Raw genomic sequence first — 144,179 nt, 5'->3', positions numbered from 1 at the left:
TTTGTTTTAGACTGCTAACTTGAACCAGAGAATGTGAGGAAATCATTATGTGTCCCATTTGTGATACCTATGAGATCTCCGCAGGGCCAGCCCTACCTAATAAGCAACATAAGTGGGTTCATAGGGCCATCAGGGGGCCCCATGCCAGGGGTTCAGACAGTAATGCTGGGTAATAATACATTTGATAAAGTTTGCTTGTGTTTGAAAATGAAGAGGAACCACTATCATAGTGCAGAGAAAAAGAAGATGAAGAAAGAAAAGAGCGAGATAAGGGTAAGTACTGAATTTTGACAAGATTTGACAAACATTTGTTGTAACAGCAGCTTCTGCATTGTAGGCTAGCTTATATGTTTAATTTTACCATTTTGTGAACGCTGCAATTTGAAAATACTGTGCCAATCTAACTACAGTATCACTGTCAGCTTACAGTATATTGCAGTAATGAGCACAATAATAATATTATAACGGAAACTTAAAAATACAGAAAATAATTCTAGATACCTAGAAGCCCTTGTAAGAAACCAAATTAGGCTTTCTGTTATTAACCTTAATGTGCAGTACTAAAATGGTTGGCTTTTGCAAACAAACTTTACAGATGATGTGCAGCATTTCTACCAACTTGTGGCTCTCTGAAAGTCAGCTATAAGGTATATCAGAGTGATTGTACCGACATGGGAATAACTGATCCTGAACAATTATTACAATGACTGCTCACATTTTTCTTTAGTCACACGTTTACCTCTCTCCCTTGTGTCACTTATACTAACAACCCTAAACTTACTGAAGTGGTAAAAAATTCTGGTCAAGATGGCTCGCAAATGAAGTCCTCATCCTCAGTTGCATCTCCTGCGACCAGAGTGCTATTTGTTTTCATTATCATGACAGGTCCCTTAAAGAGTGCCGTGTCTTTTCCCTGCTTCTTTTCTCTGCTGCACAGTTCCCTTATTCAATTTGATGTACGAGTGTCGCTTTGAGATAGAGGAATGAGATCTTCAGAATTTTTGAAGGTGAATGTTTTTTTTTTCACTGTGCAAATAATGATAGACAAGTATTACAAATAGTACAAGTATTCACATTATGTTGGTATTTCCTCCTATTAAAAGGTTTTGGAAAATGAAGCTAGAAAAAGATAGTAGCCTCATGCATATAATAAAATGTTGCTATGTAGGGTTTAAATGTACACCTTCTAGCTTCATAATGTAGGATTTATGTCAAATTCTAGGTCATGTAAGCCAAATTCACTGAACATACTTGTCATGATGTAAATATCAGCCAATTAGAGCAGTATCTGTGCAGATCTGGCTTACATGAACATCAGAGTAGCTACAGGGAACATTATTTCCTTATTTTAGTAAACTAGCTTTTAGAAGGGTGGAGAAAATGCTTCCTAATTGCTGTCAGATTGTGTGTTCAATAAAACTGTGATATTTATGTTAGAAACTAGCCAAATTAGGCAGATGCCAACATGGACACGCTACTGATATGCCCTCATCCTTGAAAGTATCTCAGTATGTAACCCTGTGTCAGTAGCTGACGCTATGGGAACACTGTCAGATTTGGCAATTGTATGAATCGCTTATTAAATCATGCCAATTCTTTGGCTGACGGTGCTTAGCACTAGCCTGGCTCCGCCCTCCTACGTGCTTCCACTCAATTTTCATTTTCCTTCAGTACTAGGTCTGGGATTGTGGTGTATTCTTGGGTTTTCTCCGATCAATTTTTTGCAGGTCCAATCAGCGAACAGAGGGAGTGGTTGAGAACGATGACGTTGAGGTTGTACGCTAGTTTGCGTCGTCATACGTCACGACAAAACGTTAGCGATTGGTTATGGCAGATCCAGAGTGACTCTGGGCAGATCCAATAGTTTTAAACTTCAACAGAGTACCCGCCTTCAAGGAAGCTAACGTTTGTCAATGGAGAGAGGCCAGACTATCTGTACAAATGAAATGTACGAGAGTCTGGTAGAACCAGGCTAGCTTAGCACCGCCCTTCAAGGGGACACGTAGCCAGTGCCTAATAAGGGCATGCTCACACCATCTTCTTAAGATCCAATGGCAGACCACTAACCGAGGCATACTTGAGTAGATCTTTGTATTAAGAGTCGCTAAGTATCACTTTAGTAAAAACAAATAGATTTTAAATTTATTTTGTTCCGTGTGCTATTTCCCTGCTCATTTTAAATATACAAAAGGGTAAATTTTTTAGGTTTTTGTTGTTTTAATATGTTTAACATTTATTCATGTTAAATATATTATGGTGTTTTGTATTTTTTTGTTTTGTATGTGACTGTACTCCAATGTTATAAAACAGATTGCCCCCAAAGGGGGACAATAAAAGTAAAAAATAATGATTTCTACGAAAATGGAAAACTTGCTCAGTTTCAGGTTAACACACATAACCAAGATATTCTTATTCATTGGTTCACCTGGCGCTGCATCATTATCTGACATTATGAGAACTGTATAAATCAAGCCACACTATTTAAAACCGATTTATTTGATAAATTCTGATGTTTTACTTTCTCGCCACTCAAGCAAACAAACCACTGATCAGATTTTAAATAAATGAAGTTAAAAACATAAATACAGTTTTGTTGTGTACATCACAAATAATATGATTGAGTAAATCTGACAATCTGTGATTTCCAGATTTACAGTCTTTATACAACAGCTGCTTTTTGTCCATTCCATACAGATAAGCAATTCCTACATCAGTCTTCTGTTGTATTGACGATGTCAGTTCTGAGATTGGATGAAAATGCTGTGTCCGTGTGTATATGTACACGTGTCTTTCAATGTGTGTGTGTGTGTGTGTGTGTGTGTGTGTGTGTGTGTGTGTGTGTGTGTGTGTAGGTAAAGGTTTAAAAAATAAAAAGGAAACATGGTGCAATGTATTTGCATCTAACCCAAAAGGCATTTAACTCAGATGTGGCCCCCAATCTAGACAGGGGCCAAACAGAGATGAAACAGAGAAATGAAAGTGAGAAGATTGGGGTGAATACAATAAGATGCCAGTCTGTGTCACTGGTGGTAATCAGACATTCTTGCCAGCAATGTATTAGACAGGAATTGTTTTAGCTTCAGAAAGCCAATTCTGTTAACATATTATTGCTCGCATGCTTCTTCTGTTTCTTCTTCTTCTTCTTCTTCTTCTTTTTCATTTTCATTTTCATTTTCATTTTCATTTTCATTTTCATTTTCTTTTTCTTTTTCTTATTATTATTATTATCATTACTGTTATTATTATTATGGTAACACTTTATAATATGTATAGTGTAATAAAGTACTAAAAAATAATTTGCAAACAATAAGTTTATAGTTAACTAATAGTTTATAAATTGTAGTTATACATTAATAGACTATATACAAAAAGTAAGTTCTACATTCATTGTCACTGAAATTAAAAAAAATATTATTGATTAATTAGCTCATATGTAATGAGTTAGTTAGATAATGCTTTGTTAATAACTTATTAACTTATTAGTAAATAGTTCTTACTTTAGATTAGGTAATGGAAAATGGGGAAATTACATTAATTAGGTGCTTTAAACCAACCTTTATTAGTAGCATACTAGCAACTGGTCAGTCTTTATCCACTGAGAAGTTATTCTCACATAAACCTCTAGGGCAGAGCAACTATAGCCTCTCTTGTTGCGCCGACACATGGGCAGGATGGAAGGCCTGAAGGACTACTGATCAGACCACATTAGTGGGTGCTTTAGGTACATAATCCGACCTCAGGCGAAGGAAGGGGGCAACTGACAGGGCTTTTAAGTCTCCAGCTCTCTTGAGGGACATCACCAACAGAAATGCCATCTTCAGGGCCATGTATTTGTCAGATGCAGTGTCAAAAGGCTTAAAGGGTGTCAAGGAAAAACCTTCTAAAACTATGGTTAGATACCATGCCTGAACTCTAGCCTGAGCTGTAGGCCTCATCCTCAAAGTACCACAAAAGAAACGAGTTACAAGATGGTGCTTCCCCAGGTGATCCCCCTCAGGGACCACATCTCCGGCCAGGTGTGACATATTGTGCCCCCGGCCTGCGTTAGGAAATCCCTCCTGACCGAAATCCCCACTGGAGACTATCTGGGTGGGCTACCAGGTCCGAAAACTAAACTCGGGCCGGCAAGAACGGAGCTACTAGAAGAAGACGAACCCCTTCCTGGTGTACTCTTTCTAGAACTCCCGGGAGCAGAGCAATCTGCATGGCTGCACCATGGCGTCCAGCTCCAGAGGATGAGATGAGAATCCAGACAAGGAGAATACTCTTGAGACACAAACAGCTGTACCAAACTAGCTGCACCATCTCAGGGTTCAGTCTCCATTCCCCGGGCCTTAACCCCTGCCTCGACAAGACGTATGCTCCCAAATTCAGGTGCCCTGGGATGTAGACTGCTCTGAGGGAGTGCAGTTTCCCCTGGGACCACAGGAGGATCTGGTCCGCCATTCTGAAAAGAGGGTGGGTGGGACCCTGTGTGGGATGCTTCTGTCCAGAGTGTCTTTCAATGATAACATGATCAAGGAACGAAGGCACCTGTGCGTAACCTTGATCGTAAAAAAAACGGGTTGCCCCTCGGGGAAAACACCCTGGTCCTGGGCCACCACTGCAGGGGTCTCATGTACAGTAGGCTAAAATATATTATGTTGTACGCAGCTGTTATGAGGCCTAACAGTCTCTGAAACTGCAGAGCTGCAGGCTAGCTTGATTCTGGTCACCATAGCCAGAATCGACTCAATATGAGCCAGAGACATATGATCCCATATGAAAGGAAATCCTTTTCTTTGCATTGAGTTTTAGCTCCAATCATGTGGTTGAGCACGACATCTCGATGCCATGCCGCTATCTCCTGAGACTGAGCTAATATTAGCCAATATAATTGAGAACTCCATACAATTGATAACTCGGATGCCCTGGAGTCTGAGTGGGGCCAGGGCTGTATCCATACATTTAGTGAAAGTTAGGGCACAGTGCTAGACCGAACAGAAGGACTCTATATTGGTATGCTTTGCCCCCAAAAGCTAACCTCACAAACTTCCTGTGTTGTGGAAGGATGGAGATATGGGAGTAAGCGTTTTTAGATCGATCGTGACGAACCAGTCCTTGAACTTGATTTGACTCACTATAAGAGAGATTGTTAGCATCTTGAACTTGAATCTCTTCAGAGATCGGTTTCCAACCACACAAGGAGCGGCTTAAACAATGCTGGAAGACTCGGAAGCGGGGTGTGAGGGGTGGTGCTCTTGTCCGTCTTAGGCGTCGCATCTACCGCCCAGCTCTACCAAGCCTGATTCTTTCCAATGTCCACTCCCTGGCGAACTGGACGAACTTTCTATGCTCATTCGTACACAGAGATACTTCAGGGACGCCGCCGCTATCTGCCTGTCTGAGACCTGGTTGGCTGAGAGTTTCGCGGACTCCATGTTACATCTAGCCGGCTTTTCTCTACACCGTGCAGACCGCACTGTGTGCTCACAAAAACTACGTGGAGGCGGGGTTGGCTGCTACATCAATAGCAACTGGTGTTCGGACTGTAAAAACTTGTCACAAACCTGCTCTCCAGAGTTGGAGTCTCTCACTGTGATGTGTAAGCCCTTCTACTTGCCTCGAGAGTTTTCTTCTGTTGTCCTGGTGGTTATTTATATAACCGCCTCTGCTTCGGCTGCTCTGCAGCAACTTGTGTATAATATCACGGAGGTAGAAAACAACAATCCCGACACTGCCATGTTTGTGCTGGGAGATTTCAACCATGTCTCCTTGAGGAAGGTACTTCCCAGATACAAACCCCAAATCCAGATCGCAAACACTGGATCAATGCTACTCTCCTATTCCTGAGGCTTATCATGTTGTGGCCAGGGCCCCTTTGGGTGAGTCCGACCACAACACCATTTTTCTTATACCAAAATATCGCCAGAAACTTAAAAAGGCTCTAAAATCAGCATTAGTCTATTATGTATAGTACTTTTTTTTAAACTATTTATCATATGATCCAGCTGCATTCTAAATGATGTAACTCACTCTTATAGTCTTCTCTTTGATGCCATCTGGCAGGCTACCAGACTTAAAAACAGATTTTACCCCAGAGCAGTCTCTGAACACTATAAAATATTGCCCCCATTACTTGTCACAAGATGAAGATGAAGACGAAGGTACATAGGATCCAATACGAAGTGATTTTAATACAATACACTCAGGAACTGACAGAAAGTGTTACAAAGCGTGCGTGCAACAAAGGTTAACCCACGGCACGCAAACATCGACCAACAAGAGGGTGCACAGGGAGGAACTTAAATACATGATGGTGATGAATTGAATGAGCAGCCGTGATGATGTGTGGGGGGAAATTAAACAAAGGAACACAAATGATGAAAACTAACTGAAAGTCCACAAAAGTTAAACTAAAGATGAATTTGTCCTGATAACTGTGACAGAAAGCCCCCTCCCTGTAGGCACGACCACGAGCATTGTAGCAGAGGTGAGAAAGGGATGGAGGGGGCTTTGGAGGCAGCCAAGGCGAGAAAACGGAGAGGACAGGAGTTGAGGGCACTGTATAATACAGACCACGAGACCAATGCGGCGATGATGAGCGGTGTCTGGTGGAGCTGAAGGTGGAGCCAACAGGTCGACGGGCCAAGACGGAGCGAGATGATCTGAGGCCAAAGACGGAATATCTGCTCAGGCGCTGATGGTGGTTGTAGAACCTGAGGCTTGACGTGAGTGCTTGGCATCGCAGGAGATTGCAAAGGGCTAACAACCTCCAGCAGAGGCAGGGCTGGAGGACTGGCTAAGCAGGGCAGTGACAGAGGCAGATGAAGGCTAGATAAAGTCAAAGGTATCAACATTGTCCATGCAGATGACTGTGCTAAAAACAGCAAGGAAGGTTCAGACGGAACAGTTAAAAAGTTCAAACAGTCCATGGTGCTGTCTAGGAACAGCGATTAACAATTTGAAATGGGGTGGGAGACGATACATCTGTGCTAAAGTCAATCAGCCAGTACACAGTCTCAAAATACACTTAAATACCCTCGGCCATTGATGCCGTGGGCTCACACCCTTGGTCAGACTCTCTGGGGGGCTCCTCTTCCGGTGAGAGGGTCCGGCTGACCTCTTATCTTCAGGCACTGGCTGACGCGTTGCGGCAGGGTGGTAGCTCTCCGTCTGCCGGGACTCAATGGTGGTGAAACAGGCTCTTGGTCCGGCAGCGTTCTGGACCGGGGGTAGACACTCTGCAGACACTGGATGATAGCGTCCCTCGAGTTCAATTCAGAGGTGTGTTGGAGGTCATATGGGTGATTGGAGGTCCAGAACAGTGACTTCAGGGTCTCGTCATCAAAGGGGCTGGTGACGGCAAGAATTTTTCTGTGAAGGTAAAAAAGTCCAGGCTCTCACGAGCAATAACATAAAATGGCACTGCATAATCCATTTGGGTCGGTCGATCTGTCACAAGATGAGGATGAAGACTAAGGTAAACTGGATCCAATATAAAGTAATTTTAATAATACAATAAATTTAGGAACTGACAGAAAGTGTCACAGAGCATACATGAAACAAAAGTTAACACACAAACATCAACCGACAACTGGTGTGCACAGGGAGGAACATAAATACATGATGGTGATGAACTAAATGATGAGCAGTTGTGATGATGATTAGTGTCGATGGTTACGTATGGCGGATGAGTTATGGATGAGTGGCGGAAAAATTAAACAAAGGAACACGTGACGAATGAAAACCAACTGAAAGTCTGTGAAAGTGAAACTAAAGATGAATGAGTCCAGATAACTGTGACATTACCACACCCCCAATACTGTCATAATCATCTTACTCCATGGGAAATGTTGTATTATTAAAATTATTTTATGTAGGCCCTATACGTGTTTAGATATGGGTAAATTATTAAATGTACATTTCGTTGCACATCAAATGAGCAGTGACAAAAAAGGCACTCTGTTATATTCTTCTAAATGATAATACATTTTTTTCCATTGTTTTTGAGATCAGTATCATGTATCAAACCAAAGTATCAGTCTACTGTTACACCACTACTAGACACCTTCCTCTTTTTTCTTTTCTCCTTTCTTAACTACCTTTTTTTTTTTTTACTGTTTATTATTGTACTTCATCTAATGGCAGTTAAATTCCATTTCCCTTTCTCCCTATTTACTGCTGAACTACAGGCTTGCAGCACCATGCTAAATTAAGCTATAGATTTCCATTGCAGGCAGGAAAGCAATTGATTTTGGAGCCCTTAATCAATTTATTTCATTACTTATGCATTCATCCCTCTTTCTTTGCCCCTTCCTCTTATTTCTCTCTCTCTCTCTCTCTTTCCTCCTTCCTGGTGCATGTCTTTAAGTCTGGTGCGAGGGAATGACCTATCTGAAAATGTGACGTGAATAGTGAATAATTTGAATGATAACCTAATAGCTATAGCCTGCTTAAAGATCATATGTAAATCAAATGTCGAGGTGGGGCAGAAGGGAGTCAAAATGACTGGAAGGGGATTGTGACTGTTAAAAAGGGATGCCTAGAAGGTCACTAAACAAATCCACATTTTATATTTGGCGACTCTTGTAATGTTCAGGGCTGTACGGCATTCCGAATTTAATTAAGAATGCCTTTCAAATTATAGTTTGGTTTTGGAATTTGAATGGAATGTAAAATGGAGTAGAAACAGAACACAGAATTGTAATGCAAATTTGAGTGCCTTTGTATTTTTAAATTATTAATTTAATTTTTCAGCATGAATTTCCCCCAAGCATATACTACACACAATATTTTTAAGAAATGAATATGAAATGCAATGTTTCACCTGTTTCACTTGAAACGGGCCTCATAAATTCCAAACTGAACATTTTTGCACCATTGAAAGTGCACTTCAGGAAGAAGACGCAATTTGTTGGGGCGTTCCAAACTAAAGAGAACACATAAATCCCTTCATGATGGGACCTTCCACGTGTCCGTTAGCAAAAGGTACATGCGATTGTTACTTCAAGGAAGTTATTTATCATTTAGCACTGCATGGACATGGTAACATTACAGGTGTAGATTATAAGGAAATTAAGTTGTCTTTCATTGTTTCATTGGGGCGCTGGTCCGTCTGTGAGAACAGGACGGGTGAAGGTGTTTGGGCAGGAGAATGAGGCACGTGGGGACGTGGCCGGCGTGGGCTCGATAACCTCCATGCTCTCGGGCTGTCGCTGGCTGCGTTGCTTCTTCCTCGGCAGAAGCAGCGCGGGAAACGGAAGAGTGGGGGGTGCGGCGTCGCCATCCTTAGCGAGAGCTAGCCGCGTCCGCAGCACCGAAACAGGCATGCCCTCGCAGAGAGAGCAGCCACCAGCAGAGAGCGCGGCTTTAGCATGGGTAGGCCCCAGGCACGAAACGCACTCCAAGTGCCCGTCGCCCTCGTGCAGATGGGACCCGCACATGGTGCATGTAGAACGAGGCATTTGGAACAACGCTCGTTCAGCTCTTTCAAACTGTATAACGTAACAGTTTTAGAGAAAGTGATATATGTCGATCGACCAGATGGCCACAGGAAACGGCGACAGAAGAAAGCGACAACGAAGAGAAGGGCGCAGTCTGCTGTGAAGTGCTCGTTCTAGCAGAGAAGGCTTGCTTCGGCGGCAATAGCTTAAAATTTTTCAAGAAGACACAGAGACCAGTGGCGCCACCAGGGGGTGGCCACCCTTGGCCGACTCCTGGCCACCCCAATGGCCAGTATAAATTTTAGTAGCATCAGTTATGCATTTCATCCCTAATGCACAGCCAGGCAGGTAAGCCGCTCTAGACTTTCGATCGCACACAGTAGCCCGCCCCTCCCCCGCACGTGCCCGTCGGTCAACAATTTTAAAAGAAGTTAAGAAAGAAGACGAAGACTACTGGTAAGTAAATAAGTAAAAAATATGCTTTAGTAAAAGAAGACGGGGAATTATGTGTCGTGATGTGCTTTTTAAATGCCAAATGGTTACAGTATTCTGTTACAACAGCTTTTTGATGCATCTTTGACACGTTTTGACAAGAGTTACCTAGCTAACGTCGTTAGCTGGTGCATGTATATGTGTAACGGAGTTTAAATAATGCTGTTAAATTCATGCATTAATTGGGAAAACTCGACATTGGCTGTTGCGTCACTCGCATTTGTGTGTGTGATATTGCGGGCGGAGCTACGTCACCACCAGCAGAGTCACATCTCTCGCTGCTGGTAAGTCGCATCAATAAGAGCTGTGTCATAAAAACAGAGTTTAGATTGTTTTCAAGTGCAAGGTTGGACTTTATAAACTACACACAAGTTTACTTCATGTGTCTGTTAGTTTCTAGTTCTGTCAGTCGAGTCATATGTGTTATTTGCAATGATGAAATGGAGTGTGTGTATGCTTGTGAACTCTGTTTATTTCATTTAAGAAATTCATGCAACGTGATGCACTGTCCGTTAAATTTAACACAATAAACTAAAGTATATCAGTAGGAGTTTCCTTAAGTCTTTCTGTATAGTTTTCTTCAGGCCGGTTTACTACAACAGTAGAATAAAATTCTGAAATTATGGTTTATTGTTTTTGTGTGCCACCCCAAGAATTTAAGTGGCCCCATCTGGCCACCCCTATGAAAAATTTCTGGAAGCGCCACTGACAGAGACGGAGTTTGTCGCTGAAGTTGAGAAAATCTGCTATAATGGCAAAGTTGGGCTCATTTTATAGACTCTGTCATGCCCTGTTGGCGGGCTCTGATGTATGTCGGCGCACTGATAGCTGATTGCCGCATACGTTGGAGGCGCCTTCGCCATTGGATGTGCAGTTGCTGCAGCACAGCCAATGAGTGAGCCAGTCTCACTGTGCTAGCTGAGCAGCTGCAATGTGCTTTACATTTTTAAGCTTCAATAAATCTAAGGAATTAAGTTTCCCCACTGCGTATAGCTATACGCAATACGAAGTGACCGTTCGAAAGGGAACTAAATATGACTGGAGCAATAACAAAGGAAAAAAAAGTTATATAAATAAATAACTGGAACTAGTAAACAAAGAAATAAAACAAGACTGCAACCTTGAAGACAAGCTAAAGAGAAAATAAATAAAAAATTAGTTAACAAAAGCAAAAACAAGAGGTGAACCAACAAATAAAGCTTGGAAGAACTAGAGCAAAATAAAGACTGGGCTTTCACTAGACTAAGGCCACATCCACACGGGGGTGTCACTCTTGCTTGTCTTCAAAACTTGAGAGCCCTGTGATATTGTCAGCTATATTTGCTTCTTATTTATTAAATCCAGGCAATTGGTTGATGAAACATAAACTTATACAAAACGAAAGTCACTTTGAAATAAAAAAATAATATATTATTTAAACATATAAAACTAAATAAACAAAATACATTTTCTTTAATGGGTACAACAGGCTTACTGAGAAATTTAATGTCGGAGTGGAATTTAAGCGAGCGCCGTTGTGCCGGTGAGCATGTGGGGCAGGGGTGCGTTTTTTGAATAGCCTATAATCAAATAATTCCCAGCGATCATCGAATATTATTTTTTGCCTGAAATACCCATCCCTACAAAATACCAAATGTCTTAATCAGACAACAGACAGCACCATACCATAGCATAAGAAAAATATAAAGAAGTCAAATAAAAATACATTCAAGTAAATAATAAATAAAGTAATAAAAGAGGCTCAGTATCTTCTGCAGCATTATATTATATTATTATACAAGCATAGTCGGCAGTTGTTGTTGCTGTTACGTGACTAAGCAGTGTCTGACTGGTCGACACGTGGGGTAATGACATCATCGTTTCATAAAATATACGGATTGGCTGTTTTCAGATTTATCCACTCTGGGACCCGGTTTCAAAAAATAGCGGTTTCAGTCTCTCAAACCGACGGATCCGTCTGGACGAAACACCAATACGACACAAAATTTGTACGTATACAGCTAAATGCGTCTCTGTATGGACAGGGGCTAAAAGAGACACAATATAAAGGGAACAGCACATGAGGATCAGGTGTAAACATTCAAGTAAACGAGGACTAGACAAGGACTAAACAAGGGGGCGTGGTAACAGGAAACAAGGAGGCGGAACAAGAGCAGGACATGGCAAACACAAACAAAGACAAAGCCATGTGTTGACACACAAAACAAACATAGAGACATGAAAAAAAAGACAACACAGACAATGTCAGGGCAGAACCCTGACAGTGAGTGACATGTGAAATGCTTGGGTTTTATTTAAAAACCTTCAGAAAATGAAGGGCTAATAGTTTGATTTTCTGGTAAAGCCCTTGGAAAGAGGAGGGGGCGTAATGATATGGGTGGGGTTTTGTGAAACCTGTGAAACAATATACAATGTCTAAATTGCGTTCAAGATCAACAATAATGATAATAATAATTACTTTTAATTTGTTGCTCCCCAAAACCATGTTCACAATATTTGAGTCTGACTGTTCTGTTCTGTTCTACACTTCATTAAGGGTGCTTTCACACTGGGCTCCAGGTAGTCTCGGGTTCGGTACCCCAGCCAGTACGCACCCGCGTCCGCATGACAGCGCTCACATTAGCGATTTTTCATGCGAACCGTGCCCCGTTCCGAACTAAACTACCAGTGTGAAAACAGTAAGAAAAATATGAAAACAAAAATACGAACTTATTATTACTGCACAATGGAAAGAAAATAACCCGGATATTCAAAACGCACACAGCAGATTCAGTCCTAAAGAAGAACTGCTTAAAATTATTCCTTTATAACATGAGTGTGAATAAGTGCTAAGAAAGTTAATCTACCTTACATGGTGTGATATTATATATTGTGCATCAATGTCTTTTGTTTCACAGTGAGATCTTTCCACGGCACCTCAGAACACAGATGAGGTGGCAGAATTAAATTAAACTCTCGTCTCACTGTCTCCTCATCATCCATCCATTTCACTATCCCAGGGCGTAATTAATTTTATCATCAGCATCATTATTATTGTTAAATAGTTTTTCATATTTCCTCCTCTTCATTTTTTTTCTCTCCTGCCGTGCCTGTCATGAATATCAAGTATATGCAAATAAGCTGGAGGTACACATCCTGAGGATCCAAGAGACAGCGAGGGAGAGAGAAGGAGAGAGAGCCTCAAAGAAAAAAAGAAAGCTATTTAGAAAAGACTGTGTGTGTTGGTGGTGGGGGTCTTGCATTATGCATTCCACCGGCATTTTAGTAACCCAATTAATCAAGTGGGAGAGAGGAGAGATGCAAAAAGGATGAGATCGCCCTTCACATTGATGAGCCGGGGCCAGGGCCAAACGCTGTACCACCTGAGCACCTGGCAGCCATATTGATGAGTGAAACTGATGCACGCACTGTTCTCATTTTGTTACTTTCTCTATACAAGTCTTTCATGCACATATAGACATATTCAGTCTTCAGAATATGCCCACAAATCCTCTAACTCTGCCTACACATGATTTCCAACTTAATCATAATGCACTATTTGGTAACAATTTACAATACGGTAGCCTATCATTACCATTAGGTAATGCATTATCTAACAGGAACCAACAATGAGCCATATATTTTTTTACAGCATTTACTAATCTTTATTATAGGTAAAGGTACACTATGTAACTTATTTTGTTCAAAATGAACAACATTTAAATAATGAGTCAATACATCATCCATCCTTCTTCCAAAACTTGTTTTTGTCATACCTTGATTTACTGGTCAGCTATATAAGTGTTTATATTTTAGACCAAGCCGGATGGTTTTCACAGGAAACTACTTACATGCGTCACTATTTGCAATCATCAAGTTCACATTTGTATTTACATTGAATATAACTATCTTAATTTTTTATGTCAGACACAGTTAATGATGTTTTGCACTAAGGCTATGCATTTTTATCTGGCAAACCAACTCACACACTCTCGCTCTGGATTTTTAATTTATATATCTGTGTGAGATTTTTTGATAGATCATACAACTCTGGAAATTCCATTAAATTAAAAATTGGTCATATTCATACTTTTTTTCAACCAAAATGTTATTGGTTGTTAATACTCTGTTCAATAATTGTTTAAAGCCGACGTGGCTGCCGCTTACAAAGGATAGGCGTTTCTAAATATCAAGTACACACAATTTCGAACTTGAGTCCATTGTTTTGTTTATATGGCATATCAAAATGATATGCCAGGGAACAAATAATATATTCATAAGACCAAAGACTGCCAGATATAAACAAGACAAAATATATCTCAAATTTAACCATTATAGAGGCATCAGAGTCAGTGGCAAATGTCAGAAGAACTAGTCGAGGTAAGACTAGCCTGGATCTCAAAAACATCAGACATGGTGATGAAAAAAATGAGATGGGAGTGAAAAATATATGGTAATGTTTCTCTCGTAAATATTTTGCATTCCTCTGAGAAACTTTGTCTTTGTTTGAAAAACCTTTGCACATATGTATTTGTTACTGTAAGTATATGCAGTTAATAGGGGTTCCCTCTCAGATCTTCTTTTTGATAAGCAATTGTTTCTTGTTATGGCGGTATTTGAAAAATGCATATTGTATCCAAACCAAAACCGGTATACCCGTTAAATTGGTGTACCATTGACACTCTTGACTCTATAGGCCTACATCATTGAGATCTTTGGAACCCCAAACATTAAAACAATAAAGTCAATCTCAGCAAACATGAGGGTTAAAACATATATAATTATGTGTATTGACACTCAAATGTATCCACACGTCTTCATTAAAAACATGCTCAAAGATAAAAAAAATATAACTACAAAGTGATAACAGCTGAGAAAAACTCAACTGCCCTCACTGACTTCATTTGATTTGCTTCATCGAGAATAGCGTCCTATAGATCCCTTGGCAGGAGTTCTCTGAGTGGGTCTATAAATATTGACCAACCATTTCCTTGACACAACCATAAAGACGCATGTAAGCTAACAACAACATTGTAGAAGAGCTTTGCAAAAACACCTCAAATGCACTAATCTTAAAGCCTGGATCAGTTAAGAGAGAGTTGTGGTCTGAAGTGTACAAACATTCCAGCCTTCCAGTTATATCATGTGCCTAAACGTTTAGAGGTTCAAATATTACCTTTTTTAATTGTCAAAATTGTATTTAGAAATTGCAATTTTGGGGGTCATGCCTAATGGTGCGTTCCCACCGGACGCGAATAGCGCGTCAGGCGCGAGTGATTTCAATGTTAAGTCAATGCAAAGACCCGTTACACGCGTAAAAAATCCTGCGGCGCGAATGAGCCGTAGAGTGCGGCGCGGTAGATGCGAATACGCCTCATTATGGCGCAATTTGACGCACTATTCGCGTCCGGTGTGAACGCACAGTAACAAACACAAAAAGAGCTGGTAACACTATATTTTGATGGTCCCTTTTGAACATTCTGCTGACTATAAGTAACTTTGCAACTAAATGTCAACTTATTCTAACCCTAACTCTAGCAGTCTACGAATACTCTACTAACACTCTAATGAGAGTTAGTAGACATGCAGGTGCAACTTGACTTATCGTCAACAGAATGTGTTAAAGGACCATCAAATTAAAATTGAGCGTCTGGCACGTTATGCGCAGATGATTGTATAGTGCTTTTTGTGCATTCGCGCGTTTGACGCGAATACGCATCTGCCGCCCGAGTTGAAAAATCTGAAGTTCTGCATCAATTGGCGCCGCGTTAACCAATCAGGAGCCTGCTTGCTTCACGTGACATAGCATAACAAACTCATAACATAAAGAGCGAAAATGACGCGCGAATGGACACAAAGTGACGCGAATACGCGTCTGCCGCCCGAGTTGAAAAATCTGAAGTTCTGCATCAATTGGCGCCGCGTTAACCAATCAGGAGCCTGCTTGCTTTACGTGACATAGCATAACAAACTCATAACATAAAGAGCGAAAATGACGCGCGAATGGACACAAAGTGATCAAGCGTATAACTAGACGCGGCAGGCGCGAATTTGACGCACTATTCGCGTCCGGTGTGAACGCACAGTAACAAACACAAAAAGAGCTGGTAACACTATATTTTGATGGTCCCTTTTGAACATTCTGCTGACTATAAGTAACTTTGCAACTAAATGTCAACTTATTCTAACCCTAACTCTAGCAGTCTACGAATACTCTACTAACACTCTAATGAGAGTTAGTAGACATGCAGGTGCAACTTGACTTATCGTCAACAGAATGTGTTAAAGGACCATCAAATTAAAGTGAAACCAAAGAGCTAAACAAGCATGGCAAGGAGCGTCAGGGCTTGTGCAAATATGACATGAGATTCAGTGCAAGGCAGAACCACTGCCAAGATATTACATAAAACATTATGTGATGTGATGATGTATATGAAAATCATTTGAGAAATCAAAAAAGCTTTTTTGATTCGATTTTTTGGCGCAAGTTCATTCCCTAGTTTACCGATGTACGTCTGTGGAGGGAAAAGGCCGCTGTGTGCGGGTGCAAAGTAGGAATGATACGAGTGTCGGTGTACAAAGTCAATTGCGCTGGGTTTCCGTTCATACTGAGATCTTTTGATTCCAGATTTTGGGTATCTTGTCAAATTTGAGCACACTTCATGGCACTGGCATTAATAAATTAAAAGGGAAATTACTATCTTTTTCACTGAAGAACAATTAATTGAGAAACAGGACATTTTTTTTGCAAAAATCTCAATTTGCTCTCCATTTAATCTTATTGCTGTCTTGAAGAAACAACAGAGAAAATATAGAGATCTTATTTGAGATTTTTCTTTCTAATGAGTATCACTGACCCCCTGTGTTCACCCTCCTCTTCCTCCCACGATCATGTATGGTATATGGTTATTTCACATTTGCAAACCAAATCAGTATGTTCTGCATTAAGTGAGGTCTCACTATGTACACTGACAAAAAAAGGACCAAAAATCTTCCCCAGCTTTTCCAGAAATCCTTCACAAGCAAATACTATAGTCAATTTTCTGCTTCATTTCTATTACCCTATAATCAAATATTGCAAAGAAATTCCTACTTTTATCATAATTCGGAACCAACTCAAAAAGTCCATAATGGGATCAAATGAGATCCAGTTGGATACGCAAATATTCTTAATGGATTTAAATGAGAAAAAAGAAAGAAAGAAAATAATTTTACAACTGCGTTACCAAACTGGGGTTGGCTGTTTTTCCTCCATTATAATCCACCATTCATATCCATATTAACATTTTATAGTTCATAGACCAGGGATACAGCTGCACATGTTAAAGACATCAAACATTTTGACAAGTAAATTTACATTTGCACAAATATGGTAGTATCAAAAACAGAAGAGCTCTTGCCCTTTATCCTGTCCTCGAGCACCACAGCTAAACCTGCATTCTGTAGATCTTCTATTACAATCCCTCTATCTTTTTTGGAGCTGTAGGTAGGAAGGGAAGAAATATGATTTTTTTTTTAGGTGTCCCCGGGCGGTTTTGTAATTTCATGCCTGTGTATGATAATTTTATGCTGTTCTGCCTCACGTAACTCCAAACTGCCAGACTCTGACAGCTGATAAATATGATCTTTTCCACTCTGTGCACAAAAACCTGAAATGAAGAGGAGAGAAGAGGAAAGGTGAAGACAAAAAGAAGGCAATAGATAAGGTTTGACATAGTCCAAGGAGGGATGTTGGAATGTGCTGTTCTGATGCAGAAGAGGTCTTGGCAAGAGTGAAATGAATGGAGGTCTTTGTTGTCAAGGTAATTTCACGGTTTGCCCATGCACTCAGCTGAGTCCACCTCATCCCCCAACCTACGAAAGACAACGTCATGGACATTACAGGAGACAGGTCACATCAAATGGCTGTCCAAAAACTAAACAAGCATGGTTTTACTTTGGGTGGGTCATGTCCTCTAATTTTCAATAAGAAGGACCTGGAACAAGAAAAAAGATTATTTGATATCAACAGTCCAAGCCAATTTATGACCTCATATTGGCCTGGAAACTACAGTAATTCCATTGAAATATCTAAACTAAATAGTCTAAACTAAAACCTAGTCTACACAAGCAGACCCTATGGCAGAATTGAATGTGTCCTTCATGAAGTACACTGCAAAAAATGGCTTTTTGATTTTACTCAATTTTGAGGTAAGTGGTTAAATAAATTGAATTTATCTTAATTTTATACATTTTTGTTTTTTTGTTTAACTTGTTAATGTTTTTAGTTATATCAGTTTAATTACTTTAAGTAGCTATTTCACGTTGTTTTTTAGAAGCTATTGCTCATTGAGTGGATGACGCTAAATAACGTGTAAACAGGGCCATAGACTTAATTCACATAGTCACCCACAACTTAAGCTCTGCTCTTCAGCACAATGGTAATCACAAAAACTACAACATAACAGACACTCTTTTAAATGTCAAGCATAACTGAACATTAAATATACTAACCGGTCACTCATCTGATCCGGCCCTTTTGAAAGTGGAATTATTGCAAGTATACTTTAGGGACACTTTAAATTTCTGGCATTTAAAGACATATTATACAGTGATCAAACTATCCTTACTAATAGTGATATTAAAACAAATTTTTAGGCACATTTAAGAAACGTGCAGTGTGCGATAAAGAAGTACTTCTTATAACATATATATCAGTAAGTCTCAAGCGATATGTCAGTAAATGTTAATGGATTTGTAGTATACTTAGTATGAAATAAATGTATTTTAAATACATTTTGATACAGGTTTTTTTTTCACTAAGGTATGTATCTATTCACAACTAATTATAAAGTTGTTAAATCATTTTTACAGCAAGAGGGTGGGTAACCTTTAGAGTTAAAATAAATAAATAAATAATCTAAGCTATCATAAAATAATCTAAACTATTGTTTATTTTTAGAGTGAGTGAGTTTCTCTAAAAATATATTTTGGGGTGATACGTACCTAAACATGCTTACATGCTTTTTAGTGCAAACAACCACACATTTACACAGAGTTGTTCTCTCTACCATTCCCCCAGAGACAGAAACTGCACTCCCACAGTGACAGTTCCCTTCTTACCACTTCTGAATCGAGGCGAAAGAAAACAACATGTAAATACAAACAAGTCGTGCATGTCATAAACTGGTAGCTCTCATGGGACCAGTAAAATACTGCAGCGCTTGGTTAAATCAAACACCTTTGCAAGCATTTAAGTTTTCAGCAAAGGACAGAAAAAAAAGAGTGTTTTACACTTCATAATGAAGTGTTTGAGAAAAGTGGAGCAGATTTTCAAAATGTTATCTTCCTCTTCTTGCATTCATTCCCAAGGGAAACCACATCTCAGAGTTCTCTCACCGCGTCACTAAAGAGACATTAAAATACTGTTGTCAGAAGCACTGGCATAGGATGTGATGCACAAATAGTCCCACCGCGACGCTGTTAAAAGCCCATTAAGTGCTAGCGCCCTTGCTAACGCTGTCAGAGTAGTGTGCTAGTGATTCTGACACCAAAGGGAAATAGTGTTTTTTATTATTATTATTATTCTGTCATGTGGTGGAGGAAATCACAGGCAGTTTATATAAAGCAGAAAGTTTGTTTGCTGTTGTGGGTTTACTTTTACACTTCCATCTACATTATTCACTGTGAGCAATGTTGTTTTTGGAAATAAGTGTTTTCCCACTTGAATGGACATGTTCACTTCCCCACTATTGAATGAGAAAAAAAACTTGAACGATGAACACACCACTGTTTTCTGCAGAGCCGCTTTATAGCTGATTCATAATTGATACATTTTTGCAACATCGACAACAACATTTTTCCAACGCCTGTCCAGCTGAATTAAACTCATTTCGTAATTGAAATGGTTACTAACCCTAAGCCTAACTTTACACAGTTATTGAACTGAACAAAATCAAAATCTAATCTGAAGCCTGAATAATGAACTGCTCTTCAGCAGAATTTGAATCATGTCTTATATGATGAAGTTTACATAATGTATCGTTATTTTCCTGTTTGTTACTGTGAAGGTGCTTCGAAATAATATTGTATAAAGGTGACTTGACTTCCACATTATGTCTCCGGCTCTCACAGTTACATCCAATGCAGCACCAGATGCTATTTTTGCCTAGAAGTGATGTAGATGCACTCGCTGTTAACAAAAACTTTCCCAAATCACTGTGAACAATGTTAACACTGTTAAACGCTATATATGCAGAAGGCAGGAACCAGCGAACGTTCAACGTAACTAAAACCAAATAAACATTAACAAAACGAAAGTGAAGTGGCAGCTTCTCACAGACGAAAGCCGCATATAAACATAATAAGACAACAACATAAAATAAAGACCTGGCCCTCTCTCTTCCTTCACTGTCCTCCACCTTTTATCCTTACAGAGCTCCTCCGTGGGACTCAAGACCGGTGTGGGGAGCAGGAGGCGCTCATTAATAATCACGCCACCGGCCTCACTCCGTTCCCACGGCTCTCTGCCTCACCCTGCCTGCCACATACCCCATCGCCAAAGGTGGACTCCAATCAAACTACATCTCAAAGATGATCCAGAGAATCGGCATAAGTAACAGTTCTAGCATTAAAACTTGTATTCCGTTTGTCATTCATTCATAAAATTATACCCAGTCAATGTATGGCTTCAACTTTAAACGTCCATGACAGCCTATCATTCCGATGCGTTCATTAAGCTCCCTCTGTCACCAGTCTCACCGCTGTTCTGCTGCAGGGGGTAGGCTTTTGTCATTGCTGATCTGGTGTTTCGATGGGAAAAGCCCTTCAAATGTTCTTGCACGCATTCTGTTTCTCCCTGATAGACATGGGATGCACCTGAACTAAAAATGTCACAGCAAAGGATCAGGATTTTTTTCTTTTTAATACATTTTATAAAGTTCTCAGAAATATTTTGTTGTATTGTCATTCTAGGGAACGGAGTTTACTTTAGACTGATGTGAAAAAAAAGTAATTCAAAGCATTTTAGCATAAGGATAAATGCAGCTCTGGGACATTGGCTATAATTAATCCAAATGGTTGCTAAGGGAATTGTAGCTCATGGAAAAGTGGAAACACTCACAGATTAAAGAAAGACATGAGCCCCATGGGGAGTAAAAAAAAAGTATTTACAGCAGAAAGATGGACGTCCGCCAGACCTTCTAATTGCAGTTCATTTATCTCATATTGATTTAATTAGCTTATCACTGCTCGAAATTGCTGATTTATTCCCTTATGTGAGAGGGCTTGAGGTGTTGGATATGTGTCTACTATGTTTGCGAAAAGTAAAAATCATAATATCCGCCAAATATTTTCATTTAAAGGAAAAATCTGATTTTTTTTTCATTTCCATTTCATGCAAATCAATTTCTTTCTCAAATAGAACATAAAATGAATCATATTACATAATTTCACATTGAATGCAGTTGTGCTGCCCATCATTGTTTCAGCCTGTCTTCTTCACTCTGACATTTCCCATTTGGAATAGGCCTATACTCCAAAAACTGACTGCTAGTCTCTAGCACATACTGTATAAATGTCACCACGTCACACAATTGACCGTTCGCAAAGACCCGCCCCCTTTAGTTACTGTCGCTATGTCCGACAAGCTATGCCGCTCTCACACACACCATGTTCTCACGCAGTGAAAAACACATCGTGGAGCAGAGAGGACACTGACAACACACTGACAGACAGGACAGACCAGGTTACTTTTCGGTTACTTTTGATATTAAACATATTAAACAAAGTCTCACCTTTAAAATTTGGTCATTTTTTAAAAGAAGTTTAAACAATAAATACCGTTTTGTGGCTCTTTAATGTGTCTGACAGATCGCTGTAGAGCCTCAGTTAAAGCTGCTCGTGAACCGATCATCTCTTCCTTCTAGTTCATTTATAGCATCAAATAAACATGAATGAACATAAGAAGGAATGTTGTTTTAACCGCAGAAAGGCGTCAGTACACTCCGTTTTTCAAGTTCAAATTCTCCCATGTTAATCTATGATTGGTCAATCAAGCTCCCTGTGAAGGGTCAATTGCAACCCGAATCACTGAATTTATTATCATGACACTGTAGTATGATATGTGCCAATATATGAATTTGCTCGGATGTGTATTTCAAGTCTTACATTGCTAGTGTTCTTTTTTTAATGTTTGTGACTCTTTCATTTTGTTGGAAGAGAAGAACACAGAGGATGCGTCTCAATCAGCTCCCTATAGTTCAGTAATCAGGGCACTGATCAGGGAGTCGGCCATTTAAAGGACTGTTTGAATCACAAAAGCATACGTGCACTGAAACGTTCGCTCCCTAAAAACTATCACAATAACCAGGTTGCATCGATTCTCAATATGTCCCCTTAAAGGAAGTTCTGAAGTGCGAAACATTCCCTCGAGCAAACACACCACACACTATGGCCCTGTTTACATCTGATATTACAACCCGATCTCACGGCAATTCGTACGAATTTTACGAGGTGGCTAATTCGTACCAATTCATACGACCTCACTCGACCAAGTTTTTTGCTAAATCGTACATATTTTACGATTTGCCAAAATCGTATGAATTCATACGAATGACCTACCCCTGACCCTGCCCCTAAACCCAACCGTCACGTGGGTTTAGACAAATCGTACAAATTCGTACGAGTGAGATCGTACAAATTCGTAAAAATTAGCCACCTTTTAATCACTCGTACAAATTCGTACGAATTGGTCGTGAGATAGCGTTGGATATTAAGATGCATTTTGGTCAATCGGATCACAAGTGGACAACGCTAAATACAGGTGTAAACGGGGTGTAAAACACTTTGAGCTCGTTCACTTTTTACACCTGGTATTAAGATGCGTTTTGGACTGGTAAAAGACCTGTTGGATTAAAGGTTTTTGTGGGAGATGGAGGAGTAGCCTATGTGATCTGAAGTAGGTCAGTATCTGTCTTGATCTAACTGCAAGACAGAAAAAATATTGAATTACAATAACATTTGCTGTTTACACAAAAACACATGGTGGTTTAATCCGCCTCTCTTGTCCACTTTAAACCACTTCTGTCCTGATTTCTTCAAGCTATTTTAGATATTTTGATCTAATGGACAAAATAAGCAGGCGCAATTTACATATGAATGACCACACCGAACGCTGTGAGTGTGTGTTAGAAATCAAGATTGGTGAGAGAACATTGAGCTTGATTCGTTTTTCGTCTTTACACCAAACTTGGGTCTTCAGCCGACAAAGCTTAAATCTCGTCTGTCTAGCGCGCTTCCCATAATGATACGCATTCACAGTGTTCAGCATGATCTTGGCTGTCAGAGCAGAAAAGAAAGCTGATGCTCTCCGTATGTTTTTCTGTCATCTCTTTATTATCTGAATAAACACTTACATGTATCTGCCCATAGACCCTCCCTTGAAGAAATCAGGACAGAAGTCGTTGAAGTGGACAAAAGGCGGATTAAAACACCAGGTGTAAACAGCTAATGAATAGCTATGTTTCCATCCACATGTTTTTTTCCGAATTAAGTGATATCGAATGAAAAATGCCTTATGGAAACAGTAAAATTCGATTGAATTTCATGACTATCGACTCAAATTAAATAAGTTCGGTCTCATCGGATTTTATGCGATACGGCTTATGCGATAAGCGCTGATGGAAACGTTATTTGCCGAATAAATAATGAATTGCATTTTGTCTAGCAAAACTTTGTTCGCAAATGTTGACTTGAATGTTGTGCGATTTAGTGCGAAAATTAATGGAAACACCTTAAAATGTCTCAAATCAATTCGATATACCAATTTGATCGCAAAACAGCATGTGACGTCATTACGCACAGGTTTGTATTCGCTTTAAAGCTGTTGGATGGAAACACACTTTCACCAGCTTTATTCGCATGAGTTTTTTTTTTTACAAAACTTCAGATTATTCGATTGACAAGTGGATGGAAACTTAGCTTGTGTCCCTCATCTACTTGTGATCCGATCGACCAAAACATATCTTAATACCAGCTATAAACAAGGCCAATGACATGCGATATATGTGTTTTTTTTTTATATACAAACAATTATTTAATTATATTTAAGCATAAACATACATTGTTAGACAGGTAATGAACATAATCTAGGTAATTTATCATTTATTCACAGATGAAATGTTTCACGCATATGTAACAAGCAAAGTATTTATCATAATGTACTACTTTAAATAATATATAATGTCAGAAAGATATCAGTTCTGCTGTTGTTCATAAATACCAGGATTGATATTGTACAATGAAGACATTGTCATGTCGCCAGAAATAGATTAATCAGTGTCCCAATGAGTAGTGAGCCAGGGTCTTAACTGTCCTTTCCAGTGCCCGAATTCATGTACACGATACTGATTAACGACCCAGGAAGCAAGGGAGCTTTCTGAGACGCACACGCAGCGTTCTTATTCCAGCGACTTCCTTTACTGCCATTCCGTATGTTCAAGATGATGTCTCATGACATAACCTGACAGCAACTGTCAGAAAAACAACAACAAGACAACAACATTTTCAAAAGTCACAGTCAACCCATTATCTGAAGGTAATTGATATAATGCCAATTTAGCTGGTCAGATTCTAGAACTCTCAAAAAAATATTTATTGCTCAATTATTCCTCTATGTCTGATTACAGTACACTGAATACATCTAAAATGGTTGTAATATTCTTACCAGTACTAAAGCCAAATTCATTTTGTGTCAAATATTTTTGCCTTAATTGGGAGTTTATGTTCTGTTTTTAACCATTTCCTAATGAGCTGTTTATTGTCTAACAGTGCAGACCATCATTGTTGAATTAACAAATATCAATTGTACTGGTGTGAGTACAGCCTAATTATCATAAATTACAGCCTTATTGAATGTGGTTGCAGATTAAATACTTATAAATCATTAATTTTTAATACACTGATTGCCGGCTATAAAGCACCAGTTCATCAAAGGAGCCACCAGGCGCATATGAGCTTAATAGTTTTTATTAGGCCACCCACTAAATGTAGTCCCTGATGTAGTCATTATGAGCAATTAGTTTTGCACTGGATTTATCCACACAAAATTAGAGACAATTATTTGATAACGGGAGAGCATTGTGAATAGTGTAAAAGAATAATGTGAATATAGGGGTGCATTGCCACTGTTCATAGTTTTCTTTTTTAATACATGTCTCTTTATGCTGTATTTCTGTTTTTAAAAGTGTTTAAAAGCACAGGATTTCATTGGCTGAAATGTACATGCAGTACATGTAAGCATTATAGACTGTTGCCTTGTGATGGCTACGGCCACACAGGGTAATATAACCTCAGTTCTAAACATTTGATTACCGTTTTAGTATCTCACCTCTTTTGTTTGTTGCACTGATTATTATTTACAGTCATCTAAACTATGAGATCTAAATAACGAACCCAATGCAGTTTTTTGATTTGGTTTATTTGCTTTAGTTTTATATTGATTTACGGGGAATGCACTAATCACATGTTTCTTTGTGTTGAGTTACCTGGACTGTTGGGGGTGGTCCCTTCCTGGTTGGGCGAAAGGAGTGGCTAAGGGCTGAGGAGACTTATATCTGGAAGCCAGCTCGTTAGGCCATACCATGTCTCACCATGTGCCAGGGGGATTTTGTCCTTAGTTAGCTCTTTAGTTCTCAAGTGTTAGTTTGTTTACCCCTTCTATGTTATTTGGTTTTGTCAAACTGTTATATAAGCTCCCTGCTGTCTCTTTGTGGCAGGTCAGTTGTTTGTTCAGTTAACCTTGTGTTATGAGTTTATGTATTTGAGTTTATATTCAGTTACTTTTTTGTTGACCTCTTTTAAGGCCTAGTCATTAATTTTGGCCTTTATGTAAACTTCTCAATATTTTGGGTAATAAAACCCCCTTTTTGAGAAACAGTCTCCTGTGTCCTCTTGCCTCACTGCTTTGGTCCCTGACAATTGGTGGCAGCGGTGGGATCATCCAGTGACGGACACAGGATATTATTATTATTATTATTATTTTTTTTATTTTTTTTTTTTATTTTTTATTTTTTTTTTATTTTTTTCCAACAAGAAGAAATGAATCGTGGTGGAAGAGGTGGAAAAGGCAGACAACAAGGAGGAGCTGCAAGTCAAACTACATCGGACAAGCAACCTGTTAGTGAAGAAGGAGAAAATGGAGCTTTTGGAGTGGAAAACACTGAAGATGAAGGAAAGGAGCCAACCCTGTCTGACCTGGCAGCCATTCTCCAAGCACACATGGGACAGCAGGAGGCCCGAGATGAGAAGCAGAAGGAAGCAAGTTCAAGACAAGAACAGCGGTTTAAAACCCTTCAACATCAATTTCAGATGCTGCAGTTGGAAGTACAAGCCCGAACATCTCCACTGTCAGAGCCTCCACCAGCAGATTCTGATCAAGATCTGGGGACCTTTTCACCCAACAGACCTCGTTCTCAAACCCGAATGGATCCCACTGATGTGACTGATTCAAATACGACAGCAGCAGGTCAAGTCCATCCACACCATGTGCCCAGACTAGAGAAATTTACTGATGATGATGATATTGAACACTTTCTCATTGCATTTGAGCGTATTGCCTTAGCCTGCAGATGGCAGAAGCCAGACTGGGTTTTTCATTTAATGCCATTGCTAACTGGTAAAGCTAGAAGTGCCTATGTGCATATGGACATTGATGACTCTCTTGATTATGATAGGGTTAAAAGTGCAATTCTTTCCAAGTATGACATTAACCCTGAGACCTACAGGCAAAGATTCCGTTCCCTAGAGGTGAGCCCTGACGAGAGCCCAAAGGAATTGTATGCAAGAATCAAGGAACTGTATGGAAAGTGGATCCAGCCAAAAGGTAAAACAACACAAGAAATTGGTGAAATGATCATGCTGGAGCAATACTTGAGAATGGTGTCCCCTGAGCTGCAGATTTGGATCAGAGAGCATGACCCAGGTTCTGCCATGGAGGCTGCTAAACTGGCGGATGTGTTTGTGGCGGCGCGGAGAAAAGGACAGCCATGGAGCTACAACTCATGGATGACCCCAAGAGACAGCCGTAAACCCCCTCAGCAGTATCAATCCACCCAGCAGTACCAACCAAAGCCAGAGGCCAGCGGGGGTAAGGTTCCCCCTAGGGAGAACCAGTTGTTTAACAGACCATCGCACCCCTCAGGTCGAAAACCAATTTGCTATCTCTGTGGAATAGAAGGTCATACAAAGCCCATGTGCCCTAAAAATACAGCAAAGTTGACTCAGATGTGTGTTGTACCACGCCCTCATGTGGATGCTATTTCCAAGAATGATCAGGCTGTAAAGATGGCGGATGTTGAAGTTAATGGAACTGCTCTCAAAGCTTTAATTGATACCGGGAGTGATCAGACACTTGTGCACAGGAAGTTTGTACCAACCAATATTATCAGCACCAGAGATACCATCCCTATATGTTGTGTGCATGGTGATGAGAAGAGTTACTCAACGGCTGACATGTATATCAAAGTTGACAATCAAACATATCTCTTGAACATTGTGGTAGCTGATAAATTACCTTATCCTGTTGTGCTAGGCCGAGACCTCCCAGTACTTTTTGATTTGTTCGAATCAGACAAAACCAGAAAATGCCATGCTGCTGTCACCAGGGGGCAGGCTAAGTCGTCTAATGAGCACCTGGAGATCCTCAGTACCTTGCCTTTTTATAGTGACGAGGCAGCACCCAGGAAGTCACGTAAAACTCGTAAGCAGAGAAGACAGGAGAAATTCCTTCACACAGTTGTGCAGTCCCAAACTAATACCCAGCCAGAGTTGCCTTTAGGATTTCAAATGCCAGCCAGTATCATAAACATGCAGAAATCTGATCCATCTTTAGCATCTCTTTTTCAGAAAATCAAGGAGAAAGAGCCAGGAGATGAGCTGGACGTGAGCAAAGAGGAGTACATCTTGCAAAATGGCATTCTCTATCGTCAACAGGAATTCATATTGCAGCTGGTGGTGCCCCAAGCAGCCAGAGAGGCTATACTGGTGTTGGGGCATTCTGTTCCCTGGGCTGGCCACCTAGGTAAGCACAAAACCACAGCCCGCATTAAACATCATTTTCACTGGCCTGGACTGCATAGAGATGTTGCTGAATTCTGCAAAAGTTGTCCTCAGTGTCAAATGACATCTGCTAGCCTTCCCTCCAGAGCTCCACTCCTTCCACTCCCCATCATTGCTACTCCATTTGAACGCCTTGGGATGGACATCGTTGGTCCTGTTGAGAAGAGTAAAGCTGGGAACCGTTACATGCTGGTTATAACAGACTATGCAACCAAGTACCCAGAGGTGTTCCCATTGAAGTCCATAAAAGCTAAATCTGTTGCTTTTTGTCTAGTACAGGTTTTTTCAAGAGTGGGTTTCCCTCGTGAAATACTGACTGATCAAGGAACTAACTTTATGTCAACTCTGTTGAAGCAGGTCTATCAATTACTTGGCATCAGGAGCTTGAGAACCACACCTTACCACCCCCAAACAGATGGGCTGACAGAACGTTTCAACAAGACGCTGAAGCAGATGCTGCGGAAGTTTGTGAACAGCAGTGGTACAGACTGGGATCTCTGGCTGCCATATCTTTTATTTGCATACAGGGAAGTACCCCAAGCCTCCACTGGTTTTTCTCCCTTTGAACTTCTTTATGGGCATGATGTCAGAGGCCCTCTTTCTCTGCTGAGAGAGAGTTGGGAGGGAGACCAGGGGAGAGGGGATTCTGTTAATGTGGTATCCTATGTTGTGCAGATGAGAGACCGATTGGAGAAAATGAGCGAGCTTGCCCAGTCACACATGGCAGAAGCCCAGAAACGGCAGAAGTCCTGGTACGATCAGTCAGCCCGCCAGAGATCCTTCAACCCTGGACAGAAGGTGCTAGTGCTTCTCCCTAGTGATGACAACAAGCTTTTGGCAAAGTGGCAAGGACCCTTTGAGGTCCAGAAGAAACTTGGGCCTACCACCTATCGGATATTGACCACAGGTCAGTCACGTTCCAGTAAAGTACTGCATGTGAACCTCCTGAAGGAATGGGTGCAACGACCTGAAAAGAAAACAGAAGTGATGCTCGTCAGAAACATTCTGGAAGAGGAGGAAGTGGATGAGCAATACTTACCTTCTGAAGGTGTTCCAGTGGACTTCGATCTCAGTCATCTCTCTGAAGACAGACAGCAGCAGGTGAGAGCCATCTGCAATCTTGAAGTGTTCCAGGAGAATCCTGGGAGGACTGACCTTGTTGAACATGATATTGTCCTTAAAGAAGGTGCTTCTGTGAGACGACTCAGTTACAGGATCCCTGAGCGCCTGTTGACCGCACTGAAGGAGGAGGTGGATCTCATGCTGTCCCAGGGTATCATAGAGGCTTCAAAGAGTGAATGGTGCAACCCGGTAGTCCTTGTACCAAAAAAGGATGGTAGCATAAGATTCTGTATTGATTTCAGGTACTTGAACTCAGTTTCTCAGTTTGACTCCTATCCAACACCAAGGATTGACGATCTGCTTGAACGGCTGGGAAAGGCAAAATTCCTGACCACATTAGATCTTAGCAAAGGGTACTGGCAAGTACCACTGACCGAGCGATCCAGAGAGCTGACTGCTTTCCGGACTCCATGGGGCTTATTCCACTTTACGGTGCTCCCATTTGGCCTTCATGGAGCACCAGCAAATTTCCAGAGGCTGATGGACCAGGTACTTCGTGATTCCTCTGCATTTGCGGCAGCCTATCTTGATGATATAGTTCTGTATAGTGACAGCTGGGAGCAACATCTGGAACATCTGCGCACCATCTTGGGCTGTCTTCACGCTGCTGGGCTGACCGTAAATCCCGCAAAGTGTGCCTTTGCTGCATCTGAGACTGAGTACCTGGGCCATATCATTGGGAATGGGATGATACGGCCACAGGTTAGTAAGATCCAAGCCATTGAGTCATGTCCTTTACCCCAAACAAGGAAGCAACTCCGATCCTTTTTGGGCATGGCAGGCTTCTACCGTCGCTTCATTCCGCAGTTTTCCACCAGGGCGGCTCTGCTCTCAGACTTGACCGGGTCCCGGAGTCCCAATCAGATCCAGTGGACAGAGGAGGCTGTGGCAGCTTTCCATGATATCCGGCAATCAATGAGTATGCAACCAGTTTTGTATGGTCCAAACTTTAACGACCATTTCTTTGTGCAGACTGATGCTTCCGACAGGGGTCTGGGCGCTGTGCTTCTTCAGGGGCCCCCTGAGAACCGCCATCCGGTTGCTTACATCAGTAGAAAGCTGTTCCCCAGGGAGGTCCGTTATTCGACCGTGGAAAAAGAGGGACTGGCTATCAAGTGGGCCCTGGACTCCTTCCGCTACTATCTCCTGGGTAGAGAATTCACACTGGAGACCGACCATAAAGCACTGCAGTGGATGGAGAGGATGAAGGACACCAATGGAAGAATCACCCGGTGGTACCTGGCCCTGCAACCATTCCGCTTCAGCATCCAACACATCCCAGGAAAAGAGAACCAGACAGCTGACTACCTGTCTCGCTGTACCAGCGAGAGTCCTGAAGGGGGGGAGTGTGTGATGGCTACGGCCACACAGGGTAATATAACCTCAGTTCTAAACATTTGATTACCGTTTTAGTATCTCACCTCTTTTGTTTGTTGCACTGATTATTATTTACAGTCATCTAAACTATGAGATCTAAATAACGAACCCAATGCAGTTTTTTGATTTGGTTTATTTGCTTTAGTTTTATATTGATTTACGGGGAATGCACTAATCACATGTTTCTTTGTGTTGAGTTACCTGGACTGTTGGGGGTGGTCCCTTCCTGGTTGGGCGAAAGGAGTGGCTAAGGGCTGAGGAGACTTATATCTGGAAGCCAGCTCGTTAGGCCATACCATGTCTCACCATGTGCCAGGGGGATTTTGTCCTTAGTTAGCTCTTTAGTTCTCAAGTGTTAGTTTGTTTACCCCTTCTATGTTATTTGGTTTTGTCAAACTGTTATATAAGCTCCCTGCTGTCTCTTTGTGGCAGGTCAGTTGTTTGTTCAGTTAACCTTGTGTTATGAGTTTATGTATTTGAGTTTATATTCAGTTACTTTTTTGTTGACCTCTTTTAAGGCCTAGTCATTAATTTTGGCCTTTATGTAAACTTCTCAATATTTTGGGTAATAAAACCCCCTTTTTGAGAAACAGTCTCCTGTGTCCTCTTGCCTCACTGCTTTGGTCCCTGACATGCCTGTAAGCTTTATAATAATGTTCTATACATTTTAATATTAAAATATATTAGTATGTAGAAATTACTAATAGTTAATGTTAATATTGTTAACCTATCTGTAGAAAATGCTAAAATATCTCAATAATTCCTTAGCATGATATTAATTCGATGCTCAGATTTTTCTCCAGAGAAAAGTATTTATTTATTTGCCTAAAAAATAGATTTTTTTTGCAGATCATTTCAGTCTTTGCTGTGATTTTCATACAGTGTTGATTCTCATAAGTGAAGCTCTGATGTAGCATTTTACTTTACATAAACCTACCTTACTAAAACCTAAACTTACTTAAATATTTAACACTGTTATTTTGCTGCCTTGCAGGGGTGTGTGTCACAGGATATGCTAATCTGGTTTCTAAACTGCAATTGTGGACTTTTGCAAAATGTGTATCAGAATCAGCATCTGTCCTTTTTCTCGCTCTAACAGGCTGGCTCCAGTGAGGAGGGGAGGTGAGGAGTGCATACACACTGTTTTATGTTTGTGAGTGTGGATTATTTAGGCTACCTGTACATCTGTCAAACGGCCTGGGTAAATGGCTGAACAGTCTCATCCATATTTCAGAGCTTGTGGCAGAAGTAACAATCAGAGCTCTTGTATGGCTGGGAGGGCAAACTCATGAAATATTGAAGGCATAAAGATCAGGTTAGATCATTCAGAGACTGTGGCCTGTTAAGCAGCAACTTTAGTATGGGTGGGATGTTTACCCGCTTGTTTCCCCACAAGAATATACCCACCACTTTTAAACACAGAACAGAGGAAAGAGATAGTACACACTGTAAAGACAGTTGAACAGCTTGTAAGCAATACAGTTATTTATCATAGGCACTATCTATCTATCTATCTATCTATCTATCTATCTATCTATCTATCTATCTATCTATCTATCTATCTATCTATCTATCTATCTATCTATCTATCTATCTATCCTAAGTATTCATGTGCAAAAGTGGTTCTTGCCCACATAGAATTTGTAAGCTTGCTAGACACTGAAACTTACATTATCAACATATTTACAGCATCTAAATTGTTAACATGAACAACTTAAGAGACTTGCCAATATTTACAAATCCTTTTAGGGTCATAAAATATTGAATTACAGTTTTTCTCAATTGCTTTGACACCTTTTTTAAACAGTCTTAACATTCTCTGTAAGTGCAATTGTCACAACTGTTTCCTGGAATATATGTCTGCATAATGCAATAACTCAACCAAAACATTGAATTTGTTCTTCAAAACCTAGTTATTGTGTCAGTAAAATGCCACAAAAAATTGTGTGAACCGTACTGGTCAAAAATGTTTTTTTTCTTGGCAGTCAACCATGGAAATGTTTGTTATATAGGCCTACAAATTTCATGTTTGTTCTATACATTTTTTCCTGACACTGCACTGCTTACTGTCTTATACAAAAATGTTAGTTTTGTCTAGCTGAATTACACTGCCCTTCTGAAAAATCCAGCATAAACCAGCATGAATTCCATGCTGGTTTATGCAGGTTAGTGCTGGTCTAGCTGGTGGACCAGCATAGTCATAAAGCTCTAGCTCTAGCGTAAGTTCTGCCGGGAAGAATAAATTGTTACATAACTTATTACCTTCTCATCTATCCAATCATATCCTAATACTTTTGGTATTTCGCAGATGCTGTTGCTCCATTCACCTCCACCCACCTCCAAGATGGGACCTCCAAACTTTGGAATGATCTCCCTCTTCCTAAGTAAAGTCACTACCGAAATCTAAGGCCATGTTAAAAGTACATCTGCTAAAAACGTCCTGGGCATCTTCATGATGAGTGTTTGACTATACCTTGTCTGTTTTGTGCATTAAATTTTTATTTTTTTATTTTATTTTATTATTATTTTTAATTTCTTTCTCTGTACTCTGCTTATTTTTGTGTTTTATTAGAGATTGTGAAGCACTTTGGGCAACAGCTGTTGCATTAAATGTGCTATATAAATAAACGAATGAAATTAAATTGATAATGAATGTTGAAAATTAAAAGTTGCTGTTTAAAGACTTTATATGTTCATTTGGGATCTGATATCTGTCAAAATCCAACAGTCAGTCACAAAAGTGTGCATAGTAAAAGGTCATTGTCATTGCAGTCAAGACCATAAAATATTGTAGACAATAGTGATAGCATGCACAACAGTCAAGGGCCATGTGCCCAAGTAAAGGCAAACAGACCTCAACAACTTTTGTAAATGTACCATATGAAAGAAATAAAGCTAAATGGGTTTATACGTGAACATGGTAATGATGTTTTTGAGTTGTTTGCCTCCCCTTTTGATATAGTTTATTATTGATTTGATTTGCAGTTGGATTAATAAGGCTATGTGGCTGTAAGTCAGTTGTAGTTGTTGTGCTGCCTGCATGTCTCTTTTTTTCTGTTCTTTTTGTTCTTCATCTTCAGTGATTCTGCTTATTTAATACATTTTATTATGTGTGATTTCTGATACCATATTCAAATAGTTAAAAGATTTATCACTTTACCCGTCTAAAATCCAACATTTTAATTAGGATGAAAATCAGTTAATTTTTATTTTGTTTGCTGTGGGATAACTGCAGCAAAAAAAGAAAAAAAAAGATCATGAATGGTAAACATTCTACTCATGTATTATATTGTAAAAAAAAATGTCCATATAATAGTGTGCTGTAACTTAAATTAATGTCACTGTACATATATTTCTATTACGCTTTATATATATATATATATATATATATATATATATATATATATATATATATATATATATATATATATATATATATATATACTGTATATTGTTGATAAGTATACTTTCTTTTTTTCTAATCAAAACTATCTAATCTAATGTACCTGTATAGTGGACAATATTGACATAGCTTTTGTTAACACCTCTAATCAGAAACTTTCTGGAAGTTTTGCACTTGATCACTACAGCATGTCATGTGAATCGCAAGATTTGTTTATCAACCTTTTCTGATTGTCTTTGATTGAGCTCAGTAAGTTTTCACCCCATACCATCTGTCTGTTAGTCAACATAGTGCCTTTTAACGGCAGTCAGTTTAGGCAGAACAGTGATTTTGCATATGTCTGTGAGGGGTCTTGATGATTGAACCATCAACTGATTGTGGAAGTCCAGCTGCCTTAAATCATCAGGCATGTTTATTAAAGAACACACACACTCACACACTTTTGTTCCCCCCTTCGGCTTTATTTGTCCCTTTGACTTCTTTTCTAGCTAATGAAAATTTGCCTTACACTTAAACCTAACCCTCATAAAAGCATTTTAGATTGTTCTTAAGTGCATATTTACTATGTTAGGCTGTTTTAATTGTTGGTCATTGACTTGTCCCACATGTTGCTTTCATGATCTATTATCCTTGTGTGGACATTTAGTCAAAGCGTGCATGTACAAGTGAATCTTTGTTACTCAATTTCCTTATTATCTATAATAATTATAATGTATTTTAGGAACACACTACCCTGGTGAAATACACAACACAACATACAGTATGTTTGTGTTGGTTTATTCTTAGAGACCTATAAAGATTTAAACATTTGAGTTTGTAAATAAATAAAAAATTCTCTCTGCACCGTGTCAATCACAAATCAGCAAATCAGAGTGACGACACTTTCTCAGCACATCCTCAGTAGAATATCCTGTCTGCGAAAAAGAAATGTAATTGTTTTACTTTCTGAAAAAATGTACAACAAAAACAGAAATGTGCCACGTTTGATATTCTTTGTGGTTTCTACATTTGACCAGTCATTGTACTTTGGGAATTTGTGCATTTTTAGTTGTCACCTGTTTTTGGCAGTTTGACAAAAACAATTTACATTGCATTTTCAACTTTCTCAAATAAGAACTTTAATCTGTCTACTCACAACTGTTGGTGATGAACTTGTTATCAGAAAGTCCCTAGAGCTCCAGTCAACGGATCCAGCTGCACAGGGCCCACGGAGGCTTGTTAAACCCCTGAGGAGGGTCCCTAGTTGGCCCATTTTCCACTGCCCTGAGGGCCAGCTAAGGTTCTGCTCTCTCAGGTCAGGTAGTTTAAGTTTGGCCCACTGGGGTGCTCCAGGCCAGATGACAAAAAAAAAAAAAGTACAATGCAACCTGCAGCAGTGAACAGGGAATCAAGGATGCTTTGCTCTGAGGATCTTTGGGATGGTGTTTGGATAATAATAAGGGTTGAAACTTTTTGGCTTGTTTCCATGGAGACCTGGGTTGCTGGGAGAAAAATTGAGAATATAGCCCTGGGCATTGCAGAGGAATGTTGGACATGCTGATGCAATACATATTTCTACCATAAAGACTTTTTGTTTTCTTTCAGTTTTTTTGTTTGTTTTTTTTATTTTATATATTTCTTTAGTCTTATGCGAAGTCTTATATAAAAAAAGGAAAAAAATGAATGACTTTGAAAAATGAATGAAATCCCAAGTTTCTAGCAACATATTCAGTTAGACCCTGACCTGAACGAACCATCAATCATTAATTCAAGCCTCTTATCGTTTCTTAACAGGGTTACTAAACTTTATATGATAATTCAGTTATGATTCTGAGGCTTACTTGTGTTTGCTTTTAGTTTGTGGAGATTCCCTTCTCTGATTCAGATTGTTTTATTTAGTGCCATGTCATCATTCAAAGCTATTTTCATGGCAAAAATTTAATTACAAAAATACAAATATCATACAATAAAAACCAAACAAACAAAAACAGCAAGTCATATTATACAAGATTTTTTAAATTAACATATGATAAAAAAAAATCGTATTAAATAAGTCCTTGGGCCCTATCTTGCACCCAGCGCAATTGACTTTGTACACCGCCGTTATGATAGCGATCCGCCATGGAACAAGCGCGCCGGCTCTTAAAGGGAATGTGAGAGGACACTCTGATTGGTTTATTTCACGTTACGCCCAAACCACACCAATGAATAATGAAACTACTTCAGACCAACCCCTTTTAGATTTGTGCCAGGCGCAATAGTCATTTATCCCGCCGGGAAAATAGCAACAGCGCCGGGATCCGCCCACAAAGTTACTTGCGCTTTGCGCTTTGACACTTGCGTTTCAGATCGTTAAAATAGGGCCCCTTAAGTGCATGGTAACTTCATAAAAGAGCATTCTACTTATTAAGTCCAGAACAATCTAATAAAATATGTTTAACAGATAAGGGAATCTTTCAAAACATGCATAAAGTTGGGTCTTCACCTTTAAGCAAAAAAGTATGGGGTCAAACTTGTATGCGACATCTGGTGTAGACCACTTGATCAAGTCTAGTTTTAAGAGTGATAAAGAGTCTGTTTGTAATTTCCGGATGAGTTTCATATAGCTTATTATTCTTGCACGTATTCCACTCTTCTTGCCACTTATTTAATAAGTATCGATTAATAATCGGTCTGATATCTGAGGGAGGAATTTGACATCCTCTTCTCAGAAAGGAGTTTCCCAAATTCATGCATTTGCTGGTCCAACAGGTTATCACTCCCATCTCGTCACATATTGACGCTTGGTCATGACCCGTCGGCATCACATTTGAACACACAGGGTGGGTACCCATTTAGCATAATTTTAGGACACGCAGGGACCCCCTTTGCTTACGATGAGAAACCTTTGGCATCATACACAGACGCGTTGGGCATGGGAAATGTTATCGTCATGATGAAATTATATATTGGGTTAAAATTTTGGACAACATGTTGGAGTGTGATTCTCAATTTAATCAGGCAGCATCATTTTATTTACATTTATTTTTATTTACACTTGAACACGTTACCCAATCCCCCCTAAACCTACCCATTTGCCTACTATTAGTGCATATGATATAAAACAAAGGAAAAAAAGATATGACTATCTGTAGCAGATATGACTACAGGCACAATTTCTTTAAAAAGTACAAATATCCCAAGTGATCCGAGGCCAAGCGATTGATTTGTGTGAAGAAAAGCTCTAAAAGTGATCACTGTCTCCATCCGCCGTACATCATATGCACACATTCAAAAAACTGTCACCCGAAGAAACGTTACGTCAGCTTTAATAGTAAAATTGCATTGGCTCTCATATGTCTCATGATCGATTGCTTCATTATGTCAGCTTTGTGAAATGGGCTCTCGTACAGTATGTCTCGTGAACGATCGCGTCATGCTAAAGAATAGGGTAGCCTATATATTTTGAATGAGACATGACTGCGTGTGTTTATGAAGCGGGATCGTTCAGCAATTAAAACATTAAGATCCACTCTGTTCATCACATAAAGATATCATATGGCTTCAGAAGACTTGGAATGCAACAAGTTAATATATGATACTGTTTTTTGGTCAGTTTTTGCAATAAATACCTGTGACTGTACTTTTATTTGCCTGTTGTGTTTTATATTGTTCAGAAGTGGGTAGGTTTAGGGTAGGAGTGGGGTTAGTTGCTCCAAAATATCAAAGTAGACTATAAATATTAATAAAATCATGTCTACTGTTACAAATGCAAAGAATTATGCATCTTGATCTGACGCAGGGTAAACAACTGAAAACAGTGAGGTACCCTGCACGTCGAAAAATGACACTAAAGGATTAAAGGACCCTGTGCATTAAAAAGTGATGCCAAGGGGTCACGACAAAGCGTCAAGATGTGATGAGTTGGGTGAGAACGTGTTGGCTTGGTTGCAGTGATGTCTTGGGAAGCCCATCATGGATGGTGAATTAATTGATGCGTAGAAGTCACATGGACGTGTTGAAGTTTGCTTTGGCACAAAGATTATAGTCAGAAACTGAGGCTTTGTAGCAAAATTGATCTTTGAAAATGAGACCCGAAAACGGTTAGATGTCTTGTTTATGCTGGCAGCCTAGACTAACCAGGATGAGAGTCCTGCACGCGGGCACGGGTGAACCACTAATATTTGATGTAAGTAAGTAGTAAGTAAGTAGTACTTTATTGATCCCAGTTGGGAAATTAAAGTGCATTAGCAGCAATACATGAAAACAGTGAAGTACTCACAGTACACACAAAAACATACTATACACATATAATAAATAAACAACTTGCCATCATCCGAAGGCTGAAATAACATTTGCAGTGCGGATGAGGTTCGGGAATCAATAGGCATGGGCGGACTGCAGGTCCAATAATGACCTACGGTAGGAGCTGCTTTCAAACGGTCCCAAGCTTATTTGTCACATTCTGTAGTCTGAAGACTGTCAAAAAATGTCTAATTACAAGGCGATTTGCAGCGTTTAGCATTGTTTGCTCTTTGCTCTCAAGTGCTCTTTGAAGCAAAGAAAAACAGCATTGGTTACACTTTATTTTGATGGTCCCTTTTAGACATTCTGCTGACTTTAAGTAACGTTGCACCATGTCAACTAACTTTCATTAGAGTATTATTTGAGTATTAGGAGACTGTTAGGGGTGGGGGTAAGTAGGATAAGGTGTTACGGTTAGTTAAATAAGATGTAACGTACTTGCAAAATTAATCATAGTCTATTGGGAGACCATCACAATAAAGTGTTAGCAGACAGTCTGTTAATACTCTTATGAGAGTTAGTTGACATGTAGGTGCAACTTTTGTTAGTCAACAGAATGTCTAAAGGGGATCATCACAATAAGCTTAGACAAATTAACAAGTTTAAACAAGATGGACATTTAAGGGATGATGTACAGTCTTATTTATTACACAAATCTCTTTGCCTTCAAATAAAGTTATTTGGAGTCTAAAATTGTAATCTAAATTAAATGTAATCTTTTGAGTCAGTTTGAGCTACAGTAAAGTATGGTAGACAGTGTTTTGAACCAAAGAATCAATCATATTGGCTCGAGAATGGGGCACTGCCTCAAAAATGATGGCCAGGGGTTCATGATAAACACACTTGACAGGGAGGTAATTGAATCCACACAAGCTTTATTGAACACACAAGCTGAAGCAGAGGTAAACAGGTGAGTGAGTAGTTATTGAGTTTGTGGATGGAATGCAGATAATAATGAAATGTCTCTTACAGGTGATAGACGGAAGAAGTGGCTGGCAGAGGGGATTGTTGAAGCACACACCTAAGAGGGTAGATGTGGGAGACAAGCACAGGTAAGTATCATTTAGAAATCTACAAGCGAAAAATCACAGGAACCAAAGTTCAGGTGACAAATCACAGGTAAGGGTCCATGTCCTAGTACAAGGCCAGACATCAAGTAAACTGAGGTGTGTGCTTATATGTGGTGTCTGATGAGGTGAGTAATTGATTGACAGGTGTCATTGGTTAGAACTTGGGAGACTTGGATCATTAAATGTTGGTGGTGAGAGAGCCTGGTGAACCCATGACAAGCGGTTCTCAATTCTGGCCCTCGGGGTCCACTTTCCTGCAGAGATTAGCTCTAAAATCAAACACACCTGAACAAGCAAATTAAGATCTTAAGGATTACTAAAAAGATACTGAGTTAAGTTTGATCAAGGTTGGAAATTTGACCTCAGAGACCAGAGTTGAGAACCCCTGGACTAGTTAGTTTGTACTGGCTCTGGGACAGACAAGGTTCAGGTCTGTGTTACAAATTATGGGGCTGACTTTTGAAGACAATTCAAAACAATGAACAATGAAATCACATAATCCTATTGGGAATTACATGTTCCAAAATATTATATTGATCTAGTTTGAACCATTATGTTTGATGTTGGAATCCTAAATGATAATTCCCTTTAGGTTTCTAAAGATTCCACTAATTCCCAGATGGGAATAATTAAAATATTAATGTACAAATAATTAATGTGGAAGTGGAAATTCCAATTTCCTTTATACATTCCTTTCACCATTCACAGATAAAAAAAAAACATCACTTAAAACGAGACAGTTGTGGAATAAGGTTTCGAGTGACTTTGGGAGACATGCTAAGAGTGGGACAACCAATACGTATTCTACTAAGAAGCAGTTAAGGACACCCTTGGAGGGTGTTTAAAATGTAATTTCTCAGACAGAGTTGAGAGAGAGAAAGAGGTGAACTGGTTGAGCAGAATAAAAAAGATGACAGTATAGGGACGAGATACGGATGTAAGGGGCATAGAAACAAAATGGGGGGGATGGGGGGGATTGGGGGGGGGGGGGGGTATAATGAGAGAAAATGCAGTCCACTCCATAGCTAATGTTTTATTCATGCTGAGGCCGTATATGCAAGACATGACAGAACAGAGGATTGCAAAAAAGAGGGATGAATACCATTACAGTCTAGCAAACACCACTGAAATATAAATAACTTGTTTACTGAATTATCAGCTTTGTTATTAGTTATAACAAAAATCTGTTTATCTAGTCAAGTTAAGTTAATCTATTTTATTTGATTCTTAAAATGTTTATAAGTAGCTTAGTATAAAGGACTTTAACATCGCATTTATTTAGGATTTTCTGGCCATTCTCTTCTAATGAATATGTTCAATTTGTTTAATTTAATTGTAGATTTTGAATGCTGTGAGATGTTTCTCTGTAGGTTTGCTATGCTTATCACCTTTGAGGAGTTCACCTTTATAGTTACCAGCTATGCCGTTCCATCACTCTTTGACATGCACCTTCTTTCTCTCTTATTGAAAATGCTGTGAGCATCGCCACTCTCTCAACTCACGGACAAGGATGCTGGAAACACCCGAGCAGACAAGAAAAATGATCCTCATTTTCCAAAGGGCTGCAAGTCAGCCAGGAATGTCTATTATTCCATCGACACTGTCTGTATTAAGTTATTTCCCTCTCTAAATACAAAAAAAAGTTCATGAATATCTATTGAGTTCCAGGTGCGGACTCAGGAGGCTTTTCTTCACCACAATACTGTTCTCTTGCGAGAGATTGAGACTCTATATTCTACTGCGCTAACTTTTTTTCTCCTGAAATTGAAGTGTAAGACAATAGTATTGGAAATTGGCTAATAAATCCTTTGAGAAATGCACCACTACATTTTTTTTTTTTTCAATGAGAGGGTTAAAGATGTTCTTTTCGTTTTCACCATCTTGTCTCTTGAATTTGATTGCTGGGCAATCCTACACCTGTTTAAGTCTGTACCCTTGTGCCAGCCGAGGCTCATGAGAGAGATTTTAATGTGCTCCAAAGCCTGTGAGAATGGCAGCATGCCAGGACTTGACTGGAGGGTGATGCTGAGTGGAGCTACAAGCTGTTCATCCGCTCCCTCAATCATTTAGGTAAATAATATCATAAATAAAAGGGCCTGGGAGAGCTAGCACAATGAGGAATTGAAGAGGGATGAAGGGAAAGAGCAATGTTTGAGTACAAGAAGGGAGGAAATCAGCACTGTATAGGGTGATCGTATTTGCTCCCTGTGATTTTACCTTTACCTTCACTCTAAAAAATGCTGGGTTGTTGGGTCAAAATGGACAAACCCAAACGTTGGGTTAAAAATGTAATTTAAAAATGTAACCCAACGGCTGGGTTTGTCCATATTTGGCCCAAAATTGGGTTGAAACAACCCAGCATTTTTTAGAGTGAGGGCAATTTTTTAAATTATCTTTTGAAATGTGTCTGTTGTTTATATGTGTCAACTATTTAAATGTCAACTCTTCAAATTTACAAAACAGAAGCACTTTTATTTTTTTGCATATAATTATTAAACATTATTTTGGGGATTCTTGTTTTTATATATATTAGTAGTTGTCTACACTGAAAAATATTGTGTAGGATTTATTTGGAAACAATTTGCCCACAGTAAATTTCACAAATAATGACAAGAATATGGCACTAGCACAGTGAATTTAAATGTGACATTTTGAAGTAAAGACAGGAAAAAATAGTGTTCCTTTTCATTTTAATTTGTGATGCTGATATTTAATTACCTGCTATTCAGTCCTTGACTGTGTGATGTGATAATTTAACTCACACATCCTTGCTTCCTCTCTCTTTCCTTTTCCCAACAAATCCCCCACCCCCACTTTTACACTCTTCACACACATCTTTCACATCCTCCAACACACATAGCCACACATGTTGCCTCTTGTCAGTTGCCTCTTCGCTAGCGTGATCACACTAGTGCTACAGAGGCGATTGTGTGGAAGAAACCGTACTCTTGTTACTCAGCATGTACGTGGATATGCAAAAACAAAGAGCCAGAAACAAAGAGGAAGATGCAACCTAAAAATAAACCTTAAAAAGCCAAGACAAAACTGAAATAACATTATCCTCATTGTATAAAAAAGAAAGAAAGCAGATGAATGCTTTAGGGAAATAGTTCCCCCAAAATCAACATTCTTCCATTATTTACTTTATTTCATTTCAATCCTGCACACTAAAATGTTTTTTTGTGTGTGTGTGCAACAGAAACGTAAGTATATTAATCCAACTCTTTTCCATACAACAGTATAGTGACCAAAAAACACCATAAAACAAGTTTGATTCTAAGTCTTCAAAGACTGTAGGTTATACATTGAGCTTGACAAATTTAGTATGGAAAAATATATATATTCTTCAAAATTAATTCTTACACAGAATATATAACAGCAGCATGTTTGGAACAACATGAGGGCGAGTAAATAATGATCTTTACAATTAACTGAAATTATTCATTTTATTAATAAAACACTTTCAAGAATTTTTTTTTTATCTCTTAGTAAATCTTACTGCTGGCACAAAGTAAACCATACCATACCAATCTTACCATGCCAATGAGTAGAAATGTAAACGCTCTATACTTTCTATACACACTTTCCTTTCTCTGCCTCCCTCTCTTTCTTGCTGTCACTCTCTCTCTCCCTGGTTTTTGCCTTGCTGCTATGTCTCATTTGAATAATTCAGCACAGTACTAGTATTCTCCAGGGCTCCATTGTCTCAGTGTGGCAGTCAAGCAAAAGAGAGAGAGAGTGGAAAGGAGCAAAGAAGGAAGGGCAAAAGCCATAGCAGTGAGGCTTTCTTGCCTGCTCGCCTGACTGTGTAAATCAGTCCTAATGAGCCGGTGAAATGGCAGATAGTCCAACACGCACACACACACACCAGCCATCATATCTTCCAGAAGCTTAAGGTATTGACTGCTCACCTGACCTTCTCCTTATTCCTCTACTTCCATCTATGTCCCTTTTCTCTGCCTTTTCGACTCAATTCAAGCCAATTGTGGTGGCAAACAAGATACAAAATTGTATTTAAATGAATTTTAAAGTCCCCCTATTATGGATTTTTGAAAATGACCTTTCATGTAGTGTGTAACATTGCTATTGTTGTTAATATAGTTGTATAATATAATATACAATATAGTTAGTGTCTTTCAAAAATAAGAGTCGTCTCTGAGTCAAAGAAATGAATCGTTTTCCAAACGAGTCATAAACGGTTTCGTTGTGACGTCAAGACGAAACATTAGCATATTGCCCGCCCACAGACACCAAGGAAAACTTGAAATCCCTCAAACTTGAAAACTGCAGTTGATTCCTGTGGATACTGGACAGCATCATGTCCAGAAGACGCTGTGCTCTACAATGTGAAGGTAACACCAGTTTTTTTTTCACTGCCAATGACGAGCATGTGAAGAATCTGTGGTTAAAATGAATCTTTACCACCATACCACAGCAGTATAATTCAATACAATATAAGTTCAATGCAGGATTCGCTTGCTCTTGAAAGATGGTGTTCAAAATACTTAGTTTTGAGTTTTATATTGTGTACTGTAGGGCTCCTGCTAACTGGTTAACTCACATTATTACTGTCTTACTGAAATACTTACAGTATACTAATCAGTTGTGGGCCACTATTACCTAAAACTGTGTCTATTTATGCAGATTGTCTGTCATTCTCACTACTTTGAGGAAAGGTTAAGCATGGAGCAAGATTTGTTTAACCAACGTTTATGTTACATCAGTCATTCACGCTAGAGCTCGGCTAATGTATGCACTGTTATTGACACAGTTTCCACATGTTCACGGCAATATATTAGAAACTCTGTAAATAAATACAAGTAAATCAATCGGTTTAATGATGGACATGTACTTGTTTATGCTAATGGTGAGGAATTACAGTTGCAACATCTATAATGTACCTCAAACTGAGTAGCGCATCACTGAGAAACGTCCTGCTCGAGTCGTCCTTGCAATGAAGGTTCAGGTTGAATAATTAGTTCTTACAATGTTTCATAATTGGACTCGCACTCGGATTAATATGGTAAAATTGACATCATTAGCCGCGTTTCCATTACCCTTCAAATTGCGCAAATTGAAATTGCGAATTGAAAATATGCCCAATGGAAACTCATACATTTAGCAAAAACTCCAATTTATCGCTAAAAAGGTTTTACGCTTGCATGAGGTGGTTTTTCAGGCAATTCGTCAGGTCACCTTACGTAGATAACGCGGTGGTTCGACAGAATATGAGAATACAAGTTCTTTATTAAAGTCATAAACGACAAAAGAATTACAGGAATACTGGAATCTAAACCTCAAAGAAATGCCACAATCAAGACCTCAGAGCAGATATGAGGGAGAAACACCCAGAAACACCTGCCGCTCCAAGTTTAAGGGTCTTTCCTTGCCATTAATGCTGGGATAACACACATACACTCTAAAAGATGCTGGGTTGTTTCAACCCAATTTTGGGTAAAATATGGACAAACCCAAATGTTGGGTTAAAAATGTAATGTAAAAATTTAACCCAACGGCTGGGTTTGACCATATTTTACCCAAAATTGGGTTGAAACAACCCAGCATCTTTTAGAGTGTACGTCTCCTTCAATTTTTTGGAATGACTTATCGCGAGAGGAAAAAAAAAATGTTTTAGTCGCATATGGAAACGCTGTCATTTCGCAATAGTTTTTTTGTCGACATTTAAAAGAAGAAAAAAATCACAAAAGTTTTGCGCAAATCTGTAATGGAAACGCCTCAAGAGTTCGTTACTGTGTTTAGTTTACGGTGTAGGAAGCCTCAGGACTCGTAGGGCTGGCGTTGTTTTGGCAATGTGGTGTTTTTGATTTCGACACACGTGCTGTACGCGGTAGACCAATCACAACAGACTGAGCCGCCTGGCCAATCAGAGCAGAGTAGCTTGCGGAAAGGAGGGATTTAGATAGATTTATTCATCTGACGAGTCATTTGAGAATCATTGAAAATGTGGTGATGGGCAAATGTATATTATGAGAAAATTAAACAACATTATGAAACTTTAAAATAGCATAATAGGGGCACTTTAAAGAAGCAGAATTATATTGTAATGAATTCAAATATATTAATTTAGCTGCTGTAAGTTCAGATTTTAATAATGCACTTAATTGTTTAGTATGAATTACTCTTAAATGTCATCATAACACAACAAATAAGTTTTTTTTTTTAACATTAGCTAGATCCATCCATCCATTTTCCTGCATTCCACATGTCTTTTCCCCCTGGCAACTTCCTCATAGTTCCTCTTGATGGATACCAGGGCACTCCCAGGACTGCTGGACCTCCAGTGCGTCCTGGGTCTCTTGCTTGAGGTTTCTACCCAGTTTGACTTGTCCTGAATCATGCCTAGATGCATAAACCATCTCAACATGTCAGATATCTGACCTTTGCATCTGGTATCTAAGGGTTAGCCCAGAAAGAAAGCCAGAAAGCTCATTCCAGATACTTTTACTCCTTTCAGTCCCTACCCAAAACTAATGACCATAGCTGAAGGTGGGGAAACAGATGCCCTGAAATCACCTTTACTGGAAGACATCCTGGATGTATCCTCACCAGATGCATAAACCATCTCAACCTCTCGGATATCTGAGCTTTGCATCTAGAATCTCAGGATTAGCCCAGATACCCTAAAGAGAAAGCATTTCAGACACTTGTACTCCTTCTTTCCGTCCCTACCCAAAACTCATGAGTTTCATGACCAGTTGAGGGTGGGAACACAGACTCATAAATTGAGAGCTCTGCCTTCATGCTCAGATTCCTCTTTGCAGCTTCCTGCATTATAACAGTCACTGCACCCATCTGCCTCAATCTCATTCTCCAACCTGCCATCACTTGTTAACAAGACCCCGAGATACTTGAAGTCCTCCACTTAGATAAGCAACCCACCCCCTGAAGAGGACAATCCACCATTTGGAGGTGCTTTTCCTCATCCTCACCGCTTTAAAGTCGATCGTCTAATTGGTTTGAAAGAACCTCTTTGATTTCTTCACTTCACCAGATGAAGTTTATAATACCGGTATTTATTTTCCCAAAAACAAAAAATCACAAACTAAAAAGATGATTTATTTGTATTAAATAGACCATAAACAAAACAAAAAAAGTCCTTGCTTTAATTATTTATTAATGTACATCACTTCCACATTAAGTAACACAAACATAATTTGTTCACACATAACTTCAAAATATATATATTTTTAAGTGTCCAAATAAAGTAATCTCAAAGTGATTTTAAATGGTTCCCATGGGTTCTCAGTCTCTCTTCCATTAGGTCCATGCCTTTCTGTGTCAATAAACACCAACGTATCCATGTTAAACTGGCATTTTTCTGCACTCTTTAAAAGTGCAGATTTCCAGTCTCTTTAGTAGGCTAAACTGCATTAGTTTATCGAGAGACTCTTTGTCAGGTGCATGGATAATGATGTCATTTGAAATATGTTCACTTCTCCTTTAGTGTCAGCCAGAACAGTGGCTATTTTGTGCTGGTATGGTTTATCCGAATCTGTTCTCCTTTTACTATGTTGCATTCACATTATCTGATCTCTACCTCCTTTTTTGGACACAAGATTCACTGTCTCTTTTACCTTCATTTCTGAAGTGATGTGCATTGCCGCCATCTGCTGTTCAACACGTTCGCACTGGGCTTGATTGTCTTTATCAGCAACAAAATCACAATATCTCTCTCTCTCTCTCTCTCTCTCTCTCTCTCTCTCTCTCTCTCTCTCTCTCTCTCTCTCTCTCTCTCTCTCTCTCTCTCTCTCTCTCTCTCTCTCTCTGTGTGTGTGTGTGTGTGTGTGTAAATGCTTTTTTATAGATTTGCACCTCTGGCTTCTCTGAATTCCAACTTCCACCATCCAAGAGAACCTGCTGATTTGTATAGATGCTTGAAATTCGTTTAAAATACTACTACTACTAATAATAATAATAATAATAATAACTACAACAACAAAAAACCCACAACATCCAAGGTCTAGTTCCAGGAGGCAGTTTAATGTTTAATGTATTTGTAAAGACATTATTATAGGTTTTGGAAATAGCTAATTGCTTCCTTGCTTTAAAAAAAGAACTTTCCCTTTCGAGAGAACTCGCGCTGCGTCAATGGCGCTTTGGGAACGCCTCTGCGTGATTGCGTCTAAAGCACGAGTGTCAACTAGTCCAATGGCGAGACAGAATGACTAAATGACTAATACTAAGGATAAAAGCGCTCTGTGTCAAGTTTAGTTATTGTTATCTATTCCGATTTAGTGCAGTACACAAAATCACACTTATTATGGCGAATCAAACATGCAAACAGTGTGCTTCTCACTGCCTGCGCTTCCTAACGGGTGGGATGCACACGACTTGTGTTATGTGTGTTTGGGAGCAGATCATGCTCTGTCAGCCTTTGAGAGGACAGCAAGCATTGTGAGGCTGCAACCTCACACACTCCACTCCCGCCTGTCACTTTTCGAGGAAAGTGTTCAGGTTTGCGCTCCTCATCCTGGCCCCGCTGCTGCAGAGGCAAATGGATCTCTCGGAGGGCTTAGAGACGGGCGCATACTTCCATGGACACATTCTTCCTTACTTCTACGTACTTCCATGTCTCAATCCTTCCGCAAAACTGGAAGTTCCTGAGGTTTGCTTTCGGGGACGAAGCAGTATCTGGTTCTTCCATTTTGTCTCTATCACCCCAAACATTCACGAAATGCGGATACCCCTCTGCAAGGGATTCACATTCTGAACTACTGTATAGACGACTGACTGATTTTACAGTTTTTTTCAATCGCTAACAAGCGCTTACCCATACTTTAGATCATTTTTCTAAACTCTTAACACAGACTCACACCTATAAAACACAATTGGCCAAATGGATAATTTTCTTCTCAAAAACACATTTTGTTAATTATATACTAACTCTTCATTTCAAAATAGAACACATCTTTCTCTGCACACACTAACTTTACCAAAACACTGGAAATCTGACTCAAAATGAAATTATTATGTCAAAGAATAACACTTGTTTTCACTTCACAAGATACATGCCGTCAATCAAAGTACACCAGGTTTCAGAATACTGGCTATTCTTGACATTACAAAAACTGCATAGACTTTTATGTTTCTTGTTTGGGAACTGTATGTCCACATGTAGTAATGTTCACATTCAAAAACATTCCAGTAAAAAGCAAATCCTTTACTGTTTACTACAGGAGGTACAGTAGAAACACGGTGTGATAGAACAGAAAAAGTGTTACAGTATTGCTTACAGTGAACAAAATATCCATGAAACACACATGAGCATTCTGAAAAAAAACAAAAAAAACTTTTTTTAGTACTTTTGTTTTAGTACTAAAAAAGCACAAAATTACTGTATCTAGTCTCTGCGATCTTCAGGGTTATGCCACATGTTTTCATCAACATCACATCTGATATTATCCAAGACGATGCAATCAAGAACTGTGATGTCCCTGCACCAGCATCCATGGCTTCAAGGAGGGACATCTGGTCATGTGGCTGATGGTCATAAACCGTCCACCTCCATGCAGAAACGAACTCCTCTATGGGGATGAGGAAAGGTGAATAGGGTGGAAGGAAGAGACTTACCAGTCTTGGGTGGACTTCAAACCATGTTGTTATTGCTTGAGAATGATGGAAAGCCACATTGTCCCAGGTAATTACAAAGGTTCTCATGTTTTCATGAGAACCAGGCGCTGCTCTAGAACCAGGCGCTGGTGGAGATCATTGAGAAAGGCAAGGATGCGCTCGACATTATAGGGTCCACTGGCTCACTGCATCTCTCACTGGGCCTGCTCTTCTCCCTTCTCCTCCTTTTACTGAATAAGTGTCAATGTAATAGAAAAAAATATCCCCTGCCACTCTAAGCCAGACTGGAATCAGCTGTGGTTGGCCCAGTTTACCCAACATAAATCAGCTCTGTGTCAATTATTCAATTGTTTGTTTATTATCAGCTGAGATATATTGTCTTTGAACTGATCATTGCAGAAGCAGAGGTTTTTAAACTTTATCTAAGGTTTGGAATATTGTTTTTGCTATTGTGGGATGTTGTGTGTTAACATTCGTAAATACTACAAAAACAATCCATAGTTTTGTTGGGAGGTATAGCTTGTCTGTTAAGAAAATGTAAGCATTCTGGAAATGTGTTCACTGACTGCATATTGTGTGAAAACGACATGAAATGTGTGAATGGTATGGCCACAAAATACCGATGCTGTGCTAATTGTGTTTAGAGTTTTGAAAATGTGACAACTGGCTGGACAAACGCTTGTTAGCGACTGAAAAAAACTGTAGTGCAGTCGGAGAAGATTGCGTTTCGGCATCAAGATGTCGTTCTCGCTCACATGCAGAAGTTGGGGTTGAGACTGAATACCAAGAAGAGTGTGTTTTCTCCATTACAGGGAACCACCTTTCTTGGTGTGGTGTATTCAGTGACGATGCGGGCCGTTGCATATCACCCGCTCGTGTTGCTGCTCACACTCATACAGATAAAGCTAGGCCACTCACATACTGTGAAACAGTTTCAGAGACTATGGGTCTGATGAACAGTGTGAATATGTGCTTAGAGGACCACTTTTCTTGGTGTGGGATATGTAAGGAAGTAAATAATTAAATAATCAATGGGGATTTTAGGGAATAAGAAAAAAGCAATAAAAAGTGTAAAATAAGTTATATGTCTAATTGCAGTTGTGAAGTAATCATTTTACATGTGTTTTACATTTACATTTAATCAGTTAGCAGATGCTTTTATCCAAAGCGACTTACAGTGCAAATGAGCAATATAAAATTAAACTAACAAGTGCTGTGATCCTTCCCAGTTTAGTCTAATATATAATATATATATATATAGGCCTATATATATATATATATATATATATATATATATATATATATATATATATATATATATATATATATATATATATATATATATATATATATATATATATTTTATAAGATAAAGAAAGTGTTAAGTAATGGATCAAGTGTTGCCGAAAAACATGCGTCTTCAGCCGTTTCTTGAAAATGGCTACGTACTCGGCTCTGGTTGAGTTTGGCTGGTCATTCCACCAGCAGGGAACAGTCGAGGTGAAGGTCCGTGAAATAAATTTTGTGCCTCTTTGAGATGGCACCACGAGGCGACGTTCACTTGCAAACTTCTGGATGGCACGTAAGTCTGAGCCAGTGGTTGTTCTGGAAAAAGTCAGTGACTTGAATCTGATGTGAGCGGCAACTGGCAACCAGTGCAATTTTGTGAGGAGAAGGAGTGGCGTGTGCTCTCGTCGGCTCTTTAAAGATCACTCTCGCACTGCATTCTGGATCAGCAGAGGTTTGACAGCGGCCTGGCAAGAGAGCAAATAGTCCAGTCTGGATGTATTACTGTCTCTGCAAGGCTTTTTAACACATTTTAAACACATTCTTTTTTAAATCTTTAAATTATTATTTGTTTAAAGCAATTATTTTATTTATTTAATTAAAATAAGTGTCCACCAGGAATCCCAGTCTTTGTATGTTTATACAAGATTATTCTATTGAAAGCTATGTGATAAACAAGTTAGGTCAAAGGTAATCAAAAAGTAAAAGAGTAAAAAATCGATTAGCCTACAAATTGTGTCATGCATGTCATTTGGAATCAGTAACTGACTTCAATTTGTAAATATCTACCCAGCACTGTTTATGGCAGTGTAGAATAAATTACATAATAATATCTCAGCAAATAATTGGATACTCTCTCATTTACATTTTATATAATAGGAAAGCATAATTCTGGCAATTCATAATAGGCTAAATGCGGACTTTCAGAATGAGAATTTGAAATAGAAAGAATCCAGCACAGAGAATAATTAAAACATTTTTATATCAATTAATATTCTTGTATTGCATATCAACTATTTAAAATAAATACATTTGTATAACAGAATAAACATTCCCAGTACTTTCACATATCAACGGGTCACACTCCATCCCAGTAGATGGCGAAAATGCACCAATAGCTTGACAACCGCCGTAAAAGCTCGTAGAAGAAGAGGAAAAAGAAGACGAAGAAGACATCGGCGCCAAATTTTAACATTGATGGCGGAGTTTGGTTTCACTTGCTGATGTGTAGATTTTATGCAATCATATCTAAGTCTTTTTAAGAAATTATACTAAATGACAAATCGTCTGGAAACGCCTGTGACATTTTGCGCCTTTTAATTCGAAGTGTCATGCCGGTTGATAGTTAATATCACGCGTCGCGTTTCACTAATAAGCGTCAACAATGTGGAATAACGTCGAACTTCTGCTGAACGAGGACACTAACACAGTCCGACTGTACAGCGATGCCGAACAAGAGTCCGGGAACGCTTTATATCAAGTGGATACCTTGGTTAAAATCTCATCCTCCGAAAGGGTTAGAAAAAACTGTCTTTGTTGCGAACTGCAATAACAAAAAGTACATGTCATTTTGACATGTTTTGGGAACAGTGGTAATGACAGCTGGGTTTTAACGTAACGGTAACGTACAGTAATACGATTTGACGTGTTACGATCTCATCAGTATACAGGACCGGTCAAAAGTTTGGAAACACCTCTATTTTAAATGTCATAAATCATTCTAATATGCTGATTTGATACTCAGTTATTATCAATGTTGTAAACAGTTGTGCTGCTTAATATTTTTTTGGAACCTGTGATACTTTTTTTCAGGATTCATTGATAAATAAAAAGTTAAAAAGAACAGCGTTATTTTCAAAATAGAAATCTTTTCTAACAATAGAAATCTTTACTATCACTTTTTATCAATTTAATACATCATTGCTGCTGAATAAAATTATTAATTTCTTTCAAAAAGAAAGAAAAAAATCACTGACTCCAAACTTTTGAGTATTTTGTTACAAAATATTTTAAATGCTGTTCTTTTTTTTAATTACTTTTATTCATCAAAGTATCCTGAAAAAATGTATCGCAGGGTATAAAAAAAATATTAAGCTGCACAACTGTTTCCAACATTGATAATGACTGAGTATCAAATCAGCATATTAGAATGATTTCTAAAGTAGCCTAACATGTGACACTGAAGACTGGAGTAATGATGCTAATAATTAAGATTTGCATCACAGAAATAAAGTATATTAAAATAGAAAACCATTATTTTATATTGTAATATTTTTGCCTTCATAAACATAAAAAAATCGTAATGTTTCCAAACTTTTGACCGGTACTGCATATGTAATAGTTTGTAAATTTTTGCATTGCATAAATTATACCTTGTTTAGTGTTTTACACTGAAATTAATGTTTTTTTTTCTATATATCTGTATTTGAGTTGTACTATAGTTTGTATAATTTTATGCTCCAGGTACTGTCCAATCCGAAGGTCTACGCCTCCAGTACTGCAAACTGCTGCATCGTTGTTGCTGACACTGCGGTGGTTGTCTTTGATCCTGGTTTTCAGACTGTTCTGATTCACCTGTATTTTGGTAACACAGGCTCTGTCATGCACACTTAACATTCACTGTCCACAGTACAAGGAAAATCTAAATCTTTAATTGCTTTCATGTGTGATTCAGACTCCGTAGTAGATGCTGTGACTGCTTGCCCCCAAGGCCAGTTTCTTCTGGTTGGAGAGAGAAATGGAAGTCTGCACATCATCTATGTCCCTCTGAAGAAGACGGTGCTGACCAAAGTAAGCTGCAATAAATGGAAAATGGATTTTTTTTATCCTTATGTTGACTTCTACATCCGAGTGGAACGGCTTCTTGAACAAGAAAAAAAGTGTAGGACGGGACTTGATTTTGTCCATCGGGAATCGATTGAATCATTGTGGTTTGTTATTGCTGTGATCTCATGTGAGTGACAGGTTGTCCTCCTGCCCTTGCACCTGTAAACACATAATCAGAGAAGAGATGAAGCTGGAAGGGAAAGTTAGTTTGATTAAAGATTACAAGGGCACATGAATAATAAAAAAATGGGCACGGATAAAAAAACAAAACAAACAAGAATTAGCTATTTGATTTCATGGTAACTAATCTTTTTTTCCAGACTTTGCACCAACAAAACCCCTCTGATGGTGATGAGACGACCTTTAAGAGCCTAATTCTACACGAGACACCTGGTTCTAAAGGTGAGTTTCTATAAATGGTATAGCAAGCATTCAAATAAAGATGTATTATAGACCTTATGTAGCCCCGCCCCTTTTCAGCGCTGAGCTTTTTATCTTTTGTCTTCCGGTTTGTATTTTCACAGCGATCTTGTGTATTTAAGAATGAACGGCTTGTTTTAAAATCTTCCCTGTCTACTGACATTTGTTAAGACATCTGCTTTAAACATTACAATCCTCATGATAACTTTCGTTAACTTTACATTAAGTAAATCCACTTCAAAAGCTAATTACTCCTGGACAGCGATGCCATAGAGATATACAGAGGGACCGCAAAAACGGAAGTTCAAAGACAATATCCTAAAGATGGTGGCGCACTCGTTTCTCTGGCGCATAAGGTCTATAGAAGAACATAACTACATATATAGATGTAGACACTGACAGCAGTTCCATAGTCTGTATTTGTTAAATTATTAAAACATTTTCTTTCTTTTGTGTTTTAGGAGTGTATGATCTATTTTTCATTGTTAACAATGGTTTCCTTCACACATCGAATGTGGCTTTGGGAAAAATACAGAGCGCGATTGAAAACATGGATCTAGTGGCTTTAAATAAGGTAGATGTTTCAATTAATCAAATGTCTCTGATGTTTTTCACACATTTCTTTAATTAAAGGGATAGTTCACCCACAAATTAAAATTATGTCATTAATTACTCACCCTCATGTTGTTTCAAACCTGTAAGACTTCCGTTCGTCTTAGGAACACAAATTAAGATAGTTTTTGATGAAATTCAAGAGCTTTCTAGGTAGTAAATTAAACATCTTCGTCATTTAAAAGTGATTGTGTCTCTTCAGAAGACTTGGATTAAACCACTCCATTCTTTCAAATTACTTTTTTGAAGCGTGACAGTTTTGGGAGAACGGGCTTTCATTGGAGGGACACAAATCTCTCAGGTTTGATTAAAAATGCCTTTGTGCTATTGAAGATTAACAAGTTTTATGGATTCAAAAACTTGAGGGTGGGTAAATGATGATAGAATTAAATTTTTGGGTAAACTATCCTGTTAAAATTATCATAGCTTGTCTCATCAGATATGAGACCAGTCTAAATCAAAGGTAACAAGAAATAAGAAACAGGAGAAAAAAAATATTTTTTCCTTACAGATCCAAGGTGATATTCTAATGAACTTCTGCTCAACTGAAGAGATTCATGAAGATGGTTGCATCTCAGCAGGTCTGGTCTGCTTTGGAAGCACAATCCACCTTCTGATTGGGGTAACTTTGATTCTAAATCTTAAACTCAACTGCATTTTCTCTTCCTTCCCCAAAATAATCTTGTGCTTCTTTACCTCCCGCTTTCCAACAAAATTATTTGCTGTGGAATTATGACATAAGTTGATTTCTGAAATAAAATTCTGGTGTTAAGGGGCGGTCACAGTACAATTTTCATTCTATTGACTTCCATTTATACGCATTGAATGCAGGAGATTGGAAACTAAAGCTCAAGTAGAGACGTTTCACATTTTTCTGCATCCAGAAGTTCTAGTTTGTTGAACTCTGACCTGTGAATTTGGATCACTTGAAGACTTGTTGTGATTAGGGCTGGGTGATAAAACGATAACAATAATTATCGTGAATTCATTTTCTTCAAAATAATTTCCACACTTACTTGATCATCGTTTACTTGCTGATCGATCTCAGTCACGCGACCACTAAACAGCACTGTTAGAAACACTGTGCGCAACAGCACAGTCAGAAGGCTTTTCAATCTACAGATACTACAGTTACTGTAGTAACACTAACTGCGCAGAAATGTGGGATATTCATATAGAATTTTATGATATATTTAATGTAGATGTATTACAGGAGTAATGCGATTAAGCTCTAGCATTTGTGCATTTAAAATAAATGTTTGTAGTCTACTGTTTTTTTTTCTTTTTCATAAAAATACCATAGAAACCATATAGTTACATTTTACCATGGTAGGTGTTATGCTTGGTTTTAATCTGTGGTTAACATGATCTAAATGTGTGCTACTATTGAAGATCAATGGTTAATTTGATTAAAACATTCAAACATTCAGAATATTTAAATTTTACCATATAAAAATGAGGTTGTTATAATTTTTACATATGTTACTGATTTTTAGGGATTAACCGTTATGAAAATGTTGGTCGATACGGATAGATAGATATATTTGATAGCCGATAACCGATATATTGTCCGTTAAGTCTAAATCCAAATTTTGATATACTTTGAGAGCCTGATTACAGCCATGTCCCAAAAACTTCAACATAAATAAAAAATATTCAATACAGTAGACTAGTTTGAACCAGTGAAGATTCCTTAACTTTTAAAATAAATTTTACACTATTATGGCCAACTTTCTTTATAATAAAACAAATTATTTTGTTAGTATTAGTTAACATGAACCAACAATGAATGAACAATACTTCTACAGGATTTATTAATCTTAGTTTATGTTAATCTCAACATTTTCTAAGACATTTTTAAGATGCAAGGTTTTATGACATATGAACACAAATATTTTAACAACAAAGGTTATTGCTCTCTGTTAGTTTATGTTAGTTAATGCATTAAAAAATGAGACCTTATTGTAGAGTGTTATCAAAATATCTATTGCCTAACTAAAAACATAAATAATGTGCCATGGATAAATAAAATTAAATACCGGAAGGTAGCCGCCACATGGACTATAAGGAAATTATTTCAATCAAACTATAATGTTGATGAGAATAATTGGAGAACATATACAAGTGCTAGTTATTAATAATAACGCATCAGTTTTTTGAAAGAAATATTAAACATTAATATTACAGTAATAGTAAACATTGAGAATGAACACCCATTTTATTGTGGCTTCATCTGTAGATGTCGTGACGCACGCTAACACTTACTTTGTTCCCACTCTGACTGATAAATTATATATAATTAATTACATTTAAAATGTATCCCTCATCAAAAAAAAACAATAGGATTTTTCCATAAGCTTTTGAATTATCTCATAAAATAAGCTTTTTGATCAACAAACATTTATTAATCTTAAGTTTTATCCTAGATAAGTTATATATAACTTATAATGCAGTTAAAGCAGGAATCAAGCCTTCATTGGGTCAGCATTCTTGCAATGCACGGGGAGAAGAGCAATTGCATAGATGAAGAGCGACTCTTTGGTTTTCAACCACTCACAGAATCCGATGCTGCAGCTTTTTATATTACACATTTCCCATTAGGAATTATGATACCGCTTGGTTTGTTGGTCCGTTGGGTTGGCTTGCTTTCTCACCTCAACCGAACCGTTCCAGAGTTAGTTTCAATCTTGCCGAGACCACCTCGTTCAAGCGATTGTTCTGGTGTGGATCAGAGCCCGATTGCTGGGTTCATATATGCCTAAATTAACCAAGCTAAGGGAGAAAACACACCAGGTTTCGAAACAAAAGTTCCAAACAAGCCAGGTGTGAAAACGCTCTTAAAGGAACGCAAACTTTAAATCTGCAGTTTTGCAGTAAAGTGAAGTAGATTGCATATGTTTACATTTTGTAAGTATTATATGTTGAATTATGTTTTTTAAGACTCTGCAGAGTGTGACGTCTTATTTGCAACTTTTGCAGCAGTGTCCGTAAAATTTTGCGTGCTCAAAGTTTAGTGTGACAGCGGCTTTACAGCAGACAAGAATTGGTGGGGAAGGGATTAGGTACATCAAGTATAAAAAGAAAACTAAGAATAGATTGCTTAAGTTAATTATCTATTGCTTAAACTATATACGTTTTAAAAGACATTTAAATGACCTTCCCAAACATATTAATGTTTCACAAAAAAAAAAAAAAAAAACTGATTCCTGTTGAAATTTTATTTTTAAAGAATCATGGACAAACCATGCCTTTTATTCTCTCTGCTTCAAATGTTAAACATATCTCCTTTGTTGAGGATATTGTCAAAGATAGGGAGAAGTACTCTTCTTTAGATTTATTGATTAGAGAATTAAAATGCATTTTCAAAGTCAATGTCATTATCATTCCCTTTCCATGACTGAAATACAGTCATAATTTGTAAAATGAAATGTAGGAGCTTTAAGCAATTTTTCACATGTATTTATATGACAGGCTGATGGTGCTAATGTTCTTTCACTTTGGACCATGGGTCATGGGCAGACATCACTGTCTCTCACAAAACTCCTGGACTCTGCTTTAATGTCAGGTACTAAATGTGTTCTTGCTATGTTTGCATTGATTATTATTACTAAATATGAAGTGTGTTAAGTTAGCTGTAAATAAATGAAAATGTTCTATTTGTCTATTCAAGAGGTGAAGAAGATTCAAGTTGTGGATAACTGGATGTATGTCCTAAACAAAGAGGTAAGGCCTTGTGGAAACGTATGTTGATGCTAGAGATGCACCCAAATTAAAATTATTGCCTGAAACCCAAAATATTTTGGACACTAGGGGTGTGCGATACTGACAAAAAAAACAAAAAAAACGGTTCTGATGCACTCAGTGACTGAATTTGTTTCACGCATTTCATTCACTCCTTCAAGGGGACTATATTAGTGGACTAATGTAGGGCATAGTGAATGAGTGTATAGGGAGCGATTCCGAACACAGCGAAGGTCTTCAGGATTACCATAAACTTCCAGGCGGGTGAGTTGGAGTTGGCTGGGGGGGGGATCTGCTCTAGGGGGATCTGGAAGAAGAAATGTAAATAAAAAATGTTTATGCATTGACTTCTACCTGGACCTTACAGTCGACTCAAGCCTCTATTTAGATATGTAGTGTCACTGTCCACATTACATTCATAGTGGTGTTTTTAGGAAGCCAAACAATTTGCTAACCAATCAGATCTCAAAGTATTCGTCCAAAATGCCACCATAATCAATCAGACCATTTTCATAATCGATCATTGCTATCACTTTCGATTACTTGAGTACTCTGGGTGCCCATCCCTAGTAGTAAACAACATAATGCAGAATTGAGTACCGACCCACTTCAAGCACTGCCGTCACTGTGATATATCAGACTGTCCTCAGGGCTGCCCGATTGCCCAGGTCAAGCACGAAAGATGCTCTGGACAGATGACAGAATTGGCTACATATTGTAACGAAAGTTTATAATTTTCAAGTGTTTTGGCAGTCTTGCCAATTTAAGCATTTAAGTGATTTTAAATCATTCAAGCATGTTGAGACTCTACATACAGTGAAGACTGAAGTGTTCAGTTTTTACATTTGATTATTCAGTTCATTACTTGAATGCTGTTGTTAAATAGACTGCTGCAGGGATGGCGTATCTTTGTAGGCCAACCCAGAAGTTAGCATCACACTGGTTCCCTCGTCAAAAAACCCAATAGGATTTTTCCATATAATAAGCTTTTGAATTACAGTATCTCATAAAATAAGCTTTTTGATCAACAAACATTTATTAATCTTGTTTTATCCTAGATGTTTTTTCACAAAATAACAACTTTCAAAGCCTGAATACAATCGCCAGAAATACAAAGCTTACCATGGTTGTTTAACTTCAGCATCACCACCAAGCTTCCAACAACTCTTTCAGTCTTTATTTAGATTTTCCTTGACAGTTCGAGTTTATAGTTTGCAAGAGCGCGATTATAAACACAATGCTGTGAAAGCAGACTATTGCGCATATGAGTTTCCCTGTCCAGCTGATGATTATTGTCCCCGACAACGTCTGTAGTCCCATTTAGCAACATGTTAGCAACCACCTTTTTCAAGACATGTAAAAGCATGAGTGGGGTATCACTGGTGTGTTTTATGTCATAGAGTAAAACATGAAAATATCTTGAGCATGTTTTCACCTCAGACCTTTTTTCAGGCTTTTAACCAAAAACTCATTAAAAAAAAAAACATTGAATTTGGGATGTACCTTAAGATTTGTCTTTGTTTTGTGTTTGCCCTATTGTTTGTAATTGTTTCTTTGTTCTTACTTAGAGAAAATAAATAATGAAATAAAATAAGTAAAATTATAATTGCTCGCATGTACTTTGGTCTAAATGGTATGTCATTCGCACCCCTACAGTCTATGATCGCAGTGTAAATTATGACTAGTTATAATTGCATAATGCATATCTGCATAAATGTATTTTTGATTTGTCAAAACTGAATTAATGTGAACCATTAGTGAAGCTTGGGGCATTAATTAGTAAAATGGCTTGCTATAATGTGTCAGCTGATGAGATCAGTGACATCATTAAATATGTATCAAATGGAAATTTGACTACTCTGTGTTTTTTCTGAAATCATGAATCATCAGTCCTCAGGCCATATAGCGCAAGCATGGTGTTGATGCTATTTTAGCTTCTTGCATGGCATATTCAGGCAGATGCTGTTTATATAACTTTGTTCTCTGTGGAATTTGTTATGAGCCTAGATGACACAGGAAGTTGCCATAGCTCTAGGTAGTTGTTTCTATTTATGAAGTCCTTCCTGAGATCAGAGGTGTAGGAAATGACACCTGTAATCTAGCTGAGATTTAGCTGCAATTCATACCATGAAGTCCAATGTAGTTCTCTGAACTGTTCAAAACTGTTTAATGTTAGCATTATTGTTTGCAAAATTGACAATTAAATGACAGTTTGGTGTAATTTTCTGTATAATTTGTAAAAGTGTTACATGGGGAACTTTAAAAATACATATTCTTAGTGATCTGATTGATATGGACTGATCACAGTGTAAAACAAATCTGTTATTGGCATCAGCTTAAAATTTCCTGATCAGTGCACCACTAATTTGTATATAAAATATTATTTTTCTTTCTAGGGCATGCTCAGCTTGTTGGACATCCACTCTTTTGTCATGCTTTGTTGCTGGCCGGATCAATACATTGTTGATTTCCTGCTGATATCAGAGAGAAACTCCTCATCTATTACACAGCAAGTGTCTTGTTTGACTTCTTTTTTCTTTAAAGACATCGAGAGACAGGGTGCTTGTTTTTCATGATTAATCCACACATTGACAGATACATGTATTTTGTGTTGAACAGGCAAGATGATAACAGCTTGAAAATTATGACCTTGGTAGCTGAAGAAAACAAGGTATGTCTATTACCATTTCAGTCATAGACGACTCTTGCCATACTCATTTTCTTAGCAATTATTTTTTCAGCGTAGGTTGCTAGGTCTTTCCCCAACCCTCCCCATTACATGGCTGGGGACTCACACACACGTGCACTCACACCCACGGACAATTTAGCATCACCATTTCACCCATACTGCATGTTTTTGGATTGTGGGGGAAATTGGAGCACCCAGTGGAAACCCACACGGACAGAGAAAGGATGTATGTAATTGAAAATGTTTTATCACAGTTTTATCCCTCACTTGTTTTCTTTGTTATCCATGTCTAGGATCATGCTAGGAAGCTTGTGATTCAGTCCCTGCCGTCTATGGAGGTTTTCTACTCACTAGAAGTTTCTTCTGAGTCTTGGTTGATCCAGAAGGGAATCAATATGGTAATTATCCATTATGTTAATGCATATTAACAATATGGAAATATATTAAATGTAATGTAATGCAAACCTGTAATATTTGTTGCTAATGTTCAACGGGTTGTCCTTAGAATTTCTTTGTCATATTTTGTTGGGGAGATACTGGTTGAAATAAAGCAAAAAATTTAATATTGTTTCTATCGCGATTATGCCAGTGTTTCTTGGCTGAATCTCCAATGTCTGTGCTATGGGTGTAACTGTACACAAGAATGACAAAAGTGTATGTTTTTAGCACGGCAGGAGGGAAAATCTAAATATTAGTTGCTGCTTCAAATTTCTGGAAATCCGTTTAAGTCGGACTGCTCTGATTGTATTTCACATAGCTTTTTTTTGTGCCTTTGTCATTTTCTCACGCTACATAAAACATTAAGAAACAATGTCAGCTATATACTGTTGTAGGAAACATGCGCAAAGTCGTTGCAGAAACAGGGTTGTGTTGCAAAGTGCACTTTGAGCGAACAATAACAATATACTGTTTTTCGGCCTGGTCTACACACCTCTTTGAATTTTGTGACCAGTGGTGACGGCAGCATGGAAAATAAAGTCACGCATGTCATCCTTCTACATTTCTGACACTGTCAGATTGTACATTGTCATGTTGTATGACAACATCGGTTATGCAAACACCTCCATGTTGCTTTCATTTTTATGGCAATGACATGATCTATGCCATAAAAACCAAAGCAGATAATCTGGAAAAAAGCTGCAGTGTATCAGTGTGGAAAGTTAAATCATTTAGATCCAATTCAGATACAAAGTTTTTATTTCATCTTTAGAGGCCACTGTTGTACTCTAGACTGACAACACTTTGAGTCTAGTGCTGGAGTAGCTGTGAGAAGAAGGAAAAACAATTTTTTGGACAACTTTGGAATCCAAAAATTGGTTACCAATGCAAATTAATCTGCAAAACCTATATTGGTTGACCTTTAGATGAAACGATACTTAAATATTTATGCCGGTTAATACATTTCTACCAGTATATCATCCATCCCATATATAGTTATGATGAGCCACTTGCCCTTGATATCTTGTATTGAGAGTAATTCATAAATTCAACTCTTTTCCTCAGGACACTATCTATTTGCTGGAGGGAATTTTGGCGAACACAAAGAGGTGACTAACAGACACAGTTATGACAGTCTATAGATATTAAGAGCAATTAACTTTTGCATTTATATTGTGGTGTTAATATGTTGTAGTGAATTCATCATATTTGTAGATTTAAGAAAGATTAAAGATTAGAAAGATTAATTTGAATAATTTGTATGTCTAAAGCAGCCATGAAGATCCAGTGTCTACTGTTGTGATAAGATGCTTCACAGAGGCGCTCCCAGAGAACAGGTGCGCTCTTGAGAACATAAGTAATAGTGATTATAATTGAATTTACAATTTAATTCTGATTTGGTTTTTATTTTGGTTTCAGAAAGATATTTTTAATAGATTCCGCTGAAGGAATGCACTGCTTGATTGTAATGCTTGTTTGGGTGGTTTTGCTCCTTATGCATTATTTATTTTGTTGATTTTATTTTCTATACGTTGCTTCACTTTGATACTTAAATTAAATTACCGTATACTTTTCTTCAGGCAAGCAGACTGCTTTTAATGCAGTACTTTGTACACTATCTCTCTCTCTCTGCTTCCACCAGACTGAACAAACTTCTTTATAAGCACAAGTTTGAAGAAGCAGAGAAATTTGCAAAAGCTTTTGGGCTTGATGTTGAAGTAAGACATTAGTACATTTTCCGTATCAACATTTCCTATATAAAATATTTTTCATGGTAAGTTGACATGGTTTCTTTTTGTTTGTTTTAGCTGGTGTATAAGGTTAAGCTGAATGTTGTGCTGGAAAAGCTCATCTCAACATCAGGCAGTGATCAAACCCTTGAGTGGCCTGAGCTCATTGATGAGGCTAAAACCAACCTGACGAAGATCATGGTAATATTCAGCTTTGCAACAAATGTGAATGTGCAGGGCTTCATGTGAGACTTACACACAATGGTGGCTGGAGGAACTAATAACACTACTATCATTCTATTTCACACACATGTACAGTTAGTAATACTACATTATGCTGTACTGTTGGGATGCATATGTAAATTTGCTGATATTAAAAGGGTCATGATGTCATGAGTAATGCAATTTTTGACATTCTGTAGTAGTGGTCATTGCTCCTACTCTACCTTATCACTTTCATAGCCCACCCAGCAGTTATTACGATGCATTGCAATACTTCACAACTGGTTAAGATTAATGGTAACACTTTACAATAAGGTTCATTAGTTAACATTAGTTAATTACATTAGTTAACGTTAACTAATAATGAACTGCACTTATACAGCATTTATTCATCTTTGTTAATGTTAACTTCAACATTTACTAATACTTTAGTAAAATCTTGTTAACATGAGTTAATGCACTGTGAACTAACATGAACAAACAATGAACAGCTTTATTCATATTAACTAACATTAACAAAGATTAATAAATGCTGTAACAAATGTATTGCTCATTGTTAGTTCATGTTAGTTAATACATTAACTAATGTTTAATAAATGAACCTTATTGTAAAGTGTTACCAGATTAATATTATTCTTTTAAGGCAGTAACCCTATGTGATATATTGTGAATGTTTAGCACCTAGTCTTCTCATATGTCCTGCAGGATGAGCAGTTTGTGGTGCAGTACTGCCTAACTGCTTCCTGGCCTACTCTCAGCATAGCGGAGGAGATGTTAAATTACACCTTGAACCGTTTCCCGTGCTGCCAGATCCAAACAGCCTTGGCTAAGCTCGCCACCTTCGCCAGCATGTATGGACCCAACAACTTTGAGTATGTTAAGCTGGCCAGCAGTTACTTTTTTTTTAAGTTTTAAGTTTTTTTAAGTTTTTCAAATGCTGAAAATGATTTTTTTTTTCTCCATAAGCTTTTAACACTTAATCAATCATTTAATCATTTCTTGTCCTACACATCCTTCTGGGTACGGTAATTGTATTCTCCATCTCCATTACAGGGGCATCTCATGGATTGAGTTTTTGAACAGCACAGATTATCTTAAAGACATCCACGCTCTTCTGAAAGAAGGGAATCTTAGTGGCGCACAATATTTGTGGCTACGACACGAGGTATGGTTTGTTCTGTTGCTTCAGTATTGACTGTTGCTTCCATTATTCTGTCAACAAATTTCCCAGTGAAACCATAGCAGATTTGTTTTGCGTCTCCGAGCAACACAGCAGTGCTTTGTTACTGAAATAATCTGCTTTTTTAACTAATCAGTTTAATGAATGATTCAACGACTAAAATTAATCAACCCTTTGAATGAATAATTTAACTGAATAACTCAATGACCCAACTCATTTATTTATACAGTGATTTGCTGACACAAACTGGTGGTTTTAGTTTCATTTTTAAAGTTCATATTTAAAACAAACTGCCATGACCAGCAGTTTTCAAGTTCTGAGCACAAACATCTGCCGGTCACAGACACTAAAAGCTTCTGTGCAGTGCAGCAGTCAGATGTGTACCTGCACCAACCATCAACACCATGTGCCAAATCATTGAGATTGAATCTAGAAAGATCCATTGTTAAACAAAGACAAATGCATATTAACAGTTCAGAGACAAAGGAAAACAGACAAAAAGCAAAACATTGAGAAATAAACAAACAGCTTTAATGTGATGGGGCTGCAGTTATTAAATAAATTGTATCCATCCCAGATTCCCGGGCAATTCCCTGACTACAAAAATAGTCAGTATGGAGTCCAAAACCACTGGTTCAATTGGGACATATAAGAGCCTGTTAAACATATAAAAAGTTTATGAATCATTTGTTACTCATTTCATTTTGGTAGAACTTTCCTCCATGTGGAGTTTTTGACAATTAATGAATTGCTGACTTTCTATAAGATTCTGATGGTATACTTTATTTACTACTAACGTAGACTTTTTTGCAGGTGCAAAAAAAAACAAAAAACTTCACTAGACTATTTAAATCTCTTTGTTTTTAATTATTTTATCTGTTTTTATTTTGTTTTATTAGTAGTCAGCACTGTAACTTAAAGTTGCTACTACAGGTTCTTTTCCCATGATAATTAGGTTTTTCTTTTCTCTCCCTCTCTCTCTCAGGGTGAGTTTGCCAGTGTATTCGATGAAGACTGCCTACATGCTCTGTTGGGCTCCATTTCATCAGACATCCCATCACAGGACCTAAGTCTGTGGTTTAAGGGTGTTGTGGTCCCATTTATATGGAGAGTGTTGCCCAAAGGACAGGTATGAGGGCAGTTCATACACTTGATTTTAAACTACACAATTGCTTCAGATTGTCTTAATGACCTTAGTTTTATGCACATTGAATCACAACACCAGTTATCGGGAATAATTATTGCCCTGCAAGGTGGATAAGAAAGGGGTTTGTGTGTATGCTAGTTTTGATGAATCACTATAAATAAGGTAATAATACATAATCTTACTGTAATTTTAAGTTCCGTTGTAATCTCTTGGTTGAGAATGGAGCAGTGGTTTTTGAAATTAGCTAGTTAGTTGTGCTTCATATGAACACTTTTTATGTTTTAAATGTACACAGAAAATCCTCGCCAGGTGGTTGGAGCAGCGTGTAAGGAATCTGGAGTTAACCGAAAAGGTAGTTAACTCTTATGACAAGTTTAAAAAATAATAATTTTATTCTTATTTTTAATTATTATTTAATTAAAATATAATTATTAATAATTATATTATTTCATTAATTAACAAAATTTTAGGTTAGCTTTTAATTGATTTATTGTCTTTTATGTTTATTCTCTTTGTATTTTTAGGGTGACTGGCCTCATAATGGACTGGTTCTGGCTGAACTTGGCTTGCCTTCCCTCTGGAGGTCTATGGGTTTGGTAATAGTCAAGTTTGTCCCCAAATTTGGAGCGGTTTGAAAGTGTTGAGGACCATATTCCTGGAAAGTGCGATTTCCTCAGATAAGAATTAAATTGTCTTTCAGGCTGAAAACTGTGGAGCAGAGGAAGTGCAAAATCTAAGGTCATTAGTGGCAAACCTCCGGCAGCTGTGTGACCTCTACACCAAATATAACTGCCACCTTTCACTGTCTGACTATGAAAGGGTGAGTATGGAAGTTTAGACTAAGTTCTACAGATGGTGGCTCTAGCACCTGATTTGGTAGCGGTGGGGGATTTTTAATCAAAGGTAATTTAATAATAAAATAAGTGCAGTAACTAATAATATTACATGTTTATTTATTGTAAATTTGACTGGAAATTTCTTGACACATTTGACTGTAAAGCACTGAGCTTAAGTTGAGATGCAGATATAATAAACTTTTATTAGGTATGGAGCTAATATTATGACAAAATGATTTGAATTTGAATTGTGTAAATTTGAATTATTTGCAAGTGTAATCTAACAAAATTTAATTTTAGGTGGTAGTTTAAATAGTTCTTAATTTGAATTTTTTTAAACGAATATTGAACATTTGAAATCTAACAAATTGAAATGTTTTTATGGCTGAATTTCATACACACAAAATCATTCATATTTAAGAATCACTTACCTCGATTCATGACAAGAGTCAGAGAGGGGCAACCTCTTGAACCACCACCACGTTCGCGCTGGAAAACTTCCGCAGTCCCCAATTGGCCAAAATGCTCTGTTCGACTTTTCTGAGATCATCTACTCTTTCCTGTGGATGACCTGTGACCTACTTTCTGTAAGATCTGAATTTTTTAACTTGAATTTTTTACATTGAATTTTAGAAAACTGAATTTGAAGTTCCGAATTTCTTCATCTTGAAAACTTGAATCTGAATTTTTTTAAACTGAATATTTGCAGTATACGAATTCAGAACGAAAAAACTAGCTGTTTGAAAATACATGTGTATAAAATTCAGCCATAAAAACATTTCAATTTGTTAAAATTCAAATGTTCAATATTCGTTTTTAAAAAATTCAAATTCAGAACTATTTAAACTACCACCTTAAATTCAATTTTGTTAGATTACACTTGCAAATAATTCAAATTTACACAATTCAAATTCAAATCATTTTGTCATAATATTAGCTCCATATAAAGGAGTCATATGATGTCAGTGTGTGGGGGCAGAGTTTCATAACATCGCCCAAATGTATACACAAAGAAAGAAGTCGAAACTTTTTTTCTCGCTGTATTATTGTGGCCGCCGCCTCCGACATGTCATGGAGAAACTGTGTTTTTCGTTGTGAAAGACTGTTTCGTTTACAACACGAAAACACTGTTTACAACACTGTTTACAACACTGTTTACAACACTGTTCCAGAACAGTACAACAAAAATTTTCGACTGTATTTTTCGGAGGACTTTTTCCAGAACATGGTAGAGTTACAAGGCCGGCTGTGCACAAAGGCTGATTCAAGGACTATTCAAACGTGAGTTTTGAGCAGTATTGAGTAGCGGTTGTCGTTTCTACGATCATAAATGCAGACATGGTTTTATGTTTACATAGTGCTCTCACACCCATAGCGCAGTGCAATCCATAAAAAGACAGAAGTCGACATTATAATCAATATGTCCCCAATGAAATAAAACCTTACCAATCTGATACAATCTGGTCCGGACAATTTTCTGGATCAGATTCGGGCTCGAATTGATAAGGTAGTACCGACATTATCACCTGTCATTATTGCTTTTGGAGCTGATGTTCCAAATATGGTAAGGGGCATGACATTTCTGTCACACGCTTAAGGTTTTTGGGCCAATCACAATGCACTGGATCGCTGGTCAATCAGAGCACACCGTGCTTTTCAGAACGATGAGCTTTGTAAAAATCGATGCGTTTCAGAAAGGCGGGGCATAGAGAAGCAACAATAATGTACAGTATGTGTAAAATAATAACTTTTTTAACCTAAAACCACAAAAAAAAAAAAAAAAAACGGAAACACATTGCATTAAACCAAATACACAAAATAATGTTATTTTTTTAACCATAAGATGACCCCTTTAACAACAGTTACATGTAAAAACTGTTTTGTTATGGAGATTTTTTTTGCTATTTTTAAATTTTTGGTCTTTACGGTACATTAAAAATAACATTTAAATTGGATAGTAGTTAGAGTTTTGAAGTATGAAGCACTTTGAAGTCCTTTAAAAGTGCTTTAATTTCACTCTCAAAAGTTTTTTCGAACCCTGAAATTAATAATGTAAAGACATTTGACTATTTCTGCCACAATACCATGGTTACAGTTAGCATTACTACCTCAAATCCATGGTGAATGTTGGTCATTTTTGTACTGAAAAGCCTAGAATAGATCCATGAATAGAACCAAATCCGGCACTTATTGAGTTCCAATAGTTAATTTAGTGAATGTATAAAGTTAGTTCCTCTCCCCACATTTATAATTCACTACAAGAGAAATGTGACATTTCCCATATAATAGCAGACGGGCTTTATGAAAATGCAAATTCACTCTGACAGTAGGTGGTGCTTATTGAAAAGCAGAAATACAGCGGTTACCCCTGTACATAAACCATCCCACCAAATTTCAGATCTCTTTGACTTAAAGTTTGATGCCTAGACAAATCCTTTTGTTGCAGATGTCACTTGGTGTCATACTTTTTATCTAATGGATTCAGAAAGATTAGTCTCTGAATATTTTTTTCGAGGGACACTGTTTTGTTGCTAAATATAAATACAAGAAAACTTGCTAGTGTTGTCGCAACATTACAGTATTCTGTTTTAATACTAGTAGAATTCCACAAAAGTCCACACATTTTCTTTTTAGAACGGCTTCAGTGTTTTTGTTTTGTTATTGGACCCATTGAATTAGGTTAATTTATCTATAAAATTATTATTTTTTTTTTTAATTTATTGATTATTTATGACACAAAGCATTGATTAACCTGTGTTCTGTGGCAGGGAAGCACACGTAGTATGGCGTTTCTGATGCTGGATAAGGTGCAGGCCCCAGAACTGATTCCTGCGGTTATTGAGAGCAGCATCGAACCTTATGCTCTTGAGAACGGATTGGACCTGGACCAGACCCTCTTACACTATATCAAGGTCACCTTTATTTTTCAGTAATTAGGAAAATGGTTGGTTATAGTGTTATTTTTAGATCTACTCTCGTTGCACCCAAGTTTTATATTAACATGTTTTTTGCTGTGTTAAGCATTGTAGCCAATCTCATGTGATGCTTTGCAGAAGGGCCTGTCGAGGCCACTAGACAGCACTCAAGTGTAAAAACACTCTATATTATAATCAGTAGTAGTCATAGAAGGTCATGTATTGTGCACATCAATTCTGGATTCTGTTTGTGAGGGAACAAATTTGAACAAAAACTGATAATTAAATCATACAAATATAAAAATTAATTAATAATAATTAAATGTACAATTATGTAAAAATAAAAACAATCAGAATAAATCACATACTAAAAAATATGTTGTTTACCTGTATAACGGTTGACAATAATCAACATCAGACAACCATGTTTAATTATTGAAATATATGATTAATATCAGGGGGTACTTTGAGTACCGGTAAATATTTTAGATAAATTTGGCTGACACAAAGAAGTTTCTGAATCCCTAACTATATGATTGGCTTTATACTCCTAATGTTTCATCTCATTTTGGTAGCTTAAATGTTTTAAACATTTAAAAAAAAAATCTCAAGTAAATTATTAACTTTACATTATAAACTTAATGTTGATCACTGTCAAATTTTGTCACGGTGGGCAAGTGATGTAACCGGTGTTATGGCTGAACACCGGTAACACAGACTATCGCAGCAAGCCTCAAAGGGTACATGAATGTCCTGTGTCAGTCACTGTAAAGATGTACTTTACAGAGCCAGGTGGAGCGGCACACAAAGAGCTTGAATGTGTAAGACTATCCAAAATAACCTAGGAAAAATATTAGCGAAGCCTCGGGAAGTAAAATAAAATGCTGCATTATTTTATGTTAAGCAGACAAAATTAATCGCATACATTGACTATTTCTTTTCGGGTCCTAGGTGATGTATTTATATTTATTATAAATATATGAATTAAACATTTTAATGTCAAGGTGTAATTAATTTGGTTATTAGTTCCTGAAAATGTATAAACAATGATAAGGTTTTTTTTTTTTTTTTTTAAGCAAGTCCCTAATATATTTGTATACAATGTACACTACAGACATCAGTGGTCTATTAGTCTACCTTTTGGGACTGGACATTTTTAATGATTTGTTATTATAATATAATAGTTTTAATTTATTTGTGCTATCAGTTTTGATGTGTTTTGATATGTTTAAATTTTAGGACCTGCTAGACTGCTGCAGCTCTCAAATCACCTCTCTCTTCACTGAATGGGAGGCCAAAGCCGTGGCTGTACTACACTGCATGACAGACACTAATGTAAGATCTGTTCATACATCTAACACAGTATTCTGTTACACTATATCCCATTTATATCAATTATTTATTTATTAACAATTAGTGCTGCAATTAGTGAATTTTTTTTTACTCACGGTAGGGATCGGCATATACTATAGTGGTATCGATACTATTTATACTGGTGTTGAATAGAGAGGATCGATCATCACAAAAACATTAATAGTGTTTGACTAGCAATTGTATGACATATTTAGTGCAAAAAATGGCAAAGAGAGAAGTGAGGACAAGAGAAAAGTCATAGAGAGAAGTCATTTGGAGTTGTCTTTCTTATCTCACTATGGGAATGGTTCTTAACGGTCCTTAGACAAGCCGTAAAGGTATGCTGCCAAAATTAGCTGTTTTTGATAGTGGGCATATTCACTACTACAGTGAATATTATTTGTGCTAGGGATAAACTAGAGAACATGTTACAGTGAATTCTCTTTCTAACTTGTTCTATTATGGCGACTGCTAGTTCTTCGAGCGATGGAGCGAGGGGAAAAGAAGCCTCGAACCCTTGTGTGTGGATGAATATTAGGAAGGCGGGACTCACGCATCACTGTCGTGACTCGTGATTGGTCTGTCAAATGATAGACATTGTGATATTGGTGCTTCCAGGATTGGTCAAATTGGCTTTCAAATATAATTAATAATTTTGACTTAAATGTGTAGGCTATATTTAGAGAGCGGTCTATTTGAATGGCATGAGAACTAGAGACTGCTGGGGATGCAGCAAAGTTGAGTAGGGTTCCTAAATGCTGTCAAGGCCTACTGTCAAATTTCCTGTTTTTAATCACTGTAGATTCTGTTGGCAAAATATTGTCTTTTTACATGTTTTAGAAGGTGATGGATGCTGTGATTGAAATAATGTACAAGGCCGTGGTGCCCTGGAGTGAAACCATCGAGAAACTTGTTCAGCAGCACTTGGAGAAGGAACATCCAAAGTGAGTGGTGTGGTAAAACATAACTTCTTTTCTTTAATTTTGTTTTAATCGATAAGCTCTTTTACATGACTTCACTGGCTTCAATGCTAGCTCCAGTGGCACATGTTAACAGTTAACAGTTTACACTATTTCAACTCATCTTCATTTTACTTTTTTTAAATACAACACATAATTTTTGACTCTTGCACTTTAAAAGTTTGATTTCAGTTGAACTAATTAATAATTTGACTTTTTAAAAATGTAATGTAAATGCTTTAGTCTGATCTAATACTAGTCTGATTTTTGGGAAGACCTGAGTGATGAAATTGTAGCTCGACTCCATTCAGAATGTATACATATTAATCAGACATATTAATAGAGCATTTGGACCCACAAATGGTCTATGTGACCTCAGACTTTACAACTGTATAACCTATTCCTGTGTGTTTACAACATATAGCTGCAGTACATCAAATTCAGTTAGCACTATTTGTAAGTGTTTTCATATCTCCAGACAGGAGTTACTGAGAGAGGGTTACAGATTGATGGAAATAAAGAAGCTTCTCAGATGCTATGGCATCCGCACCTTAGCCCTCTCTAACACTCGTGATATCATGGTAAGTTTGTCTTCATTAACTTAAAATTCCTATTATGTGTGTTCATTTAATTTTTTTACTATTCCTTACTTTCTTAAAGATGTAAAGGTTTTGACCTTTGTATCAGCCACTCTGTTCATGCAAGTACCTGATATTTCCCTGTTGTTTGCTTTGTTTAGATGCTTGTGAGGCACATTCTGAAGCAGGACCTGCCCACCTCTCTCGAGGACTCACTGAAGTTGATTGAGGCCTATAAACTAAACCCAGCAGAGATCCACCATCTTCACTGCATACAGCTTATACAGTGTAATAAGGTATGATTTCCACAGAATTGGGACTTGGCGCTATATGGGTAACAACATGATGGACCCTCATATTTCTTCTTAGAGGCAGAACTCATAAATGGGTACATTTCTATAGTGGTAAATGTGGGACTACAGCAAACATCATTATTGCATTTCCTTTTGCTCAAATAATAAAGAAAAATCTTCAATAGCATTTCCATGACTTTCCAGAAGAGAAGAAAATATATAGAGATTAAATTACGCCCGTCAGGAGAGAGAAATATTTAAATTTGACCATCACTCCCTCAGCCGTTGTATTATAAACACACTTGCAGGGTAGTATATCACAAAAAATAATTGTGGAACAGTCTCTCCACTTGTCTTTTTTAGTTTTTCTTCTTAATTTTGCGCTAAATGAAACCATCAAAAGTAACGCACTACGCAGAGACCTCCTTTACCCCTTGAATGATAATACAAGCTAAATTAATGAACTGACTCAGCAAATATTTTAATGATCAATGCAGAAGAACCGATTAATGAAAATGTTCTAAGTCAAAATGCAGCGCTATTGCGCATTCTACAGGATTGCAGTTTCAGAGCAGTTCACAGTCAATGAATACCACTCATTTATGCCAAGCGATTGCTTACGACAATATTTACTTTATGTTGTTTGTATTGTAATGTTTTAGATTGTTCTAAGAGTGCATATTTTATCTCCCTTGTATGTTTAAGTGAGGAGCTGGAAAGTAGTTTAAAATAAGAGTCAGAGTGTATTTCAGGCTTTTTTATAATTAAATGTCCTGGATTATACAGAGCATATTTTTTTTCTGGTTATAATTGGTGTTTCGTGTTACAAAATAAAGTGTATCTGGCATATACTTTGATATTTTGAATATACATAATTCCATAATTATTAAATAAACTATATTTGAAGCAGAAACATTTAAAAACCTAGTTAAAAAATAATAATAAATTAATAATTTTGCTTGTAAATGTCTCCTTGTATACCTTTATTAAGAAATACAACTGCTTATTTGATATATTTTTTATATGCCTGTAAATTTGCTCCCGAATTTCTCAAATTAGGAGCACAATTTATCTGAAATTACCCAAGGCTACTAATATCAGACCTGATCCTTGCCTGAGGCACTTTTCAAATGTTTGGACCCGAACCTGCTCTGGTCTCGGGTCAGCAGACCTCGTGTTTTCGAATCGAAGTGGACCAATGAAGACCTCTAATGAAACCACTGCAATCTCCAACATATTTCATATTCAGTATATTTAAAAATATATACATCTCCTAGCTCTAATCAGCCGTTACAATATGGAACTGTTAAGAAAGTCATTTTAATTCAGATAGGAATCAAAGGTGATATATTTGGATATTGTATTCACAGAGGGAGAAGTGCATTGCGCTGCTGAAGAGTCTGCCCCATTCTGAAGCAGAATTTGTGATTGAGCGAATGGCCTGTTGGGCAAGACTTGAACTTCAAGACAAGCGACACATTTCTGAAGAGGTCAGAATTTGTGTGTGAGAGATGTGGTGTTAATTGGTTAAAAATAAGACATTTTATTTTGCATAAAGACAATAGATTTAAATTGACATTGTTTCAATGGAAAAAAATCTTAATACTAAAGTAGGATTAGTTTTCTATATGAAAAGTTTTTGCATTGTTATTGTTAAACACATTTGGATATGTTCATCTATAGCTAAATTGATATATATATATATATATATATATATATATATATATATATATATATATATATTCTGAATTAAATGTATTTTCTTTCAATAGCAGAAGAAATTACAAATGCTAATATCACAGATTATGGTTGAAGCTTTGAAGTACCTGCAGAGCATTCAGACAGGTGAGTGCACAACCAAGTATTAGTACTGGTGTTCTATGTCTAATAATGAGGTTTTAAAACGTCACCACAAATAATTTACATTTTTATTAAATCATTTTCATTAAATATTTAGTTCCAAAAAATGCATTGGCCTTGTTGCAGTCTGGTGTTTATTTTATGAATAAAATAAATATTAAAATGAATATGTTAATGGAGTAACCGTTTTTTAAAAGCAATAAGTCCTTGAAGCTTTGTTTTACTGTTAGAACAGCTGAGGGATTTTTACAACGCCTGAGGGGTTTTTTCACTGTAAAACACGGCTTCGCAGGGCTTATTGCTTTATTATATACCTCCTATAACAAATGTTAAAAAATTATATATGTCATTATGATTTATACGATAAAACAGGCATTATAAGATTAATAAAAAAAAAAGCCTTATGCAGTAAATATAATAAAACAGAAAGCGATTACTAAACAACCAGTACTCATTTTGACTGGAAGAGAAGTGTGTACAATACATAAGGTCAAAATCTGCCATTTCTATATTTTAATCGACTTATAGTACTAATACGAGCATAATCAATTTAATACCCCATTTTTTTATGAACTAGATTGATTGTTTTTGACCGTTAAAGTTTCCTGTCCTTTCTTCTTGTAGATGATGCGTTCAAGAAGACTGAATGTGGGAACAGTCTGAACATGTTCACAGCCATGTCTCATCTACAGGTCTTTATATGTTCATAATAGATTTGAGGCATTTAATGTCATATTGGACATACATCTACAAATGGGTATGATTATTTTAAAATGTTTTTGACTTTAGGAAGACTTTGACATCTTCTTAACACCAGAAGAATATGAGGATCCTTTAGTGAGACATAAGTTCAACCAGCAGCTCATCACCGCATATGAGAATGCACAAGCATGGCGGCGCTCAGGAAAACGACACCCTGACAAGGTTTCAAGCAGTCACCTGAATGGTAATGCTGCAGTAGCCAATGATCCTGATGGTAAAACCAAGACACTCTCTACTGAAGCTGGGCTACACCGGCTGGCCAGGCAGCTGCAAAAGACAGAGCAGGAACTTTGGGCAGACCTGGCGCTGAGAGCTCTGGATGCTGGAGATGTGGAGAAAGCCCTGCAGATCCTAAGGTAAGGGAGAAGGGAATGATGGGTGGGTATTTAAGGATCTAAATGCTGTGTAAAAGTGTATACATTTGGAATAGGCAGTTATTTCTCACGTTTTAAAAAATAATTAACAATTATTTTTTTCAGTCTACAGTCTAATATAAGTTCATCATAAAAATAATACAACTGCACCGGATTCTGAATATTGATTGACCGATTGATCCAAAAAGTCTATAAAAAAGTACAAAACAAAGTGGTAGTTGTTAATAATAAATTATTGTAGTATGCATAGCCTACAATTTAATAATATCATTTTTGGTTCCAATGTGTGGATAAGGAAAATATAGCGTCTTGAAAATCTCTGCGTCTCATCAAAAAATTTAAATGTTGCGGCTCTGTCAAATGATGGAAGGGAGTTTTGAGTTTCCAATGGTGACAAGATAAAGGTAAAATACACAAATAACCTGTTTACTTCTGTATCTGAATACAATCCTGCCAGACAAGCTGCTCCACTTCACTGTCTGCATCTAATAGTTCCTAATTTTATAATATTATCTGTGCAAATAGTAAGCTTTAAACTAGCAAATTTCAATGGTCTCATTACTCTCTATATTTGACAAATATTGAGATGCGAAAGATACAATACAATTTGTGATGTATGCAAAATTATGTTTGTGAAGTCAAGCCACCTTTATTTAGCGCTTTATACAATACAGATTGTTTCAAAGTAGCTTCACAGTGATAACAGAAAAAAGATTCAGTGATGCACACTTTCTCTCTCGAAAAGCAAGCACATTCCGGCAAATGAACAGTTTGATGAGAGAATATAAAATATATATTAATTTGTGTTAAGATGAACAAAAGTCTTGATTTTGGAATAACTAGAGGGTGAGTAAATGATGACAACGTTAATTTTTGGGTGAACGTTTCGTTTAACTTCTAATATCTTTTCTCATACCTTTCTTTTCACCTCATATAGTGAGCTATACCAGCATCACTCCAACTGCAGCACAGGACGAGTTCTGTTCAGCACTGCGCAGCGCCTCTGCCAGATGCTGGAGGAAAACGTCCCCATGGTTCTGCCTGAAAAGGTTAACCTCCCTGCTGTCATCCATAGGATGGCCTGCCAGGCCATTACAGTCTGCCACAGTGGTACTGAAACTCTTTCACCATTCATATTCTCTTAAAGTACATATCACTTGAGTTCTCAATCAGTCGTCTTATCTATTTATCACTCATTTGTCCTCCACACCAACTTCAAAAAATACATGTATTTTCCTTTTCACAGACCTCTTGCTTGACTGTTTGGAGCTGTGTAAAAGCACCAGAAGTGCTGCAGATGTGTACAGACAATGTCAGATTGAAGATTTTGGATTTTTACCTAAGGTACGCTTGCTAAACATTGTTTTTTTTATTTATACACAGTACACACGTACGTGAGTGTTGACAGCACCCCAATATATTCCATCAAGCTGTCATCACTGGAAGCATCAGTGGCAAGCTTTAAGTTGACAAATGCTATCTTCATCTGGAGTGATATTCAAACCACTTTGCTTTGCCCATACACTAAAAATATATATAAAATCTAGAATAGATATTCAGTGTTTCCTACTGAATTTTGTGAGACTGTTGGGTGGAGACTGAGAAAGGTTGCAAGTTCGTTCCTGTGTGATGCAACATACATTTTTTATATTTCAAAAGCTGCAATCTAAACAGGGCTGTGTATACTTTTAATATACCCACTGACACTGTATATATTTATTTTCAGGAATCTGCATTGAGTGGTGAAGAGGACACTTACACTGATTCCCATTTTCATGATGTCTTTAATGAGGACTGCATTGTGCTAGATCCAGTCTCAGTGCTTCCCCTCCAGTATAAAATCACCAGAAATTTGTTGCCACTTTCAGGTAAAAGTTTTCTGGTGTGATGAATGCAAACTAGTGCCTTGATATGAACGATTGCTTTAAATTAGAATTTGGAATAACTAAACTAATTTTAATATGGAAATTGTTGAAGTGTAGGGCTGGAATTGACATTTGAAATTCATTGAATTAAGAAACAGTTTTTGTTAATTCCTTCCTTTGTGAACATGTATTAATTTGTTCCTATGATTGAACTAAAACGTAATGATTTAAACACAAAACTGTGTCCTTTATTCTAGAATCGAGACTTTATCCTTTTGGCTGTTCCTGCCTGTCATACTGTGCTCTCAAAGAAGGTAAGAGCGTCATATTATTGCTTTGACTAGTATACTGTGAGACTGTTTATACTATGCTTAATCCCAGGGTTTTATAAGAGCGTCATATTATTGTAGTAAGGTCTTAAAGGACAAGTTTCTCATTTATTCGTCTGCAAAATTCTGCCGGCTGATGCAAAATGCATTATTTGGCTGTCAAAAATATTTTGTTTGGTGTTGGAAACCTGGAAAAAGAACATTGTTCATTTACATATACTTCTGACATTGTAACGATCCAAAGCTGGTTGGAAATCAGTGAATGTGTACATGAGCAGAGAAGGACAGTCCAGCCACTATCCTAGAGTTTGGTAGCGCACCAACTCTGGCTTTTTCCACACCAGTGAGGTCAAATTCTAAAGTACCAGATGCCAATTTCCGCATCCAAGGTTCTGTTTGCATGGACACACCTCTTCACCTGTCAGTCTTTGTTCATCCCACTGGCCCCCTATTAATCTGTGCAATTGGTGAGCCCACAAAGAGGCACCCCCATATTTTTTTCCTGGTCTAAACCCGACGGGAACCCATAGATTAGAGCCCGGCGACCTTCCGCTTGCCTGTGAGCTACTCTCCCAGGCCTGGCTTCTGGAGAGGGCCGGTATCCCTAAACCGGACAAAGTCTTTCTTATTTTGAATACATAATATGGGAAGGGGTTGAGCTAATATTTGTCTATTATAATAGGTTGAGGTTGTTGTTGTTGTTGAATATTATAATATTATGCATTAATCTGTCCTAAACTTTACTTTCATGTTTTCATTATTTTTAGGGCATAATATATTCAACATTACTAGCTTTAATTGGTGACGACATTAGCTTCTCCTCTGTAGATTCTGTTGTTATCTGTTCAAGACTTGCAGCTTTAGGGGGGCAATGGAAAAGGGACGTGTGTTAAACAGTAGTGCTAGTTGTTTAAGTGTTGTACTTGTCCAGGGATTAAAAGTGTATAGTATGAAATCTCACAACATACCTACCCAGGATTAATTACTGATCCAGGATAAAGTGTGAACAGTGTGATACATGGAAATACCCCTAATGTGTAAAGGCTGTGGAATATAAAGAACTGTGGTTTATTATTATCTTTAAAAAGCAAAATATAGTTTTACATTTTTATTGTGTTGTGAGAGGCAGATTTAAATAAAAATGTCTTATTTAATGTCCAAATCTTATTTTCACAGAAACTGATTTGGTTGGGCCTTTACTCAATCCCATGGCCTCTATGCTGCAAATGCTACAGGAGTGCAGTCAGCTTGAACTGGCCCTGCGACTTCTGATGGAGTCTTATGGCAGTATATTACTGCACTTTGTTTCTAACAACATGGACATCTCGCTAAGCAAAAAGGTGATAATTCTGTAAAATAATTAAGTTAAAAAAGGCCTATTATCCTTTTTTTTTCATTGTCAACTTTTAGCCTGTAATGTTGGTGTTTGAGCATGAAAACGGTCTGCAAAGTTACAAAGCACAAACACCACTCCAATGGGAGTTATTCTCTATATCAGTAAACACTGTTTCTGAACTCCCAGAAATGGCTTGATTGTAGTCTTGAGTTTTCTTCTGGGAACGAACACATCACAATATTCCTCATGTAAATAATTCCCATCCAAGACATATGCAAAATAATGGTGTGAGACCTGGTTGAGTTGTGTTAGTAGTGTGTTGAAACTCGCAGTCACAATGAGGGGCCTGACATTTACGAAACGTGCTCGAAGCGGTTGACCAATCACAACACACTGGTCCAGCCAACCAATCAGAGCACATTGCACTTTTCGAAAGGAGGTGCCTCATAGAGAGTGAATTAAACAGAGCTTTGCTGACAAAATGTGAAACATTTGTTTTTTGAACATTCAAACATGAGAACCTATTTTAGTAGATCCTAAAATGTAAATCATGAGTTAGTAAAAGGGCATAATATAGCCTCTTTCAATATAATGCAAATGAAAGTGTTTTTTTGACGATGTTGTATTTCTCATTTCCAGCTTCAGTCTAACAACCGCATGGCCAGAGACAAACAGACTCTTGACAGGATAGAGAAAACTGTTCTCTCGTCTGTCACAGTGGTTGTGGTCTCCTTGTTACAGAAGGTGTGCAAAGACACTTAAGATGCACAATTATAATATTTCTAGTTCAGTCTATTCATTAACTGTAACGGAGTTGTGTTTCAGGTGCTAAACTGGAGAGTGGTCGACTCTGATTTGGCCATTGGACTGTGCACCATTTTGTCCAAGGCAGCGGTCGTGGATATTCTGTGGAAGATGATCGCCAGTGCCTGGCAAAACTACGACAAGATAAAGGTCAGACTGAAATTTGGTTTGTGACACAAGCTTTCATTTATTAGTTGTGCTTGCTAGATCAAACTCCTAACCCTAAGTATTGAAGGTAGGGTAGGCAATTTCGGAGAGGCTAGCAATAGCAAGCCAGCTTTAAAAGCATAGGATACCACCCTCCTTCAGAGTGTCTCCAAAGCCACACCTCCTTCAAAACATATAATCCAGGCCATTTTTGATTATTACTAATAAATTAAGCTACACTACACCTTCACTCAAATTTTCTTTAGAAAATATAAAAATATACTTGAATAATAAATGTATTTATTTATCTTCTATAGGTTGTTGCTATGGTCGGAGCCCATCTAAGTTTTTTGTATAAGGATGAAGAGGAGAGAGGAAAGTTTCTGTCTGTCATCACTGATGCAGAGTGGGGCATTCAGCTTGGCAAACTTGGGGTCAGTGCTGAACTTATGCAAATTATTTCATTATTTTAAAAAACTAAATATAGCCCAAACTGTGTGAATAAAAAAAACCTTATACTATGTCCATTGACATTTCTTCTTAGGTTTCCATCCAGTCTGTGTTCAGGCAGTGCGCAGAGACGAAGAGAAACTTGATTCCTACACTTGTGAAAAACAAAAATATTACTCCTGACATCATACTGCATTACTGCAGGCAAGTCAGCTATTCACTATTTTGCTTCATTTATAATGGGTTGTAAAACACATATTTGGTAAGGTTAATCAATATTTATTAATAATAATGTATAATCAATGTTTTTGAAAAGGGAATATGATTCTCATTAATACTGAGCATTACTGTTTGAGCTGAAGAGTGAATGAACAACAGTAAACTAAAGCACTATAGAAGCGGGTTAATTAACTTAACCAAACCAAACACTGTATATGAGATTCTTTGCAAAAAGAATCTGTAAAACAAAAACATAATCATATGCACAAACTCGGACTATCTAGTCAGAATGTGTAACTTCCGTTAGATGCGCTCTTCTCATAACCACGTGCTCAAATACAGGAAAATGAAAGCACAATGAATTCTCATCATTTTATTACAATTGTGTTCTCATAATGTTATGAATTTGTCAGATGGGCACGGCACATAACTGCATTTTTCAAACCATGGTAATACAAACATGTTTTTAATGAGAATGAAAATGTGAAACAGTAATACTAACCGCCTGAAATTTTGCAGTGGTTTATTGTGAAACCGGTAACTGTTTTATCCCTAGTGGAAACAGACCTGAGGAGAGACATGAGTGAGGATGTTGGGAGAGAAACGAGATTCCAGTTATAGTTCAGTGGAACATTAAATGAGATGCTGTTTAAATTGAGTGACCTGTTCACAGTGTCTGTTATCTTTTTCACATTACCAGACCATTATTGCGGTATTTGAACAATATTTTACTGATGGATGAAAACGGAGCATGACAAATTCATAATCCAGTCAAAGGGATGGACAATTAATTATTTGTAGTGCAAATGCCTATAATAATAATAGAACATTATAATCAAATCAGTGGGATTGATCTGGTTTTAGTTATTAATAGGCAAGTAAATTATTTTGAAACAAACAAAAACAATGCTCTAAATGTAAAAGAAAAAGACAATTTGTCAACCGACTAATATATATTTAAAAACTAATGTTAAATTTACTATACAAACTTGCATATTTGTATGGAAGCTTGTTTCCGCCACAGAATAAAAAAAAATAAAAAAGGTAATTGCAACACTTTATTTCACAATTCTGACTTTTTATCTCAGAATTGCGAGTTATAAACTCCCAATTACAAGAAAAAAGTCTGAATTGTGGGATAAAAGTTCACAATTATCTTTTAAATTGTTTTATTCCATGGTGGAAAGAAAAAAGCTTCCATATATTTTTCTTCAAGTCTTAAACCGGAAGCATTTACCATATTTAAAAAAAAAACGAAACAAAACAAAAATAAATAGTTTACAGTACAGTTTGTGCACATACTGTGTACGTACTTAAGAAAGTACTGGGTAATATAAGTTACCTATGCAGGTTAAGGTTTAGTTTCAGGTTTGACACATAGTTATTAGCTGGTCATTGTTCTTAATATAATAAGTCAATAGCATTTACATGCAGAACAGGACTATAAAATAAAGTGCTACCGCATTTTCTGTATTAATTTGTCGCAAGTGTTTTGCCCGTGTTTGAATCTCGCTTTGCACAGTATTTTAGAGTTGAAGGAAATTGCCATCAACTTAACGGATAATGTCCTGGCATAAATTTACCAGTACATTTTCTGTTGTTGTTTTTTTCTTACAGTGTTATACTCAAGCTTTTTTTATTTTTTATTTTTATTCTGCAGCACATTTGGATTGGACAGCGATTCTGCAATCAATCTGTACATAACCACTCTACTACTGCAGGAAGATAGATGGTATGAGATGGAGATTGAAGAAGGGGATGCCAAAGGTACCCTGCGGAGTGAAGAGTCGCTGCTCCGAAAAGACGACATGCTAGAAAGAGCTCTTCAGATTGTTCCTCAGCTCGGCTCTACCAAAGACCTTGTATTCAGTCTCAACTCCGCCTTGACCAAGGTCTTGTATTGCACACTTCACCTCTGATAGCCTAATCCCAGTGATTTTAACTTCTATTCTGCATGGGAAATATTTCATATGATGTTTGTAATATTTTATGGGGTACAGTACGTAAGGCATTGACTAATGTATTGTTTGTGCCACTAAGTGACATATGATTACTCAAATGTAATTTTGATTTGTTATAGTTGATATTAATCTAATGGTGTATATATGAATGCAATATTTACAGCTAAATCCTTACAACTATGAGTGGATAGAGAGAGTCCTCAAAACTATTCAGATGGCGGATGAGAGCACAAACCTTCTACCTCTTGGCCAGGTCAGTGAATTTCCAAGATTAAAAAAACAAACAAACACACGGCTGCTTGATTTGGCACAGGAATAAGTTTCATTGTAACATCTTTATGATTTATTGTTTAGATGGTTGGATTACTCCAGCATTTAAAGTCACATCGAAGAATCTCTCCTCCCACTGACCTGGAGAGCTCATATCTTTTGGAGAACGGTCTTGAACCCACTGCTCTAGCTAACACCCGCCTGCCTTTTCATCTGCTATTCCAGACCAACCACGCCTTCTGGAAAATTGTCTGTGTGTATCATTGTGTTGACTTTTTGCAGCCTTGTTCATTGTACCACAACCTTCCAGATTTACCTTATTGTGTTTTTAATTTGTTCTTAATTACTCATTTATTTTCTGGTCAATTTGACGTTTTCCTCTTTTTATTGTGTGCCGTTCCAACAGCTCCTGAACTGAGTGAGGACACTTTACCCACACTGCTCTTCATCTGTAAATTGCTGAAGGTAACATACATGTCGACAGAGCTAAGATCAATGTCCTCCTTATTATTCCTGTTTTTAGTTTTGTTTCTTTTTTCTTTTCTTTTTTTGCATGTCAATGATTTATTATTATTATTATTAGAACTTCTTGCCTTGTAGCAGATGTTTTTGTAGGTAAAGTGACAGCACACAGTTTGCTCAAGGGCTTTGAATAAAACAAGGGGTTTGAAGTGCCCCTTTCACACAGAAATTCTAGAAAATTTCTGTAAAAGTCATTCCACAACTGTTTTGGGTTTGCGTGATTTTGTTAATTCACACAGAAACCACCTCCATCCGTCAAACCATGTTAATTGTTTACATTAAACGTAGTATAATATATTTAGCTCTACACATATTATCTGACATGGATACAAATTCAACAACCCAACAATATTGGTGCAGTTTTTAAAAACATATACCTGACATTCATAAGAGCAAGAGTTATGTGAAGTAGTTATGTGAACAACTGCTACTTTTACAGGAGATAATTACAGTATTTTTTCTGTTTTGCTTTTTTCCCAGCTTAATCTTGATAAGCTGTATGTTTTAGCTGTGAACCATGTGTTCAAGAAGAATCTTTTGCCTTTGCTAATGGATCAGTCCAAGAAAAACCAGCATCTTGGTCCCAGCAAAGAGTCGTCCAGTGTGACTCAGAGTATCTTTAAACATGCACTGTGCATTCAAAATCTGGAACTTGCTGCAGCCACAATCCATAAAATTGCTCAGGACCTTCCTGCAGGTGAGTCTGTGGTATGACAGCACTCGATCCCTTCAACACTTATTTTATTTATTTAATAAAGCCTGTCTTGTTCAGGTTTCTCTTTTACATACCCCGTACAATGAAAATTAATGTTGGTAAATGGTGTAAAGCTCCAAAAATGACCAAAAATTTACATGAAAGTAGTTCATGTGACTTGCACATTATGTCGCAAGTCTTCTGAAGAAATACAATAGCTTTATGTGAGGAACAGACCAATGTTATTGACGGACTGTTTTCCAATGTATACGTTGGTGCCTGATGCTGCTGTAGTAGACTTGAGGAGAGGCATTGTAATAAAAAAGAATAAATAAGAAAATTGGTTGGACAGTGCTGTGTATCACATTTGATTTATTTTTTTTACTTTTCATTATTATTATTTTATTTCAGGGGCAGAAAAGACTGATTTCTTAAAGTTCAGCTTGGAACTCGTACACAAGTTGCAGAAGTCTGATGCTCTGGAGGTATGTTGGCTTCTCAAAGAAAATCTAAATATATTGTTTGGAGGACATGAACATGAAACATGGCTCATCTGTTAAAACCAACCCACTTTCCAAGGGAAGACAAAACTTGATTTGATCACAAGTGGTCAGTTTAAAGACATTAAGTACACCTGATATTAATGCATCTCCAGTAGCCTCTTGTGATCAGATTTTGTCGAGTGTGCTGGTTTTGTGACTACATATACTTTTAAGATTTTGCACATTTTGATGTGAAGCGTGACAACAATGAAGGATTAGATTTATTTACATAGTGCCTTTTCCAAGCAACACAATATTTAACATTTACGTTTAACCATTTAGCAGATGCCTTTATCCAAATCAATTTACAAATGGGGAGAACAAAATAAGCAACACATCAACAATAGGCAAGTGCTGTGACTAGTCCCAATTAGTCTAGCACAGTACATGCTTGTTTTTTTAACTGAATAATATAAATATAGTAGAATACTAAGTGTTGGTATTAACGAGTTAAGTGAAAAAGATGCGTCTTTAGCCGTTTCTTGAGAGTGGCTAAAAACTCATTCCACAAGCAGGGAACAGTTAAGGCAAAAGTCAGTAAAAGTTATTTTTGTGCCTCTTTGGGATGGCACCACAAGGCAATATGAATATTTAATTAAGATTCAAATATGGGTAGGGAGTAGGCATTCAAAGATTTATTTTTAAAAACAAATGTTTGCAAAAAAGACTTTCATAAAATGATTGATTGATCACTTGAGTTATTTTCATGCTGCTGAATTGGCTGATTTAATGGATCTCCCAAGGCTGATTTAGGTGTTGCCAAAACAGAGCAGTTATTAGACAGGGAAAGTGCTTCTAATCGACAACCAAACACACTTCACTTTTTGTATATGATGTTTAGGGGCAGGTAAATCTGGGGTAGGAGCTCTGGACAACACCACAATAATGAAATTATGAAAATAGTTTGCTGCAAAGTGGTTACAGTAAATAAATAAAAACAGCCTCGAACAAATCAAAAGTTTGAGTATTCAAAGTCTGACCTGAATCATATATCGATCCTTCTCCCTCTCTGTCACCTCTACATTCCTGCTTGTATTCTATTGCATAATAATAAAAAGCCATCAGAGGCTTTCACTAGATATGAGCAAATTCAATGTATGCTGCTGTATCATATGCATTCATGCAGCGGTTTCATTGTGTTCTGTATGATTTTAAACAACTTGAATAAGAGTTCCAACAAGCAAATGCTTATCAGTTACTGATGGAGAAAAGTACTTCTCTTTGCATCTTCTCAAATTCATTCATAAATGGACTCTGTCACTGGACAGATTGGTTTGAAAAGGTTAATGTTAATGGTTGAAATCATGATTCATTGTTTAAATCAACAGCCCTAAAAAGTAATAATAATAACTCTGTGAGTACATTTTTGTTATGTAGGTGCATTAAATGTTGTTACAGTTTGCAGTGCCTTTATCTTTAAAAATGAACTGGGAACTTGTGTTGCTACTGTTTAAATACTGTTTAAAATTCACTTAAAAGAATACTCCACCTAAAGAAACAAAAAATTGCATTTGCTCACCCTCGTGTCATTCTGAAATTGTGACTTACTTTCTTCTGTGGAACCGTTTTCACGCAAAGTAGAAGCTGTTCAGTTTAAAGAAATAACATAAACACGTAGGAATGATTGAAGGAATTTCCCAATTTTTTTACCTGACAGCTCAAAATTTAAATCATTATTTTATATTGGCATACTGGCAGGTATTTGAGGAATGAGCAAGGATGTATTTACCGCCATGGCTTTGCATTTTGGTTGACTATACTGTGTTGTATTGTGCAATGACACCTTGTCAATAAAAATGGATTCCTTTAGTTTTATTAGTGAGGACTTGTTAACCACATTTATTTCACAAATCTCTGCCTGCCCCTATTCTTCATTACTCTATCCCTCTCTCTTCTTGATTCTGTCTTGTTTGGATCATTTGCCAGGAAAATTTGCAGGCTCGAGGTGAGGCACTCATCTCTAAACTGCAGTTGCAATATCAGCGCTCGGCCACAGAGAACGCTCTCCTTTCATCTCAGCTCAGCTCCCCAGAGCTCCTCAAGCTCACAGGCCTGCCTGGCCGCCTTATTGTAGCTCTCTTTGAGCATAGCTCAGTGGTGGACCATATGAAAAACCCTGCTGGGATGACTTACCCTGGTAAGGATAAGGAGTATAGTATATCTGTGCTATAAGATCAATTTGATCTTGCATTATTTGCTCTATTTTATTTATCAAAAGTGACAGTAACCTAGTGACATGTTAAAGTCTTGACTAAGTTCTTTCGAACATTCTATTCATCAAAGAATCTTGAAAATAAGAAACTTTCAAAAACATTATGGAATCTTAACAACCCCAAAAATTGTGTAATGTATGTGTGCTTGGATATTTATTCTGCCACCTCTCTCTGAAACTGGACAGATATTCACAGCGTGGCCAAGGATATTGCCTCCATCAATGGAGTCGATCTTCTAAAGATCCGGAACATTCTTTTGGAGAAATGGTTGTGCCAAACAGGGCAGTCTAATGGCAAGGTGTGTAAAATATATCAGACACACTGCAAATTCTGCAAAGTCTTTTGAGAGACCAACACATTGCATTAGTAGTACAGCAAACTTTGACTGTAGTTTGATTATATCTACACATGTAAACATACTTAGTATGAGGGTGCATTATTAAACTAGATTTAAATTCATACCTCCTTTTCTATAGGACATACATCAGCAGGACTATGTGACTGATATAAATGACGACCCTGATCTCATGAGGTACTAACAAAATACAAAAAGATTTTACCGTGTAACATTACCAAATGGAGTAAACATGTTTCTGTAACATGGTTAGAAGTCTTTCTCTTCCCCGCGTTTCATTTCCTCTCATTCTCTTTATACTGCAGAGTTGTTTATTTGCTGCAGATGCACCCCATGGATATAAGCGCTCGCTTGCTCAGTCCCATCCTGACAGCACAAACGTGGGTAAGTAGAACTTTTCACCCTCAACAGAAACCTGGGCATCAGGCCCTGTTTATACTAGTGCGTTTTCGTTTTAACATGGCATTTTAAAATGAAAACAATCCTCGTCCATACTGGCGTTTCCACTGCATTTCAGAAAAGATCTTCGTCCACACTATACACCTGAAAATGCATGTCACATGACCATTCATGCACACTGGGCATGCATGTACAAGTGTAAACAGTTGCCGATTACTCTTTTTAAAACTCTTACTCCAAGTTTAACTGCACAACTGGTGCTAAAAAGGTCAGCAAAGCTTGCAGTTCCGTTACAGAGCTGTTAAGAGCGACGGCTCTGGCCTCTTATTGTCGTGTTCCAGTAGCGTAATGATCATAGGACACGGGCTTGATGAATCAGGGAAGAATATGCAGTGATCCAGAAGACCCAATCAGGGAGCGAATGGCAGCCATGCCTTCGTTTTCAACAAAGTGTTTTGTATGAACGCCATAGTTTTCCAGCAAAATAAATGTTTATTTTTACTTGCCTCGTAAAGTAATTAGTGGTATGTTTGTTGGCAGGGAAAGTAAAGGTCTGACATGCTTTACATTTGTTCATCTTTTCAGCCCCTGGGAGGATCGGGCCTTCGTCTGACCTTTGAACATCGTAGCCGTGCGTTGATCTGTCTCACTCGCTTAGCAGATGCTAACACTTTGGAGGCACTTTCCAACCGGCCTAGTAGCAAAATCATGTGAGCAGCATCTAGAATATATTATTAAATTAAATGATTTCAGTTGTTTGCGTGCAATTTTAATAAGAATAGAACTGTAAGCATTTTATTTGTCCAAGTGTTAATGCAAAAAAAACTTTTTGCCATTTTATTTTAATCAAGGTTGATGAATTTGCAGCATTAATGACCATATATTGATGTTTTCACAGATATTATTTGAAGTGTTACATGTACCTTGCCCAGATGGAAGCCCTGAACATTCCCTATACCTTGGAAATGTTCATCAGCAGCCCAAAAGAAGGCATGATCAAGGGTTTATGGAAGAACCACAACAACGAACCTCAGGTAGATATTGCAACTGATATTGAAACTCCTCACTTCAACAGACAAGTTCTGTCAGTTCTTACTACAGTTTTGAAAAAAAGTAAAAAAAAAGTTTGAAATCAGTAAGATTATTTTGTTAGCTTGTCTTTTTGTTTGGTTCTTTTTAAGAAATGAATACTTCTATTCAGCAGGGATGCAATAAATTGATAAAAATTGACCGTTACCAAAATTTACCAAAGAACTCTAGAAAAAATAAATTGAAGTTTTCAACATTGATTATAGAAATTATAATATTTTTTGAGCACTAAAATACATTTAAATAGAAATCGCCAGAAATACTTTCTCCTATCCAATTTAATGAGCAGAGAAAACTGTTAGTAATCCATTTATAGTTTGATGGTCTGAAGAGTATGAACACTGTGGCATTGCTATTTTTGAGTGTTGTTGGAACTATTGTAAAACATGTAAACACTAAAAAATAGGGATGCTCTGATCGATCGGCCGGAGATCGGTATTGGCCGATAATCACATTTTATGACCCGATCGGTACTCGGTAAACTTGGCCGATCTCAGAAACCGATCACAATTTGATGACGTCAACACGTGAGGACATGTCATGTCATCGGTGTAGAATTACTATTATGTTTCGAGAAACAATGAAGAATTCACTATTTGCCATGAATGTTACAAAGAAATCTCACGTGGAGGAGCATTGTCCCAAACATTTAATACGACAAACCTGATTCGGCATTAAGGACGACCCACGGCGAGACGTATCGAGTACGAAAAACTGACAACTGCAAAAAAGGCAGCAGGAGTCTACCTTAGTGCTCCATCGACGAGTGTTGATAGTGAGCGGTTTATTCAGGACATGTTTTGGATGAAAACAGGAATAGACTGTCTTCCCAGAATGCAGAAAAAGCGGAGAGCATCTTTATGAAGACTCAGCGCCGCACGCTCAGAATGCCCGCAGTGACGTGCTGGTTAGAAAATATGGGACATATGTAGAGAATATGTAAAGTAGTAGTAGTAGTTAATTTAAGCCATTACTCTAATTGCATATTTATAGTAATTTAATTACTTAAATATATGGGAGAGAATACTAAGTGTTATCGTCGGCATAATATATTGCCTATTCCGCATCTCAAGCGCATGCATAAAGCTTGCCACAAATAACCGGCAAAAGTAATGATTATGCATAGGGGTGTAACGATACCTTCATTTCACGATTCGATATATATCACGATACTGAACTCACGATACGATATTATTGCGATACTCCCAAGACATATGATAAAAGGTTAACAAAAAATGTACTGTTGATTAAAATGCTAACTTTGAAATTACATTGTGGGTTTAAATGAACAGGTTTGGACTTGGTGCTTGTAATTCAAGGACAATGGTGACACCAGAATAAAAATATTCATGATTCTGAAGCTGACCATTGCATTATTATACATTATAATCAACATTATATAGTAGTTTAATGTAGTACTGACACTAAAACTCTGAAAACATGATTTTTTTCTTATACAGTAATTTCTATTTTGGGTGAACTATCCACGATACATATTGTCACTATCCACGATACGTATTGTTGCATTTTTGTATTGCGATATATTGTGGCACGATATATTGTTACACCCCTAATTATGCAGCATGATACATTTTAATTGTTTATTAATAAACTAGTGTTTTCTAGCTACAAAGATAAAGTTGGCGATGCCGACTCCATCTTCGCAGTAGTGAACGCGCTTTAGAGAGAAATGCACACTTCATACGGATTAGCATACATAAGGCCTCGTTCGTTTCTTTTCGATTTAAATATATATTTTTTAAAGACATGTCAAGCTTTCTATGAGATATATTTCTCAGGTCTGTGAGTTAAGTAGCCTATACGCTGAGTGTCTTGACATTTTCTGCTATATTTGCTTCTTATTTATTAAATCCAGGCAATTGGTTGATGAAACATTGATTTAAATTAAGATACAATTTATACAAAACAAAATTCACTTAAAAAAATGGCTTTCTACAAAACAAAATTTGATAAAGTGGTCAAAATAATTTCTGACCCACTCCAAATGTCTCCTGATATATTGGGCATCTTATTATCCTATCTTTCTCATCTCATGCGGTTTCCTTTTCATATAATCAACATAGATGACATTTTAAAAAATAACATTATATTATTTAAACAAATATGAAACGTATCTTTAAGTTTTTAAAGTTATATTTAGCCTAAGCGTCACACTGCTCTGCTTTTCTCGCGTGTGTGTGGCCTGTACATGCATGTATTCGAATAATACCCAGCGATTTTCGAATATTATTTTTGCTTGAAATACCCATTCCTTTTTTTTCCTGCTCAGACTTAATTGTGGACAATGTTTACGTTACATCAGACTTCTCCATTTTAGGAGATTAAATGTTTATTTTGTCCTCCACAGTTTACCGGTACTATTGGACAATGTTTAAATAAACCTTGTGGGCTGCATCAGACTGCTTCATTTTCTCCATTTTGTTTGTATTTATCTTTGTCTTATATTAAGCGGAATCGGTATCGGTCGATCACCATGACAAAAAATCGGTATTGGCTGCAAAAATCCTGAACCTGATCCTGATTTTTCATCCCTAAATATATATATATATAAATAAATATCAGTTAAAGCTTTATGTACTGTATGTGTTTTATGTATATCTTTATTGTCATGCAGATTATCTCACAATTCCACAAAAGCATAATCTGCATACATTTTTCATAATTTTTTCCAGGCTGTCCGTCTTGTGGCAGATCTTTGTTTGGAGTATGAGGTTTATGACTTGCAGCTGTGGAACAGTGTCTTGCAAAAACTTGTGTCGTTCAATATGGTAAGTCACATACACGTAATATGTGTACTTGTGCACAAACACTGCATCCTGAAACAATGGCCATGATATTTTTGATATTGGAAAAACCCACGAAAATTGTGCATGTGAACTATGAATCCTGTCATTTAGACGATTAGTCATGTTTTTTACTGCGTTTGAACACTATACCTAAAGCTGGCTGATTCATGTGGTGTTTGTTTAGGTGGATGGTGCATTGCTGCCTCCTTGTGTTCATTGCTGTTGTAAATTTCAGAAAATGTTTCTTCTTTTTCCTTCTATAGACAAGCTACTTGCAGAAGGTTCTCGAAGCTCTCATTGCAGTGCCCAGCCTTTTAGAGGTGATCATTTCCCTAACCTTTGTTTTTATTTAGATCAGGGGTGTCAGACTCATTTTAGTGCAAGGGCCAAACTAAAATATTATTTATTGTGGGCCACAACATGCTCAACACAATGACAATAAAACAAGATTTAAATACAAATAACAGCATATTGTATTACTGTATTGGAATCTATATTTCATCAGTTGCTGGTGTAAAGAGGTCACAAGTGTAAAATGGTCCATCGTCTTGTTAGAAGTCTTGCAGCAGCATTTTGCTTAAACTGTAAGCGAGATAGAGAGAACTGACTAATGCCTTGCAGTAGTCCAGACAGAATGAAATAAAAGCATGTATAGCATTCTCGAAAACCTTAGAGATGGCAGATTTTAGTTTTAGGAGATTTTAGAGTTCCTTAACATTAGATTGCCCTGAAAGCCAACGCCCTTCCTGATACATATACTTTACCCAAGAAATTTATATATTTTTTAACCCTCAATCCATCCCAGATGTATGTTTCTTACTTTCTTCAGATGAACTCCTCAGAAACAATCTTTTTAGAAAAGTCCATATAATGCAAGTGAATTGCTTCCCAAATGTTGATGCGCCATCATGATGGTAATCCATCTGAACCAAGTGGATAAATCAATGTCTTCTGAAGCAAAACAATAGGTGTGAGACGTAACATAAGTGTGTTGTTAAGCTCATGCAAAAAAAAAAAAATAAATTGGAATTACAGAATACCGTATCTTCTTGAATGAGCCGTAACTTCTAGTACTTACATCGCTTCAGAACACGTTTCACTGTGTGTTTATTTTTACCTCAAGCCACATACTTTTATCATATTAAAAAATGTACCCATTCATAGCAGAGGCCTTAAACCAAAGTCTTAAAGAAAACACACCCTTTTAATGAGAAATATTTAAATCAGAGGGCTAAAATCAGTTTAGAAAAGGGCCTTTATTCCTAAATTATCACAGTTTTTTATGTAAAAATCCAACATTATAATTGCACCTCAGGAAACATTATAAAATAGAAATTGCTGGATTGGGCTCCTCCATGGGTAGTGTCTTTGACGCTTCTGATTTAGGTCAATTTAACACGAAACTGCAAATATATATATATATAATATATATATATTATTTTCCTGCAGGGGCAAAGTCTTTCCAGGATATGGCGAAGTGTGATTCAAGCCCCTTTCTTGACAGGTGAAAATGGAAATACTAACCGTAGATGTTTCTCTGTAATGTTGCATATACATTTTTATTACTTAAATGCTTTTCACTGTTTGTCTGTTTGATTATTTTACAGCCTCTCTTCCTCTCAGTCCTCAACAGCATGAAGTTATGTATCAGACATTTGTCCTGCTTCTAAAGTAAGTCTTCAGTTCAAGGGTCTGTTTGATCAAAACAGAAAGTATTAGTATTGGGTGGGGCTAATGTATTGTAAGCCATAGCTTATTAGTGAAGTTATTATTAGGGTAGGTTTATCACTTAAAATTGTATTGTTCTTTGTCTGCTCTTATTGTAATAACTGAACACAATGGCAACAGCTTTCTTACATGTGCACAACGGCTTTTGGCTTGGTGGGATTGGGCAGAAGGTGCTCCCCCGTTCCTCCTTCCTAATTAACTGACAGAATCTTTATTTTTTTGCATTTTGACCGACAGAAAATGAAAAGATGCGATTTTCTAGGCCAATATGACTAGGAACTATACTCTCATTCCTGCGTAATAATCAAGGAACTGCTGCCGTAGAGTATACGGAGCATGCTGAGAGTATAGTTCCTAGTCATATTGGCCTAGAAAATCACAACTTTTCATTTTCTGTCGGTCTTAGTACACACAATGTAACTACAGAAGAGTCGAGTTTTAAATAGGAAAAATATCAAAACTCTTTCGTAATTTTTTGAGAGAGATGCTAACGGTCTAATCAGATTCAATAATCTATGCTAAGCTATGCTAAAAGTGCTACCGTCAGACCCGGAGATCGGCTGAATGGATTTCGAAAACGGTAAAACTCAATTGTTCAACTCTAGGGGAGTTGGAAAATGAGCCTATTTCCAAAAAAAGTGGAGTGTTCCTTTAAATAAAATGTATAATTATTATTCTTGTATCCTAGCCGGCTGCTCATAGAGATATTATAAGGCTCGTTTTGAGGAAAATTAGGTTGTAGCTTGTTGTCTACATTACTATGATTGGAAAGAGGTATCATTTGTGTTTTAACAACATTTAGCTCACAAGCTATTGATCCGAGAAGTTCCATTAAACAGGAAGTGTTTGTCCGAATTCACAAGATTTGTGAGAGAACGCAAAAGTTGTGTGAGAGAAGGCGAATATTCTTAGCCAGAAAACGCAAAGTTTCTCAGGGGAACGCAAATGGTTTGCAAGAGAACGCAAAGCTTTGAAAAATATTCTTTATCCCATCCCAATTGTTTCCACCACCACCACGTCCCTTTAGGGGCTCTTTAACTCAAAGATGACCATTTCTCTCCTTTTGTTTTTATTTCTTTTAGATGTCCATTTTTATTCACTTTGGATCTGGTTGCCATTGCCAAACGGTTTTCTCAGTTCAGTCTGCAGGCCTTCTCTTTGGGCACACTCTTGCTCATACCTTGTGTCAAAAAGAAGGAACCACAGATTCAAGTAGGTTCACAATTCATAACAATAAGAGGGATCATAAAATTGAATTTAGTTTTTTTCAATTGCCTTGATACTATTTTTACAAGCAAAATTTACGGCTTTCCCTGTAGGGGACAGGGGCGCTATTACACATCTCCTGAACGAGTACAGTATCTCCAGATCAAAACACAGGCAAAGAAGCAGAAACAAGCGGCCTCATATGTAAGCAGATGCATATGAAAAAGAATGCGATCTTCAACAATAAACAGCATATAAATCAAAGCGGCCTAATGTTACCGAGTGAAATGTCGACCCAGGACGGTTAGTGGTTAGGACTGTGAAGCTTTGTGTTGATTGACTCGATCTACTCCATATTTGTTTTGATCATCATTCTGAATCCTATCTGGACGTAGTCTTTGAGAAAAAAAGAAAATAAAAAAAGTGATTTTCTCAGCTTTTTACTCAATTTAGCTTTTTTATGAAACCCCCTCAAGTGTTGATAAAAAAGAATGCATGAAGCTAGAATAAAACTGTTTTCTTTGTTTGTTTGTTTAAAACTAGAGGGTCTGTCATTCCTTTTGATATATTGCATGTTCAGATATGCATACAACAAAATACTGTGGGGGACATGAACATTTTGTGAAAATGGCTAAAACACTGGCAATTGCTGGCAAAAAAAAAAAACGCTGGCAGGGAAAGAGTTAATTGAAACATACCGGTAATTGAAATTATGCTGACATTTGTTTTTAAAGTGCGTTTTTGATTATCTGTTATGAGATTAGAACTAAAAGTTTTGAAAATGTACCATTTGCTTGTGAAAATTGTATCAAAGCGATTAAAAAAAAATTGTTATGATTTTTTTTATGATCCTTATTTATTTATTTTTAAATAACATTTTGCATTTTCTGGAAGGTGTATGTAAACTTGACTTCGACTGTTGATTGATATATATATATATATATATGTATATATACTCTTATCATTTCTGAAGTTTCATTAAGTACCCAAGACTTAATTTCAAGACAGATATGTCTGCAAGGGAGTCAGATTTTGATTCAGTAACAGCTCTTCATGTAGTGAAGCTTTTATCAGACTAATCTTTAAAGGATTCATTAAAAGTTCAGATATTTGCTTGTGAATCAGAATTTTGCTAAGTATATTTTATTTATTTTTAAATTTAAAAGTGAATTATTAAAATATCTAAATATTCACTTTAAGTTCTGCCCACTATGTGATGTTAGATGCATAGTGTATACAGTAAGAGAAACATTTGTTTAACACTTTTCACAATATTGTTCCAAAGCAGTTTTACGGAGATTAATGCTTTACAACCCAAAAATTAAACACTAATAACATCATACCTTTTGTTTACCTTTGTTGAATGGAAAAGAGTTTATTGGACATTCTGCACATACTGTATCTATTTTATGCTTTGCAAAATAAAAGTGCTGAGTTTTGTGAGTTTGGTATACTATGAGGGCAAGTAATTAATGATATATATTTTTTTCTTCCTTTAATTTTAATTGCACAAACAGGCACTGAGTAATATGAATTAACAACATGTACTTACTAATTTTGGGGTTTGGTTTAGGGTAAGTTGCTTGTAATTATGCATAATTTACTATTATTACTACTATAGTAAGTACATGTAACGTGTAACTGTCACCTTAAAATAAAGTATTGTGATTTTTATTTTGAATGTATACAAGCTTTCCTGTTTCACTGATCTGTGATCTGAATGAGTTTGATTTTCAGTTTGTACTAAAACAATGTTTTGTATGTTTTAAACAATAGAGCTTCCTGTTGTCCTGTAACCCTACGCTCATTCTGGATCAGATAGAGGAAAGCATGACCACTGGAGAGTTAGCCGGCATTCCTTCACAGGTTATTCCTTGTCTTATTGTTAAACAAATCTTTTCACAGTACTTCAGTTGTATATTTTAATTCATTTTTATTTGCTCTAGATTAGAGACACGGTGTTCACATTCCTTTGTGAAAATGGCAAGTCCCAGACGTTGATGAAGACCAAACACTTCACTTATTTGAAGAGGCACCTGATCTCGAAGGGTCTCTCTAAACTAGTGCAGGAGCTGCTGGACTGCCTTGTGGAGCAAAAGGGGTTAGTTGATTTTTCTGATTCAGGTCATGAGTTTGCTAAGTTAAAAAATTATTATTATTTTTTTTTTACTGTTGAAGCTGTTCTACGTAACAGATTTACAAGGAATAATGTACAGTCAGCTGGTCAGTATTGCAAAATAAAGCTTATCAGAGTGATCGGGAAGTATTAATACAAACACTGCAACAATTAAAGGATTTGTTCGTTTACTCATAATTTACTCACCACCATGTCATCCCAGATGTTCATGTCTTTCTTTGTTCAGTTGAAAAGAAATGAAGGAAAACATTCCAGGATATTTCTCTATATAGTGAACTTCAACGGGGAGCAACGCGTGATGTAGGCGGAAGTACCGACCCAGTGTTTACAAAGCGAACGTGCAAAGACTAAGTCAAACGCTCTTACAAAAAAAATTAAAACAATGATGTCGAACAATTTTGACGTTGGAGAAAATGAGATGGAGTTTTTCACCCTACTGTACATCATTCGGCCTACCTCACGTGTGACCTTTCCAACGTGACCACGTAATGCGTGAAGTCGTGGACGTACATCGCAGAGCTAGTGATAGACGAGCATTTATGGTTAAAAAGTATATAAACTTTAAACTATATAAAGAAACTGCAATTTGGACCTTCAAACCATTGATCTCCAGTGAAGTCACTATATGGAGAAAAATCCTGTTATGTTTTCCCCAAAAACCTTAATTTCTTGAAGAAAGAAAGACATGGACATCTTGGATGACATGGGGGTGAGTAAATTATCAGGAAATTTTAATTCTGGAGTGAACTATCTGAAGTTCTCTGAGATCAGATAGAGTGATAATCTTTAGTATAATATTATTGATTTTTAGTCACAGAGCCTGTTTTAAGTTAGGAGCTATAACTACATTTAAAACGTGAGAGTTTCAAGCATGCAGTGTTTCTGACAAACTAGTATGCACATTCTTCTGTGATTGAGTGCCATACTGTAGGTTGCCGACCCCCGCTTCAAATTTAGATATTTTTTACCTTTACATTTCATACTTTATTCTAGGCTTTTTTCCCAAATGAGTAACAGTTATTCAGAAGTTAAACATTCCCACAAAGATGCTGTTTAGGGAAAGTAACCTCTTTCAATACATAATCAGTATTTATATTTGATTTGATGCGTGTCAGTTTCATTTGTCATGTTGTTCTTTTTTGGTTTGAGTAGTAACAATCAAGATATAACATGTTAAAAGATTTTGGTTCTTTGTAATATATAATAATATTTAAAGATCAATGTATTATTACAACAGATTTGAACAGATTTATTTTTTTGACCAATTATCAAAATAAAGTGTAGTCCTACAAAGCTATTATTATCAGAGCATGTGAGCATATACAGTAGCAGGGAGTGGATCAGTGACCGAGAGGGTAGCGTCATTTTACCAGTGTTGTCCAGCACGGCTACAGCACAGTATCAGTCTGTTGCAAACAGAAACAAGTCTACTACAGAGACATTTCATGTCGGCACGTTATTTGAGCGGACTTTGCTTTTCCGGTGAGCGTGATCGGTACATGAGTGAAGTGTTTGGACTGTGAGCGACACACGGAGCGGAGCATTGAGCAGAGAACGCAGCGCGCACACACTGAACTGAGAACACAGCGCACACACACTAATATGAGAACGCAGCGCACGCACACAGAACAAAGAGCGCGGCGAACACACGGAGCGGAAAAGCAGAGCCTCTTGCGAAGTTACAAAACATGCCGTGCGAGATCGCTGATCGCTAAACACGGAGGGGCGGCATATTTTCTGCCTTTTTTTTCCTCTTTTCAGCCAAAAACCGAAAATGCCATTTTCAGCGACCAACATTTTGGTGCATCTTCTGTGGGGATGAGACAATTGTACCAGTCGCACTGAGAAATTTCAAATGATCGCAAACATGTATAGTGTTGTTGGACAATTGTTCACATTAAACCATATAGATTTGTGGGTGAATTTCAGGTGATCTCCGCATGAGAGAGGAGATGAGGAGACTGTAAGGGTGAGGCGTCTCGGATGCTTATGCAAGAGTGTTCAAATGTTAATTTCCTTTGTGTTTCAGAGAGAGTAGCCCTCTCTCCCAGTTTTTCCAGTTTCTCCAGTCTTACACTGTTTTAGCTGGAGATTTTTTATATCCACTGTTACTCACGTAATTTCCAAAAATGTTTCTTCACAAGTAACTTGCAGTTTTATGCTTCAAACGCTAGAGGGCCAGAAGTTACATTGAGTAGCTTTAATGATGGAGGTGTTTTTATTAGATAGGTGTTCCTAATCTTAATCAGTCAAACAAGTTCATTTGTGTTTCTAACACCAAGTTGAATAAAAAAAATAGTATTTTCACTGAATCTTTCACTGTCCTTATTTTCCTTTGAATAGTGAAGAAGAGGCTATTTCCTTTGCCCACGAATATCTGAAATCCAGAGAGATGAAAGGAGGACAAACAGCACCTGTGAACGACACTCTCTCTGATCCTGTCAGGGTAATACAGATTAAAATATATATATTTTTAAATTACATAATTGCATTTTATTTGTATTGAATGTTTATTGTGGTTCTCGTTTAATTTTTGTTTTGTCCTTCAGGTATTTTTGGAAAAGGCACTGGAATCTAGGGGTGCTCAAACATCGGCATAAGATAAAAACATTATTTGTAATCTGTGGGCAGTAATGCAGTATTTTCACTCTGATTGCAAGACTGCACTAGTAAAATGTTATCTGCTTGCATATTTTACATTGTATATTGTTACTTAATAGTATTTCAGTACTCATGTTTTGTGGATATAAACACCATTGTGTATGTAGACAGCTGATTTAAATAAAAATTACTATCACTTTTTGCGAAAATATGGAAGTGTTTATGGAGCATTTTTTTTAAAAAGGACCAAGAGCATCCCTCGTCACGTATCGCTGTCATGGCTGGTTTGGACCAGAGCCTTTGAAAAACAGAGTGCTGATAGACTACCATAAAGAAATGTATAAACAGGGCAGTTCTAGTGAAGTGACGGAATTGTTTGTTTATTGGATTTACCAAATTTTTTTGGATGACATTTCATTTTGATTTATTTTGGATAACATTTTTTCCCTCCCTTTTAGGAGGTAGTAGAGGAGTCTAAAGCAAGAGATATCCCTATGGCCATTGATGTAGTAAATCTCACGTTCTAGCTGTTATTTTGTTAGTTATTTTGTAAATATTAGTTCAATGCTATTAATGCAAATAGTGGCTCCTTGTTTTACTCCTTTTCTTGTGATAAGTGACCATAAAGGTGATCTAATTGGTCACACATTATATTAGGTGTCTTTACCTGCTATCTACTTGCATCAAATAAATAAGGTCAATGTACTTATTGTGTTGATGTATTGCAAAAGACTAGGTGCTATAGAGGTGGTAAACGGGTGGGACAGGTTTGGTGGTATGGCTAGGTTTAAGGGTGGGTTAAGGTGTAAGGGCAATGTACAATTGTGTAATATGTAATTATATGCAGTTTATATATATATATATATAAGTACTATGTAAAAACATATTTGTACATAATAAATGCATTGTATCAAGTGATACATTTAAATGTCAGTACATAGGCTAGTAGTTATACAGTAGACACCTAATATAAAATGTCACCAAATCTCACATCTAACATCTATTGAGCTTGATGCAGATTAAACACACAGTGGTACACAAACACACAGTCTCTATACAGCACAGCTGAATCAATCTGGAAGTGTAAGCCGTTTATATATTCTGCAATTATTTTTTTTTAGATTAAAACATTTCAATTATTTGACAAAATTCTAAACAATAAACCATTGTTTGCGCACAGCCCTGTTATGCATGGATAAATGAGGCTGGATACTGCAATATTCCATAAAATTAAATAAAAAGCCAATTTTGATTTCATGGTGGCTAAAACAGTCACTCTTCTCATAGCTTTTGCCAGCTCTGACTAGCTTGGCATTTTCTTGGTCTTGGGATAAATAACTCATGAAATAAAGCTTAAACTGAAGGTCTGGTATAACAGTATGAATGGTAAATGGTATTGTTTGGTTCAACATACTCACCTGTTGATCAAAAATTGTATTTTGTACCAGATTTTTTCTTTATTTTGTGACTTTGAAAGTAGCCTTTATTTTTGCAAAAGGCCTCCATTTTATCACTTTGATTATGAACTCTTTATTTTCCTTATTCATTAACTTTTTGATAACAAATGAACCAGACCTGCTGGAACCCATGTGTCTTCTAAATAGAAATAGAAGCTGAATTGTAAGTTTCAGATTGGGTGTACTGTATACTGTAGCGCGTATAACGCAAAGGTAGCATTTTATATTATGTGAACTCTTTTGACCAAATGTTAGGCGTTATTAAAACGTGCATTATTACTCCTCCCACAGACAGCAATGCTGTTGTACGACTCAAACCGGCGAGCCACGAAGCCAGAACAGGTTTTTCCTCCATGTCCTACTTAGCGTCACAACACGCTAGAAAATAACCCACACAGCCAGACTGGATTGTCTAACGACGCATACTTTGGAGCATAACACGATAGGATAGGGAACTGTTTGTTAACCACAAACCCCGAGAGCACCATAAAGGATGAATTCAATACGACAGGTGCCTTCGCGAGTTAAAAGCAAAAGGACGGAAACGATGTTAGGAGGCGAGAGAGATCATTTCGAAAAACAGCAGGTATGGCAACCTATAGTTCATATCTTGTTACGATGCTAATGGTTAACTTAGCGTTCTTATGTGGATACTGTGCTAGCAATGACTATTTTACGACATGATATGGTACACTCGAACCAGCAGAATAGCCTACATTATGTGGATGCACGATTACAAACACAGCTTGCGTAGGCACTTTCTCATCTACACTCTTGCAGTTGTAGCGTGTTTCCAAAAATGTCGGACGTTATAACATTCAAGTGTGTTTATTTATTTAAAGTGTTAAACTCAAACTTGCTGAAACGAAACAATAGCCTAGGTTTTCAACAACTGGCAAGACCAGTTTGTATTTGACACAACGTCATCCGGGGACCTGTCCATAAGCTACCTACAAAATGATAAGAACACCAATGTTCACCACGTGATATGAACATATGTTATTCTTTTGACAGTGATTATTAATTCTAGACTGCTTCCAGGATTATCTGACAGGACTATATGATGTGTGATGATCTTGTACACTGTCAGAGTCAAAATAAATGGGATGACGTAAACTATCAAAGTAAAACGCAGTAGTTGGATTTATTTATGCCATAGATTTTGTTTTTTTACGATTCCTTTAGATTTAGCAAACTACAAACAAACTATCTTTCTCTATTCTTTGCAAGAAAAAATATATATATGCTGAGACATTAGGCCCTACTATACAATACAAATCACATCAATAATTAAATTGGGATCATATCAGTACCAGGCATGCATTCATGGGCTAATCTTGATTAAAAAGTTGAAATGGACAGACTGAAAATATCTGAAAGCTTGGTAATGTATTGCGGTTTTATATTCATAATTTGGAACAGGGAATTAAACAGAAACCTAATCAAATAAGATCTAACTGAATAAAGAGTATTCACTGCATTATTATTTATTTTATGGCATATTGAGAAGTAAAATAATATATCTTCTGTTCAGTCCATTAAATATCAAACTCTTGATGTCACAAAAGTAAGATCTATGTCTGGTCTGTGTCCCTTAACCCCAAGTAGGCCTAATGGTTAGGTCTATTGTAAGGGTCTTGACAAGTTAGTCCTGTTTAATTATCTGTCAATACCAATCTATAGTCAATAATAGCATTTCTATTGTCACTTTCCCTAGTCATTAGCATTTTGAACAGTTCCACCAAATAATTATACATATAAGTTGAATAATATATTTCTACCTTGGAAGTAATTGTGTATGCTTCCAAGCAAATTATTGAATTAAAAATAAATAAATCTTAATGTTTTACTGTGGTATATCCATACATGTTGATGTTTTAATTCAATGTTTCATGCTGATCTTAAAATAGCAATGATACTTTTCACATTACCGGTACCTATTAAGTTGTTGTTAGAGGAGAGGGGCAGAATTTGTGTGATCTAGCATCATACATTTGGTTAATTATGTAAAAAAGGGTTAGGCCTACACTTTATTTTAAGGTGTCATTGTTACACTGGAATTAGCCTATACATTTAAGTACTGAGTGATAAGTAACTACATGTAGCCTACTAACTACAGGTTAGGGTTTGGTTTGGTGGTTAGTTGCATGTAATTATGCATAATTTATAGTTATTATAGTAACTACATGTAACATACAGTATGTAAAAATGTCACTGTAAAATAAAGTGTTACAAAAAAAATGAAAGCATGTGTGATGTTAAAAGGCTGCATTTCACTTTCCCCCCTTAGTTATGCAGGCCCAGGAACCTGGTTTGGCAGGTTCTTCTTCCCTTTTGCTTTGTAGTCCACACATAGTGTTGTTGCTGGTTGAAAATGGTGAGAATCAGTCAGTACTAAGTGACTTGAGATATCAGGTAATGGTTTGCATACTATAAGCTTGTCAACTAACTCTCATTGGAGTATTAGTAGACTTTTATGTTAAGTTTTGGTAAATGGAATAAGTTGACATGTAAAGTTACTTATAGTCAGGATGTCTTTTGGGTGTGCATCAAAATAAAAGTGTTAGCAGATATTAGGTAGACAGTCTACCAATACTCAGGTAACCGACATGTAATTGCAAAGTGGACCATCGAAATAAAGTGTTACCCAGTTAATTAGTAGTTTTATGATACCTTCTTGCAAAAAAGAACATGAAATATTTTCAGAAATGTCATGTGCTTCCAGAAAGCTAAATGTCATTTAAAGGGATAGGCTAGTTCACCCAAAATTATAATAAACGAGTATAACTTGTTCTTCCATGTAGCACAAAAATAAATGTAATGCAGAATGTTAATGACTGACAGCCTCAGTGAATGTCCACTTTTAGTGCAACTTTTGTCACTCTGTCTCTAAGGCCCAGTTGTTCAAAATAAATGTAATCAGATTTTGGTTTTCGGACTGGCTTAAATCTTTAAAAAGGGTTTGTTCATAAGAAAAAAAAGTCTTCTGAAATCGGATTAGATCACGTAATCCAATCTTGATTTTGATCTGGATCAAACCCTCAGTGTTGTTCAAAACTCTTCAGTAAGATTGAAACACTTTTGATCCCAAAAATCTGGATTATCTTGATCCCATCAGAAGGATTCGGGATTCATTTAAGGCACAAAATAAAAAGAAATGGTCAAAAATGGCAATGTTTCTATTTATGTAGTAAATGTACACATTTATATTTTGCACTTCATTTGTTTAAACACAGCTGTAGGTTATCTATTAAGCATTGCAATATAGTAAAGTAAAAAACAATTGAGATTGTGATTGTGTCCCCATAAAATGATCCAGCGTTCAAAAATAATGATGAGATGAACCAGTCAGAGGTAGTTTTTAGCAATTGCACCCCTTATTGCATGCATTTTGTTGTATTTTATTGCATTGCATTTATTTATCTGGTGTGGGTCAGATGAGCGGCCTAACCGTTTAAAATAAATTGCAAATAGATGGTGGTGTTTATATCATATAAAGGGATAGACCTAGTTCACCCAAAAATAAAAATTCTATCATCATTTACTCACCCATATGTTGTTCCAAACCTGTATGAGTTTCTTTCTTCTGTTGAACACAAACAATATTATATTTTAGAATGTTGGTAACCAAACCGTTGATGGTAGCCATTGCCTTCCAGAGTATTTATTTCCCCCAATGGCTACTGTCAACTGTCTGGTTACCATCATTCTTCAAAATATCTTCTTTTGTGTTCAACAGAAGAAAGAAACTCATACAGGTTTGGAACAACCTGAGGGTAAGTAAATTATGACAGAATGTTTATTTTTGGGTGAACTATCCCTTTAATTGCGCTGCTTTCAGTCTCTTTAATTTAAAAAAGTGACCCATAGCTAGTAGCCAACATTGTGATATGTAGTCCCATTTTGAGTTCTGGAAATAGGGATTTGGTAAATTTTGTATCTAGATCAGGGTGATCCGTTCCAGGAAAAAAAAAACAGCACAAAAGTTATAAGAATTACCACCTGGATATCAAAATATGACATTTCCCAATCTAGATCCAGATTAAAGTTTTTGAAAAACTGGGCCTAAATGAAAGAAAGTCATTGGAACAACATGAGAGTGAGGGTGTTAACAGACCTTTCATTTTTAATGGAACTGTTCATTGAAATGCTCACACAAAACGTCAGAAACAACCTCACACAAAAGCCCAATGTTCTTTTCTCAGTTCTCACTGACTGGTCAAATATGCCACACAGTCCTGTCTGTTTACTTTGCATGCCTGTGTGTTTGCGTCGGTCTGCTGTAAGCTCTCGCGTGAGTTGGGTCGCCCTGCACTGACAAATGTTGCCAAGCAACCTATTGCCTTTGTGTTATCTCTCTGTAAAGCGAGTATTCAGAGGTGGTGAGTATATGTCAGCCTACCGTAGGGATGTCCTTGCACGAGTCAGTGAGTGCAGTCTCAGTGTAGGTTGTGTCAGGAGGGGCATCCGGCATTAAACATATGCCAAATAAGTATGTGAATGATGCTCTGTGGTGACCTCTAGCGGGAGCAGACAAAAGTGTGAGAACGAGAGAGAGAGAGATTGTAGGGATGTCCTTGCTTCAGAAGTGTATGCAGAGGAAGTTACCTTGAAAGAACAGGGTGTATTGTACACTGCTGACGTGCTGAGCTTTTGTTGGTAAGCAGACCGTTGACTGTAGCCATTGACTTCCATTAGTATTTTTCCTACTATGAAAGTCAATGGATAGCGTCAGCTGTTTGATTACCAACATTCTTTCAAATATCTTTTGTGTTCAACAGAAGAAAGAAACTCAAACAACTTGAGGGTGAGAAAGTGATGACAGTTTTTGGGTGAGCTATCGCTTTAATATTGTAGCAGTGCTACTGAAGAGGATATTCACACACAAGCCCTAAAACATAACAACAAACCGCAACTATGACGACAAAAAATATGGTACCAGAGGCCAAACATATTACACGATAGTAATATAACAACCGTTAGTTGTTTATGGTTGCCAAACAATATAGGCCTAATACATTAAGATAGATTGTACTCCGATGTGTGCGTCAGCATATTTTATAATGGCTTTGGATGTGGCTAATCAAACCAGAAATGAAAATCTGAAGTTGTCTGTCAGTATGCAATGTTTTACCAGTGTTCTTGTACCTCAGTTTCACACAGTCGTCCTTTCTTATTAAGTAGGTATAGAATGCCATTCTATTCACTGAGAGCAGGAAGGGCAAACTCAGTTCTGGCTCAGGTTTCCTTCAGTGTTGAGTGTTTAGCCGCCTCTATTTGGTGACACAAAAAGACAGTAGGCAAAATGAGAAGCATGTGAAACAAAGTCTTCCAGGGACAGTTTTTTGCTCTGCTAATGGCCAAATGGAGTTACATTTCATGCTCTGGAATTGGTTTATGTAAAACATATATTTTTTTCCATTTTAATGGTTTTATTAAATTAAATTAAAGAGGTTATATATTATACCCTTTTACAAAGTCTTGATTTTGATTTTGTGGAATAGGTTTGCATACTTGCAAGTTCAAAAAACACATTATTTTGCATATATTTTTCATTATTGCAGCACCTCTATTCTTAGACTGTAACACTTTAAAACCGTCTTTCTGACAAGTGCAGTGTGCTCTGATTGGTCGCTGGACCAGTGGGTTGTGATTGGTCATCCGCTTCGTCATGTCCCTTACCATAACCACGAGTTTCAACAAACCACTAATGTAGCTCAACCAGGCCTTGCCCTTTTTTGTCTTTGCATATGCATTGGTTAGGAATTATTTATATGAGGAATAATATGACATGTTCATTCCCAGAAGAAAACGTTCAGGGAGTTCAGGAGTTTCAGGGAGTGCGCACTGATATAGAGAATAACTCCCTTTGGAGTGACTTTGCAGAACTACAGTAAATAAAGTAAAAAAAAAATTCAAAGCATAATAGGTCCTCTGTAATTCGTTAAAACAACATGTCAATTGAATTCATAAAGCTTAATTTAATCAATATTTTAAAATCCAATCAAATGAAATGAAAATATAACAACTCATTTTAAATTAACATTTTATTATACAATAGTAAGATATTTATAAAAATATCATAATTTCTTTAAGTTAACCAGACTTTTGTGAAGACTGTTGAGATTCTGTTTCTGTGCTATAATTACTGATGCTAGTCCATACCAGGATTTGTATTTCGCAGCTCTAGTTTTGATTTATTAATCCGAAATTTGCCAAATTTCATGCTATACAGTAAATTCCAATTATATGTCTGAAGTCTAGGCATATCTGCTTTTGTTTTTCTGCATTGTGGAAATCATAGGTCCCTAATTATCTTATTGTTTTAACACATTATGTTAGAAGAACTGTCAGCGATCTCTTTTAAGGAGTTGCCTGGTTAGTTTAGTGGACCTTCATGGAGTTAGTGTTAGTGAGCCTCTCATGTAGTGGTTTCTTTGGTTTTAGATTTATTTTATGCTCGTAGGCCTATGGGATATTGACACAAAAAAAATATTGATTTTGTATTGTAATCATTTTGTTGATTTGACTTATTAAAAGGTGTTCTATTTGTGTTTGCCGCCGGTGTAGACAGGGTATAAAACTCTATACTGCATGTACATAAATGTGTCGGTTTCTACTGGCTGGTATACATAAGGCGTCCACCATACTGGAATGGTCAAATCTGGTCCGTGGACACTCAAGAGCAAGTTGACTGCATCTGCAACCTAGTTATTCACACACGTATGAATCAGGGATGGAAATGAACTTTTTTTAATTCCAAAATCTACCAGCCACTCAACGTTTTTACCAGCCACTTTCTTGTTTTTAACCGACAATATGTAGCTGCATGTGAAAATTAATACTACAAGATCTACAATACTTAAGCCGTTTATTCCATAGGGTAAAGTCTCAAGGTGTGCCTCCTCTAAAATTGTCCGGGTGAAACAGCATGCTACTTTTATTTACCCGCCACGGTGGCTGGTAGGTGAAGCGAGTTTACCATTGGCTGGTGCTAATTTCCATCCCTGGTATGAATATCTATATCTGCAATAGGCATTAGCAGATGATTTTCACAGCATTTAGTTTATCATTTATGTGATAATTCTGCATATTGCTTATTGAGTTATACAGCACATTCTCACCTCTGAAAGGTTATCCCATTTCAAATGGAATTTATAGCTTGGTGGTTTTTACAGCCATAGACTTCACAATGCATGTGATATGTTCTCTGAAAATTCATTTATTTGTTAGTGTGAAAAACAGCGTCATGTTAACTGTTCCAAGATGGCGGACACATCGACGTGTCTGGAGTGGTTGAATGTGGCATCTACACATATCTATGGTAAAACCTGCAAGTTTAAACCAATGTGACAAGATGGGGTGGTGTATCGTTTCCATAGCACTGGCTCTTTACTTAAAGTCTGTGTGAACCTGAAGTTGCAACCGACTTTACTTCAGTGTTGTGACGTTTTTCCTAATGAAACTGACATCATAACAATCCTCCACTATCTTTCCTGTTTGTGCGCTTAAATCTCATTCTCTGCATCTGTTTGGTTTGGCTGTGCTGTAAAGACAGTGTATTTCGTGATGTACTGGGGAAAGCTCCCTTAGCACACAGACCTGATCCTCTGATTCATACTGAGAAGCAGGACCGCTCGCACCCTGGAAGTTTCTGGATATATCTATCATAAACACACTTCTGTCACCTCTCAATGAGACTCTTAAAGTATGTAATATGCACAGTTTAACAAACCCATCAGCAGTAGTATTTCTGCTGTAGCTCGTTTCATAGTTTCTCATGCTTACTATAGATTATTGCAAAGATTCATGGTTATATATAATGTGTTCTTGGAAATAAATGATGTCTTAAATAATTTATTATGTATATTATTTGAATATGTCAGGATTTATAACAGGATAATCCAGATCAAAAGTGTTCCAATCTTACTAAAGAGTTTTGAACAACACATACCGAGGGTTTGATCCTGATCAAAACCAAGATTGGATTACGTGATATAATCCGATTTCAGAAAGCTTTTCTTTCTTTTGAACAATTGGGCCTTAGTGACAGACTGATAAAAGTTGCTGACTGAGTGACTGAGGCTGTCCGTTTAACCATGGAGGGAAGGACCCCCCAAAACGGGGTCTGTCATGAAAGTTAGCCAATAGGAAGACCATCTGTCTAAGATTGTGTGCCAGCGTTTGGCACCTGACCAACCCAATTCCTCGGGCTGACATGCTTTGTTCTGCACAATCTGCTCTTTGTGCTGTCCATCGCCTTCATTTTGTTCGCCCAGTTTTGGGGCCGACCGACACAATCTCACTTGCACATTGATGAGCCACAGACCAACATTTAAAGGAATGCACATTCAATTCTGTGCTTCTGTTTTGTGCTTTTGTAAAACATCTTCCAAACTCAAGATTTAGTTGTCAACATTTTATTTTATTATATATACCGTGGCCTAGCCGATCTGAGAAATCATTTACTGCTAAACATGCAAGACAATTTATAATATAATGTCAAGAATGTATTCCTTTTTTTCCCCATTATTTTTCATTTTCAAGTATGTAAGACTTGGTAATGGTGATGCCATGTTGTTAGATTAGCACCTATAGAATTTCCTTTTGTTGAAAGCTCAGATAAAAAGCTATTTAGATGTCAGAAGCAGTTCGACTTCACGAGTGCTCTTTACAAAAAAAATAATAAATAAGAACTTCTACGTAAGACTGTATTCTCGTAATTTTTACTTTATTCTCGAAATATTTCGACTTTAATATCAAAATATTTCGACTTTAATATCAAAATATTTCGACTTTAATATCAAAATGCTAGAATTCTTCTTTTTTTTTAGATTTTTTTTTTTTTTTAATGTTTCGGTTCAGGGCTTTCGTAATACGATGCATTCCTTGCTGAATTAAATAATCAATTGTTTCATTTCTTTCCAAAAAACAAAAACAAATTCTTCTTACTGACCCCAATCTTTTGAACGGTAGTGTATAATGCTACAAAAGCTTTATATTTCATGTAAATGCAGTTCTTTTGAACTTTCTATTCATCAAAGAATCCTGACAAAAATGTACACAACTGTTTTCGACATTGATAATGATCAGAAATGTTTCTTGAGCACCAGATCAGCATATTAGACTGATTTCTGAAAGATCATGTGACACTGAATACTGGAGTAATGATGCTGAAATTCAGCTTCATAATCTAATCATTCATTTTTTTTTTTTTTTTTTTTTTTAATGAAATACCGGTAAATGCTTTGTGAGCAGAAGAGACTTATTTTAAAAACTTATCTTACTCATCCCAAACTTTTGAACAGCAGTATGTATATATGCTCACTTCTGATTGGAATTTGCACTGTCATTTTCCCTGACTGGAAGTCTGTCCCTCACAGCCTTCACATAATTATAGAACCTTCACATGACAAGACTAATGCCTAATGCTTTTAGTTTACCGTTTTTGCATTTATTTGACAGGGGGACCTTGAAAAGTCACTTTGAAAGGACATGAGGATGAATAAATAATGACATAATTTAAAGAAACTTGCATAGTAATTTTTTGTGTTTCTCTCTCATTTATAGCTCAGCAGTATCAGCAAGGCCATCAATTCCACAGAGACGCCGCTGAAGGAGAAACATGCACGCAGTATCCTTAATACAGACATCTATTTATTATTGTTTATTCAACTATTATCGTACCAGGTAGGTCAAGTGAACCCTTCGCTAGAGGATAAGGAGTAGTACTGCAATCCGCTCTGAAGTTCTGTGTTTGTTAATATGGGTTTAAAAGTGTTGAAAATAGTTTCAATCTTTGCTGTCTGATAATGCTGTTAAAGGAGAACTCCGGTCAATTTTAACATTGAGCTCAATTTTTAGTAAATTTGGAGTGCTGTCAATACAGAGAACAACGACAAAAATCGGTGTTGCCTACACCGTGTCATCCTATTTTTAAAATTTGTACCCTATTGACTTGAATGGGGCAAATTTTAAACCTGCTTTTATTTCTCTTATCATCCTTGATGTGTCATACAAGTGCCCAGCCATGTTGAGTGATTCCTTCAGAGTGAACATGGTGAATCTGACTGCAGGAGATGTGAAAGATATTAATAAAAATGATGTTATATCAGCCAGCGCACATACCTGTATTTACATCCTGTTTTCGGTCGAAGTCCAAAGTAGTCGATTGTCGAGTTCACGCGCATAGGTTTAGTTACCTATGATCACGCGCGTGAACTCGACAATCGACTACTTTGGACTTCGACCGTAAACAGGAACTATATACAGGTATGTGCGCTTGTTGAATTAACATCATTTTTATTAATATCTTTCACATCTACTGCAGTCAGATTCACCATGTTCACTCTGAAGGAATCACTCAACATGGCTGGGCACTTGTAATGACACATCAAGGATGATAAGAGAAATAAAAGCAGGTTTAAAATTTGCCCCATTCAAGTCAATAGGGTGCAAATTTTTAAAATAGGATAACACGGTGTAGGCAACACCGATTTTTGTCATTGTTCTCTGTATTGACAGCACTCCAAATTTACTAAAAATTGAGCTCAATGTTAAAATTGACCGGAGTTCTCCTTTAATGCTTATCATATCCTTGAGTGTGTTAACACGCACGTCCTTAAACCGATTATGCATAATAAGTCAACATCGTGCGTGGTTTTCCTTTATTGGTGTAAGATCATAAACGGCTTAAGAATAAACTGATTGACAGAGCTAGATGTTTGCCCATTACCTCGATTTCACCCAGCATGTAAATATCTTAACCTGTTCCGTCAGTTTATTAAAGTGCGCATGTGTGATATGTGACAGGAAAATGTCCTTATATACAAGAGCTTACATCTAGCTCCTCCTCACTAGACATCCAGCGGGGAGGAGCTAATGTAATCTGGGCCTAATGGGTGGAGCTTACATCTAGCTCCTCCTCACTAGACATCCAGCGGGGAGGAGCTAATGTAATCTGGGCCTAATGGGTGGAGCTTACATCTAGCTCCTCCTCACTAGACGTCCAGCGGGGAGGGGCGAATGTAATCTGGGCTTAATGGGTGGAGCTTACGTCTAGCTCCTCCTCACTAGACGTCCAGCGGGGAGGGGCGAATGTAATCTGGGCCTAATGGGTGGAGCTTACATCTAGCTCCTCCTCACTAGACGTCCAGTGGGGAGGGGCTAATGTAATCTGTGCCTAATGGGTGGAGCTTGCATCTAGCTCCTCCTCACTAGACGTCCAGCGGGGAGGGGCGAATGTAATCTGGGCCTAATCTGGGTGGAGCTAGAATATCCAACCACATCCTAACCCTACCCACAACTCTATCCCTCCACCCCATTAGACGTCCAGAGAGGTGGAGCTGGATGTCATCTGACTCTGCAGTGAGCACCACTTGTTATCACAGCAGATGTAAGCGCATCCAGCCACAGCGAATGTTTTGCGGTAGGGGAGGAGAAATATATTGCAAACGACTTTTTGTTGACCCAAGAAATACACTGCCCAGCCAAAAAAAAAGTTTGGATTTAAATTGGCAAATGTTGAAATAGTCTATGATTGGATCATTATTGCAGTTATTATTTTCTAGCATGTGACATGTTTGGCAACAGTTCTTCTAACCCTAATTGATGGAGTGTGAAGCTTTTAATTTCTTAAACAACCATGTAGAAAACACACCATGGCCAAATTCCAAATGTCAAGATTCATCAGGCTCAAATTGTGAAAGAATGGTTGGGAGGAGCATGAAGAATCATTTTCACACATGAATTGACACCTCAGACCTTAAAGGATTAGTTCACTTTTAAAATGAATAAAAATATCTTCTAAATATCTTCCTTTGTGTTCAGCAGAGGAAAGAAATTCATACAGGTTTGAAACAACTTAAGGGTGAGTATATGATGACAGAATTTTCACTTTAAAAGTGAACTAATCCTTTAAATTCACTGAAAGTCTTTGGGATGTGCTGAAGGACACTTTATTGAGTGCTGGACTTTTGCATTGTCAATACAAGATCTTGACCAAAAAAGAATGCACCTCCTGATGGAAATAAATGTTGTGATGGTATTTTCAGCAACTTTTTTTATTTTGTAGGCAGTGTATAATAAAATGTGTTCTCGTCTCGTGCAGCAATTCAAAGTACAAGTAGTACAGTTGTAGAAACTTCAAATATGAGAGGAGAATGAGTCTGTGCAAGCTTGACATTTTGAAATACTCAGGTTTGGTTTTAATGTTTTATTTAACATCACAACACACATAATAAATAGAATACTCTGAGGGAAAGACATGGATGCTTACTCTTTGACATCACCAGCGGGCAATAACCTGTTTTTTGTCTAGTCAAGCGGTTTACTTGCATTGCTGGGTAATTAGATTTGGATTTAATGTAAACCGGTAAATCGGGATATTTCAATGAACAGATTTTTTATTAGTTATCAGCATGTAAATGTGCTTATTGTCTAAATGAAGACTAGTTATACTCTGTATAAGGAATGATACTGGTTTTATACTGGTTTACAGGGGAGAAACATGAACGAAATGTACTTGACATCAGCAGTTCCTATATCAAAATCCCGACGAATAGATAATTATAAGATAATTAAGATCATCATAAATGGTATGCAGCAAGCTTTTCTTGTGATCTTGCTAACCCTCATGTGTACAGGACCAGGGACTTCATAATACATATTCAACACCGAAATGCAACTGTTTGCAAATGCAAAAGTTAAGACATCGTCGCTAGTCTACATATCAGTCTTGAAACAGTTAGACTGCAGACTTTCCTCAGTTTGATGAATTGTGATATTACATAAAACAATTTATTAGTGGGATGTGATAATCAATTGTGTTGAGATCTTTTCCTTAAAGGCATGAACAGGAATTATTTTGGGAACCCACAGAGAGAAGGGGGCCTATACCTTCTGGTCATATGCTGTTGGTCTGCCGTTGCCAACCAGCGCCATCCTTAGCTGGAAGTTCTCCCATGTATTACACAAAATCTTGCGTGATGGTCACCGAAATGTAAGCATGCTTTCATTCTAATTTTGTTGGAGTTATCTGTTCAAATACACTTTTATTAATCTATTTTTGAGCACAGATGCATTCTCTTTCACTGCTTATTGCGCTTGCATGGTCAAATACACACACACAATTGTCAAAATGCACATCGTGTGGAGTATTCATGTAAACACAATATGCTGTGTCCTACACACACGTTAACAGTTAGGAGAAAATCAGATGTGTAACAGTATATTAGATCCGTGCTTTATTTCTTAAAGGGACAGCAGCCTCATAAACTGCTGCCATCCGTTTCATTAATGTTAATAAAATAATCACTCACTGCTTTTGGCTGAAACACTTTTGTATCTTTAATATAAATCAATTTATATTTGATTCATAGAGCGAAGACTATACAGTGTTTTATTTTTACATTTGATTAATGTAAAACGTGTAAAATTTAATTTGTTCAGGTGTTTGTCTTATTGTTTGTAATTAGCTTCTTTGTTCCTATTTCAATATAAAAAAATAAAATTAAATTGCCTGGGTTGCTTTATTACAGAAGATATGCAGTCATGTGTGTAATGATTGCAGTCAGCTTAATAATAATATTGGGTTGACTAAAATGGGAAGAGGTTCACATTTAATTCAGTGTGATTTACTTCAGTCAAATAGGAAAAGTAACACGAAACAGTAAACTATAATCAAATCTATGCATATATTGAATCGAAATTTGATTCAAAATCAAGAATCGATTTAATGAGGCACCAAAATATTCCCACCCCTATTGTTTCAGAAACGCTCTGTATTTCTCGTATTTCATGAATCTATTCATTTAAATGATGTGCATTGTCTAATGTCTTTTGTTCTTGGAGCAGACTGTATTGTTTATTGTCTTATTCATTCTTACCAGAGCTTACAAGACTGCATGAGACACTACAGCAACATTGCTGAGACAGGGTTAATGTGGGTGAGTCAATGTTCATCCACACAATCCCTAATCTCAACAATCAGAAAAAAAGGAAACTTCGTTGTGCATTTCTTTTTGACAGGTTTGACTGAAAAATTGTAATGGTTTATTGTCAATAATTTCCATCTTCAGAGTAACACACGAGACAGACATGGGTATGCACAGCTGGTTTCTCTTCATTCCAAACTCCTCTGCACCAAGATTGAGTTCCACACAAAGGTACATTTTTATATTCACAATGAGCCCATCATATATTTTCCACATGTGACAGCCATTATTTTAGGTCAGTGGTTCTTAGACTTTTTGACTTCAAGGCTCTCTTTTGTATGAGACAATATTCAAAGGCCCTCCAACCAGATCTCATGAAAAAAATGTACTATTTTCCGAGGTGACGATTTTGTATGAAAACGTATGAACAAAGTCCACCCATAAGCAAATCATACAGAAATGTATGCATGTCATTGTACAAATTCATACGAATTAACCACCAATTTGCCAAAACTTAAAATTGTAATGAATTGCGATCAGAGTGTGTGTTGGGCCTCTTGTTGTAACTCTGCAAAGCTTTGGCATATTGACACCAAACTTCTCACTGTCACCTCACACTGACCACCACACATTAATCTGGTAACATTAGTCAAAAGGGATAAGCATTTAAATCATATTACTAGTTATTGTATTTATGGTTTTCAACTATTTTGACTTCTATCATCCAAATATGTCTTGAGTTACTCTTTGTTGCAGTTAGTCTAATGCTCGCAGACATGCTTACATAACTCATTATGCCTTTTTATGCTTGGCCCTATTAGTTGCTACTTGCAGCTATTTTCATTTACAATTATTGATATATCTACATTTAAATCATTTAAAAACTGGGGCCCCCTTGGAGGTTTGATGAGGCCCCCTAGTGGGCCCCGGTCCCCTGTTCGAGAATTACTGATTTAAATGTAGTGTAATCGTTTTAAGTTTTGCCGTATGATGAAAATGTCATTTAAATTGATAAACCATAAACTTGCTCTAGACTGAAGTGATGACATTTCCAGCAAATATAAATCAAATTCCATTAAATTCCAATGGTGACATTTTAAAAATAGGAAAAAGGCAAAAGCACTTTTCTTTTTTCTCTCATTAACATGCAGAATTAACATTAACAGAATGGTGTCTTGTTATGAGCCAATGCTCATGTGAATAACTTTTGTGAATTTTTGTTATAAAATAGGAATTTGGATTTCTATCCCAATTTCACCAAGTAGCACTTTGGATTCCAGTGTGAACAAAGGAATAGTCCTACTTAGTTGACATGAAGTTTTTCTGCACTCTCTTTGCAGCATTCTGAAATTCCTGCCAGTCTGGAGGTCTCGGATGAACTCCTGGAGCGTACAGCGGGAACAGACATCAATAATGTGTACGTGGAATTACAATTAGTCTATATTTATTTCTTCTCTATTATATCTCAGCAACAATAGCTTTTCAGACTGCACTACATGACCCCTAGATTAGGTCTACAATTAATTTAGGTACTCTATTAATAATGGTTCTTATTATAAATGTTGAAAACTATTTTTGCTCCTTAACATTTTTGTGGAAATTGTGATAAAAAAAAAAATCAGGATTCTTTGATGAATGGAAAGTAAAAAAAATAATAATAATAATTGTAATATTCTAAATTAGCATTACTGTCACTTTAGATCAATGTAATGCCTCCTTGCTAAATAAAAGTATTCATTTTTCTTTTCTTTTGTTCTTACTTACCCCAACATTTAGAATGGTGGTGTGTATCATGGCTTCCACAAAAAAACATCAAGCAGTGCAACCTTGATAATAGTAACTAATTATAATAGTATACTAATAAATCATAATAGTAAATGTTTCTTGAGCACCAGATCAGCATATTAGAATGATTTCTGAAGGATCATGTGACACTGAATACTGGAGTTATGATGATGAAAATTCAGCTTTGCATCACATGAATAAATGCCTTTTTAAAATACTTTACAATAGAAAATAGTTATTTTAAATTGTAATTATATTTACTGTATTTTGCTTACAAATTTACAAATGCAGCCTGGCTTAGCAGAAGGCACTTCTTTCAAAAACAAATCTTAAATATTCCAAACTTTTTAACTGATACTGTATATTTTTTAACGCTTCAAACACTAAGAATAATGTCAATATGATGGTGTCAATGTGAAGTTCTTACTGCTTATTGCTGGCCTAACAAGTGAAAGCACTTTACTAGATCAAAAAGACAAGCTACAAGCAAAGTTAGTTAACCTTTATTGAATGATAAAGTCAAATAAATAATAATAATAATAAAATCCTCTCTAGCTAAACATATTGTAAAAGATGCTGGCTAATGTAGATTTAATGTAATTTTGAGAGATTTTGAGGCCCGTGATGGATGTCCCACATGGCTTACATGATGATGTTAGCCATGTGGGACCGTCCATTCTATCTAGATGAGTGTAGTAGCTAAAAAAATAGCTTATTCTTATGCACATCAATTTTTTTATATAATAGCTTCAAAATAGCTATATAATTTTCCATGTTGCTTGTAGTGTAAGCCAATCACAGGGCAGCAACTCAGTCCATTTAGGCATGTAGACATGGTCAAGACAATCTTCTAAAGTTCAAACTGAGCATCAGAATGGGGAAGAAATGTATTTTAAGTGACTTTGAACGTGGCATGGTTGTTTTTGCCAGACAGGCTGGTCTGAGTATTTCAGAAACTGCTGATCTACTGGGATTTTAACTCACAATCTTTACCTCTAATTTGGCGTAATCAACATGAAAGCATGAATCCATCCTACCCTTCCTGAAAGCATGGGTCCAGATCTCAGTCCAATAGAGCAGCTTTGGGATGTGGTGGAATGGGAGATGTGCAGCTGAAGATCTGCAGCAACTGTGTGATGCGACCAGGTCAATATGGACCAACGTCTCTGAGGAATGTTGTCAGCACCTTGTTAAATCAATGCCACGAATAACTAGGGCAGTTCTAAAGGCAAAAGGGGGTCGGACCCGGCACTATAGGTGTACCTAATAAAGTGGCCGGTGAGTGTATGTTACCTTACTTTAACATGTTAACTTCTAAAAGGGTTTTGTCTCTGACTCCTTCTTCAGGTTCCAGCTCACAGTAGAGGTGTTTGATTACTTGGACACGGAGCTTCGATTAGCAGAAGCTGGTGAGTGTTCAGGTTATGGTGTTGTCCCAAAAAAAAGGTTTTATCATTGACTTTGCAAATGTGGTTATAAAAGTTTCTGGCAAACCAAAATCAACCTTATTCTTGAAGTATAAGAAGTTAATGTTGGATTTCAGTTTGGTTTTGATTGTGTCATGGAGGTTACTGTCTTTGGAGTTTGACATACATGGAAAAACCCGCATAATCTGGTGCGAGGTTATTTTACTCTGTATTCTTTATATTCATAGTGCTCCGCCAGCTCAACGTGTCCATTGCTATCTCCACACTGACGTCAAGCCAGTGTAAACTAGCACCGCTCATCCAAGTCATCCAGGACTGCAGTCACCTGTACCACTACACCGTCAAACTGCTCTTCAAACTGCACGCCTGTAAGAGCTCGAGTGCTGCTGTAGCTTCCAACACTAATTATTCTGATCATACCTAAAGCGGATTGAGGAAAATAGTTGTAAATGTCTTAATCAAATCATAATTAAGCTTCTTAAAAGCTTACCAATGGGGCAGTTAAGTCATGTTGGCATTTCTACTTTGTCTTTTTTCACATTCATAGGACCAATTTATTATCATAGTTTTCAAAATTACCGAACGTAAATTGTTAATCAATATCAAAACCAGCTTATAATACTCACAATGTGACTTTTACATTAATACATTTCTAATAAATGTTGAAATTGCACCCTAATTGCACTTCTGGTTGTTGATACTGGTCGATATGCTGACAGGTTTACCAGCTGACACACTCCAGGGACACCGCGAACGCTTCCATGAACAGTTCCAGAGGTACATTTAATCATTTTCATACTAGATTAAAAAAAAGAGACATTTTTATTTTGTCTGTAGCATTCTGTATTCACCATATGATTCACCGAAAATGCTTGGGCTTACAACATTTAATGATAATGTTACATGTGGCTAAAATCATTCAATTCATGGTTGATTTAAACAGCTGTCACTTCAAGTTCACCAAAAAAAAATATTTCTGTGATCATTTACTCACCTTCATGTTGTTTTGAACCTGTATGATTTTCCTTCTTCTTTGAAACACAAAATAAGTCATTCTAAAGGCTTGTTGCCCTTTTCTGTGCAGTTACAATGAATAAGGACTAAAGCTTTCGAGCTTTTGAAATATATATATATATATATATATATACATATATAAAATGTATAAAATGTATAAAATGCTTATTTCCAAGTATTCTGAAGCCAAACTATAGCATTGTGTAAGAAACAGACAGGAATCTATTGTTTCATTCACAGTAAATAGAAATCCGCCTAGCTCTCCTTTTTATGCTTTAAGGAAAGTTGCAATTTCAGATTTGCAGATTTTTTTTAACAAATTCTTTTGAGTCTTGTTTTTTCTCTCTTTTTTTTCTAACAATATTTTATTGGTCAACATTATGAAGGCAAAGTATGAACAGTAATTGGGATTTTACCGTTACAAACAAGAACCAATCAATCAATCCATCAATAAAACACACACACACACACACATATTCATAAATACATATATTATACATACATAAAAAAAACCTTACACCTCCAGGTACGGATACAGCAATAGCATCTTAAATTGTTTATATATTCTCATTATCTATCATTTTCATAATTCTTTTTCAATGTATTCTAAAAGGTGATAAAACCAAAATATACAAAGATATTTTTGAACAGAAGATTATCAGTGAATAATGATTTAAATTTATCATACAAAGAATGGCTTCAGAATATTTATATAGCGCACAAGTTGTACTTATGATCATATCATAGTCCTATATAGAAAAAAAATTTGTGAAGCAATATCCGCTATCCATACTGTCTACGCCACTGCTCCTCTTAACGGATGGGTTTTTTTGTAACTTTCTCTGGCTCAATCAGACAGTGGTGGGCAGAGGTGGGTGGAATGAGAAAATGATCACTATATTTTTACTGTTTAAACCAAATCAACCCAACAAATTATGAAAATGACTGTATCTACTTGTAACACATTTTCCTTGATAGAGTAATACATTTATATTTACATATTACCTCAAGGATTTTTAAAGAATCCCATGGAGATTTTCTTTTCTTATGTACAGTTTATATGATTATTAATTAGCATTGTGATGATGATGATGATTATATTTTTTAGCCTCCAAACATTCCTCAATAAAGCACGAGATATGCTATACTTCAAAAGGCTCATCCAAATACCTAGACTGCCTGATGTAAGTAAACTATCTTTGCATTCCGTTCAACTTATTGAAACATAATGCTGACAAGGAATAAGGATATATTTGTAAGTGTGATACATATGTTTCTGATGAAGTATTTTCAAAACCCTTTCTTTTTTTAAGTCTCCACCCAACTTTCTCCGGGCTTCTGCTCTGGCGGAGCATGTCAAGCCAATGGTGGTCATCCCAGATGAAGAGGAGCTTGAGGAGCCTGAAGAGGATGAACCCGAGCCTCTGATAGATGTTACCGAAGCACAGCCTATCATGGCATCTCAGCCAACGGTACTTAAAGCAGAACTAAGGAGCATGATCATATAGATAGGGTGATCAATAAAACATTAATGTGTTTGAACATAAACCTTTTTGTGGATTGTCAAATGTTAGAAAATTTAGCATGATCCATTTTTGAATTTCTCAGCTCCGATTTATTAGCTTCTTAAATGTCCCTTTTTTGTTTTTAAGAGTGATATATTTGACCAGGCCTTTGGACCGCCTAATAATGGATTTGATGATAGGTAGGTTATTCTTGATAATCATACCATAATAATTTGTTTTTATGGGGAATTGTGAAAGATACTTTTATGAAAATGTCAGAAAGACACTCTGTATGTCTACTAGTATGAACCTGTACTGTACTCTGTACTTCTTCTGTAACACAGAGACCTCCAAATCGAACACCTGAAACGAGAAATTGAATTGCTGCAAGCTGAGCTTGAGAAGATCAAAGGAGAGGTGAGACACTGTCCATGTTATTTTCAAGCATTTAAATCATTAGAATACAGTTTTTGAGATGAAACAAGACTCCAGACTAACATCTGAGAACAGTGGCACCTAGGCTTGCCACGATATCATCATTTTCAAACCGGTACGGTACCATGTATAAATGACCCCTGTGGTGTGGTTCAAAGCAGTGGCGCTGTTTCCTTCTGCTTTTGGAGTGTGTGCCATTTGATGTTTCTCATATAGAGAGCCGAAGTCCCTCCCCTTCCGGTGGACCACCATGGGACCTTTTTTCGGAAAAATATTGTATGGTAGTCAATGGCTAGAGACAACAAATATTTTGATCTCGTTTGAATTGTGCCCTGAATTACACATATGATGTTTGTCAATTTAAAATATACATTTTAAAGTCAAGAAAGTCGCAGTTTGATGTAAAACTGTTGAGGTGTAAGACTGTGAAAATACATAATTACAAAGACTACAAACCGAAAAGGCGCACATGTGACGTCATACCTTTTCACTCAATGAATGAAGCTAACTTTACTGAAGCTAACTTTACTGAAGCTAACTTTACTGAAGCTAACTCTACTGAAGCTAACTTTACTGAAGCTAACTTTACTGAAGCTAACGTCTGTCATTTTTTCTATAGTCTTACGTTATAATCGTAACGTTACGCCATGATGCCGAGCAATGGTGACGTATAGTGCGAGACGAGAGATGTAGTTCATTGAGCGATTTTCACATAAAACTAAATGTTACTCTTCCGTTTTATGACAAACTGCGACTTTCTTGACTTTCATAATTATCTTTTAAATTGACAAACATCATATGTGTAATTCAGGGCACAGTTCAGACGGAATAAAAAGATAAGTTGTCTCTCGCCATTGACTACCATACCTATTTTTTCCGAAATAAGGTCCCATGAGCCGGAAGCGGAGGGGCGGGACTTAGGCTCTCTATACAACAGATATGACAGTCCTTATCAGTTGAGCAACTTGGTAGTGGCACCAGCAGGAAAAAAGGTCACAAAATGTGAGCCCTGTAAAATGATACTGGGTGTTTTCTTCTTCATGCTTCAGCCAAACAGCAAGTCCACACAGCTAAATATATATCTGGTCAGATTTTGTTTACATTTGTATTGGAACAATTCTCATATTCCAGCTAAAAAATTCCAGCTAATTTTGTCAGCAAAAACTAGACGGGATTCTCAACTCTGGCCCTCGAGGTCCACTTTCCTACAGAGATTACCTCCAACCTTGATCAAACTCATCTTCCTATAACTTTCTAGCAATCCTAAAGACCTTGATCAGCTTGTTCAGGTGTGTTTGATTAGGGATGGAGCAAAAACCCGGCAGGAAAGTGGACCTCGAGGGCCAGAGTTGAGAATATCGGAACTAGACCAAGAATAGCTATGCCTGCTACTTATGCAATTTCAGCAATCCTATAAGATCCTTAGAAATCACACTGTATGACATGGATCTAATAAACTTGGGTACGACATGTAGTGTATGTAGACTGTACGATGATGACACCTATTGAATCGTAGACTATGATGCATGTGGTAAACAAATAGAGCAAGATGAATCGCACTTTGGCAATTGTGGTTTTTATCTGCGCTAAAAACAGAGGGAAAAGCGTGAGAGGAGAATATGGACGTGGTCATGGCTTGAGGAAAGTGGCCATCTTGGCATTTCAATTTTGCAAATGAAACTTGAGTGTACAATGTGTGCCGGGCATTGCTCAGACTTGATGTTTATAAACACCATCCTAAACTAAATAAGTAACAATTGAATACAATGATATGTCTATGCGATTTGTTTGCAACTTTTACATCCTTTTTGAAGCTTGAAAGCAAGCCACTATTCACAACCATTGAATTGGGAAACGTTACTGGAATATTCATCAAAATGTCTCCTTTTGTGCACTGGAATATGTGCTATAATCTCAACATTGTGTTTTTTTTGTCCCTTTCACCCTTTTCCTACTCTTCCACCTCTCCCCTGTGTTCAGGCTCAACGCTATATCACACAGCTCAAGTCGCAGATCAACATTCTCGAGGCAGAACTGGAGGAGCAGCGCGTGCAGAAGCAGCGCACCCTGGTGGAGAATGAGCAGCTACGCATGGAGCTAGAGACCATCCGCCGCCGCAACACTGAACATGAGAGCGTACAGAGCAACTTTTTTGAGGCAGAAAGTGAGTTTGTGCAAGCATGCAAATAGATATTCTTAAACGAAAATATGGCAGCTGATGCTGATGACTTTCTCATTCATAGAAAAATCCCAAGCAACAGAGTTGCGTTATAATAAACTGAAGGAAAAGCATGCTGAACTGGTTGCCAACCATGCTGAACTCCTACGAAAGGTATGACGAAGAATACAGTGTACCTATATGTGTGTATACAGAGATATTACTTACCTTAGTTTGCATTTGTTTCTAATAACTTGATATTCTGTTTTCTGGAAATCTGAATAAATCAACTGGTATATGCCTTTATTACATAGAATTGTTCTAGATTTGCATATGTGCACGTTTAAAGGATATGCAGTTGTGAATGTGTCCTTTATCTTTTATAGAGTGCGGACACAGTAAAGATGCTGTCAGCCACACAGCAGACTCAAGAGGAAATAGAACGAACTAAGCAACAGTTATCCTTTGAGGTAGAAAGAGTCAGACAAGAATCAGACATGAAGGTGAGTGTGCACACAAGTCTTCCTTCACTTGAACTGTGACAGCACCCAAGGACTGATTCTAACACGGTATCTTGTTGCTTTAGTTTGAAGAACAAAAGTTTGATATGGATAAGCTGAAAAGGGAGCTTGATGCGAAGAATGCAGAGATCCAAAAAGTCAAGAGTACATTGCAGACCTCTGAGAAGGTATAGTATCTACTATTAACGTAACTTTCAGGATGCACAAATCTTAGCTTGCACCATCAGCCAATGAATTACTGTTATTCAGGCTTCAGACAGTTGTCACAGATGGAGGGTTCCCATAGTGTCCGTTACTGAATGTGTAAAAAAATCAATATTGTTTATTTTCTGTGTTTCCCTCAGTCAGGAGAACAGATGAACAGCTCCATGGCTGCACTTCTGGCAGAAAAGGATAGGCTAACACTGTCTATGAGCATGAAAGATGTCGAGCTGTCCTCTCTGAAGAAGGAAGCTCAGCTGAAAGAGTGTTCTCTACAGCAGGAGCGAGACAGGACCATCAAGGAGCTGGGAGAACTCCAAGGCAAACTCAAAGAGAAGGTAGGGTTATGGGTTATGCTAATGAAGTAGACTTGGATTGATCTATATTGTGGTAAATTCACTGCATTTTTTTTTTTTTTTTTTTTTGCAAGTCATTGTATAGAGCACAACATGGACGCTAGTGACCGCCCACTCAGAACCCAGAACACCATTGAAACCATTTAGCAACCGCCCACAAAACCCAAGCAACTGCATCTATTTATCTACCTATTGTAACTCGCGTGGGTTATATGCTATCTTCACAGTTCTTACCCAGCGCTGTTCCGTGGGTTCTTGGCTTTGTTCTGTCGATCGGTTTATCACTACTGTATGGAGGACTCCGACAAGGAGCTCTGGTGATCACAACACTTGTTTTATTGAACATTTGGAGGCGAACATCATGAACAGCTGATTAAAGAGTGTGTCTCATCTCTCTCTCCACTATCACAACTGCCACGCAGACTTTCTCTCCTGCAATCTATATCGTGGGGTGCTGTTCTCGTGATATTATCCCCCAAATCCTATATATAGTTGTAGAACCTTATTTATAACCTGAAATTTCACTCCCTACACTATCTATTAGAGGTAGAAAAAAACGTACAGCATTGCATCCTGATTCTTTTTTTAGCCATTCAAAATCGACAACCCGAAGAAAAAAAATATTATTCAGAGTTTAACTGCTTGTGTGCGCTAGAAACAGACTCGTTCGGAAAGGGTAAGTCAATTTTAGTGTGGGTTTTTGCTGACAACGTGCCATACACTATTTTGGAGAAGAGGGTAATTCCCACTTTACAACAACAGTGCTAAAGACTTGCAATCATTTAACAAAGAAGAAAGGTCCTTGTTTATCTGACAATCTTTCTGTAACTATACATTCTAGAACACCTTAATATTACCCATATCACCTTATCAACTACCTAGAGGAAAACCCACTACCATTTTTCCTTTGGCTGACAATGATGCACTGAATCAAAAGCTATCGCCATTTTTGACCACAATGTAGTGTGCCTCCAAAGCTTCTGAGTAACTTCAAGGCATGATGCTGATGACACGTACCAGATACGCCAAAGGCTGAGTCCAAAATCACATACTCTCTTGAGTAGGTACTTATTTTGAATAAGTCATCATTTCAAGACCGGTAAAAAAGTATGTTCTATAACATAAATATGTGTAGTATGAATGTAATCCGGACATACTACATTCGCCATGTTGTCATTATCATGTGACCTACCAGTATCTGATGTGTTGCTTCACCACCATTCACAAATCCTCTCCCATGGCCTCATGGGATAGTAAAGTGTCCATCGTATGCTCACTTCAGAATCTCAGTGGAAGAAGTAGGTCATCCTGGTACTATTCCTTCATTAGTACTGTGAATTCGGACATACTTCTTTTGTCACATACTGTTTTTTGCCTACTATATAGTAGTAGGGAAGTATGTGATTTCAGATGCAGCCACAGCCTCAGAATGGCGGCCATGTTTCTCAGGGCACGCTACTAACACTACATGCAAATTTTGAAGACAATCGGACCAACAGTTCTTAAGTTAGAGACAATTTAATGTTTTGTTGTATTATAATGCCACCAAATGACACATTACAAGTTTCATAACAATACATCAGTGCTTTTGTAAATAATAGTATTGTACTGCAATATTCAAAATGGCCTGCTCCCAAAATGGTTGACATGGGAAACTTGAGTATCGATCATTTTGGTTCAGTATGATGTACTGAATCTATTGAGAACAGTCTCATGATTTTTGGTCAAACTATTTAGAAGTTATAACTAAGCAACGAATGTAATCATTCATAGCAATGTATCCTTTTGGTTTGGCACGGATACATGTACTGTTGCAGCCAATGCCACTACGTGAATGTGCTATCGTTTTGCGGTATTAAATGTAACAATTAATTTTAAAATGTAAAATTTCTGACCCCTATTTTGGGGTCACTAGCTTTATACACATACCAGCACTGTGCTAAAGTAACTTTTGCGCTATGTGTCTGTAGTCGAGTCATGAGGAGCAGCTGCAGCAGAGGTTGTTGGAAGAGCAGTTTAAACTTCTGCAGGCGACAGTCACGGAGGCCGAGAACATCATTCAGGACGCTGTCGCTACACTGGACGACCCCCTGCACATCAGCTGTTCCAGCTCCCCAGGTACTGCCACTCATCCCAATAAAACATTTTATCTAACAAGTATTTACATTTTTAATGAGCCGGATGATCTGCATGATTTTAACCAAACAATCCTCAAATTGACTGTCTCTAGATTACCTCATTACCCGAGCAGAGGCCACGCTGGGCTCCATTGATCAGGTGCACACGGGCCACTCTGAGTATGTGAAGAGTATGAGGGGTATGTTCTGTCTCTCACTCCCTATCCATTTGTGTATATGTTTGCATAATCTTTATTCATGCTTGAATGCTATTTCCCGTTTACTGTTTCTGGTTCAGATGCTGGGGGTCTGGTTAGGGCTCTTACTAAGTTTTCTCATCTTGCTGCTGACACAATAACCAATGGAAGTGCAACGGCACACATGGCCCCTACTGACGACGCTGACCGTAAGAGCACACACTTATAAAGCTTGCTCTTTGTGGAAAACACTTACATATGCACAAACCCACAGATGTGTTAACATGGATTATGATTTTGTTTATGTGCAATTTACTGTTTTATTATGTGAAGGCGAATTTATGTTTTTGAACGAATCTCACAAAACGTGTTCAGGTGACATTTCACTTCAAAATCAAATTCATAATCAATATATTAGAGAAAATAATACCTATTTTTGCAGCATAACATTATTTCATGACAATTAGGCACATCCTCCCAAACTCATTATTGTATTGAAATAATTATGTAATTCTCATTTATTGTAATATGAAAAATTTACAATTTAAATTGTACTAATTGTATTAATAATTGTATTAGGGCTTGCTGATGCAATCCTATATTAAGGTATCATGGGCCCTATTTTAACGATCTGAAACGCAAGTATTAAACGCGAAACACAAGTAACTTTGTGGGCGGATCTCGGACGCAAATCTAAAATGGATTGTTCTGAAGTAGCTTCATTACTCATAGGTGTGGTTTGGGCAATAAACGTGCAACGTGCAATAAACCAATCAGGGGTGCGTTTCCCGAAAGCATCGTGTTAAACGAAAGTTCGCAAACAGCATCGCACACTTGTGTGGTTGAAACGACAGCTCTCGAGCTGTGGTCAGAAGCAGAGTTTCTAATTTACATGAGATGTAGACTGAATATCTTTAGCTAAATAAGCAAGCTGACATTCAGTACAACCTGTGTTATTTATTTAGAATACATACAAATGTAATTTACGTCTTTTAGTTTGTCAAGAAATTTAAAGCACCATTTTTGAAGACTGCGCATGTATGAACGTGCTCTACTATGTAAGAACGAGCCAAATATTGAGTCTGGTAATAAAGAAAAATTAGAAATGGTCTTCAGATGCCATGTCTGTAACTTATATGACAAAATCTAGCGTTAATTCGATCTCAAACAGATTAATTAAAATAAGTTATTAGTCCACCACGTGCGAGACGTCATAAACCAACGTGGTTGAACGATACTTTGCAGCATACGGTTTCGGGAAACAGTCGTGACTATCTAGTTGATTTCTCCAACGATGCATCGTACTATGGTAGTTAAGCAGTGAGCTATATAGTTGTACGGGAAACGCACCCCAGAGCGTCATCTTACATTAATTGCAGGAACGCTTGTTCCATGGCGGATTGCGATTATAATGGCGGATTTGCCAGCCGCACGCAACTTACATGATGGTAAAGTTGATTTCGCAGTCTTAAGAATTGTGTTTCCTGGTTCTTGACGGACAACCCACTTTGTCAGGTGTCCTTATATACCGATGTGTGTTGCCACTATTGATCAAACAGGTTTGATCCGTCATTACTACAATTAGCCTGAATAATTTGGGTAAATGTGTAAGCTAGATTTAAACCTATTTTTTCACATCTTCATGGACACCACAATGATTTCCCTCGTTTTGTAATAATTTTCCTTGTAATTATGCATAATTTGCAAAAATATGAACTGCTGCGTCTGTCTAGATGAGAGAAGCAAAGTGTATGCTGTTGTGCACACGCTACATTATGGCCAAGCATGCGCCCTTAAAATAGCATCTGAATAACGCGCCACTGATTTTAGACAAGGTTTTTCCTGGTCAGTGGCAGAATTGTTTTCTGAAACTGCAAAATAGCACCAGGGAACGTTTGCGCCGGAACATGCCTCCTCTTTTCGCTGAACCGCCCATGTGCGTCTATGGAGGGAAAAGTCCGCTTTGCGTCGGGTGCAAAATAGGAATGATACATGCGTCGGCGTACAAAGTAATTTGCACTGGGTGCAAGACAGGGCCCCATATGTCATAATTGATATCAAGATTTCAGGTTATTGTCAATATTTGAATTAGTTTATATGTTAATTCATATAATTTCCCTTGCATTTTCTTCCAATATAGATTGAATTAAGTTATTGTACGGTATTGAGATGTATTGAATCATTCCAGATGTCATGAGGTGTATCATGTTGTAAGGTAGTTGCCCTTTTTATCTTATTTTATTTATTGGTAAGTATTGTAGACTTAAAAGTAGAGTTGAGAGAGGTGGACAGGAGATAAAAGAGGTCGGACTCAAAACTGGGTTCCGATGAGCCAACAGCTCTTAGGTACTAGTGGGGTGAAATGTGAACCTAGGCATATTTTCATGAGATTTGCTCTTGTAGAACTGCCTACGGTGTAACTTTGTGTCCGCTTATGTGTGTATGCGTGTTTATTTATAGGTTTGACAGAGCACTGTAAGAGTTGTGCCACCCAGAGCCTGCAGTATCTTAGGAATCTCAAGTCAAAATCAACTGTAAAGGGGGCCGATCCCACCTCGATCCAAGCTGCGGTGCAGAAGATTCTTAGAATAGCACAGGTGAGGAGTTGCAAAGCACACACACAAGCTCTATTCCAAAACAGAGCGAGGTGCTTTGCTGTCTATATAGGCGGCTACTTTCTGCATCATTCTTAATGAAATGGAACATTACATAAGCAGCAGTTTTCTTGAAGCGGTCATGACATGAGAAATCAAATTTGCCTTGATCTTTTGACATATAAGAGGACATATAAAACATCCTATAAGTTGCACAGCTTAAAACCTCCTCATTATAAATGAAGCGATTATTTAATAATCAAGCTCCAAAAACGTCTCGTTTGGATATTGTGGGATTTGTGACATCACACGGCCAGATACATTTGCATATGACTTCCTCCAGAGCAAGACATCAATGAATAGCTTAACATCATCGCACCATAGCTCAGTGCCCACTGATATTCAGTCACTTAACAGCTGGTATTTACCTACACTGGATGTGAGCGTCGCATCGCGTCAATAGCTAATAGAACCCATTATAATCACTGACGCTGTCTACACTGGATACCATTTCTGACATACTCCACACACTTGAGTCTGCCAACAAGAGTTCAAATGGAAGAGTGAAAGAACGTTCGCTTTGATGCGTCTAGTTTAAACAGCTCATTTGCGTCTCAGAAGGATATTTTAATGGCGTCCCGGATCGCATCAGAGGATTATATATTTGTTCGTAGCATTTTGTTTTGGCACAGTGTAATGGAGAGTTCGCTAAGAAAATGTTGTTGAAAAATGAAGCAGCCCACTGTATTGGATCTGACAGTCGCTGCATCACAAATCTTAAGTAAATGAATTCATAATGCTTGACTATAAAAGCATGACTGTAAATGACGATATCGCAGATTTTGTTAGTTTTTTTTTACCTGAGGGAGGGGGTTCTAGCAGACCAATCACAACGCTTGCGATCTGCGTAGAATTGACAACGTGTTGTTACATTTTTATGAGAGGTGCACGTCAGGCTACGCCATAGGCTACGGATGCTGCACGCAGACTGATGGTCAGAGAGTCAGACTGCTAACTTGAAGGTTGCGGGTTTGATTCTCAATACCTGCAGGAGATGACTGAGGTGCCCTTGAGCAAGGTACCTAACCCCCAATATCTCCCCGGGTGCTAAAGCAAAATGGCTGCCTACTGATCCAGGTGTGTGCACTAGCTTGGATGGGTTAATGCAGAGGACAAATTCCGAGTATGGGTTGCCATGGCCTTCACATTTCACTTATAAACTTATATGTACTTATTTACTATCTTTATTAACATTATAAATTAACCTCAAGGAACATTAAAATATTTGTATAAATCCATGTCATGACCCCTTTAATAGAATAGATAGAATAGAATATACTTTTATTGTCCCCTGGGGGAAATTTGTTGTGGACTCAAAAGTGCTAAGTGCCATCGCTGCCGTTACAGACAATAAATACACATAGAAATAGAATAAATACACAACTACACATTGTGTGACTTTAAGAGTCACACAATTGTGTCATATCACGCAAATAGTGCAGCACATCCAAAGTGAGCAATACAGTACTCTAATGAACACTAAAAACAGCACACACAAATATTGGGTACATTTTTTTCCATTATTTAATTTCATAGATTGATAAATGTATAGCCTAGCTCTATTTATAATTCACATTCAACATGCGAGCTTGTTGCAGTGCATTGTGTATTAATTGATTAAATATCATTCTGTTCATTTATTGAAACAATGCTTTAATTATTTAATTTTTTACACTATAGATTAATGATTTTTCTACCTCACATTAATGGCTGCTTTGTTAATGAGATATATTATATACTGTCTGAAGGCTGACAAATATTGAGATCATTTGTTTTAGCTATACCACCCAACTCAATACACAGTACTTTATATATATATTGAAATGCTCACACTATTAATATTTCAATCATTCTTTTACTCCAACTTTTCTCTGCTTGTTTCACTCTGTGTTTTTTCTGGTCCCTCTATATCTTGTATTATTTATTTCCTTTTTCAGGATCTGAGGCCAAAAGGAATAGATGTTGGAAAGGACGAGCTGGGCGACATGGTGGATAAAGAAATGGCTGCTACCTCTGCTGCTATTGAGGAGGCTGTTAGGAGAATAGATGTGAGTACAGAGTCATGTATTAGTCACAGAAAACCTCTGCCTCTGCTATTGTTATTAATAATAGCTTTATGAAGTGTTGTGTTAGTATTTTTGTTGATACTGGGTCACAGAGGAGCATATTTTGTTTGTATTCACGTTAATTTTAAGATTTTGTTTTTGAGGCATTAAGGTTATTTTATATTATATATTCTTCTTTTGTTTTGATCTTGATTTGAATTGTTTGACTGTCTAGGAAATGATGAGTCAGACCAGGAAGGACGCAACGGGAGTCAAACTGGAGGTCAATGAAAGGTCTGTGATTTGTACGCCTGTAACCAGTTGATTTGTTGAAACCTATAAAGTGTCACTCGTTTAATATACAGCATGCTTGCATGTTTCCATTTATATGCATTTTCTCTTCATATTTTTCTTCAAGGATCCTAAATAGCTGCACTGGCCTTATGAAGGTAAGATTAGAACATATGGAATTATAGATGCTGGAACTGCTATATATTGGAACTAGAAAATTTGAATTCTATTTACTTCAGTAGATATGTTTCCTTCCACCTATTTTTATGCAAATGTGGTGGTATCGCAGGGGTATCTAGCAACATTTAGCAACTTTCAAGCAGGCTCCCCGATTGCAGCGACTTTTAGGAGTTTTTTCCCTGGAAGTGACGATTTTGTTCTCTTAAAACATGGGATGGAAACTATGCTTGTTATTTTGTGTGCAAATATTTTATGCGATATTCCAATTTTGCGCATTAGTGAAATTTGCAACTTTGATCGGAAACATATCTAGTGATGTGAATAAAACAAACTTGTTTTATCTGTTGAGTACTTTATTTGAAGGTGTCCTTGTTACTGTGTAACTGAGTGATATTAATTATCCACATGTACTTACTATAGGGTTAGTGTTTGTAAATATGCATAATTGCATGTTATTACAATAATAAGTGCATGTAACATGTATAACAAAGTTACTGTGTATCATTTATATTTTATTCGAATGTTAATATCCTGCAGGCAATTCGTCTTCTGGTGTTGGCATCCACAGACCTGCAAAAGGAGATTGTGGAGAGTGGAAAGGTAAAGTGTTACAATTAGTATTACTATTATTATCCTTGTCATTATTCTTTTATACTTAAGTTATTATTGGTGGCCTGATTTGTACTTTAAAGTTAGTTTCAGTATGTATTATCAAATGGAAAGTATTAAATAAATATTAAGTCTGTTTCTGATATTATGCATTTTGTGCACGTTTAATTTCTAAAGAGAAGTTTCAATAGATTTGATATACATGTGATTGTTGTGTGTGTGTTAGCTGAGAGATCCCTCAACCTGCGTTCTTTCTAGGGCGCCGCTTCGGTGAAAGAGTTTTATGCTCGTAACTCTCGCTGGACAGAGGGTCTTATTTCTGCCTCCAAAGCTGTGGGATGGGGCGCAACACAGATGGTGTATGTATTTTTGCTACATGTCCGAGAGATATAATACATCTTGTGATACAAATAATTATTTTTATATGAAAACTGTTTTGTTAACGAATGTGTGCTTTCCCTTTCCAACAGTGATTCTGCTGATAAAGTGGTGTTGCACACTGGGAAGTATGAGGAGTTGATCGTCTGCTCTCACGAGATCGCTGCTAGTACTGCACAGCTCGTTGCCGCCTCCAAGGTGACACTTTTATATCATATATGTGTATATATAAGGCAGCAAATTGAATGCGATCAGAAAAAAAATAATGATGCAATAATTTTCTAATGCATTATGTTAATTTTAGTTTTTTTTGGGGGGAAAGGCATACATGTACAGCTTTTTTGTTGCTTTCGACAATACTGTTGCACCACCTATTGCCTGATGGATAAATTTTACATGGCTCCTCAGAATTGCAGCATATACATGTGCAATAAAAATTGGATAGAAATAATGTTCTGTAAAAATTGGATATTGTATTCAGTAGTAATAGCCTTCAGAGTAAACCAGGCTTCACCCATGACTAAATATCCTGGAGAAAGCATGCTGGATCCAACTAGTACTTATTGACCAATACATTTTAAAGAATCTTCCTACACCGCTTTTGTTGAAATTTGACACACATCCCATTACTACAGAAATACATGACAACAGTGGTTCTTGAAGCAAAGTTTCATTTCTAAACTATAAAAAAAACTGTGAAAATAAATGGCTGTAACTTTTGAAAGGAAAAGCAATAGCCATACAAGTAAAAGTGGCCATGTCCACTACTTTTACTCTCACTATGTTGGTACACAGCCTAATATAGTCACCCATATTGAATGCACATTTATAACATTATAATTTGTGTTATATTATCCTGGCATTAAATTAAACACACACACGCACAGACAAAAAGTAAACACTGCTGTAATAGTTGACACAGTTGCAGAGGGAGACAACTAAATTGTTCACTTTCTCCAGACTGTCATAATCTATCTCTCATTTTTCCTATTGTGCACAGTCATATAAATTATATATATATAAAAAAAATATTTTATATATTGAAAAAATATTGATAATAATGATTTGCTTTTGATCACCCATATGCCTCAAAAGACATGTATCCTGCATTTCAAACCCAGAAATGTGAAAAGGGTCCATAATGGTCTATACTGTGTTGTTTTATCTCGACCGTTTAGTAGCAGTCTGGAGCCCTGCATAAACTATTGTTTGTCATAATTTGTAATATTTTCTTTGTTTTATCTCTGTTCTGTCAGTTATTCTTTATCATCTTTGCTCTATCATCTACAGGTGAAAGCTGACCGCGGCAGTAAGAGGCTCGGTGTGCTCCAGCAGGCCTCGCGTCATGTGAACGAGATGGCTGCTGGAGTGGTGGCGTCCACCAAGACCGGGCTGGACCAGATCGAGGATAAGGGTAAGTGGGATGTTATAGGGGCTTTTGTGTCATGATTGCTCATGCTTCTCTTAAAATAAAAAAATATATAGTTATGCTATGACACATTTATTAAAAAATATATTTTTTCTTTTTCTTCTCATGTGCATATTAAGACACCATGGACTTCTCTGGCATGTCTCTAATTAAGCTCAAAAAAGAAGAAATGGAGGCACAGGTTTGTTTTAACAAGTTTATTTTTGGTCACATGCTTAATAAAATTGTAAGGATGTTGTTTATTTGCATGTATGACTTGACAAATACTGTTTCTGTAAGGTATTCGTGTTGAGGAACAAAGGTTATTGTATCCTTTGGAAGGTTAAGATATCAAAACCTGGCAGTTCTTGTTTAGACTGTAGAATGAGTGACAGCGGCGGATGAGATCTAAGCTAAAGCCGCTGTACTCTTTCCCCTCTAACCACCACACACTTCCTTCATTTTCCTTCTATTTATGAAAGTCTTGATGGTTTCTTCTTGAAATCAGAGAGTTGCTTACTTCAACAATGTCATGTTGGCTGACGGAGTTGTTGTCTGGATGTCTTACTCAAGATCTGAGTCAGATAGTGGTCTTGAACTTCTACAGAAGTCACACCTATTAAAAGTAGATTTACCAATACAAAGGTGTAATTTTGTGCAGAGAATAATTTCCAAACTTATTCACATAATCAGAGTAAGCTGGCAGGTTTCTGTGCTGTTAAACTCTAATTACTTACTATAAAAGAAGTATAGTGAAAGTTATATGGTACATGTCAACATCCAGGAAAGTAAGAGATATTATTTTGAAATGAGACATGTTACTTGAATTAGTCAAGCAGTTCATTCAGAAGGTACTGTAGCCTTCTGAAGCACATTTTTAGGTATCAATTCTTTATTTGGCTTATAATACAATATATACTTTATGAAATCAAATTGAAGATATTAAGGCGAGACACTACAGGTGAATAGGGTAAAATATTTAACTAGCAGATATCACCATGAAACATTCCCAGTTGATTTCCTGCATTAAGATGAGAAAAAAATGTATTACAAGTTTTCTGTAATTTAATGTTTAAATATGCAAATTAGGCAATATCTAAGTAAATATGTGCTAATGTGCATATAATTTAAAATAATTTTTTCATTGTGTTCACATATTAGATGAAGGGAAAATTACAGAGGGATTTATGGATATATACTTTTGTTATCCTGTAAATCAGAATATACTGTCAATAGCCTTAAAAAATAGATTTTTGTCATGTTTTTTGGAATAAAATGTTATATAAATCAGGCTAGGAATAATATATTTACAAATCCCTCTGTAAATGTCTTCATAATATAACTAGGTACAAGACGGGAAAGTTTGGTGTATAGGTGCTACTGAAGTGGAGATTTCGGACTTGGAGTATGAGAGAAGTCATTTTGAGAAAACGGGCTTTAAAGATTTATCATCAGCCAATGAGATTGCGCATTCAGCCCTTTTATTTTCACGATTGGTTGCTGATAAAAAGGAAATTACCATATTTGGATCCGACAGAATTGTACAGGAGAGAGCTTTCTAACGGTGTGTGTGATGACAGGGTGCAGACAGCGATCGCAGAGCAGCCGGATCATATAGAACGCCAACTTTTGTTGAATTTATGAGAAATCTACAGACGCAAATAGACAAATTGTAGTAAAATAAAGACCTAAATGTGTATGTTGGACTTTTTTTTCACCACAAGTCTGAAAGAAGAGATTATTGAAGACAAATATCCCAAAATCTCAAAATTGACCAGTAAAAAAAAAAACTATGTTTTTGCCTGCCGTGTCTCGCCTTAAACAGATATCTGCTAAATATTTTTAAGAAATGTGAATTCTTTGTACTGTCATCTAAAGTTCCCTGAAAGAAACAAGGTATTTTAAATGTGCACACCCGTCATCCATTATTTCCACCACTCTTTTGATGACATGACGTTTTATGCTCGTGTAACATAAAGACAGTGATCCGAAATGCACCGCATTAAAATAAATCTACTTATGCATCACCATATCTGATGCCAGGGGAGAGTTTTGCAGGGTTCCTGCGTAGCACGTCACAAGCCTGTAATGAGGATTGTATCTCGAGTCTTGCGTTCGGTCTGCTCAGCAGGGGATGATGGTAATAGTCAGACAGGCAGAGGTCAGCTCCGGGAGATCAGTCCACACACAGTGTTAATCCAGGGATGAAGCGAGATCAAGGTCAGTAACAGACAGAGTTTGCTAGGAGGAAGCAGTCCCAAACAGCAAACAAGTAAAAATGGAGCAATCTCACACACTAAACCGAAGAGTGATGAAGCATCACCGGGCAAAGAGATGGCATGAGCTCTGGACACACATGTAGTCACAAGACTAACAGGGTCCAACAGGGTAACGGAGAGCGAATCATTACATCCAGACTTGCTGTGCAGCTCTTTGGTGTCAGAGCAAGTAATGGAGCAAGCCTCTTTGTGGGAGATGAAAAACAACAAGCTTACACACTCTAGTTCTGACATCGCAGTTATTACACAAGGTGAAAAGCACAGGACCCTAGTACTAAGCCTTGTGGCACTACTTTTGATTGATATGACGCTTCATTTACTGAAACGGTGATAGCAGTCGGTCAGATAGATAAGATTTAAACCAAGCTAATGCCATGCTTTGTCAAGCAAACGTAATGATAATGAATGAATAGCATTAAAGTTCGTAAAGTGGCTAGGTGAGCGCAGATTTCCTTGATGTGTTGACATAATTTTAATTGAAACATGAAGTCATATAATATGCCATGGTCACAGGGTTGATTCCCTGATGCGTTTACACCACTAAGTTGACCTCCAGCTGCTTCAGTGTCAGTTTAGCAGTCTTGTGCGGTGTATTGTAATGTGCTCCACTGATCTGCAATGCTATGCCTGGCCACAGTGCACTGGTTGATACATTTTGATGTCCTAGCAATCATGCTATTCTATATTTTGAAACAAATTGAATGCGAGTGAAAGGCTCAAACTCAAATAATGAGAAAGGGTGTTCGAATTAAAGGCAATTTTCACCAGCTGTCAATGTTTTAAAGGGATTTAAAGTGCTTGAATTTCACTCTAAAAAATCTGTACAAGACCTCAGTAGTTTAGTGTATTAATGAATGCTAGTGATAAGTTTCTGAATTCAAGCTGTGCTTCTGTAGGTAAACCGGATAGGATGCATATAATATAACCTTGCCTTTTGTTTCCTCTCCCAGGTGAAGGTTCTAGAGCTTGAGACCATGTTGGAAAATGAGCGCCTGCGTTTGGGTGAGCTGAGGAAGAAGCACTATGTGATAGCTGGCGTCCCTCTAGAGGAACTGGCTCAGGACAACGGCCTGGTCGCCTCCCCAAACGTGACCGCTGGCCTGTCCTCCCCCAAACCATCAAAACCCACTCTAATGAAGAAACCAGTTCTTGCACAAAAACCCAACATCCCACCCAAAAGCACGGTAACACTCTTTTTGTAAATGTTACACGCAATTTCATGTTTAGGTTATTGACTTTGAGGGATTTTCATGGAGTCTTTTATAGATATAAGTGAATTTATAAGTGAATAAGAATAATAATGTTTGGTCACACTTTGGATTAGGGTCCAATTCTCACTATTAACTACAACTGTATAAAGCCTCAATAAACTCCTAATTACTGCTTATTAATAGTTAGTAATGTAAGGGGAATTACCGTAGTCAAAGACCCAGAACCAGATATGATGAATGAAGACTCGGAGTCAGAATTATATTAAATTGAAGAAAAGTTTTACTGAAGATGGTTTGCAGTTTCATCAGCAGAAGTCAGCTTCAAGACTCACAAGGAGTTCGTTGGCTGCCCCGCTTACAGTTACAAAGGTCACAGCAGTTCACCAAGGTCTAAGCTACGTCCTTGCTTCAGGTTGAATGCTTCTGATTGGCTAAGAAATAGATAAACAGTAATTTTCCACACATATACAGATAGACTGAAGCATATCTGCATTGATTATGCAGCTGACACTCGGACCCTGAAGTTAGGCACAGTCGTGATCTTCCAGGTCGCAGATTTGGGTTGCTGGGCGCCAGTATGTCCAGAACAACAAGTCAGTCAATCTCCAATAATGCCAGTGGTTCCTTAACCTGTAACCAAGAAGACTAACACACACACCAACACACAGCTTTTCCCAGGTTGGATTTGGCCAGTCTCCAACTATAAACTGGAGAGTCTTATAACATCCAGATAATACTGTATGTTCTTTCTCTCAAGAAGAGGACAATTTAGTCTAACTGGAAAGTAAGGCTTTAACAATGAAATGGTCCCTTAAACTATAGACTTCAATGACCATAGTTGTCAGGGTTCCCCAGAAAAACAGATGTATGTATTGACACATGTTGAAGACCTTTCTCAACAGAACAAGTCCATATTTCAGTTCTGGAAGCCGGGCTGAAAGAGCAAGCACTTACTGCATTCAGATATCAAAAACAGACATTAGAGAATACATGAAAAGAACATTTCAGTAATCACACTGGTAACTTCTATAACACAGTAAAATCTTGTTTAATACTGATATATATTGATATTGATTAATACCTTGATTATAATCACTCATTAGATATACATTGAAGCGGCAGTGGATTCCAGAATCCTCCGTCTTCAGTCAGGTAGTTGTTACGTTTCATTAGGATTAAGGGATGTAGAATATGGTCTTAATAATAAGGAATTAATATGTGCTTTATAAGTACTATTAAACAGCCAATGTCCAAGTAATATGCATGCTAATACAAAACTAGTTAATAGTGAGAATTGGACCCTAAACTAATGTGTTACCTATTTATTTTTTTATAGTAACAATAATGCAAAGCCATGTGGACAATCATTACAGCAAATTATACCATAGCACTGTTGATTCGTTGACGGGCATTCTAATTTGTTGATTAATAATCTATACACTGATCAGCCACAACATGAAAACCACAGACACGTGAAGTGAATGTCATTGATTGTTTCGTTACAATGGCACCTTGGCGTCAACGCTAATCTGATTTGATTCCAGTAAATAGTTCTGCTAATTAAAAGCTTTATTTCTTTATCAATCATTTTGCCACTGCAATATGTAGCAACTAATAGTATTGAAAACATTCTCTTTACCAGATCCCGTCTCTTTTGTGTGGTATCTAAAACTCTTTTGTCTAATATTCAAAACAGAGAGTCTTGTCTAATGCCCATTTCTGGGACCAAAACTGTATGAACTAAAGTCTTAATCTAATCTAATGGGTTATTTCTGAAAAGGTTATTGTGTACTTTAGTCATCAAAGGAAACTAGTTAACAGGATTGTGATTAGTTTTTATCACGCATCATCAACTAAAGTGTTCTGTCCATTTCTTCCAGCTGAGGTGAGCACATCTGGATGAAGATATCTGAAGACTCAAACTGACATGCACCCAAAACCTTTATTCAACTTCTCTTTCTTTTCCCCATGTCTGCTGGTTCCAACGGTTTACCAGTTACATGCGAGACCTTTGCCTTCTTTCCATTTGAGAGTGCCTTAGAGGCGACGGATTATTTTTATTTTAGACATGGAGCTATATAGTACTGGGTGTGTATCATTTGCATAGTTTCAAACCATTTAGTTTTAAAATTATATACATTGTTTTATTTACAATACACATAGTATGTAATAGGGCAAGTGGTGAAAAGCGTCTGGTTTAAAGGGATAGTTTACCCGAAATAATCCTAATTCCAACATGGGCTCATCGGACGTGTCTCTGCGTACATTTTTGCAACACTACAAAAACATACATATATATACAGATCACAGCTTTTATTCCTTTTCACACAAATTATTATTATAGGGCACATTGATTCATAATTTAATTTAACTTATTTCAATATGTCAACTCTTTTTGTTTATACAATGTTGTTTTGGATCTCATTGACTTTCATTGTACAGTATTGGCGACAACAACAATAACACTAAGATCTATTTTTCAAAGTGTGTGTGTGTGTGTGTGTGTGTGTGTGTGTGTGTGTGTGTGTGTGTGTGTGTGTGTGTGTGTGTGTGTGTGTGTGTGTGTGTGTGTGTGTGTGTGTGTGTGTGTGTGTGTGTGTGTGTGTGTGTCAGAAGAAATGCAAACAGGTTTGGAATGAGTAAATTATCATGTTGATGTGAACTATCCCTTTAAGGACAGAGATAACGGTATTGCAATGGATTTGTAACGTGTCTGTGCATCCACAAACGTTATTTTATGTGTGATTCTTATATAATGTATTTAAAATATATTTAAAACAAACTTCATTCTATGAAATAGATAAGGGTTTTAACATGGTGGAAAATAATTCTGCAATGTTGTGCATATATATCTACCAAGTACTGTAAACTGGGATTTTGTGTTTTAAAATAGGGTCTTACAAAAATGTCTTTTGCTTTTCCACTGTGTCTTAATTAAATGTGTCTCTGTCTTTACACATCAACATCTATATATATATATATATATTAACATATTTTAGTAATGTTTGACTGTCCCTTGTGATAAATGTAAAATGAACAATAAATATTTGAAGGAAAACATTTTTTGGAAATTGATTTATTTGTCATATGCAATACAATTTTGGGCAATGATAATAATAATATGGATGGCATTTTATGTACTATGATTTATGTAGTATGATTCATCATTTCTCCGAGGATGTGGTGCCACTACCTGGAACTAACCTGTTGTTTGCAGAAAGAAAAAAAAAAGAAAAATATTGTGACTGTCCCACAAGGAGAGTAAATCAGCGATAACTTAAAATAATACACATACGGGAACAGTTTACAATACAGTTTGTTAACATTAGATGACGACTTAGTTTACATGGACTAAGGATGAAAAATACTTCTAAACATTTAATAATCTTAGTTCATGTCAATTTAAACATTTACTAATACAGTATTAAAATCAAAAATTGTATATGTTAATATTATTTCGATGGACGATACATTTTTATTAACTAACGTTAAATATGAATAAATAGTGTAACAAATATTGCTCATCATTCGTTAATGCATGAGCTACTTATATACAATAGATGTTTTATTGTAAATTAGGATTTTATGATACCAAAATGTTCGATATTAGTGAAATTTCACAATTCTACCAAAAAGTACCAAAAGTTCTCAAGGAATTATTGAAGACAAGTACACAATCAGTAATAACATAAGAACAGAGAACTTCTGCTGCATGTAACCACTTAGATATATATATATATATATATATATATATATATATATATATATATATATATATATATATATATATATATACATTTTTTTTTTTTTATTAAAACGAATAAAAATAAAGTAAAACAAATAAATACAAAAAACAATGAATAAAGGCAGAAAGTTAGGAGGTCTATAAAAATCAATTCAGGTCAATTTAATTAAAAATGAATTGTGGGCTATTTATTTGTTTAGTTTTATCAGGTAATATATTAATTTTTAATTTATCTTATTATTACATAAAATTTATTGTATTTCAATTCCTTATCAAAAGAGGTATTTTTATCACTAATCAGCAATTTACCCCCAATTTACGTTCCACGCACTGTATTTTTTCTGGGCAATAAAGGCAAATATTAAAATAAAATTTTATAGCCAAACCTCTAAACTGACTTAAAAAATAAAACAACCCTGAAAAATATTGACTGGAGAAGAGTGTCAAATCCCACCCCGGTCTCAGAATAGTTTTAAAACGATTTGTACTGTCATGTCGCCTTTGACCGCTAGATGGCAGTTTAACATAAACTCCGTTAGTGAGAGAGAGAGAGAGAGAGAGAGAGAGAGAGAGAGAGAGAGAGAGAGAGAGAGAGAGAGAGAGAGAGAGAGAGAGAGAGAGAGAGAGAGATCATAAAAACAAACACATAAAATGCTTTTGAATAATTTACTAACGGACCACATGTGTTTTATAGCCATGCTGTTTGCAAACAAAATTCATGGAAACAAATGACTAAATACAGATTTGCCATCCACCTTTACAGGCCTTACATGGTAGTTTATCATTTTATTTCGTTTTACCAGCTGAAGGTCTTGAATCCCTCTATGTCTGTTGTTTATGCCCTGACCTTGGACACATTAATAACCAGCTTGAACTAGTTAGAAATCACTTAATATGCTCATTTACACATGCAGCTACTGCAGATTTCATGGGGTTTTCAAGCAGAGTAAGGAATAATACAGATGTGGTCTTTCAAAAGCACACACACACACACACACACACACACACTGCAAACAAGGAGCCGTGAAATACGCTTTGATTAAAGGCTATTGAATCTTGTTTATTAGAAGTTCATCATCAAAATATGTTTGATCATCTCAATCAAAGTCTATGGGGATCCTGACAGGCCACATTTACTGATACTATAAATACATGAGAGACACACACACTCCCTCTCTTTCTTTTTTGCCTTTCTATCTCACTGTCACACACTTGTACATGTCTCCAAGGCAAACTTTTTTTGACTGGTCCCTTGAATTTCTTCTGAGAGAAAAAAAGATAAATGGTATGTGGTTATGCGTATGTGGAGTGAGTTCTTATTTGTCCGACTGTTCTCTGCTGGCACAGTTTTGCTATAAAAGAGAGACATTTCACAGACATTTGACGAACTGAAATGGAATAATGAGTCCCTGAACAGAGCATCGCATCCTTATGGACGGCAGCAGATTTGTCAGATCTTGCCACTCTTCCACCAAGACACATCTGGAGGGACAGATGTTACACGGCACTGCAAGGACGATCAGCTGTCTGTCTTACATTACGGACACTCGTGTGCAGTCCTCAAGCCTCCTGCCGCAGGAATATGGCATGTTCGCGCGGGTGATTCCGGACCCTGGGCTCTTTCTCCAGGGCCTCATTGATAAAACTTGCGTACGCACAGGTTTGAACTTGGATTGTGCATCCGCCAAAATTGATGCCAACATTCAAATTTATAAAAACGGTATTTGATGTGTAAAAGTGCTTAGCGCACTGTCAGGGTCTAGGCAGACAGGCACTTAGTTCCTATTGTTACAGACTACACGAGCTTCATCCTGGGTTAGTGACATCACTAACCCTAAACATGTACATAAACTCCACACTGTAAAAAAAATCTATCCTCCCCAACTCAAAATTATCTAGTGACTTCCACATTTTTCAATTGGCCCAAGTGAAATTCTGCAAATTTAATTTTTTCAAAAAATGTGCAGAATTTCACTTGGGACAATTGAAAAATTTAGATGTGACCAGTCAGTCACTAGAAAATTTTGATTTGGGGAGGTTAAACATTTTTTACAGTACAGAACATCATGATCAAGATGATCAAGACAGAATATGCTAATCAATAACTAGAAGAAAACTACACACAAGCTACAATTATTCATCAACTACCCATTCAGAAATGTTGTCTATATTGTCACTTATTCTTGAGTCTCTTCATATTTGTCTGACTCCGGTTTGAACATGAAAGGCTAAAAGTATTTGAAAATTTCAGTGCATGTCTGTGTGAGTTAAAGGTGCTCTAAGCGATGTCACACATTTTTTAGGCCAAACATTTTTTTGTCACATACAGCAAATATCTCCTCACTATCTGCTAGCTGTCTGTCTCCTGAACACACTCAAAAAAAACGCGGTCTCTGTAGACACCCCAGGCTCCACAAACAGCAACAAAAACAAACTGGGCTACCCGCACCACGAAACATAACAAACAGTGTTCCAGCCAATAACCGACAAGAAGGATTTGGGGGTGGGGTTTGGGGGGTTAGTGCGTGGATGAGGAGGAGGGAGGGTCTAGCTAGCCTCCATTTTGTTTGACAATAGTTCGAACGTCAACAAGAAGTGACGTCACCCAGGATCGCTTAGAGAACCTTTAATAGAACCTGCTGAGAACGAGCTATTGTAGCTCCGCCCTCTGTGCCGGGAGCAGCAGCTCATTTGCATTTAAGGGGACAGACACCAAAAATGCTGTTTTTGCTCCTCAAAAAGTGACAATTTTAACATGCTATATAAAAATATCTGTTGTGTATTTTGAGCTAAAACGTCACACACACAGTCTGGGGACATCAAAGACTTATTTTACATCTTGTGAAAATGGCATTATTCCACCCTTTTAATGACATTAATTAGGTTGTGTTTACCAGGCGGAGATCTGAAACCATTCAGCTGGCCACAATTTTATGATCATTTGAGAAAAAATTTCACATCTGGAAAAGAAGCATACACACTTTTTTGAGCGTACGTACGTTCTCTGAATAACACATAAGCACATTTGAGAAATGATCGTAAGATCAAATGTTTCTAGGCAACATTTTTATAAATGAGGCCACTGTTGTCTTTCCTGTAGAAAGGTCTCTTTATGTCCACTCCTGGAACTGTGACCTTCATTGTCTTTCGCCTGTAAACTGTTAGTGTCTTGAGGACTGTTCCACAGGTGCATGTGTAAAAATTGTTAATGGTTCATTAAATAAGCATGAAAACCATTGTTTAAACACTTTCCGATAAAGATCTGTAAAGCTTATTAGGATTTTATAACTCAAGTAGCCTATAGTACTCAAATTGCATAGCTACAAAAGTAATTATATGACAATTATATGATCGTGAATTGCATAGACTGAACAAAATAACCTATATTTAATGTCTGTAACTGTTTTTGTAACACTTTAGTCTAGGGTCCAATTCTCACTATTAACTAGTTTTGTATTAGCATGCATATTACTAGAATATTGGCGGCTTATTACTTGTAAAGCACATATTAATGCCTTAATCAGCATGATCCCATAATCCTAATACCTAAACTTAACA

At 37.1% G+C, this 144,179-nt stretch overlaps 2 protein-coding genes across 7 annotated transcripts; both read left to right on the top strand.

Moving 5' to 3' along the window:
• Nucleotides 1–50,211: 50,211 nt before the first annotated feature.
• kntc1 (kinetochore associated 1) lies at nt 50,212–98,948 on the top strand. Of its 6 annotated transcripts, none has more exons than XM_079607079.1 (60): nt 50,212–50,318; nt 52,569–52,689; nt 52,780–52,895; nt 53,252–53,333; nt 53,813–53,925; nt 54,475–54,585; nt 57,435–57,528; nt 57,634–57,686; nt 60,101–60,213; nt 60,324–60,375; nt 60,687–60,791; nt 61,897–61,940; nt 62,103–62,168; nt 62,474–62,549; nt 62,640–62,762; nt 63,489–63,655; nt 63,837–63,948; nt 64,949–65,092; nt 65,406–65,462; nt 65,635–65,706; nt 65,811–65,930; nt 68,715–68,858; nt 70,101–70,196; nt 71,055–71,158; nt 71,652–71,754; nt 71,913–72,047; nt 73,415–73,534; nt 73,817–73,889; nt 74,529–74,596; nt 74,694–75,022; nt 75,978–76,150; nt 76,287–76,384; nt 76,767–76,908; nt 77,163–77,219; nt 78,411–78,574; nt 79,210–79,314; nt 79,396–79,524; nt 79,839–79,955; nt 80,066–80,175; nt 81,851–82,082; nt 82,315–82,404; nt 82,506–82,674; nt 82,828–82,886; nt 83,424–83,640; nt 84,049–84,122; nt 86,106–86,316; nt 86,578–86,690; nt 86,869–86,924; nt 87,053–87,131; nt 87,732–87,856; nt 88,045–88,180; nt 90,929–91,024; nt 91,306–91,362; nt 92,492–92,546; nt 92,650–92,713; nt 93,853–93,982; nt 95,753–95,842; nt 95,923–96,077; nt 98,457–98,559; nt 98,663–98,948. In XM_079607079.1, the coding sequence occupies exons 1-60, from the start codon at nt 50,256–50,258 to the stop codon at nt 98,711–98,713; spliced, it is 6,633 nt and encodes a 2,210-aa protein (XP_079463205.1). In that variant the 5' UTR covers nt 50,212–50,255; the 3' UTR covers nt 98,714–98,948. The 6 variants fall into 6 exon arrangements, with proteins under 6 accessions (XP_079463205.1, XP_079463203.1, XP_079463204.1 ...); XM_079607077.1 differs by lacking the exon at nt 50,212–50,318 and adding an exon at nt 51,202–51,621 and having other exon boundaries at nt 62,106–62,168; XM_079607078.1 differs by lacking the exon at nt 50,212–50,318 and adding an exon at nt 51,250–51,621 and having other exon boundaries at nt 73,820–73,889.
• Nucleotides 98,949–100,460: 1,512 nt separating this feature from the next.
• hip1rb (huntingtin interacting protein 1 related b) lies at nt 100,461–139,206 on the top strand. Its single transcript, XM_079608073.1, has 32 exons — nt 100,461–100,757; nt 109,742–109,805; nt 113,029–113,171; nt 114,061–114,117; nt 114,250–114,336; nt 115,446–115,522; nt 117,238–117,299; nt 117,545–117,685; nt 118,037–118,094; nt 119,440–119,515; nt 119,645–119,803; nt 119,984–120,036; nt 120,181–120,253; nt 122,252–122,435; nt 122,515–122,603; nt 122,816–122,932; nt 123,016–123,117; nt 123,295–123,489; nt 125,478–125,625; nt 125,738–125,824; nt 125,923–126,030; nt 128,282–128,418; nt 130,413–130,523; nt 130,756–130,814; nt 130,939–130,969; nt 131,529–131,591; nt 131,859–131,959; nt 132,071–132,176; nt 133,269–133,392; nt 133,527–133,588; nt 136,616–136,849; nt 138,757–139,206. Exons 1-32 carry the CDS (start codon nt 100,665–100,667, stop codon nt 138,763–138,765), a joined length of 3,210 nt encoding a protein of 1,069 aa, XP_079464199.1. The 5' UTR covers nt 100,461–100,664; the 3' UTR covers nt 138,766–139,206.
• Nucleotides 139,207–144,179: the final 4,973 nt, after the last annotated feature.

Source organism: Phoxinus phoxinus, assembly GCF_949152265.1.
Source record: "Phoxinus phoxinus genome assembly, chromosome: 3".
NCBI classification, from domain to species: domain Eukaryota; kingdom Metazoa; phylum Chordata; class Actinopteri; order Cypriniformes; family Leuciscidae; genus Phoxinus; species Phoxinus phoxinus.
Note: the sequence above shows the minus strand (reverse complement) of the source record. Positions and strands in the feature narration are given on the sequence as shown.

Coding starts and splice junctions, on each gene's coding strand:
- hip1rb (XM_079608073.1), top strand. CDS start 100,665: ATGAATTCAATACGACAGGTGCCTTCGCGAGTTAAAAGCAAAAGGACG. Junction 120,037..120,180: donor AATAATGGATTTGATGATAG/GTAGGTTATTCT, acceptor TCTGTAACACAG/AGACCTCCAAATCGAACACC. Junction 130,524..130,755: donor AGGCTGTTAGGAGAATAGAT/GTGAGTACAGAG, acceptor TTGACTGTCTAG/GAAATGATGAGTCAGACCAG.
- kntc1 (XM_079607076.1), top strand. CDS start 51,490: ATGTGGAATAACGTCGAACTTCTGCTGAACGAGGACACTAACACAGTC. Junction 61,941..62,102: donor ATTTTGGCGAACACAAAGAG/GTGACTAACAGA, acceptor GTATGTCTAAAG/CAGCCATGAAGATCCAGTGT. Junction 79,525..79,838: donor AAAACTACGACAAGATAAAG/GTCAGACTGAAA, acceptor TATCTTCTATAG/GTTGTTGCTATGGTCGGAGC.